The sequence below is a fragment of the Haliotis cracherodii genome, unplaced genomic scaffold, assembly GCF_022045235.1.
Source record: "Haliotis cracherodii isolate W230 unplaced genomic scaffold, xgHalCrac1.p SCAF_3, whole genome shotgun sequence".
In the NCBI taxonomy this organism is placed as follows: domain Eukaryota; kingdom Metazoa; phylum Mollusca; class Gastropoda; order Lepetellida; family Haliotidae; genus Haliotis; species Haliotis cracherodii.
The window spans coordinates 64,914,377-65,058,555 of record NW_027266286.1 but is presented as its reverse complement, the minus strand read 5'-3'; the positions used below and the strand labels follow the sequence as shown (position 1 = coordinate 65,058,555).

The following is a 144,179-nucleotide window of genomic DNA, read 5'->3' as shown; positions in this document are numbered from 1 at the left end:
GTACGATTTGAGAAAATGTTTCTGTAATCGAGGTTGTTCACCGAGCGTATTTAAAGTAGGGTCTATCACGAAGTCATCCGCCGATTCACTCACAGATGACCTTTACAAATGACCTTCGTAGATGACCTCCTCCAGAACATTCTAGTCATGTGACCTATTGAAATAATAACCTCCCTTTGACTGTAAGCCCCAAAAAGTAGGCTGTTGCGGTAATGACACTTTTTGTAGGGGCAAGAAGAATATCTAATAAATATGTCGAAAAAAATTGTTACAATGTTACTATTGTTTGTGAAACTTTCTAACAAAGGTCTCCTTGTTCTCATAAAGGAAGGGGCACGGGTGGCCCAGTTGCCTAAGGCGCCGCGATTCGTTGCGCCGAGTTGCGTCCCTTGGGCACACCAGAAACCTATGATTGTGGGTTCGAATCCCGGTTCGCCCCGATTATGTTTCTAGGTTTGTCAGCACCATACCCGTGCTCGTGGGTTTCACCGAAGTGGTAAACGTCTGAGACCTGCATCACTTCGGGCTTTCCTCCCATATCATTCTGACACGCCGCGATATAACTGGAATACTGTTAAAAGCGGCGTTAAACCCAACGCACTCACTCACTCTCATAAAGGTACATCTTTACTTGAAGTACTACATTTCAATAACTCGAGTTAAAATTTCAAACAGCACTCGGGGACATGCAAAAAAGGACACTCCTGTCATCTTTGAACTGTCATAACTCGTCAGCTATACACTTGAACACAATAAAGTTGTGTTTTGTGTTAGGATATAACCCATTGGTAATCCACATAGTCTGGTTATTTTGAGCACGTGTACTGGAGACACGTGTACTGGAAACACGTGTACTTGAAACACGTGTACTGGTGTCTGCGGGGACAGGAAACCCATTGATAGCGCTGAAATACAGAAATGAATATTGGTTTCATAAAAAGAAAACAAGAATAGTCAGGGACATCATTTTGCTATTTTCTGTATAAGCACCGAAATTAATACCATACATTAAGTCGTTTCATAACCAACGCAGGTCTACTATCATCTTTCACAGTCTGTAGGTTTACATAAGGGGTTTTTGTCACCTACCCACGCTATCACTTAAATATATTCGTGACGAATGTATTTCCTTTCAACATGGCTTCCGTCGATTTAAATAAAGCAAACTGTTGTTTCACGGCACACACTAGAAAAGAGTACATTTCACATATTCTGGTTATTTTGAACACGTGTACTGGAGACACGTGTACTTGTGTCTGCGGGGACAGGAAACCCATTGATAGTGCTGAAATACAGAAATGAACATTGGTTTCATAAAATGAAAACAAGAATAACATGTTTTAGTCAGGGACATCATTTTACTATTTTCCGTATAAGGACCCACCTGCAGTAACTACCTATCACCAGTGGGCCTAAGATGGCCTCAAAAAGGGCCTTGATATTTTCATCTCTATGCATTGGTTTATGTCTTTAACGTAGGTCAGCAGCCGCCATACCTGGTCGGCTTATTTCCCCCTCAGCTTCTAAAGTTTTTATTTTATTTTATTTATTAAAACATCTGGTTACTGTCATTTTGCTCGAAGATGAGATCAAGGCAATCTTGGTGATGTTCAACGTAGACCTGTCGCTGCAGTTTCTGACTGTACCACACATTCCTATGCAGAGGGCCCGTGAAGACCCGGGGTTGAATAGGTCTTCAATAAAAAGGCGACTACGCTTGTCGTAAGAGGCGACTAACGGGAACGGGTGGTCAGGCTCGCTGACTTGGTTGATGCTTGTAATCGTATCCCAATTACGTGGATCGATGCTCATGATGTCAATCACTGGATTGTGTGGTCCAGAGTCGATTATTTACAGATCGCCGTCATATAGCTGGAATATTGCTGAGTGAGGCGTTAAACAACAAACACAGCTGACAGCCGTGGTGTAACTGAAATACCGTTCCTGGCAGTGTTAAGCCCAACTCCAACCCACTGCACATTTGTGGAACAAGTATGTACATGCTCTTGTATGCTCTAGCATGCTCACCAACTCATGGAAGAAAATACAAGAATTAAAGATAGTCATCGAGTCATACTGAAAGGCTTGAAGATCTAAAGCAACACGTGGTGTAATTACGTCACAATGGAATTTCCCTTCTGCAGACGCAGCAGTACTACAATTTGATTAAACGCATTTCCCAAACACACATATAATTAAGTAAAATATTACAATTGCATTGTTCATTTTCACGCAACCGACCCCAAACCGTTTGTACCGCCTCCGTGGTATAGTGGATAGAGCGTCTGACCGGAGAGCTGAAAATCGGTGGTTCGATCCCCGGCCGCGTTATATCAAAAGACGTTAAAAGATTACACTTGCTCTCTGTCTGGCGCTCGGGATTAAGGGGCAAAACAAGGACTGGTCTGCTCGGAGTCAGTATACTGTGTCTGAGTGGGGTGTCCATGTCAAACTGCGGCATGGTATCTCACTAGGCTAGCGCTATAAAACTTGCATTAGTCCGGACTTGTTCTCTCTCTCTCTCTCTCTCTCTCTCTCTCTCTCTCTCTCTCTCTCTCTCACACACACACACACACACACACACACACACACTCTCTCTTTCTCTCTTTCTCTCTCTCTCTCTCTCTCTCTCTCTCTCTCTCTCTCTCTGAGACAACACATCAGCAAAAAATGATCTTTTCAAAGGGAGGATTTTTTTATTACATGTCATGCTAGAAGGTAACCAAAGGTGTTGACTCAAATCTGAAGACTTTTCATGAAACTACATGATCACAAATGCAAGTTTTTGTCTGAAAGAAAAGTCTGACTTTGTAAAGTCGCTATGTAAGTGTAGTAATCTATAACGGGCTTTAACTGTTTGTAAAACGACAGCTTGATGGCTATCTATAAACCCAGTGTATTTTAGATCAGTTTCTTCAACAGGTCCCCGGTGTGTGTGTGGTCATTTTTTTACCCCTCTGTCAACATTTCATTAAGAGTGTAGTATATAGTTTCATGTGTGATAGACACGTTTTCCCGGACATGCACTGTGTCAACGACACTGCACCAATAACACATGCAAAATCAACTTATCTGCACCGAAATTAATACCATACATTAAGTCGTTTCATAACCAAAGCAGGTCTACTATCATCTTTCACAGTCTGTAGGTTTACATGAGGTTTTTTGTCATCTACCCACGCAATCACTTAAATATATTCTTTACGAATGTATTTCCTTTCAGCATGGCTTCCGTCGATTTTAAATAAAGCAAACAGTTGTCTCACGGCACACACTAGAAAAGAGTACATTTCACATATTCTGGTTATTTTGAGCACGTGTACTGGAGCATCGCGCGATTCGGCGATATGGTGTCTGGGGGTACAGGAAACCGTATCAATAGAAACAATTAGAGACACATCAGCTCTTTTTTCGCTTCCTCTTATACAGACTCATCCAAGCAGCCCGGAGTGAGAGACATGCAGCCGATACATCAATCCCCTGTCTTCTTCATCACAATACACATATTGTAGTGCACGTGAGATAGCTATTGGTGGGGGAGGGAAACGGAATCGCCAGGTGTACTCAAGGCTGAGAGGCAGCGACTATTGCGCATCCCAAGGCTGGGATAATGCAGAGGGGATGTTTAATAGATTCTTGTATGCGTGAATACGCCTAATGGTGTGATATTGGTTTCAATTAGGGTAAACAGTCCGCCTTAATTCAGCTGTCACTTTTCATCATAACATCAGTGTGGTGGGGGTTATTTATTCTGCATATAAAACATGCCTTGAAATGATCGATGATTTGTCGGTTCTCAAGGAGATGGGGAATACAATGTAAGTCTATTCTACACACAAGCTCCACCTTACGGGGCGAAGTAAAGGTGTAGAGGGTAGATTTGCATTTCTTTAGACCAAGAATTTTTGTCTACCAATAAGGAAATGATTATCATAAGGCACAGCTGTATATGATACGGGACGTCTCGTAAACTATCAAAGATGGTATGTTGAAAAAGTGTAGACATGTCGAGGAAAACAATGCTTTTTTAACTTGCGAGTAAAAAAGTTTCTTTTTGCCGGCGAGAGACAAAATCATAATCATCATCCCCTTGAATAATATAGAAAATAATATATATATATCATATTAGCCATTTTATCATGTAACAATAATCATCATCATCATCACCACCACCATCATCATCATCATCATCAAGTACTACTACTACTACTACTACTACTACTACTACTACTACTAATAATAATAATAATAATAATGATGATAATGATAATAATAACAATTATATGCAACACTGCGACTAAATACATTTTCAATGATCATTGTACATGCTCCATAGTTTAATAAAAATCAAATACGTGTAATGAAAAATATACTTAAACATCACGTCTTTGAGAGAAAAACGTTAGGTATACACACAAAATTAATTCAGTTCTATTTGCGACCAACCACACTTTATCATCGGCTTTTAAAAATAATCATCTACAATCACAGGTGAGATACATGATCTGGTGGGTGTTTACAGTCCTAGTCCTGAAAACTAAACATTGGGAAACGTCCTGGCCTTCTGACGGCGTAGCGTTCAAACCTGCCTCTGGCTGTGGCATGATCATTATACGGCGCTTCCTTCACTTGCGCTAATGACAACAGCGAACCAGGATTTCCTTTGCATAGTCACGTTTGCTCTCTTAGATAAATGATATATTAACTGAACTGGTCGCCGAGAAAGGGGACGTAATACCGGCGCACCAATGTCTAGTTCACATGTTGCAAGGAATTTGAAGATGGTTTTCAGTAGAAATAGAAGCCGCTTGTGTAAACTAAAGCCTTTCGGTGCTCTCACAAAGAAACAACGCGTGTTTTATTTAGATTTTGGTCTCAAACATAAATACAATCATTAACAGTTTTATTTTAAACTTGAGGTGCACATTTCCTTACGATCAAACTTGCTACTTCTTTGACACAAGACTGAGCTCTGGAAATTCAGTCTCTCTGTTGGTGTTGGCATTGTATTGTTCCATGCTGTGTACATGACAGACGCATTCCGGTAAACGGAGGGTATTTTCAGGTTCTTAAAGATGCTACCATGGTGCCCAGACGCTACAGATTTATTACAATGATGCCTAGACGCTTCAGGCATATTACAGTGGTGTCCAGACTCTACAGGTACATTACAATGATGCCTAGACGCTTCAGGCATATTACAGTGGTGTCCAGACTCTACAGGTATATTACAATGATGCCTAGACGCTTCAGGCATATTACAATGATGCACAGACGCTACCGGTATATTACAATGGTGCCCAGACTCTATAGGCATATTACAATGGTGCCCAGACTCTACAGGCATATTACAATGGTGCCCAGACCCTACAGGTATATTATAATGGTGCCCAGACTCTATAGATATATTACAATGATGCCCAGATACTACAGGTATATTGCAATGGTGCCCCAGATACTACAGGTATATTGTAGCAGTTCCCCAAATACCACGGGTATATTATAGCAGTGGTGCCCTGGACGCTACAGGTATATTGTAGCGGTGCCCCAGATGCTACACTTACACCGTAGCGGTGCCCTAGATGCCCCCACCCCCACCCCCCACCCCCACCCCCCACCCCCACAACACGAATACTGCCCCAAACACTACAGCACATTACGGCGGTGACCCACACGCCAGAATTATAAAGGCCGACCAGGGTGGTTTCGCGGCTACTATTAAAGGTGTACTGCGGAACTGCTATCAACAAGATGTCGAGTACTTCTTAAACACACTCAGGTGTTCCACACAACAACCATTTCATATTTAATGGATCTTTGGGACTGGTCTGTGGTCGAAGGCAGTACAACAAGAATTAAAAGCTTGCTCACGATGGACATCTATGAGCGGACAGTTTGTCTCACTGAAGGGGGGTAGCTGCTTGAGAGTATTGCTTGGCCTGGGGGTGGTGCGTCACACACTGGGTGGAGGCAGGTTCGATAGACCTCCCCTGTGGCCAAACCCGGTGATTGTGTAGGCTCGGTCAATCCACCGCTCCACACGATGTCAACATATTGTCAATATTGGCGCGCACAGACCACGCGAAGGGTAGATTCTATTCACATTTGGAACAAATTCATTGCTGGGCATTTGCATTGAATGTAAAAGGCGACTTGTTGACAGACCAATGCAATATTTGCGGTTTTTATGACTGACATGGGCTGAATACCTTTTGTCCGCTCGCACCCCCCATCCCCAACCCCAACTCCCCCTCCCCTCTCTCCACCCCACCCCTCCTTTCCCAAGGCACGCGCCATGCCCCCAAATCTTTTATCTCCTCATTCATCCCGTTCACAGACCGAGTCCACACCGTCTTCTCTCTTTCAGAGTCCTGACCCCCTCCCGGCCCCCTCTCCCCCCAATACCCGACCCCCACCTTGTGTTTGAAGGGAGTTGTAAAGCCAGCCACGCGACTGTCGGGATTTAAAGCCACTAGCACTGTGTAATGGGGAAGCGCTAACTCCGTTGATTCAACCACTCGTCGTCTGCACGCTACATTGCAGCTATTTTCGTCACACCGAAACACGCACCTGTATGCAAATGAGCTGCTCGCTTCGTGGCCTACTTGTGCGCATGCCAACACGGAAAACTACACTGTCATATTTTCAAACGGTTTCGTGGAATTTGAAATAATTTTCAAAATTATTCCACTTTGACAATACAAATGATGAGTAATGAGTGGTAATACTAAAACACTAATCTGTATATTTCATATATAATATTCTGAGATCGTTCAGCATGGATGACAATTTCGTTGCAGTAAGTGAAAATACGTGTAAAATATTTGAATATGTTTTTGCCTGAATGATATATATATTTATGTCTTATAATCCTGCACAATTCTGAATTTTACTCGAAATTTAGCCCTACGGCGACTGCTTTTTGATTTACGTTTAAATTTATACACCTGGCTCATGCACCTTGGACTACCGTTACCAAACCTCAAAATATTGCCTTATAAGGATAGGAGCTATGCAACATATATACTTACTGGTCTACAAATATTGCATTTATGTGTGCACGCTTTGGAAATTAACACGCAGTCTTTTTTCAGAAAAACGTGTTAGTGGGAAATGGAAATAATTTTCTTGACTTGAAATACAATCGTGACGATTTCAGGAATCAGGGAAAAAGAAATATTTAGTCAACTGTTAACGAAACTTTGATTAACGTACATTTAGAATTATGCAAAGTTTTATAGGTGTATATTTGCTGAAAAATATTGTTTACTGGTGCACTATTTTGTTTCAAAATTGTCAAGCTCAGTAAAAAATGTAGAAGACGTCACGAGATTGAACATTAACAACGACAATGCCTTTTTGTGCCAAGTGAGCAGAAAATGTGTATATTTTATTGATATCATGCATGACTGCACGGAAACAACGCCACGTTGACGTTTGGACCTATTGTTCATGATACTGTATGATTTCAAGGTATGGAGTTTGTATTGCAATCGGTGATATTGTTTTTGAAGCGGTGAAAGATTACGTGCAGAAATGCATTAAATGCTGACATATTTTGATTTATACAACTCAGTTTCTTAGTCGGCCATTGAGGTGTTCAGGTTGTTGAGCCACGTGATCTAACGGCACGCGAGAGGCAGGTGTGGCGGGCACACGCGAGTCAGGGTTGAGTGGCGAAAGGCGCGCGACTGTCGCTACCGAACAAGAGGATGAGTCCCGGAATCTGATTGGCCAAATGTAATGATTACATAGCCAATGGGAAGTTTTGACGTTGTGCAGCTATGTAAGTGTGTAGGGAGGTAGAGACGAGGGTGGGGTTTGCTAACTACAGAATTAAATGTAGAGGTATGTTCGAGCTGGGGACGCGACTTGGGTGAGCCTGGCTCCGCCCCATAGTGAAAGAGAACAGATAATTGATGGCACGAACATGGCGTGTGCCTTAGTGCAATCACTCACGAGCTCTTTGTCCAAACCCACTCCGTACATAAACCTTTGTGGCTTTTTATCTGCTAAGATTTCAGGTCATCGTTGTCCTGAAATCCCTCTCTATACTGGTTATATCACCTGTGACTGCAAGCGGTTCTACCTTCTCTTTCATCACTGCTACCGAATAGTGCCGGACAAGAGAGTCTGGAGCCAAGTCTGTGGTCACAGGGCAGGTGGTCGGCCGGGAGAGGGGGGCAGGTGTGGGATCGGGCCCCGCTTTGTCAGGGGCTATACCGTTAGGGATTCCTTCACTCGGAGGATCAAACGGAATTAATATTTCATTACCGTATGGCGATAGTAATTTATATCGAAAACAGCCCAATTGATCATAAAGAAATTAAAATTTACAGTCAAGCGGAACGTGACAATGGGGTCGTCGTGGCGTTAGGGGCTTGTTGTCGCTGGGTGTATATAGTGGGAGGATTCTTAGACGAGCTAGGATGCAATATCAAAGACTCACGTGAGCATCACACGCGGGTTTTACACTTGTCCAGGTGTAACAGCAGTAGTTGAGGAGCGTCACCAGCATCGACGCTTGCTTACAGTGACGCTAAGGGGCGTGAGAAAAATGTTTACGTTTGCGGTTCTTCAAAGTGCCGGAACAAAATTACCAGTAAACAAATTCCGTTCTAGTGCTCGAACCTTGAAGGAGGAAAAAAGATTTTCTTTGTCCCTGAAATGAGAGTGGCATGCATGGTGAACTTTCATGTATACTTTATATTTTGTACACGTCACTCTTGTCACACTTACAAACCGAACTAAGCGCAAAGATTGTAAGATTTTAAGCACGTGAATCCATTAATATATTTCTATTAGGGCTCGAGATAAATATACAAATAATATGTTACCTTCGGTGACTCGGGACCCATATCTTGGTTCCAGATATCGTGTAAATGTGGATCGCGAAGTTCGAGACAAACGTACAAATTTTAATGATACTTATATAAGGAGACGTTTGGTTCGAGATAGACATGTAATTTTCGAGACAGGAGTTTGAGACAGGGCCCGGGGGAAGTTGGCTCTATATGCAAGTGTGAGACTCCCACCATATTGCCGACTGCAATTTAGAATTTAATATTCTACATATCTGCGTAATTTTCATGCCGGAGGTAGATCCAGTGTCGCGTGAGCGCATTTCTCGCACAACCTTCACTTTTCAGATCTTAGAAAAATGTGCGTCTGCAAAATAACTCGGCATCCAGAGGGTTAAACAACGAACAAAAATATTCAATGTGACAAGCCGGTTTGTGCAAGCATAGTTTATTCAAACTTAGTACACGCACACGTGGTCTTTAGGATAATCTTAGTTGCAATGCTGTACCAGGGGTGTTGTGGCGTGTTGTTACTGTTGTGCTACCCTTGCTATTTCATCACTATCATGACATCACTGCAGTACTACCGTTATCACTGTAATGACGTCACTGTTGTGCTACCATTGTTGTGTCGCCACTGTTATGGCATCAAAGCTGTGCTACCACTGTTGCGTTATCCCTGCTATGACATCACTGTTGTGCTACCATTGGTGTAAGATCCGGGGTAGAATAGGTCTTCAGCAACCCATGCTTGCCGTAAAAAGCGACTACGCTTGTCGTAAGAGGCGACTAACGGGATCGAGTGGACAGGCTCGCTGACTTGGTTGATGCATGTCATCATATCCCGATTACGTGGATCGATCCTCATGATATTAATCACTGGATTGTCTGGTCCAAACTCGATTATTTACAGACCGCCGTCATGTAGCTGGAATATTCCTAAGTGTGGCGTTAAAAACAAACAAATAAATAATATTGGTGTGTTGCCAATGTTATGACATCAAATGACGGGAAATGACTTGATCAAGAAACAAATCAATTTTTGAAATATGAATAGATTTACCCCTTCCTTGCGTAATACACAACGTGTTAAATAAAGGGGCATCTCAGACGCTAGATATAGATTCATCCGACAGATCGCTAAAATTACGTCGCTTCACATAAGGGTGTACATGGTGACTGGAACCAGTCTCTGTAACTCAGTGGCCCAGTCGTCTAAGGCGCCGCGATTCGCTGTGCAGAGTTGCGTCCCTTGGGCACGCCAGAAACCTATGATTGTGGGTTCGAATCCCGGTTCGCCCCGATTATGTTTCTAGGTTTGTCAGCACCATACCCGTGCTCGCGTGTTTCACCGAAGTGGTAAACGTCTGAGACTCGCATCACTTCGGGCTTTCCTCCCACATTAGCTGACACGCCGTGATATAACTGCAAGACTGTAAAAAGCGGCGTTAAACCCAACTCACTCACTGACTCACTGTTACTCAGTGCGTGATAATACGCTAGGCGTTCGGCAGGGAACGAGATATCACTCTGCCGAGTTTTGTACATCTGTGGTAGTAACATGACAATCATGTCTATCGTTATTTGAAATGTTTTGTTGAAAAGTTCAGAGCTGTTAAAAGCCCACACAAGCACGCACTCACTCATTCACACCCACCCACAAACTCAGAGGATATTAAACATGCTCCTATTCTAGTTCGCCTAATCCTACGAACTGCGAAGTCCACCAACTCTGCTCCTGGGAATTGCATCTAAAAATTGTCTCGATACGTAGCAAGGTAAAATAATGATAAAATGATACCAGTCCCAGTCCAGTCCAGAAGAAGACCATCAAGGATCAAGCAAGCAAGGATGTTACATTTAGCGGTGTTTAAGCAAGGGTGTTACATTTAGCGGTGTTTAAGCAAGGATGTTACATTTAGCGGTGTTTAAGCAAGGATGTTACATTTAGCGGTGTTTAAGCAAGGGTGTTACATTCAGCGGTGTTTAAGCAAGGATGTTACATTTAGCGGTGTTTAAGCAAGGGTGTTACATTCAGCGGTGTTTAAGCAAGGATGTTACATTTAGCGGTGTTTAAGCAAGGGTGTTACATTTAGCGGTGTTTAAGCAAGGGTGTTACATTTAGCTGTGTTTAAGCAAGGATGTTACATTTAGCGGTGTTTAAGCAAAGGTGTTACATTCAGCGGTGTTTAAGCAAGGATGTTACATTTAGCGGTGTTTAATCAACGACGACCCACCCCCAATATATAGAGTCAGCTTTTGGGGGTTACAGTTCAAGTTCAAGGCGGTAATTTCTCTAGGCTGAAAAAGAAAGGCGTCATTACCGACGGCAAAACGAGATGAAATACAAAAGGGGTTGTGCAGTTTATTTTATTTCAAAAAATCTCTTTGAGGATGTCAGTAGTTACAAAATGAAAGTTTGAATTGCCCCCGATGTTATTTATAAACTTTTGTACAAATCGTGTATATATGAACATGGCCTTGTTCAATGTCGGACGTGAGTGCTTGGTTTTACAGTAACACATTCCACTATACAACCCTAGTCTGTCTCACAGTCCCCGAGACCCGTGAAGATCCGGGGTAGAATAGGTCTTCAAAAACACATGCTTGCCGTAAAAGGAGACTATGCTTGTCGTAAGAGGCGACTAACGGGATCGGGTGGTCAGGCTCCCTGATTTGGTTGATGCATGTCACCGTGTCCCAATTGCGTGGATCGATGCTCATGATGTCAATCACTGGCTTGTTTGGTCCAGACTCAATTATTTACAGACCGCCGTCATATAGCTGGAATACTGCTGAGTTCGGCGTTAAACAACGAACAAACAAAGAAACAAACAGTCCCTAAACCATATTATTTTCCCTTCCGCCCAGCCCTAACTGTCCCTTCCGCCCAGCCCTAACTGTAATGCAAAGCTCTAATTGAAGTAAGTCTAGATTTTCGACAGGTTCAGGTTGTTACTGTGGCTCCTTTTCAATTTCAATTTATTGCTTGTTTCTATCAAAAGAATATATTTTCAGAGACTAAGCGTTGGTGTGTGTATCGCCCTCCACGATGACCCCGTGATACACGCGCCATAGTTAATATATATGACACGTTGTGTCACACTACACTACACTACAAAATGTAAACTTATAAAAACAGTTATACCAAGAGTAGCTTGACTGCCAAATGTACTTGTACATAAACTTTTAATCACGGAATACACCCATCAAAAGTTGTATCTGTTCTTAAAGCTTGCAGAAATAAGGAGAGGAGGGGGGGGGGGGGGGGGGGTGGTGGCTCACTCACACTGGAACCAGTTCCTTGCACAGGCCAGCAAGATGTGACGATTCGTCACATCTAACGCAGTCAATTCAACAAATCACAAGTTTTTCATCTATTTCATTTTTTTAAGGTCAGTACATTTAGATTAACAATTGTCATGAAATGCTTGACTTTCATTGAGTTAATGTCCTGAAATGTAAAAAACTATCTCCATTTGCGTATTTATCCTTTGTTAACATCTGTTGAATGATACCTCGTGCTGACATCGAATCCCTATCGAGCGTGATCCTGACATACGCACAGACAACAGACGCTCCTGCGTTCGTCAGTGGCCAGTATGCTTATTCCAGATGGTATGAAAGTATACCCTGAAAGAATCAGTTCTTCACTATAACAGATATAAAATAATACATAACAAACACAGATATGCACTTCACTTCATAAACATACACAGCATTTGTTGTAAATGCACTTGCTATAGTGGTCAGTGTTTATATACTTTCATGTAAACACATGTTTACTATGAGCAAGTAAATACACATTCATATAAATGTACATTTCAAAGTATTTCAGACCCGTGAAGATTCCGGGGTAGAATATGTCTTCAGCAACCCATGCTTGCCGTAAAAGGCGACTATGCTTGTCGTAAGAGGCGACTAACGGGATCGGGTGGTTAGGCTCGCTGACTTGGTTGATGCATGTCATCGATCCCAATTGCGTGGATGGATGCTCATTAAATTAATCACTGGATCGTCTGGTCCAGACTCGATTATTTACAGATCGCCGTCAAATAGCTAGAATATTGCTGAGTGCTGCGTTAAACAACAAACCAACCAATCAAAGTAAACTGGGCGGCAAAAGAAAGTATAGGTCGAGTTCCATGATCGATAACAAATAACAAGAAAAGGTTTTGTTGTGAATTATAATATAATCTAGGGAGGGGTAACAAATGATTGATCAACCACAGTTTGGATGAAATTGTGCCATCACAGGTAATGTAAGCTCAAGGTAAACAATGGTGGGGTAAGAAATTTCATTTTCAAAAGTTGTCTGAAATGTCACCAAAACATTGTCAGACACACAATTCATTGTCGACACAGTTGCCTTCAATAGCGTGTATGACCTCCAGCTGCATGCATGCTGTGATACGCCGCCTCATCGATTAGATGTCAGTCTTCTGATGACGTGGACTGGAATCCGTTGCCACTCGTCTCTCAGGGCCTGCTGCAATTCTTGTCTTTTGACGGGAGGCTGATGGCGTCAAGATGGTCCCACAGATGTTCAATAGGATTCATATCGGGTGAGTGGGCAGGCCATGGCAAAACGTCAACGTTCTGCTGGTTTAGAAAGTTCCGAGTCAGTCTTGCAGTATGGGGCCTGGCATTTTCGTGTTGAAATAATGCCCCCTGCTGTTGGTTTTGTAAGAACGGAAGCACAACTGGCTGCAACACTTGGTCCCTGTACTGCACAGCGTTCAAATTTCCCTGTATAATCACCAAATCAGTCTTCTGATCTCCACAAATACCGCCCCACACCATGACACCTCCCCCGCCGAATGGATATACCTCTCGAATACACGCCGGAGCCAAACGTTCCCCTCTGCGTCGATAAACTCGTTCTCTGCTGTCATTTCGAAACAAGTTAAACCGACTTTCATCAGTAAACAGCACTCGCGCCAATTTCTCACTTGCCAGCGTCGAACCTGCCTCGCCCATCTCGTCTCAGGCGTCGATATTGAGCAGTCAGTACCATTCCTCGGAAAGGACGATACGCTCGGATTCCAGCAGCACGAAGTCGTCGTAGTACTGTACGTTGGCTAATGGGATGCCCCAGCGCTGTTGCTGCCGTCGCCGTCGCCGTCGCCGTCGCCGTTACGAATCTGTTTCGCAGGGGAATGAGCCGTATCTGGCCGTTTTCCCTGTGTCCTCCCTGTCTGCCTGTACCGTTGAATCAGCCTGGCTACTGTCAATGGTGTACAACCAATTTGGACCTGTGTTGCCCCCATTTCGGCCATAACGATGGCTCTCTCTCTCTCTGCTCCTGTGACAGTCGTGGCATTTCTTTTGTGTGCTTTCATCACGTGTGGTTATACCCTGCAGATGAACGCATTTATACAGCTAACATGCACGTGCAGTTTATGCCCTAGGCGGAAAACCTGTTTCACCCTTTTTTTGTCACCGCACGAGCGCCGTCAAAGGTGGCGCGTTCGGGTGAGGTGTTTTCTGGTACCTGTTCCTGGGCAGTCATATTCTCAATACCCACTTTCAAATAGTTATCGCTGTTTTTAGGAAAACTACAAATTGTCAACCTATACTTTCTTTTGCCGCTTAGGGGCAGTCGGGTAGCCTAGTGGTTAAAGCGTTCGCTCGTCACGCCCAAGACCCGGGTTCGATTCTCGACATGGGTACAATGTGTGAAGCCCATTTCTGGTGTCCTGTTTTAATTAAGTATATGCCTAAGGCTTTGAATTTTTCTAATTTATTTTGTGGATTTAGGATTGATTCTAGAGTAAGTGCAGTATTAAGATTTAGAGTGGTTTGTAATGTGGTTCGGTGTGTTTGGTAGTGTGTACAGTGAATGAGTACGTGTTCTGGTGTTTCTTGTTGTTTGTAGTGTGGGCAGGTTCCTGTTGCGTGTAGTTTAGCTATTTTAAGGTGGTTGTTTAGTTTGGTGTGGCCTGTTTGTAGTTTAGTGATTATTCTATCGATTTTTTTGGATGGGTGTAGTAGTTTTGGTTTTGTTAGGGTTTTTTTTAAGAACTTTTCTGATTTGGCTATTTGAGTTTAGGTATATATTTTGCCATTTTGTGGTGACTTTTTGTTTAGTGACACTTTTATTTTCTGATTTTGAGATAGGTAGGTTTAAGCTTATTTCTGGGAGTTTAAGGGATAATTTGGCTGCTTTATCGGCGTTTTCGTCGCCAAACATTCCTACGTGGAGCTTTTGAGTATTTGGTTTATTAGTTTGGGGCGTTTTTTGTGTTTTTTATTTTTGAGGGCTTGTAGTCCACTGAGGGAGTGGGTTAGAATAAGGATTTTGGAGTAAGTAGTGGATGTTTCCGGGCTAGGGCTTGGTTTGTGGCGCTAATATTGTTGTTAATTATGTTTTGGAATAGAGGGTTTGATTGGGACGCGGCCCAGACGTTTATGGTTAGTTGTTCCCTACGTAGTTGTGGTGTCATTTCTCCTGTTAAGGCCTGGAATGATGTGCTGGAGGTGCCATGTTGAGTTCGTGTGATTAGTTTTAGAGCCTGATACTGGATTGAGTCTAGTTTTATGTCGTGGCGCTGTCCGTCCGTCCGTCCGTCCGTCTGTCTGTCCGTCCGTGTGTCCGTCCCACAGAGGGTATTTAGCTTGTGAAATCAACTCCTCCTACAGTTTCCAGAGAATATTCCTGAAACTCTACACACAAGATGCCGACGTGTTGATGATACGCATATCGCAGTCCCGTTTCATTTCGACTCATTTTGACAGAGTTACTGCCCCTGTTTTACGGAGCTTCATTTGCCTAATTGTGAGAGAGGTACTAATCTTGTGAAATCAACTCCTCCACCAGCCTTTAGAGAATATCCCTGACACTTGTGAAATCAACTCCTCCTACAGTTTCCAGAGAATATCCCTGAAACTCTACACACAAGATGCCGACGTGTTGATGATACGCATATCGCAGTCCCGTTTCATTTCGACTCATTTTGACAGAGTTACTGCCCCTGTTTTACGGAGCTTCATTTGCCTAATTGTGAGAGAGGTACTAAGCTTGTGAAATCAACTCCTCCTACAGTTTCCAGAGAATATCCCTGACACTGTACACACAAGATGTCGACACGTTGATGATACGCATATCGCAGTCCCGTTTCATTTCGACTCATTTTGACAGAGTTACTGCCCCTGTTTTACGGAGCTTCATTTGCCTAATTGTGAGAGAGGGTACTAAGCTTGTGAAATCAACTCCTCCAGCTTTTAGAGAATATCCCTGACACTCTACACACAAGATGTCGACATGTTGATGATACGCATATCGCAGTCCCGTTTCATTTCGACTCATTTTGACAGAGTTACTGCCCCTGTTTTACGGAGCTTCATTTGCCTAATTGTGAGAGAGGGTACTAAGCTTGTGAAATCAACTCCTCCTACAGTTTCCAGAGAATATTCCTGACACTCTACACACAAGATGTCGACATGTTGATAATACGCATATCGCAGTCCCGTTTCATTTCGACAAATGTTGACAGAGTTACTGCCCCTGTTTTACGGAGCTTCATGAAATCTACTCCTCCAGTTTCCAGAGAATATCACAATATCTAACTATAACTATAACTATAGTTAGTTTCCTTGTATAAGGCTTTTGTGGGTGAGCTACATCCTCATGGCATTAGCATTCAGACTGGATTACTCCCAACAAAATGTTCTGCACAATTTGTTTCAAATGCAGTGCCATCTACTGTTGTTATTTCATAAAATACAAAGAAAATATAAACTCGTTAAAAAAGTTCATGCAGGGGATGTGGTGCTTTCAGAGCACTCTTGTTAATGAGAGAGTTGTTAAGGGTGTTATAAATGGCACAGCCGTAGTCTAGTTTATATCTAATTAGTGATATATAGAGAGGAGGGTGTCCTTGGAGGCCCCCCAGTTGGAGCCGGTTAGGCATCTTAGCGTATCTAGATCTTTGCTGCATTTGGTTATTAGGTTTTTAATGTGTGCATCCCAGGTGAGATGTTCATCGAAGATTAATCCTAAAAAAATGGTTTGTTTTATACATTTGATTTGTTTGTTGTTTAGTTGGAGATTTGGGGAGGCGGGTTGCATATTTTTGTGTTTAAAGACTATTCCTGTTGTTTTTTCCGAGTTTAGGGAGAAGCCCCATTTGTCTGCCCATTGCTGTATTTTATTTAGAGATTTTTTAAGTAAGTGTTGGTCCATTTTAATGCGGATCCAGAGGGCTCCATCATCCACGAATTCTGTTGTGTTTACGTTGTGCCAAACCATGTCGAATGCTTTGGAGAAGTCTAGAAAGATGCCTGTAGTATTTTGTTTGCTGAGTTGGCCTGTTTTAATGTCCTGCTCTAATTGGGCGAGGTTATCTAGGGTTGAGCGGCCAGGAGTGAAACCGCTTTGGTCTGGATTGATTATGTTGTTTTGTTCCAAATAGTATTGTAGCCTGTTTTTTGCCATTGATTCCATTACTTTGCATAAGTTAGAAGTTAGGGAAATTGGTCTGTATGAGTAAGCCTGGTCAGCTGGTTTGTTTGGTTTGGGGATCGGTATGACCAGAGCTTGTTTCCAAGGTGATGGGACCTGTCCGTTTAGGTATATGAGGTTATAGAGTTTTTGAAGAATTTGTAGTAGTTTGGGGGTTAGTTGTTTAATTATCTGGTAGGAAGTGAGGTGTAAACCTGGGACTGCGCCATTTTTACTAGTTTTGAGGACGTGGAGTAGTCCTTCCATTGTGTATGGGAGATTTGTTTCTAGGTTATTATCTTTTGGTTCTTAGGTAAATTTGGTTTCTGATTTTAGTTGTTCCTGGAATTTTAGGTTGAAGTTGCTGTTACTACTAACGACCGAAAAGTAGTTTCGGTTATTTGCTTTTTGAGAGGGGTTGGTTGAATTGTTTATGTTGGGAGGTTTTTTATGACGTTTAACGCCCCTAATGGCGTGGATTTTGCGCCAGACCGTTCTGACGTCCGTGTGGTGATTTTTTCCAATTTCTTGTTTTAGCTGTTTTGACTAGGCTTTGTACTTGGTGGTTTAGCTCGTGCGCTATTTTTAGATGTTTGAAGTCACGTTTGGCTTTATTAAATGCGGTTTTGCGTTTACGTCTAGTTTGTTTTATTTCTTCGTTCCACCACGGAACCGTAGGTTTGCCTATTTTAGTTGTGGAAAAGGGGATGGAGCTTTTGGCTGCGTTAATTATATAGTCTGTTAGGTTTTTGCAATATGTTTCGGGGTCGTTACTTTCCATAACCTCTAGATTAGCCTGGTTGCAGATTTCCTGAAATTTGTTCGAGTTAGCTTTGTAATCGTGAAATTTTGGTTCCTGGTTTTGAGTTGGTGTTGGGATGTTTAAGTCTCCTATAGTTATATTTATGGGGAAGTGGTCACTGCCTAGTGGTACTCCGTGTACATCCCATTGAATGCTTTTGGCTAGATCTGGGGTGCATATAAACTACCGTCCAAAAGAAACTTGGCAGCCTATTTGAAGTTCGATAGCGAAACAACACCAAAATATAAACGAACAGAATAAACTGTATTGTAAACATGAATATTTACCACAACCTTAGGCAGAAAGTCATAACAATAACATGACAAGCGAATTAAATATGGCTGGTAATGTTCAGGTGGGGTATGCAAAACAGTTTTTCATTACACGTGCAAATGACTAGCTCGGCACAAAATGACTATAGATGGTGTTTGTGACACCCTAGTAGCGTGTGTGACCTCCATTGGTTTGAATGCAGGCAAACACTCTCCTACGAACTGAATTTGTCAGTCGCCTGATGACGTCAATGGGGGATGCGTCGCCATTCTTCGTGGAGGGCCTGGATGAGTTCATTCCTGGTGGTTGGAGGTGGTTGTCGTCGTCGAATTTGCTCTATGGGATTAAGGTCTGGTGAACGAGCTGGCCAGGGCAACACATGGAAATTGTTGACATTAAGAACGTTTTGCACAATGTTAGCAGTATGTGGCCTAGCATTGTCATGCTGGAACACAATACCCTGTGGTTGTTGACGAAGAAATGGAAGCACAACAACGCGTAAAACCTCATCCCTGTAGCGTACGGCATTCAAGTTACCGCTAATGATGACCAATGGCGTCCTCTCATCAGCACAAATGCCACCCTCACCATGACACTCATACCACCGAAGGGTACGACCTTCGACACAACAACGATTGATTTTGGAAGTAAAATCATTATTCGCGGTTTTTTTAAATTGCACGTGAACAATCGCTTGAAAAACTGCGAAGTTTATCTCTTAGAGATGCAGTATGAAGAAAAAGCACAAAAGTAATGCCCAGGATAACACAAGAACACGGTATTACGGGAGCAGTTGAATGTTCTTGCAACATGCGACTGTGTTGCCCCCATTTGCAGCATTCCTATAGCCCTCTCACGCTGTTCTTGTGTATCCTTGGCATTCCTTTGGTGTTTTTTCTTCATACTGCATCTCTAAGACATAAACTTCGCAGTTTTTCAAGCGATTGTTCACGTGCAATTTAAAAAAAACGCGAATAATGATTTTACTTCCAAAATCACTTTCCCACAACACGTGCACTACACTTCAGTAATTGCACGAGTTTTTATTCCATGGGTTTAGGCGACTGGTTTTGGTTTGGTTGCGTTTGGGTGAAAGTATCTGTGTTTCAATAATTTTATTTTTCAAGTTGCCAAGTTTCTTTTGGACGTCAGTTTAGTGAGGTCGATAGCCGACATTTTGTGGTGTATTTTGTTGTATCTAGTGGGTTGGTTGTTATTTAGAAGTATTAAATCGTTTTCTTCTATCCATTCTGAGATTAGTTTGCCATGTTTATCTAATTTGTCTGCAATGCCCCAGGTGGGGTGGAGGGCATTGAAGTCTCCCAGGAAGATTGTTGATTTATTTCCTATTTGGATGAGCGTGTCTAGATCCTCTGATTTAACTTGTTTTTCTGCCCACTGTTATATATTTATCATATATTTTTTTGTTTTTGATTGTAATTGGGATGCCATTTGCTTCTAAGTTTGGTGTGTTTATTTTGATTTCTTCGTAATTTATGTCTTCCCTGACGTAAATGATAAGGCCGCCTCCGGCTCTACCTGGGCTCGGTCGGTTCTAACTGAGTTATAATTTGGTAGGGTAAATTTAGTTCTGGCAGAGAATTTAGTTTCTTGTATGCAGGCAATATGTGGACCTTTGTCTAATTTAAATTTTGCTTTGAGTTCTTGGCCGTGGGAGGCAAGTCCGTTGGCATTCCATTCCATTGAGATAATATAACAGTTAATAAATTACTTATAACCGACACATAAAGGACATGTAAACGCCGTGTAAACCTACCAGGTTGCTATCACACCTGTGTGGGTTGCTATCACACCTGGGGACGATGTCGCGCCAAGTTCCTGTCGAGTAGTACCAACTCGTCTGCAGAGAAAACAACAATATATTCAGTACATGCCAATAAGAACAAATATAGAACTCAGCACTTATACGTATCGTATAAACAAGTATACCTGTAGAGCAATAGAGCAATTCTATAAAGTACCTCATTCATTCATGATTGCTTTCATTCATTCAATGTGCCGGTGGGGTAACCTTGTGGTTAATGCCTTCGCTCTTCACGCCGAAGACCCAGGTTCGATTCCCCCACATGATTTTAATATGTGAAGCCCATTTCTGGTATCCGCCGCTGTGATATTGATGGAGTATAGCTAAAACCGGCGAACAGTACTCACTCACTCATTCATTCATATATGCTTACCTTCATTCATTCATGCTTACCTTCATTCATCTATCAACCGCGTCCGTGGTCTAGTGGTAGAGCGTCCGCCCGGAGAGCGGAAGATCCGGGGTTCGATCATACCAAAAGACGCTAAAAGATGGTACTTGTTGTTACCATGTCTGGTGCTCGGCATTTAGGGGTTAAAACAGGGACTCGGCTCGGAGTCAGTATACTGTGTCTGAGTGGGGTATTCATGTTAAACTGCGGCATGGTATCCCAGTGGGCTAGCACTATAAATCGGCATCAGTCCGGACTAGTACAAGCATCCAAATAGCACACGTGCGCTATATAAATGCAATAATCTTGGACGCGACGTTAAACCCCATTTCACCTCACCTCACCTCACCTCATTCATCTATCACATGCATGGTCGCTTGCCCTTACCTCTTATATCACAAATGAGCTCTACTAAAATGACTACAATTACTAATATTACTTTTTTATTCATTGCTTGTACACGCTTTAATGATTTTAGAATGTTTGTTTGGTTGTTTAATGCAATAATAACCACGAATCCACAGTACCGTGTATTTGTGTCTAAACATACATATCTCCAAATACAAACTATATCTACAATATCGCAAAAAAAATTGATGAATAAAATCCTCAATCCAATAATAAAATACAAACTTTGGAATATGGTCCAAAGCTCCAAGAGAGATCCAAAGAGAATATCCTTGAGAATCACAAGTCGGGATACAGATATATGTTCATCCTTTGAAGAATATATATGGAGCTCACAGTGTTTAGGCTGTTGTGTTAGTGCACAGGATGTGAATTTTGCAAACTAAAGATGCAGTGAGCATTCTAAGTGAAAGGGATCTGGCTCTTACTGTAATGTTTACGGTAGGCTGAACAATAAAACATGTTGACTAAAACTGTGAATGAAAAAGCATTTAATTATGCACATGAATTATGCGTAACAGGGGGCACGGGTGGCCAAGTCGTCTAAGGCGCTGCGATTCACTGTGCAGAGTTGCGTCCCTTGGGCACGCCAGAAACCTATGATTGTGGGTTCGAATCCCGGTTCGCCCCGATTATGTTTCTAGGTTTGTCAGCACCATACCCGTGCTCGTGGGTTTCACCGAAGTGTCAAACGTCTTAGACCTGCATCACTTCGGGCTTTCCTCCCACATGAAGCTGACACGCCGCGATATAACTGGAATACTGTTAAAAGCGGCGTTAAACCCAACTCACTCACTCACTCACTATGCGTAACATGTTTTGGTTGTTTGTGTGTGTGTTGTTCAACGCCGGACTTAGCAATATTCCAGCTATATGACGGCGGTCTGTAAATATTCGAGTCTGGACCAGACCATCCAGTGATTGACACTGTGAGAATCGGCCAACGCAGTTGGGATCGATGACATGACGTAACATGTAAAATACAAGAAAAATACAAAATATGTTACTGCCACAGACATATTGATGTGTGTGGATATATTGTTATACTTATCAATGTTGCAGTTGTAGTAGCATTTCATAATAATTGAGCTAAACAATCTGTAAATCGCACTGAAAGGGGGCCAGTAGGATCGACTGCTATGATTTCAGAATAAGCGCTTTGGTTTTCAAACCAGAGCAAAGTCCGATCACGTGACATGTACATAAGCTTGTGGCCCTTGGGTAATGCCAAGTCACTGAACATTTACGCATGTATACTGTAAATCGTGAAATTAAAGCGTCTCCAAAAGAATGCGACCGCTGGCCCCAAGTCAATAATGCGACTCAATATGAATGCGGGACACCCCTCCTCTCAAGCATCAGTGGGTTTGTATCTAAAGAAAATGTCCTCTGGCAGGTATACAGGAGAATCCTCACCCTCATTCAACCTTACATTAATTTTAAAGGGGCACTGATCTAAAGCAATTCCCCTGGACTGGTTGTTGCCTTTGTTATTGTTTTTTCCCGTGAGTACCCGGATGATATAGCAGAAACCTAGACTAGTTCGCGAACTGTGCTGCGCAATTCGTAAGCGCATTTGTGGGTATATGGGTAGCATTGGTAATGGTGACGACCTTTTGATAAGTCACTTGCTTGGAAATTGTGCGATTTTCGTTTACACTATTTTGACTTGCAACACAAAATAAATATTTCTCCTGAGCACTGCATATTTTATCGTGTTTATATTTTTTACAGTCAAAATGTGCATAATTTTCACTTAGGAAATTTATTAAAAGCCTTAATATTGAGTTATTTTACAAACTGACTGAAAAATATGTCCATCTGTATTATTATGATAACGAATTCCAAACATTTTTATGTTTAATATCATCACCAAGAGACTTAAAATGTTACGATGAAAAGTACATTTCTATATTGTTTGGCTTCTAATCCTACATAATAATCTATTGTGATGTTTATAGGCCCTTTTGATCGTCCTTATCAGTTTTAGTCAATTGGTCAGATGTTTCAGTCAAAATGACTGAAATATTTACAAATTTTTATAAATTGCCTGAGGGAATCACATTTTACAAATTGACTGTAATATATACACGCTTACAAAGGAAAAGACTTGTGAAAACAACGTCTATCGCGCATCGAAGAATTTCCCAACCAAGACGTAGAGGAACAGGAATGAATCTGTCCAATGCTACAGCAAATGAAGGAAAACAAAATGCAAATATCATAATTACAACCTACCAAATTTATGTGTATAATTTTAGGCAGCTTCCTGGTTCGAGGAATGTATCCGTGAATATCCACACAAAGGAATAATATCCCACACGTCTGCAGCTGTACAAAGAAACTTATTCGATGTCACGTGTCTCTGTAACAATCAAATATTTTTAAAAATATATATCGTTTCGGGATATTATAACCCGTGTTCGTGGGTCCTACCATTTAACGTCCGAGGACGCCCGGGAACGTCCGGGGGCGTCCGGAAACGTCCGGGAGGTTTCATCAGACGTCCGGAAACGTCCGGGGGGGTTCATCAGTCGTCCGGAAACGTCTTGGAGGTTTCATCAGACGTCCGGGAGTTTAAAAATACAGTGCAGTCAATAAAACATGTCTTTCTCAGTTTGGTAAGGTCGTGAAATTATCAACTGGCGTACGTGTAACCGGAAGTTTCATGGCAAACACGTACGCCAGTTGATAATTTTGACGCAGTCGCAAAGAACAAAGACACCGTGTTACGTGGGTGGCGTCTGTCTGGACTTGCAGGTGTGATTAGTGATGACCTTAGTGTGTTGAACATTGTGACTAAGGCTAATCCCTTTCTCCAGACATTAATTGATCACTCACCCAACTGACAAGGGATTAATCCTCGTTAAGGCAGTACTAAGTGATACAGTATACTGTACGTTAACTAGATTAATTAACTAATTAAGGGTTAAATGAGACTGTTTACTTAGAGTGTGATGTAATCCGTTTGATGTCGAATTACAAAGAGTGAATCTCCAAAAAGGGTAAGCATACCCAACACTACCGGTAGCACCTGCCATTCACAAATAGTGTTGTTCTAATACATCAAGCTATAATACTGACACGTTGCTTAAAGGGGCACTGATCTAACGCAATTCCCCGGGACTGGTTGTTGCCTTTGTTATTGTTTTTTCCCAGTGAGTACCCGGATGTAGAGCAGAAATCTAGACTAGCTCGCGACCTCTGTTGCGCCATTCGTAAGCGCATTAGTCACTTTTATGGATACCGGTAGTAATAAGAGCGTATGGTTACATTGATCAACAAAATGAAATACAGTTTTCGAGATAATAAGGAAATGTAGGTATCTTTGTGGGTAGCATCGGTAATGGTGACGAAGTTTTGATAAGTCACTTGCTTGGTAATTTTGCGATTTTCGTTTACACTATTTTGACTTGCAACACAAAGTAAATATTTCATCTGAGCATTGCTTTTTTTATAGTGTGTATATTTTTTTACTGTCAAAATGTGTAACATATTTATTAAACGTCTAAATATTCAGTTATTTTACAAAGTGACTGAACAACATTTCCATCTGTATTATTATGATAACGAATTCCAAACATTTTGATGTTTAATGTCATCACCGAGAGACTGAAAATGTAACGTTGAAAAGTACATTTCTATGTTGTTTGGCTTCTAATCCTACAGAATAATCTGTTGTGATGTTTGTAGGCCCTTTTGATCGTCTTAATCAATCTGGACAGATTTTTTAGTCAAAATGACATTTTACATTTTACACATTTTATAAATTGCCTGAGAGAATCACATTTTACAAATTGACGGTAATCTATACACGCTTACAAAGGAAATGACCTGTGAAAACAACGTCTATCGCGCATTGAAGAATTTCCCAACCAAGACGTAGAGAACCAAGAACGAATCGGTTCAAATGAAGGAAAACAAAATGCAAATACCATAATTACAACTTACCAAATTTATGTGTATAAATAGGCAGCTTCCTTGTTCGAGGAATGTATCCGTGAATATCCACACAAAGGAATAATATCCCACTCATCTGCAGCTATACAAAATAACTTATTCGATGTCACGTGTTTCTGTAACTATCAAATATTCTAAAAGATATATATCGTTTCGGGATATTATAACCAGTGTTCGTTTCTCAACTGATCACTTGGATTGTTTCAGGTGTTTCACATAGGTGTCAAGTCTCAAGGGTTGGCTGAGAAAGGCCACGTGACAACTATTTTCATTACGTCCACGGTTCCTAAAAAATCCACTGAGTTTGATAACAATGAGCGACCAATCAACGTATTATCAGTTAACAAAGTATGTTGTTTTTACATCGGCACTTCACGCCATGATATGAGTGTATTCCCTTTGTTTTAGCAAACCTAGACATGTAAACACTCACTTTTGACATATCCACTGTGCAAGATAACAGTGATTAATCAATCAACGTATTTTCTGTTAATCCTTTGATGACTAGGAACGATCCGTTGATTTACCAAAGTAAATCAACTGATCATTCATCTCTTGCTGGGCTGCCACGTGCATATTACATAACGCACATTTCACCTCACTTCAAACCTGGATTTAGATTGAATAATTACCCCAGACACAATAAATGCCAAATGAGAACCTTTGTCAGGTAATCTAAGTGGTGCTACCACTAATTGTACCTGTAATAAATTCATTAACTGAGCATCAAGTGAATGACGACAAATACACAAGTGTAGGGTTATACGAGAAAACGTGGATGACAACAAGGGAGTAGTAGTCGTATTATCGACGCAATCCGAAAACCGAAAATGCTTTCACTGCATGGTTACTTTTTTTTAGTATTAAACTATAACCATCTGGGGTATTTCCAAATGACGACTTCCGATGAGCTCCGCCGTTCTTTTTGTCTGTTTGTTTAGGCTGAAGAAATTAATTAACATGCGCCCTTTGTCGAATCTTTATAGATCACATTTAACCAATCAGTGTTTATTCAAAAATGCGTAAAACAAATATTGCCTCCAGCCTCCAAGTGTATTTAGCTGTCCTTGCAGACGGTAGCCCAGTCTCTGGTCACGCTCATTTGCGTTGCGTATCATCCGGGTACTCACGGGGGAAAAAACAATAACAAAGGCAACAACCAGTCCGGGGAATGGCGTTAGATCAGTGCCCCTTTAAGGGTTATCGGAATAAATTTGAATTTGATTTTCACATATTCTCCTCCATTGCTCATGAGCATATACATGGATATACGTGCATATGCATTATAAATTTGAAATACAATTGTTAATAAAGTTGTTGTTTTTCTTCAGAAGAGTCGTAACCGAGTCCTCGGGATACGCCATGGCGACCTTCCCGTCCAGAAGAAACAGAGGTTCGAGGACGCATTAAAGATAGCTCAGTTGATGTCCTCCGAGGAAAGTAACTATGACGAAGACGGCATAAAGATTTTTTACAGTACGACCAAATAACTGCGAGTCGACGGAACTGCAGATGGCGAAGAGGCTCGCAGATGAGACATACATGAAGAAGCTGGACAGTACAGCAGCTTTCCGTAAGGCAAGACGTGTCCGTTGACCACCATCCAAAAACCCATTCCCTGACATGAAGAAGGATCTGTCATGGGTCAATACCGAGTATGGAATCCCTTAGGTGTGGTGTGGTCAGGTATGGAGTTGTTGTTGTTGTTGTTGCATTAGGTTTTTAAGAGGTCGCCTTCTGCCTAGGCAATTTCGGCTGACCTGTCCCTCTTTGGGACTCCTGTGTGTGAGAAGGGTTCACATATCTATTGTGAGTTCGGTCTTCACATAATTTCTGTTTTTGCATTGATGTGATTTCTATTTTCTTATATTGATATGATTTCATTTTTATCCTTGGCTGCTCTGTTTAAATACGTTCGAGCAGCTGTCCATCTCTCAGAAATAGACTTAGTTTGGTCTTCGCTATTGCATCCCTTGGCTTTAGGAGATCTATGACAGACAGCGGATCTAACTGCAATTTTTGTTTTAACCTAGCCCGGGCTGGGCCATGGTCTTGACATTCTAGTAACACGTGGTCAATGGTTTCAATACAGCTCCATCTGTTGCCCTTGGTCCGATAGTTTTGTATATTCGTATAGAATATTGTTGACTGTGTTTGGCCTGGAGTTTGAGTTTCTGCCACTGATGGCCTGAAGTGCACTTAGCGAGTCTGAAAGGACGACTGCCTTTGCTTCCGGGTTTGAGGGCATGATGAATTGCCTCCAAGGTGTGGTGTGTGTGTGTGTGTGTGTGTGTGTGTGTGTGTGTGTAATGTAATATATGTGGGTGGGTTAGTGACTGAATTTGCGTGTGTGTGTTCGTAGTACTTCTATGGGGGTGTGATGTGTATTTTGTCTCGTAAGCCAAAATGGTTGGATGTTTAAATAGTGACACTTTCATAACTATTCTTCCTCTTTTCTTTTTGTTCATTGTCAAGATGCCGTGTATAACTTCCAAGACTGCTGACATGTGTTATCATTTTTTATCTTCAAATACCACGATGTGCCCACTGATACCGTCATTATGTTCCTGGCCTGATTGTTACGAACTATCAGTTGCGATATATTATATGATTGCTTTGTATAACATCGGCATTCTGTTCACTTTCATTGGGACTGGATTCTTTGCGCAATAGCCAGAGTATCTCACTCTTGAATATTTTTTTATCATTTGCATTTACATAAGTAAAGAAAATATCAATTTAATCTGAATACGTCAATGTGTCAATTTCTTGTTCTAAAAAGTACAGGTATAAGTATTCATATTCGACTTATCATTTGTATTTGTAAGATTTTTTGAAATTTTCTTGCGCCTGTTGTACATTACATTTACGGTCGTAGTTTGTTGACTTCGCTAACGATATTAGGCCCAGAAATGTTTTAAACATTTGATTGCATTTTAAGCAATTTCGTACCGTTTGGACAATATTCTTACCAACAAATCTAACAGTGACAAAAGTCAAATAAACAAAGATGGCGGATGCATTAAAATTTCGGAGTTAAATCAGTACTTTTAAAACATCGGGAATAGCTTCCGCAAACCCGGCCACCTGGGTTCCAGCCACAAATGCCCACGTCCACTTTTGCCTACAGTTACTATTGCCTTCAAAAAAATAATGCAGTGTGGAATAATGCCTACACAATGAAAACAACCAACCCATGCTAGGAATGAACTCTTCCAATATTAGATTTTTTTAAATATCTGCTGGTGTATACCATAAGAACTAATGCAATGATGCAGAAATCATAAATTATTACTGTTAGTGTTATGGCAATGTGAAATAAAAAGTGACTTCATACAATTTTCTGTCTTTTGTCGCCTATCGGCATTATTCCACTAAAGTCCAGTTAGAGGTTGGGTACCACTGATAGCAGGTGTCGCTGAAAATCACTGGTGCAAGACTTTGTTTATTGTAGGCATTAGTGGATGTAGGCATTAGTGGACGCCGCCGCCACCTGGGAGCAATAATGCCAAAAAACGTGCAATGTCCCTTTTCCCATGTTGAAGCATATTGAGAAAAGCTTACCTTTGTACCTACTTACCTTTTGTAAAACATAAGACATTAATACAACATATATCCCCGTGTTATGGGTTTTCGGACGCTGAATAAACATTCATATTTTTTTCACATGAACAACTGTAAAAAATCTCATTCACTTATAAAAGACAACTTTATCATAAAAAAGTCATCTTTGGAGTATTGATAATTTCTGTATGACGCCATCCCCCGCCCATAAAGGCATGGTTGATGCTGAAGGCTCTGATCGAAAACAGGACAATCCGCCACGGTTGTCCGGCAACACGATATTTTCGGAGTATTTTTTTAAAAAAAATCTTTGATCATATTTTGAAGAGGACTACCGTTTTAACGCGATTTTCCGCGCTCCGCCGAGATTTGACATTATAACAATGTATACCCTACAATTAAACCGACAGCTCAGAACAAACAAAATTCAACACTTTTAAGTAATGATAAAATAGTTTTCATCCTCTGTGTAATCCACTCTGTGGACTAATCTGCTATGTGCACGAGAGCATGTTACAAATCACATCGCGGCCTCCCCGTACAAACGAATCCAAACTCAGCACAAATCGATTTCAACACTTTCAATACAGAAGTCACCGCCAAGGCAATCACCCCCGACAGCTAATCCTCTCTGTGCATTTGACCATGACGTCTACTCACATACCAAGCACCGCGCCAGGAAAAGTACCAGACGCCTCAATCGCTTACCCGTCAATATCATTGCAAGGAGAGTATGTACTCCTGCTAACTGTGTGGAGTACTAATTAAACATTCCAGTAATGTTACACGCCACTATATCAGTTTTTGGGAACTTGCTAACACTATTTTACACATACAAAACAATTATAGAACAATACTAGCATTTATCCCCCCTTTACCAACATACACAGAAGAAACACAGTGCTCAACTTAAAACACTTCAATTTGCACATATATAATAATTATACACAAATACATAACAATTATCTCCCTTTACCAATATATACAAAGAAAACAAATATGGATACATCATATTTACAAACTTGTATATTTTTGTATATGTCATATATACAAACTTGTATATTTTTGTATATATCATCATTCCAAAGCATATACAAGCTTGTATAGATGGATTTCTTTTTGCAGTGACACTTGTCTTGAGGGGGCACGGGTGGCCCAGTCGTCTGTGCAGAGTTGCGTCCCTTGGGCACACCAGAAACCTATGGTTGTGGGTTCGAATCGCCCCGATTATGTTTCTAGGTATGTCAGCACCATACCCGTGCTCGTGGGTTTCACCGAAGTGGTAAAGGTCTGAGACCTGCATCACTTCGGGCTTTCCTTCCACATTAAGCTGACACGCCGTGATATGACTGGATTAATGTTAAAAGCGGCGTTAAAACCCAACTCACTCACTCTCGTCTTGACCCCAGCAGTGACAATTCACAGGATGTAATTAGTGTTAGATTGGCATTGCTTATATACTTGTTACAAGTGCTGCTCAATAACAGTGATGTATGATACATAGTTGTTTGTTTTCAGCGTATGTCTGAGTTGGTATTTCTGCTATCCAAAATGTCTTATTGTTGATATATATGCGTTGTTTAATAATGCGAGCAAAGTCCACTCGCATTTTCGCATTTAATTCACGCTCGCGTTAATTTCAAGATTTACAGTATTTGGCAGCTTATCTCGAATTCGATATAAAACTACATAACGCTATCTCGAACCTATCGGTCCAAACTTCGACTTTACTATCAACTTTTGTACCTTTATCTCGAAGTTGGTATTTGCCACTTTAACAGTTTTGTACGTAGATCTAGTACTTTTTCTCATAATCTGACATCGCAGTAAAAGAACAGTTCTTTATCGACAAATAAAACAGCGTGCGAAGACACGTAGCACTCCCTTGTTGCCTAAAAAAACAGCTACTGTCTAGCGATCAATTTTCGACAATCCCACGTTACAGCGCGCACGCGAATGCATCTATTTTTACTTTTGTTTGATTTCATTACATATTCATCCGAAAATGATGTTTGTTTGTTGTTTAACGCCGCACTCAGCAATATTCCATCTTCATGACCGCGGTCTGAAAATAATCGAGTCTGGACCAGACAATCGAGTGATTGCTATCATGAGCATCGATCCACGCAATTGGGATGCGATGACTTGCATCAACCAAGTCAGCGAGCCTGACCACCCGATCCCTTTAGTCGCAAACGGACTCTTGTGAGGAAATATTATTAAAAAAACACCATATTCAACTTGCTCAAGTACACTCTAGAAAAGATACGCGGGCGGTGTCACGTGACTTAAACACGCGAAACTATAAATCGAAGAACACGGTGATGCACTTTCAGTTCTTTGATTGCTGTCTATCTGTCTGTCGTTTCTTCCCCAAAATACAATTCTGAAACCTATTAGAGCTCAATTCTGAGTTATATTTCCATAAATGCATAGCGTGTATATATCGCGAAATCCATAGTACAAAGTGTTAAGGATAAGCATGTGTAGATCGAATTTGGGGAATGTTGGTATTTTGTCAGTTTGCAGACGACAAATTGATACATGTAACAACATTTCTTATTTATTATGATGAATAAACAAATTGAGTGCTACATCCTAGATAAAAACTAATTTGTATAAGTGAAGTTGTGCACGTGATCACGTGGCACGCGCGGTTTCAATTTGTTATCGCAAACACGCGATGTGCTCTTTAGTTCTTGTGTCTGCAAAGCATTGTTATGTATCTATAATACTGTTACGTGACCTGTCTGGATATTCATGCCTCGTTATCTCGAATGTCCGGATATCTCGAAGTTATAAGACGGTCCCGCTAGGTTCGAGATAACAACACAAAAACCAGCAGAGAGTTTCCAGACTTTTCAAAGAGCTGTACCCGAGACTGATAAAGCATCTATGGCGTTAACCTTTGGACCCCCTATCGACCCATAAACTGTGTGTGATGATCAACTCGTGTTTAACTAAAACCGATATTTACTCTTGATTCGGGAGGGACTTGGTCAAAGGGAGAGTACTCTTGAAAATGCCGGCTGAGGGAAATTCAAAGACTTGTGATATTAAACGTCTCACAACATAATCATAATGTTATCGTTTTGAAATTAAAGGCCGGATTAAACAAATATATATTTCTACGTAAAAACATACCTTTTTTCAATCCATTAACTGGTCGCAGTTTTCACTGGGTTTCATTACCTAGGAAAAGACACAAGCATTGTTAGACCATGTGACACGTTATATTTGGTCTCGCCGCGCACTGATGTGGGTATATTGTGTATATTTTAACAACAATATTCTCATATTTGAAAAATTACTGTTGTAAATATGACATGTCAAAACTACTGCAATCCTACATATTCATATTTTTAGATCAGTTTTCACTCTTATACTTTAACAAACCACACGAGTCGTTTTTTTGTTTTTTTGTTTTTAACAGATAGTATATATAGTAGGCTATGTTCATATACATACTTATACATACATGTACTTATATCCCGTTGATGACCATGGTGCGTGTGAAAGTGCGCCTTACTCACAGTGAAAGATGCGGGCGTATAAAATATACAGTACAGAGCCTCATCTCTCGTCTCTCTTATACAGAGTTACCCCCCTTACAAGTTACCTTCCGAGTTGCGCCCAGCTCCCATTTGCTGCGAAAACTGAGCACAGGAGACCTAAGTATGTTATAAAATGGGTAGGTTGTGGATTATTGGTGTAAAATAGCTACAGTTTGATTCGTCAGACTAAATAAACCAAATGACATTTTTAGATTTTCAGTGGCGTAGATACTAATTGGTACAATATGCAAGTTCTTAAACTTTGAAATTGTTACAAAGAATATAGTATTTTTTTAAAAAGAATGTACGAAAGTGTGTTCGTCTTTCAGTCGTTTGTTATATTAATTTGGTTACATGCTGTTTGGTTAACTAACAGATTGATCACGACCCGGATACTAGAGTGGAAGATGTCGTTGATGATGTTGTTATGTTTGCTATGTTTTTAGGCTATCGGTTAAACACTAACAATGTGTTATTTACAGAACGTGGTAGAGGTATATCTTTGTGACATCTCTGCTCTAGAGGGATGTACAGGGCTGTTCGTGTTAGATCTGGGTTTACAGGCGGTGTAAGTGTTAGATCTGGGTTTACAGGCGGTGTAAGTGTTAGATCTGGGTTTACAGGCGGTGTAAGTGTTTGATCTGGGTTTACAGGCGGTGTAAGTGTTTGATCTGGGTTTACAGGCGGTGTAAGTGTTTATAACAAATGTACTTCTACATGATTGCTTACATTCTAATTTCCCCTAGCTACGACCTTGATTTATAAGCAAATATCACATTCTATATTACATCCTTCAACATGCAATTATCATGATTATTCCATATATACACACACTATTACAAATCTTTCCAAATTAACACATCAATTCCACCGTTCACCAGGCATTCTCACATATAACCCTGCACAACGTCTTTACTTGCACATGTATTTACTGATCATTATTGATCTATATTACTACCAGTGATGGCTTGTCTGTTTTCGTATTGATAATGAAGCAGGCTAGGAGTTATGTTGTCGGGAAATAATATTACAGAACAAGTTGTCAGACAAGGATTGTTCATTTATTGTGTGGCCCCTTAAACATCCGGGGTAGAATAGGTTAAGCAATTCATGTTTGCCCTAAAAGGGGGCTTTGCCTGTCGTAAGAGGTGACTAACGGGCATCGGGTGGTCAAGCTAGCTGACTTGGTTGATACATGTTATCCCATTGCGTGGATCGGTGCTCATGATGTCAATCACTGGACTGTCTGGTCCAGACTAGATTACTACTGTTTACAGACCGCCGTCATATGGCTGGAATATTGCGGCGTTAAACAACAAATAAACATTTTTTGTGTGGCGTTGAGATTAACCTACACCCACCACCACCCCACCACCCTCAACCCCCCTACCCCTATTTGATGTAACATTGTTTCATAACCCCTTTACATGTGTCACTTTTCACGACCCCTTTATTTATGGCCAGACCAAAATACTGTTAAAGGCCTATTTCATGCGACACACCGTTATGTAGTGTTTTATTTTCATACGTACATAGTTTGAAAATGCGGTGCAGTTTTCGCCGGTGTGGCGGGTACCATTTTCGCATATTTGGTGCAGCTTTCGCTTGATGTCATTAGGACGCCGTTACAACAGCCTGTCAATCAGAAAAACACACAGGGCGGGTATGTGCGCAAAGTAAAAGCAGAAGATGCGGCCGTAAAATATACACAAAAGGGGTTAAACGTCGCGTCCATGATTATTGCACTTACATCGTGTGTGTGTGTGTGTGTGTGTGTGTGTGTGTGTGTGTGTGTGTGTGTGAACTCGACTCAGACAGGGTATATTGACTCGGAGCCGACTAGCCCTTGTTTTAGCCCCTCAATGCTGAGCGCCAGACAGGGTAACAACTAATACCATCTTTTAATGTCTTTTGTATGACTCGGCCGGGGATCGAACCCCGGACCTTCCGATCTTCGGGCGGACACTCTACCTCGAGATGTCTTCGTCATCCTGGAAGCGTCTTCCACGTAGGGCAGGTTTCATTTGCCGGAACAGGAAATAGTCACCGGGGACTAAGTCTGGGCTGTAGGGTGGGTGATTTAACTGTACAGCCCAGACTTAGCCCCAGGATGACGAGGACATAAAGGCTGCCACAGAGGCGTGGTTAGACGGCCAATCTGCGGATTTCTATAAAAGTGGTATTAAAGGCTTGAAGGACAAATGGAAAGTGTATTGAGGTGAATGGAGATTATATTGAAAAATAAAAGTGCAAAAGATATTCCGTGACTTGGTCTTATATTGAAGTTGCAATACTTATTGAATGCCCCTCGTAAGTCAAGAATGCGACGTTGAACTCCATTTCACCTCAATCATTCTGCCTACAGTCACTATGTGCCTACATCCTTATTTGCCAACAGATATTGATGGAGGCACAATCATTGCTGTAACCCGTATCAAAACAATGACTCTTACCGTTATGTCTTACATGTCCAATTGTGCTTACTCTGTTCTGTTCAGGATGGGCATTCTCATCCAACCGTACTATGTTATTTTCATGATAAGGCGACTATGCTTGTCGTAAGTGGCGACTAACGGGATCGGGTGGTCAGGCTCGCTGACGTGGTTGATACATGTCATCGTATCCCAATTGCGTGGATCGATGCTCATGATGTCAGACCCGTGAAGATCCAGGGTAGAATAGGTCTTCAGCAACCCATGCTTGTCGTAAGAGGCGACTAACGGGATCGGGTGGTCAGGCTCGCTGACTTGGTTGATGCATGTCACGGATCCCGATTGCGTGGATCGATGCTCATGATGTCAATCACTGGATTGTCTGGTCCAGACTCGATTATTTACAGACCGCCGTCATATAGCAGGAATATTGCTGCGTGCGGCGTTAAACAACAAACAAACAAACTGTCGGCATAATCGAACACCTAAAACACACAAGATTAAATATTCCGATCCATGAAATTTTGACAGGTCTATATTTTATGGCGCTTCTTTGAACTCGCACACGCGCACACACATTTTCAAACTTGTCCTGTAATATTAAAGGTTAATACCAGTGTTTCATTTTATCGACGTGAGTGACTATATATATCAAAATGTTATGGACTCGATAGCTGCTTTTTATCTTTATGTTGCCATGAAATTGATGGAAAGATAAATTACATTTCTTGAAAGAACAATATAACTGAGCAAAGTTTCGTCATTATCTGTTTATTCAAATAGTCTGTTTTGTTCTGCGTGTCTATCCCTAGGCTATAGAACAAATCGATATGATTACCTAACACAGTCAATTACCTTACTATTTATTATATTACGTCTTGCCATGTGAGCTTTGTCTGAACCTTATCGCTCAGTTTATGTAGGTTTATTATTGTGATTGCTGTTACTGGCTTTCCTGGATCTTTTTTAATGTTTTGCGTCAAGCCGTAATCAGTGAAACCCCGTTAATCCGAAAACCCTTCAGGAGAACTATTGGGGCAATTCCATGTCAACTTCATCCTGAGAACTCGTTCATCCGGACACTTGTTAAACCGGACCCTGGATTAACTGGATGTGGTAGTTAATGAAGATTTTTAGGGGCTTTTCACCTACAATGTCACTTGTGTTGACGAGAGACTCCATATCTCAATTAATAGAGTGAGAGTACGGTTTTACGCCGCTTTTAGCAATATTCCAGCAATGTCACAGCGGTGGATGCTGAAAATGTGCTTCACCAATTGTACCCATGTGGGGAATCGATCCCGGGACTTCGGCGTGATGAGAGAACGCTTTAACGCTTGGGCTACCCGACCCTCCTTCATTTAATATAACTGTCGGTCCTCATTATATGGCATATAACAAGTCGAATATAAAACGATCGATATATACTGGGATTGAATAGCAAAGGGTCTGAATTATGTTTAAACTAACTGAGTTTTCGGAAATGGGATCAATGTTCAAGACAACCAATAAAACTAAAAAAAACGGATGACTGATTTCGTTCAAGTTTAAACAATGCATACAAAGTTCGTTTGACATAATTATTTTGAGCATAATGCTTCCTACGTCCAATGCTTAATTTTCATTCTACGATACAAGTTAATATTATTTATACTTGCTGCAAGGCTTGCGATATATTGAAAAAGGAGTCCAACTCAAGACTAGAATGATTTGGCAAGTCTAGATTGCCTCAGCTCGAGCTCTGAAATTAAGCATTGTTCTGAGCTCCATTTGAGTTCTACTTTTATTTGGTGGAGATATATTTTAAATAAGACAACTTTATTTCTTAACTTAATGTGAGTCTAATAATTCTGAATCAGTGGGCAAATAAAAAACATTTTAAAAAAGTCTATAAAGATTTTTCTCCATCCTTGTCGTTCAGTCAGACATGGCAGATGGAGGCTGCACAACCATCCCGTTTGAAGATGCTTGTCGTAAGAGGCGACTAACAGGATCGGGTGGTCAGCCTCAATGACTTGGTTGATGCATGTCATCGATCCCAATTGCGTGGATCTATGCTCGTGACATCAATCACTGGATTGTCTGGTCCAGACTCGATTATTTTGCAGACCGCCGTCATATAGCTGGAATATTGCTGAGTGCGGCGTTAAACAACAAAGAAACAAACAAAACAATTCACCGTGCGGAATTGTCTCCATTTGCCATGAAAGGAATCGCTGGTTATGGGTTCGAAGTTTCTGTCATAATGGACCATACCTTTGTTCACCAAAGTGGAAAACGTCTTAAACCTATTCACTCATCTAAATGACGGCCGTATCCGTGGTGTAGTGGATACTGCATAGTGCAGAGTTGCGTCCCTTGGGTACAACAGAAACCTATGGTCGTTGATTCAAATCCCAGTCCGCCCCGTTTATGTTTCTAGGTTTGTCATACCCGTGCTCATGGGTTTCACCAAAGTGATAAATATCTGAGACCTGAATCAGTTCGGGCTTTCATCCCACATTAAGCTGACACGCCGTGATATGACTGGAATACTGTTTAAAGCGGCGTTAAACCGCACTCACTCATCTGCGACAGCTGTCACGTAAGACGTCTTGTACAGTACACCTAGTTAATGAATGTACTGGTATATTGTTAAACAGCAATATTACAGTTACAAGACGGCGCCCTGTAAATACTAGAGTCAGGGTCAGAGAAACCAGTGACCGATATTGTGAGGAACGTTCCTCGCCAGTGGGGTACGGTGACTCGCAATCTACCACGTTACCGTGTCTGACCACCCGCTCCATTCCGTGGCGTCCTACGACCCACACAAACCCGAATGCTCACGAGGTGCAAGCCTACGACAGGTTATGGGAGGGGTGTTTGTACAGTCTGAGTTCTGACATTTATTTTGTGCTTGTGTTATTTTGTGAAGTAAATATATTAATTGATTAATGTAACTGAAATACGCAAATAGTTTTTGTAATAAAAGAATGTGTGGGATATTGTGTCACTACTGCAACAAAACTATTCCTGTTACCAAGAACAGGGTAAAAGATTCTTTGTGCATGGAAACATTCTTTTGTGTTTAATTCTTAAAATATATTATTAAGTAGATTATAATTTCCTTCCACATTAAGCTGTCGTGCCATGATATAACTGGAATACTGTTCAAAGCGGCGTTAAATTACACACACAAGCATAGCTCCCGAATCTGTGATGTGATGTTGGTTTTCTCTACATCCCCTGGTTTAAACCCACTGAATTGATAAACTTGTTACACGATGAAACCAATATTGTCCATTTCGTAAACCTCTCTGTATAGAAACGTAAAAGTCCCTTTCCAGGGAAATATCAAACCCAGTGGTATTTCATGATGCTTGTGAAATGTTTGTATTTCGTGTTATTAAGTCAGTTTACTTCTTTTGTATGTTAGGTAGTTATAGTAGAAAGCTGTCTGAAGAAACGTTCATATGCTAAGACCTATCCCAGTGTCATGAAACAAACTCACACTTTTTGTTCCATCTTTACAGGGTCCGTCAAACAACCGAAATATATGCCTGCAGTTATCTTTCCTGATGCATGTTTCTTGTGAATGACTGTTAAAAGCAAACCATGACAGCTTGCTGCCTCTTCCTTGTGTTGGTGAGGTTTGAGCTAGTCACGTGTCACCCGCCTACCCAGGGTTCCTTGCGGTCAACCTCGATCCAATGCCATTACAAGGAGATGTGGCGATTCGATTCCATTTGTTTTTCATCTTTGAAAAGTCTACACACTTCGATAAAAAATGATGAAATGGTTAACTTTCATTGAAAAAATATCCTAAAAGGTTAAAAACTATTTCCATTTGCGTATTTATCCTTCGTCTTACAATAGCTGTGGGGCTCCACATGCAGATATGAAAGCCCTAAGGATAGCTAGCGGTACGATCACTTTAAAATGTAACGATGTATTTCATACGCCTCATTGTCGCCGTTGCAGTAGCATATCTTTATTATTGTGCAAACAATCTGCAAACCACGATGTAAGGCTTCCGCAGAATAAGCGCGTGTGTTTACTAACAAGTGAAAAGTCCGACCACGTATTATGCAAATTTGCTTGTGGGTGTGGTGTCATGCCAAATCATCACTGCGCCGAGTATGTTGCGCATGCACCTGTGAAGTCCCCCGTCATGTAAACTGACTACGTGATGGTCTGAACCAAAACTAGCGGCGAATAAACTCTCCACAACTACGCTAGAAATATACACCTGATGTAAACTACACATTTAATGTGTATTAACGTGAACAAAGAGTAATCATCCATTTCTGCTTGTGCCTATCAGTTAAGGACAGATATGTTGAGGTGTGTAATTCAGGGCAGTGTGGAAACATAGGGGTCAGCTATACACGTCTATGTATGTCTATATGTGTATGCTATACACAGGTTGCAAGTTTGGACACGTAGGTTAGAATAGAACATTAATATTCTCGATTAAAACGACCCAAATATACTATAGAATGCACACACTGTCATTTAAATATAACTAGAAAACAAAAGGAGTAAAAAAAGATATTTTGAAAAGGAACAAAAAACATTTCCATGATCATAAGAAACCTCAACTAAAAGCACAGCCCATTGCATGGTTCCGGCTATTTCATAAGCATTGTGTTATATATTATTTGCAAGAATAATCTTTCTGTAGGCGTTGGAATATCCTCTTAAATATGATTGGTTGTAATAACTGCCGTATTAAACAATACGTTTTAAAGTAATATAAGTTAAATACTCCTCTTAACACCCAGTTGTCAAAATGATGTCTGAGCTTCATTTTAGTCTGAAGGAAATAAAACTGAAGAGTAACATCGAAATTCCCGATTAAACCACAGTGCGTGGTGTAGTATGTTTTCCTCTGATAAAGATTCCTCTACATTGATTGGTTTATTATTTCCACATCTTACCTAATACAAACAGCCTTGCAATACCACTCAGGAATAAGCCTCCCGTTCCCAAGACCAGCGGGGTTAAGCTGTCGAGATATTAGATTCTGAAATATGCAGAAGCAAGGATAAAACTTTCTCTCACAAAAACAAATATTCAGGTACGTAAAATGAACCGTATTTGGGAAACCCAGCATACATACATTCAGCACGATATGGCCATTGCACGGGCTGTATAATAAGTATCAAATAGTCATTCCATCATTCCTGGTGTTACTGGGGAAAAAAGTCATTTTATTATTTTTTTGTTAAGCCATTAACGCATCTCATGCGTCAGTCGCATTCTATTCTCTTTCAAATTAGTGTTTGGTGCTTCCTTCAAAGAAATGAAAAATACAACTAAAACGACAAAACATTTTACCAAAGATATTCAACACTGCCATCTCCGGGTCAAACGTAGACCAAATTGCCATTAGACATATTATTTTATTGAAACATATTGTCTGTAAATGCGAAACCCTCTTATCACGATGGTTTGAAAGAAAATCGTGGGGGTTTCCCACCCTCAGTCTGTTTTTTCAACTATAAACTATTAATCGATAAGTAACGCTGCCGAGTCGCATTCCAGCTTGTGATGGAAACGGACGTTTGGTATAACGAGGTTCCACGGTATTCGCGAAGTATGTTCCATTTAATAATGCTCACGTAAAATCTCGTTATGTGTGAGTTAGTTTTTCATCCAACTTGTTAAAAACTAATAGAACTAAATAATCTTCACGGAAAGACCATTTCCTTTTAGCACTGATAACAGTGACTTTTATATTTATAACTTGTTTATATCTAACATGACGGCCTGTACTAACACACACAGATGTCTCCACAGCCAGACGGGCACTTGTCAACATACGCGTGCACGTAGATGTTAATTACGGTACAACATTTGCATTTAGAAGTCGGAAGAACATGAAGACGTAAAGGCCCTTTATGAAAAACAATTTCTTTGGTGTTTGCCGTTTATCATTAATCACATAAGGAAAGGTAAAAAAGTAGCCATGAAACGTAGTTAAAAACAATTAAGTAATTTATTTTAATAATACACAAAAAGTTTCATGTCATCTTTTCACACATTATCATTAAAAGTTAGATCTAGACTCTATATAAGATTATTTCTTAACATATGGTTGTAAAAAAAAATTATCGAATAACGTCAAAGTCCTACTTATTCAAAGTAGCTCACGAATCAATGAAAAAGATAGTTCACTTTATATTTACAAAACGATATTCATTTTCAGAATGAATATGACTACTGAAGCAAATGAAAGCTGCATCCGGGTTAGCCTGTCTTCCACTGAATACAGATCTTCCATTGTATATGAACCGTTATGATCTACAGAAATAGATCAACATAATCTACAAATATCTTTTGTGACATTCTGCAAACCCCTTTCGGTTATAAGCACAATGGATCGCCACCTGTTGTAAACAACGCGATAGTGAGCCCGACTGTGCGGGAGACGGTATCTGCCCGGACGGGAATGAGTGTCCGCCATTTTGTTTACACAACACAATACATCAACCTCGCTGAGCCGCTACCGAGACTTCACAGCTAGTCCCGCCATGTCATGCTGACGAGCCTCAGGCTATAAATAGCTGACGGGGCTAAACTGACCACGTATCATTTGCAAATGTTCACCAAATTGCACTGTCACCCGTTAAACTATATATGTCCAGTTGAAGTAAATTTGTTTCGCTCTCTCTAACACCCTACCGCATATCTTCTCTCAACTACTTCCTCTATTCACACTGCGCATGTGGCGGTAATCTTCATAGGCTCGATTATCCATACAATGAGTTTTCCTTTTTGTGAGTAAGCTCAGCTGTTCTAACGAGTCCTGCCATGCGTAAACCTTATTTCCGCCTAGTAATGCATGATGGTTACAGGAATGGGCGCCATTTTACCGAATGTTCCCGAAGTTTTTGTGTTCTGAAATCATAGTAATACGTACTTTTACAGCTTTTCAAGTAAGTCCACAGTTTTGCAGAACGGAAATGAAGGTTTTATATGCTAAAATGTACAGCCAAATAACGTGTTTTTGAGATCGTTTCAGAACCGTGCTTGTGTTTTTGAAAGAACATACGACTCTAGCATCTGTGTGGCCAATATCACCTTTTGATATCGAAATAAAAATCTACCAAGAATTAATTAAAGTCTAATTATTGTCGTACCATGACTGTGTATTGATATTTCTCATCCAAAGTGAATTTGTTTACTCGAAATGCCGATATTAATATACCGGAAGCTCAACAAGTTCAACAAAATGGTGACCCACAAAATGGCGGATACTTTTTAGGGAACTCTTTCTATTAGACGTGGAAACTTAGAAGATTTTTACATCGTTAAGAATACTCATTGGACAATATGATGCCACAGAAATAATTATTTTAAAGAAAATGGACAACCATTATAAGTAGATATCTAGATCAAGTTTATGTTATTCCGAAAATGCAAGGTCATTTTTCTTTTGGCTTATTTTTATAGATTTTACTCACACTGAATTCAACAATTCACCGACCGTTGTTTATGGTTTATTTTTTTGGTTATTTTAGTTTATAATTTCATGACTTTTCTGAAAATGACGATTTGACTCGCTTACTGAAAATGAGGGTAGAGCAGAACTCCTAAAACCGATGAATGTTTCAAGATGAAAATTGCTATACAGATCAGTCTAGTGGTGAACTTGTGCCTTTTGATGATTTTGGATTTTTAAAAATAATGTTTTCATGACGACAGGTGTGAATGTACTGAAAATTAGGGTAGTGCTCGTTTCCGGAGCAGAAACAAATGACTATTTCTGGATGAAACTTGCTACGCAGATGGTGGTGAACCTTTGTTGATTTGGGACTTTGAAAAAACTGAACAGGATTATTTTTCTTTCACTTAACTAAAGTTAGCCAATGGCAATGAACCAAAAGTGGGGTAGCCAATGGCAATGAACCAAAAGTGGGGTAGCCAACCCCTATCCCGAATTGCACCAGACCTGGCGGGGGGGGGGGGGGGGGGGGGGGGACTTGATTGTTTTTGTATACTTTAGAACCGGGACGATGCAATTAAAACAGGTTTCAATTCTGAGAAGAGTATATCATTATGTGCTCGACGGTGTGTTCGAGCATGCATATTAATGATTTGTTAAGTAAGTAAACATTCGGACAATACATCTCAATACAGGCGCAACCATTAACTCAGATTTTTTAATTGAAACAAAATGGGGGGCACGGGTGGCCCAGTCGTGTTAGGCGCCGCTATTCGCCGTGCAGAGTTGGGTCCCTTGGGCACGCCAGAAACATATGAATATGGGTTCGAATCCCGGTTCGCCCCGATTATGTTTCTAGGTTTGTCAGCACAATACCCGTGCTCGTGGGGTTCGCCGAAGTGGTAAACATCTGAGACCTGCATCATTTGGGGCTTTCCTCCCACATTAAGCTAACTCGCCGTGATATCACTGGAATAATGTTAAAAGCGGCCTTAAACCCAACTCACTCACTCACTTGAAAGAAAATGAGTTAGTGTATTTATAGTACTCACACTCGACCGCGTAGGTTGTCGAATGTGATCAAATTCATTTATGGTACATTTAACTCTGACCACGATTCGCTCGGGCGGAATTATGTTTCTGGTGTGCCAGAATCCAAAGATCGGCACTACGGAATATATATATTACATAGTATATTATTAGATTAACATTTCCAACTTTCATTACGAAGGCTGAAAACGAAACGGTTCCGTAATCAGCTCACGGAAAGTCGACAGCTTGCATTAAACAAATGAAAAAGACCCTTCATATGATCTATTCGTCTGTAATAGTTTCTGTGCATGTTTCAGGGTATCAATTATTGACCACGTTGACACACTCACCATGGTGATTTCACAAGAAGCATAAATGAATGTTTGAAACACGGAAGTGGGACAAGACTTCTTGTTATTTTTAAGGTTACATCTGTTTTAGTTGATATAGTTTATACAGATCATTAATTCTCATTCTCTTCACAGGCGATTACAGAATAAAATATTTGGAGTATTTTTGTGATCAGCTTTGTCAAGACTCTTGTCTATTTCATATGTCTGCCATATATGGCCATATTCCAAGTTGTGCTTAGTCCCAATTTGTATATATGGACCAAGAGTGAAAACATACAAGGTTCCATCACCATTGATGTACTGTTAAACTGGTGGGTGTTTCCACTAGTATTAGAAGAAGCCTGATTGAGTCTGTCAGTGGTTGATATTATCAGCCACGCCCTAACCTATATGGCTACGGTGACACAAGTCGACCAATTCACCGGGCGTGACTATCTGATGCTCTTTAAGTCTTATGACATGAAGAACGTATTGTGGCCTATACTCTGACATGGACTCTGATCTCCAAGAAGAGAAACCTGAGTGTTAGTGATGGTTTTTCTTCAGATCTGCAATTGGAGAGTGGAACTCTTATTTGTTTTATTATTAACGCCACACTCAACAGTTTATCAGAACAACAATCGAATCTTGATATGACAATCCACTGATTAATATTATGAGCAACGACGCCATCGGGGTACGTTGACAGGCAATGAACCAAGTCACCGAGCTTGACCACGCTCGCCCATCCATAAAGTCGTCTTTTGGAGGGGGGGGGGGGGGGGGGGGGGGGGAGGGGGGGAGGAGCAATTTTAATTCAGGCTCCGACTTTGTTGACAGCGTGTCCTAAACTTCGACGGTGTGGATTGTTTCTCACAATATAGATGACTGGATTGTCTGGTCCGGACTCGATTATTTACAGGCCAAGTGCGACAGTAAACCATGACCCCACAAACATTGATATGCACGCAATGTTTAAGAAAGTTGCATGTTCGATGGTTTTATGGACCTGGGTTTCCGTTTTTAGATAGTGTTATGTAGATATAGTAATCAATGGAACCTGAATGAGTGAAACTAGAAGTCGATGAAGTGAGCAACCATTTGGATAAACACTCTGACTGATGCCCAAACCGTTCATGGTCCGTGGAAGCGACAGGTAGAATTCATACTCATCATTCATTGTGCCCATACAATGCCCTTAACAACAGATCATCTCATGCCATCCGAGGGACTTCAGTTTATACTAAACGCTGTCATTTCTGTTTTCTCTCTGCAGCTGCTTTCAATTCCTCATGTATGACGTCACATATCGCTACTGCATCAGCGAGCACAATGACCTTGCTGACCCATGGCAAGGTAACGGCAACAACACAAGCACCCACGTCATCTTCCACTACGATGTCATCGCCAGCAAATCCCCCGTAAGTGCATTGTGAATGTGGTTTGGTTTAACGCCGCTTTGAACAGTATATCAGACATTTTCAGTTACATCATGGCGTCTCGGTCTGAAATGGGAGGAAAGTCCGAGGTGATGCTCTTATTAGGAATTAGCTACTTTGGTGAAACCCTCGGGCACGAGTATGGTGTTGACAAAACGATAAACATCAGGTAGAAATGGGATTCGAACCCACGATCATAGTTTTTTGACCCTCCAAAGGGACGCAACTCTGAACAGCGACACCAACACGACTGGGCAGGGCTTGCATCCGGAGGTGTGAGGAGAGTCTGAGTATATTATTGCAGTGATGATAACACCATCATTACATGAGTGCCACTTTTATTGAAAATTAAGTAACATCATTCTGAAACTGAAAAGAATTGTTTCCAGGACGAGAGAGCCACAGATTCGCCCAACCTTCACACTTCCTTTCCGGAGCAAAAAATCGAAATGTCATAATCCTTGCAATAAATCAAAATACGAGACAGTTTCAGTTGCATCTGTAAACATCTGTAATTAAAATATAATTATTTTCGGCTTTTGAAAACAAATTTAAATACTACTTTAAGCAAGGTTTGTTTCAAGACAATGAAAACGTTTTGTGCCTGTGACGTTTTCAGTAAATCGTCTAAAATAGGTACCCAGGCAATATTTGCTTCAGTTTCGTTGTTTTTAGTGTTTTGAAGCAATATATAGACCTATGCCTGTCTGAAGAGAATGAAATATATATCTAGCTAACTATGAACTCGGGTAAAGAATACTTTTGACATTAAATATTAGCCCACTGAAATCATGGAAGAAACGAGGAACCGTCTGTTGAAACCTTTCATGAGTCAGTATTGTGTTGTTTCCAAAAAGACATAAAAGACATGACAGCCATACTGAAAATTATATAATTTTGGTCCATTAATGGACTCCGTCAATTTATGTATCATCATAATATGTCAAGTAGATGGTATGCATTTGCTATGATGTGTCTTTTATGCGTTTTGTTAATTTGTGGCCCCGCCATGACCTTTGAATGTCATTGTCATACATATCCCCCTATCTGTAGATTTGCTTATTTTTGCCATCTCGCCTTCTCCCATACCCCCCCCCTCCCCCCCCCCCCGAGAATGACACTTGTCACTCAGTCATTTGTGCACTATCTTTGTAAAAGTCTGAAAACATAAAGACAGAACGGGCAGGGCTCACCCCCACCCCCACCCCCACCCCCTGAGTATTCATTGAAATGTTTTCAGTCAAGTCTGTTAGCAATTTTAAACCAGTGAATTGACCTTGATTTGCTTCTGTTCACGTGCTGCCCCAAATGTGTTACTTGATTCATAAGCTCACGGCAGCGATACAAGTTACAATAAGAGAGACGTAGTTGTTTATTGGCACTGCTGTGGAGGTTATGTGTATATGATGCCTACGTTCCACCAGTAAGCACAGATCTATGAAGACGTATAGGTTAGCAAACAGAAATATGTTACATTGGGAAATTACACAAAATGGGTTTTCCATATACATATGCAAGCAAACCCGGTTTATTCGGTTTATTTGAACTGTTTTGCGTATTTCAGGTAGTGTATCTGGAGTTCTAGCCTTACATAAATGGTGTGTCATAATATGTACGTGCATGTGCTGAACGTGTTGAAATGAACAAAGTCTAGCACATTCATTCATAATATAATATTTATTGCAATACAGTCCAATAAAGAACCGATGCAATGTAACATATCTGATAACTTTCATAATGGTTTCAACCCGCGGAGATCCAGGTTAGAATAGGTCTTCAGCAACCCATGCTTGTTGAAAGAGGCGACAAACGGGATCGGGTGGACAGGCTCGCTGACTTGGTTGATGCATGTCGTATCAATCACTGGATTGTCTGGTTCAGACTCGATGTTTTTCACAGACGTGATAAAGCTGGAACATTGCTGATGGCGGCGTTTAACAACGAACAAACAAAACAAAAATTCCTAATGATTTCTAAAAGCTTTTGTTCATATTTTCAATCATGTTGAAAAGGTTCTACCAAAGGTTCAATCATGCCATGCATGCGTTAGAGGAGATACAAAGCATTTTCAGTTTAATTAAGGTTTCAATGGAAACAAAATCAATTACATTGAAAGCACTGTTTGTTTTAAAACGTTTTCAACAAATCAGCCCGCCAATAGAAACATACTGAACTATAGAGCAATAAACATGATTAAAAATATAGAATAGGTCTTCAGCAACCCATGCTTGCTGTAAAAGGCGACTATGCTAGTCGTAAAAGGCGACTAACGGGATCGGGTGGCTCTCTGACTTGGTTGATGCATGTCATCGATCCCAATTGTTTTGATCGATGTTCATGATGTCAGTCACTGGATTGCCTGCCCCAGAATCGATTTTTACCGACCGCCGTCATACAGCTGAAATATTGCCGAGTGCGGCATTAAACAGCAAACCAATCAACCAATCCAATAAGGGTCAATTGGAATGGAACCTACTCTCTGCAATAGATTTAAGTTTTATTATGGTATGTTCGGTGTCTGATGGGGGGCTAGCTTAGGTCGACTATAGCAGTAGGTTGGGGAATGAGACATGTGCGGGATTCCCGGGCGATATAATATAAAACGCCAGAGAACTACTAGTCTCGAAACTGATTCCATTCCGCGTGAAAGGCTAAATAGCGGTGACACCAGGTGTTCGAGAACAGGGTTAGCATGTGCTGCCCTACCTGTAGCTCCCGCCACTTATAGATTGGTCGCACCCGCCACTCACAATTTTCATTAAAAATCGTTTCTTGCCTGACACTGCACGGCAGTACTCCTGCCATGCGACGCCGGCTTGTTTGTTTGTTTGTTTGTTATTCACTCAACACTCAATATGACGGCGGTCTGTAAATAATCGAGTCTGGACCAGACAATCTAGTGATTGACACCATGAGCATCGATCCACGCAATTGGGATACGATGACATGCATCGACCAAGTCACCGGGCCTGACCACCCGATCCCTCCCGTTAGTCGCCTCTTACGACAATCATAGTCGCCTTTTACGGCAAGCATGGCTTGCAGACAAGAACAATCAGAATTACTCACGTATAGGAAACCGGAAATGAATATGGACAACCATTTCATATTGTTGATATGCACAATGACGTTAATCCTTCAGTTCCGGAATCGTATCACTGGGCAAAGTTTTGTATTGGTTCGTGTTCTAGGACATTGACTGACTGTCATCCAAAATGACCTAAAGATGTATTTTAAGATGTTTGGTTAAGATATAGAATAATGTCCTTTCAAAAATTGATGAAATATTGAAAATGTACTTATGTTATTTGTCTCATGTAAAACGCCTGCTGCGTTAAGCTGACGTTGCCCCCGTCCATGAGAATAATGTGGCTATAGGCTTTGGTTTCAGTACTTTCCTCAGTCGACAGACATGTAGATTTCTTAAATAGATTTGTCAAATTGAGTGCTGCATCTTTTGTTGTAGAAACTACATTATATAAATCGAGATGAACAGGGAACCTTAGACTTCAACTTTAGTCTTATATTTCGAATATACAATTGTTTATGATTATCTATATGTATGAGGGAAGTTATTTCTAAAGTGTATTTATTATTGTGTCGGTAGCCCAATAGGCTACAGTGGTGGCTCGATTCCCATCTGAGTTTTTGAAGTTGGACATGGTTGCTAGGAGCAGTATAAAACCCAGGTCACTTGCTGTGATGGGTCGTATTGTATATGTAGATGGCGAGATACTACTAAAAGCTCAATATTTTCTGCACCATGTTTCAGCAATAATATCATCTTTTTCAGACCTTCAAGGGCAAGGCTGCTGTTTAACTCCGATGGAAGTGTAAAACTGATGGGAGACCTCACCCAATTCCCAGGAATAGGGGCAGACAAGAACAGCCACACCCTGGTTCCTACGGTGGGTCCTGATGGCAAGATGACCATGCTTCTAACTCCATCAGACGGACGTGGAAAAACCTTCATCCTCAACCCAACCAACGGCGGAAGCCTTCCCAGCCCTAACGTCATAGTAACACCAAACACGCTTGTTATGGGGAACAAGTCGGCAAACACTCTACCTTCAACCTCCATGTACATGCCAAAAATACTTCCAACACCAACACAGGTGGCCAGTAAGTTTCCACAAGCCCAACTTATACTTTCAGGGGAACAGCTAAAAGTAGCTTCCAAATCTCCACAAATATCTCTTCTGTCCACTTTTAAAAGCGCGCCAGTGCCTACTACCCGTGCAGACGAGTTTGTGACACATATGCGGATTGATCCTTCGGGCTCTGTTACTTCTACAGTCAGGATTCCATGTTCCAGTTCTCACAACTCAACCTCCACGGCTGCATCCGTGACTCAGTCAGCTCCTGGCACTCTTCCAGGTGCAACCGCGGTGTTGAAACACCTAGCTGAAAAGGTTAGCACCATTAAGAAAGAACCGGAAGAGAATACCTCTCATAGTGATGCAGCTGGTCCAAGGTCTAGTCATCCAGGTGGACCCGAGTCCAAATTGACCAATGGCAAAGATTTGCCTTGCAAGTTTACCAACAACCAGTGGACTAGACTTAACAGCGTTCTGCCAACCAGCGCTCCTTCCACTGTAGTTGTGCCAAATCAAGGGCAGACTGGCGTTGGACATAAGCTAGTAAGCACGAGCACTTTCCCTCAAAGTATTCCTCGAAGGTACATGATTGTACCAAAGACTACATCAGGCGCTATGGCACCGCCTCCCGACCGCCCCCAACCTGCAGGCAATACGACAGACGTGTTTCCTATAACCTCCACTGTCACATCATCATCAACAATGACCTCTAGTGCTGTACCAACGATGATGTTTCCACACAATTATGCTGCAAGTTTGAGTGACAAACGTCCCTCTATGGCGCCCACCATCAGCACCAATATAACTCTGCCTCCCCCACAGCCTTACCCGTTCCTGGGAACCGCCCCTCGGAAGGTTGTGTATCCAATGAACTATGATCCTGTTAAGATTGCTCCTTCTGTGAAGCCAACACCGACGCCAACTGTTGTAAAACTGTTATCTCCTTCCCCAAAAGATGTGTGTGACAAAGAAAGTTTGACTGATGGGCCTGAGAAATATTTGGATGCTAAGACGGGATGCCTGACATCTGACCCCCTGCAGCAGGGCCCTGCAGACCCCGACGATGGTGTTTTGTCAATTAAGATAGACTCAGTATTTTCTTTGGCCGTGAAAGAGGAAAAGCCGGTTAAAACTAAAAAGAAACGTTTGAGAAGTAGAACTAGAAAATGTACTTCAGGGGATAAAGATGAAGCTGAGTCTCCAAAGAAACCCGAAGTTGTCATCAAGCAAGAAGCTGGTGTTGAGTCGGAAGTAAAACCATCAGCTAGTGAACCTGAAATTGTCACTTGTCCACCTTCTTATGTTGTTCTTGAACAGTTGTCACAGAGGCAGATTGAAAACCCCAAGCGACACATCATTAAATGTTCCAACTACTGTAGAGTCAGGACATTGAACTTTCTGTGTACACTTGGTTTAGTAAACTGTGAGCCAACAGTGCACATTAGAAAATGTGCATCGAACTGTGAGTCAAGTGAAAACGTGAACCCAAAACGCATGGAAGTGCAGAAAAGTAAACAGAAACAACTGTCACAGTGTGATTCGTCTCTCGATACTAAACCAACCACACGTGAAGAGGCATCCGGCCCTGAGAAGCTGTCCTCGGATGGAAGGGATGTTTCTAAGGTCTCGGCTGGAAGAGATGTTTCCAAGGTCTCGGCTGGAAGGGATGTTTCCAAGGCCTCGGCTGGAAGGGATGTTTCTAAGGCCTCGGCTGGAAGGGATGTTTCTAAGGCCTCGGCTGGAAGGGATGTTTCTAAGGCCTCGGCTGGAAGGGATGTTTCTAAGGTCTCGGCTGGAAGGGATGTTTCTAAGGCCTCCGCTGGAAGGGATGTTTCTAAGGTTAGGAAAGTGGAGAAACCCACAAATCCGAAGATGATCCAAACGGTGATCAAATTTACAAAGATTGACAAAGAGGGTAACAAGGAAAGTTCACCAAAATCAGAGACAGTTCCCGCATCAGCCACAGCTTCATCAGCCCCACCCCCCACTTTGGCTAGCATCACTGCTGCAGTTCCACCACCTGCTAAAATCCCCGTGTCCTGTGGTCCAGCCATCTCTCAGTCTGTAAATACTTCAGCACTCCCCAGCCTAAATAGTTTACCTTTCCGACCGTTGTTAAATGTAGCTAAGGGCAATGTGGTTCCAGGTAAATCTACATTGAGGCTTCCATGTACTATCGCATCCAAGGTGCCGGGTTTTTTAGACACGTCAAATGCCAACAAGAAACAATATTATCTGTTCACAGTAAATGGACAGAATGTTTTGGTTCCCATTTCCAATGACGTTATGAAACCAACTGCGTATATGTTGAAGGGAAATACATTGAGCGCATTATCCAACACGACCTCAGTCACAACGAACACGCCAACAGTATCGACTGCCGCTGGTGGCCCGGGAAACAATCTTTTAGTACAGAGACTTACAACCGCTTTGCAAAGCCAAGCTCTGAAACGTAAGACCGATACTGTTCCTCAGCATACACCGCCTAGTAAAGCATCCAAGCTGACAGAAGAGAAGGTTGATACAGTCAAACCCACCCCGGATCAACCAGCAGGGATTCGGATCAAGCCCGAGCCTGTAACACACGGGTATGGGGATGAAAAACCCTTGGAATCAACACCCAGGAAAAAGGCAAGGAAACAAGAAGTGAAAATTAAACAGGAACCCGTTGATACTGAATGGCGGGAGGTGTGGAGCACTAGTGCCGTGCCAGTGGAGCATCCCGATAATGCGCCAACTCTAAAGAAACAGTCACCAACGTCTACAACAGTGTCAACAGATGGCTCTGCTTCCACGCCAGGAGGGTCGCGGTCTGAGGATACTATGCCTACTCTACCCATGATGCAACTTCCCAGTACGAAAGACAGAGCTCACAAGATGGCTGCCCACAATGACCGCGTGGAGCGTCTCAAGGCTGTTCTGAGGCAGAAGGAGAAAGAAATTGAGGATTTGAAGAAGAAAAGGGTGGAGGATGATTTCTATGGTGTTGACGACAAAGAATGTGACACACACCGAACGCTGGAAGACGTGGAACATGTACATACTGTGAAGACTGAATCTGTGTCAAGATAGTGGTGAACTTCAATGGAATGTCCAGAAGACCTTACAATAATGTCATATAAATAGTCGAATAGTTATGTGTCAGCAATTTCATAGATTACTGTAATTTACTGTTACGTTGTTTGTAATATCTGTGATAATTATATGATTTTTATATCATTATTATTTAATATGACATAATAGTTCCATATGAAAATGTATTGGGTGGAGAATATACCCTGATTTGTGAGGGATGACCGTTCCTTTATCTAAAATCAGGGTTATGAGAGTGTTACTCTTAACGGGATTGCAGAATATTTAGGAAGCATGAACGTATCACAGTGAAATCTTATGCATCAAAATTTTCATCGTTCAAAGTTACACAACAAGCACCTCCCAGTCTAAATACCAAAGATTATATCAGTCAAGATGTGAAGTACGACACGTGCTGTACAAAACGCTTACTGTTATCGCCTCATATGCTCATATTTCTGAAACCTAATCAGCAACCCCTGCTTGTCGTAAGAGGCAACCAACGGGACTGTCTGGTCAGACTCGCTGACTTGGTTGATACGTGTCACCGTATCCCATGCGTTGATCGATGCTCATGATGTCAATCACTGGATTGCCTGGTCCTTAATAGATTATTTACCGACAGCCGTCATATAGCTGAAATATTGCTGAGTGCGACGTTAAACAACTAACATAATTCTAAGAGGATCACATAATGCTGACGTGAAGAAACTGTTGTATATGTATATCCAATGCTTCAATGGCCGTACGTTCTTATCATAATCAACTGCTGTGTTTTGTCAACATGAAACATATTAATTTTTTTCATAAAGTAGTATATATTTCCACATGTCCTAAGTTGTACCCCTTATCTGTGCCGGGATCCACTGATCGCTATTTCTAATCTCAGATTTATCCCGATTATGATCCTTGGTTAGTCGGCATTATGTACTTGCCCGTCACAGCTGACACTTGTCCTAAGAGGCGACTGACGGGATCGGGTGGTCGGGCTCGCTGACTTGGTTGATATATCCCAATTGCGTGATTCGAAGCTCATGGTGTCAATCACAGGATTTCTGATCCTGACTCGATGATTTACAGACCGCCGTCATATAGCTGTAATATTGCTGAGTGCGGCGATAAACAACAAATATACAAACAAACACAACTGACAGCCGTGGTATAACTGAAAAACCGTTCCTGGCACTGTAAAGCCCAACTCCAACCCACTGCACATTTGTGGAACAAGAAGTTTTGTGTATGTCATTTCTATCATCTACATCATGGAACATGTTGACATTTTAAATAACACTGTGTAGGTGACACTACTCCCAGACAAATGATCACATAATTTCTTCTGATCACTGTCTGATATTTTAGTTACGTCTCAGCACCCCTCAGATGTTGATTCTTTGTTTCGGATAATTGAACGTGAGTACTGCCATGTTTACACTGCCAGTGTTAGGACAAGATATTGTCTGGTTTTATTATGTTCTGTATGATTGGATATGATTGGATGGTTCACTTTGTGTCCACTCATCCGATTTGTTGAACAAAGGAATGTATGTAAATTATGAGTAATTATAGCAATTACAAATATGGTATGGTGATTACAAGTGTTGTTTTTTCCACTGCAAAACAGTACATATGAAGGATGAAATACGACAGCATGAGGATACCACGTGACCTGAATGACCCCCAGCAGAGACCAAGTTGTGACCTTCCCCCAACGAGCATGATCACGTCCTTCACACTTGTCACATTCCAAACAACCTGCAACACTATCCGCTAACCTGCATCCTTAAAGCGCTCAAATAAATTAAAGCCAATTCTCTTCTAAAACTAGTCCACTGCACGATTCCGAGTATATCATGAGCACGTGTTTCTGCATCACTATCAAATAGTGATGGTACGAGGTGTTCACGAAAACGTGAGATATCCTGCCCCTACTCTGGGCACCCGTCACATACGCATGCAAAGGCAAGTCAAGTGTTCACGTGACAGAACACGGGAACATAAGTCACAATATGGAATTGCATCGGACACTCGCTGTTATTTCAAATGTCTTCTTCCATGAAATCTTTTTGAAAGCTTTGCTGAGGCCCTGAATGTTGTAACCCTTATCAAACAACTTTTGAGCGAGTCGTATAACCCTCTATGAAAGCGATTGGCTCTCAAAACTTTAGAAATATGGACACCAAAGGCTGGAACTGTTGGAATGCTGCCCCGCATAAAGGGAAAGTTGAGTTTCCAAGCACAGCTAAGAAGTGACATCTCTCAAAGCTGAAATCTACAATCATACTGGGGAAGGACCGCCACAGACTGCAAAATGGTTATTGCTCACCCCTGACGGACATTGCTTCTCTGTAATTTCTAAAAATATCGAAATGATAACGATATGGAGAGTCATAAGGTGATGCATATTCCGTTGGAGTCAATACAGATTAAAATTATTTCGGGTATAATACCATTCAACGTTTCTGTAATGCAGAAATCACTCGAATCTGTTGTTTCCGTAAGTAAAATCAAGAACCCCTCCCTATGGGGATCGTTTATACATCTTCCGGGATCAACAGATTCGAGTGATGTCTGCGACTAAAACTATTTTATGGTTGCTATATAATCTCTCTATCATTTTGCATAAAGACCTACAGTTGCATGAGTTTTAATTGCACTAAATGCACGTTCAGTGTGACCTGTAGAATCCATAATCATTTAAAACAACAATAGCATGACGCCATCATGATGGTTTGAAAAAACAAGATTCAACAAAGCTTGGCAGACATGGATGTTGAAATCATGAAGAAGATAAGACCATCCTCAAATAAAGCTTCAATGTTCGTGCATACCATGACTAACATACACTACATCAATATGAGAATTTTAAGCGTCCTTCATATATGCATGACATGGAATCATGCAACACCGTCTAGAAGAAGATGCTGACGTCATCCAATCTCGTTCAAATCTCTTGCGAACCCTGGGAGAACTTTGACCGCCCAATCAAAATGAAGGATGGGTGTATTTTGATCCAATCAGATGGCAGCTTTCTAATTTGGCTTAATTATATCAACACGATCCGTTGTCAATCGCTTATTTTTTGTGCTGGGTATATGTCTTTTCCAGATCACCGAATCAGAAATGTCGAAAAAGGAAAACCCACCCAAATACAAATGTTCCCTCGCTTGTACACCATTTTGGATGAAGATGCTCAGAAAAAAAGCATAAATTGCCCACAGCATATCGTGACTATCTCCATTCGTGACTGACCGTTTAAGTTCGTTTTCGAGATACATAGACCATATGCTTCGCTCGCAGTAAAATGTAATTAGAAGCGTCCACGCTGAATCGACGTGACACCGTGGGGTTGTCTCAGATCATAACGCAGGTATCTCAGGATAAAAGATTTTAATGAGTTTCGAAGTGTCGTCATTGGGGTAAGGAACTCAGATTTGATTGGTTGTTGTTTAGAATTGAGTTACACAACCGTTTGGAATGTAGCTGAGACACATGTGATGCAACATATACATCTCCACAGTTTAGAAAAGTACCCAGCGATTTAAAAAGAGTGTTTGCTTTTCCCCTTATTCTATTTGTATATATTCTACGGTGCCCTCTGCGAAGATTTCGATCGTGCAATAATTGGAAAACCCTGGAAAAATGTGTCCCCCTGGCGTCGCGTGCTTCAATAAAGGAGTATGTTTAGCTTCGGGGTCATAATTTAACAAACCTGAGGTTGTAATCGAAATACCCTTACAGTCTAAAGGAACGACACCAACCTTTAAATTATAATTTGTCGAAATTCAAGTCAAAATGTTGTTTAAAAAATTGCTGTGCATTAATCACGCAACATGTCTTTCTGAAAACCCAAATTCTGGTCACGGATCTCGTGCAAAATGACTTTAACCATTTAAGGTTGCATCTTCCCGGAGCAAGCGTGTCCACTAGCCTATATCAAAGCCTAGTTTCTACCCTTGCCACATCCAGACCACTTTTTTTGGATCGATCCTGGCGCCACCTGGCGTAGATCACGAGTTGTGCCCCATGTGATGAAAAAGCGATATCCAGTCAGATCGCAAATCTTATTTCGTAAGGCTTCACAAAGATGGCGCCTATCAAAGGGGACGACCAAGTCGATCAGTCGTGGATGTGGATTTTGTGAAACGTTCTCTTATTGGGCCAACGATATGTGCGATAGTCCAATCATATTTGGCACATGAACGTGGGTTTGATATGGCATGGGAGGAAACAAGACTTTGATATAAAGTTTGATGCACCTGAAAACACAATGTTATTTGGACACAAAGGGTATGGGCGCAGCGAAACTGTCTTCTGTGACACAACGATCACGTCAGTGTATCGAAAGAAGTGAGAGAAAGTGGACAAGGCGTGATAGAGATGGGAGCTACATGTGACCACGTGTCAGATTTTTCGGTTGTATCCGCACTACAATCTGGAGGTTGATGACATGTTGCATGCACGCTGGCAATACCATGGACATGCCCACGAGTGCTTGACCATCCGTCACGAAATCCGGTATCAACAATCGTACACCAGAGGAATAAATTCGTCACAGTGACGCCATCGTCAGCAACTGCCCTTTCATACCCTGTCAGTCGAAGAACTGTATCGAGACTACACAAAATAGTATTCGTGCATGACCGCGGAAAAGCCTTCACGCTTCAACATCAATGTCAAAGATTGAGGTGGGCACGGACCGCCAGCCAGTAGCAGAACAAAAACTAGGAACGGCCACTCTCTCCTGACGAAAGTCGAGTACATCTCTTCAGTCCTGATGGAGACCCTGAAGATCCGGGGTAGAATAGGTCTTCTGTAACCCATTCTTGCATTCTTGCCCTAAAATGTGACTATGCTTGTCGTAAGAGGCGACTAATGGGATCGGGTGGTCAGACTGGTTGACTTGTTGATGCATGTCATCGTATTCCAATTGCGTGTATCGATGCTCATGATGTCAACCACTGGATTGTCTTGTCTATACTCGATTATTTACAAACCGCCGTCATATAGCTGGAATATTGCTGAGTGCGGCGTTAAACAACAAACAAACAAACATTCGAGGTCTGACGTACTCCGCTCAAGGTGGAGTGTACTAATGGACGTGATGGGCACACGCGATATTGACACAACGTGTGACCCTCGTGTCACCATGGCTGACCTTAAACGGTTTACTGAATGCATATTTGAATGATCGAATACCGGACAACTTACCCGCCCTCATGACTGTGCCCTACATGCGCTGTATTTCCTTAACTTACAATTCAAAGATTTCTTATGTTCAAGCAAAATGATGTTCGGCATTTACAACTATCATGTCTCAACTATCTTGTCTCTTCTTTCATATTATGCTTCGTATAGTTTCTAGTGCCCGTGGGTGTACTTCCCATGCTTGCCGTAAAATAGGTCTTCTGAAACCCATTCTTCCCGTAAAAGGAGGCTATGCTTGTCGCAAGAGGCGACTAACGGGATCGGGTTGAAGCATGTCATCGATCCCAATTGCGTGTATCGATGCTATGATATTAATCACTGGATTGTCTGCTCCAGAATCGATTATTTACAGACCGCCGTCATACAGCTGGAATATTGCTGAGTGTGGCGTTAAACAACAAACAAACAGCTAACACGGGCACGGAGCATACAGGGAAAATCAGATTAAAAGCCACAACCAATGGGTGACGCAACCCTGATTGCGGCGTCTTTGGGACTCACAACTGTGCCCCCTGAAAGATAACCGTTCTTAAGAATTACTGAAAAGGCCACAGGGATCACATAGCTTCCCCTCCGCCCCTCCCTCCTTCTCTCTCCCTTGTTAAACCTAGGAGTTACAGTGATTTAATGTCAGTATTTGTCGAAATTACATAAACTCTACCGCAGTGACTAATACAAAAAGTGCTACCTCACGTTTAATGTATCCTAAACATACAACTCTGTTGTGAGCTTTTGCCATGTGTGACCCACTTGGGAACTCGATGGACAGATGCAAGTAGAAGTCATTTGAAACAGCCTTTGTGGCATAATTACGTTTGAAAAAGGAATACACATAAGTTAAAAAATACACAAATTATTGGACCCAAGGGCGTAAAATATATTGAATATTCAAAGAAAATCACCAAATCCCGTGTGAATGATAAGTACAGTGGTAATCGATTTGGTTAAAAATTCATTTTACCATTCTGCCTAATCAAAAGTTTGTTTGTTTGTTTTGTGTTGTGGACAGATTACCCTAAACTTCATACTGATCATACGTGATCAGGGCTGGATAAAACAAGTTTCTCTGTTTTGTGTCAGTGCGCATGCCCTAAGAAAGAAACGATGTTTTTTTTGTACTCGTAAAGTTCAATTTTTCTCTGTTCATTAATGGGCCAAAAGAACATGGAGAAATCACACTTTCACTTTTATTGATAACAACTCCTGCAGTATCAATTTGCTTGATAGGCATTACTTAGAAGTTGACGGATGACAAAGTTGAGATAATTTATGGATAACAATCTTCTTTATTTACTGTAAAGGCGACATTTCGGTATAGATCCTTATACCGTTGTCAAGCAAAGCTATACCGTTGTGAAGCAAGGACAACGGCATAAGGATCTATACCGAAATGTCGCCTTTACAGTAAATAAAGAAGTTTGTTATCCATAAATTATCTCTACTTTGTTTTGCAGTATTGTTCGTAACTTCTACCTCATTCAGCACGTGGATACTGACTAGGTGTATGGTGTGTTAAAGTGTGTTTTAACAGGCTGGGATTAATATTGGAAAGATTTGATAATAAAACATGGGTAACGATATTACTGTGTAACAATGTAACAAGAAGAAAACTTTTGATGCGATGCATCAACACGGCGGCAAACCCTTTGTTCGTCACATTATGTTTACAATAAAATATTTAATCAAGACATTCAAACGAATTATTTCGAAATTTATAAACGAAATCCCCCTCTGTAACATACAGTCCACGAAACGGACGCTGTCATACAGATATCAACATTAAATATTTACAGAAGTCGTAATTGGAAAATTAAGGTAATAAATATTTGGGTTTTAAACCAACCTTAATAGGTGACGTACATCTATGATGGCTTACTGTAAGAGGCGACTAACGGGATCGAGGGGTCAGGTTCGCTGACTTGGGTGATTGCACGCAGAGAACTATTCACCGAACGTGACCCCCTAGAACACCCCCTCTCGATCCGTCTGTGCCTTCATGAAGTTACTGTAATAAATGTTTATACTATTTCTTAACGTTGTCAATTATAAGGACAAATTCAGTCATTGCAGCTAAGAACGAATAAGTGTTATCATTTGCCAAATATTATTTTTAAAGTTGATAGAATCTTTATATATATCAGATATGTACATATCTATGCTCTCTGTCTCATAGCATTCATTCACCCGATGAATGAGTAAGCATATACTCCGAAACGTCGTGCTCCTCATAATAAAGAAGTTAACATCCATTATTTCTCTTCCTTATGTGTATGACTTCTAAAATGCCTTTCAAAGACTTATATCAGAGAGGTTCAATACTTTGACAACAGGTCATAAACAGTTAAATTACTGGAACCTTTTTAAAATATATAAAGGAATGTGTTACGTACACCATCATCTTTTCAGAGTGTTGGATCTGCGTACCAAATACGATTTTTCATATTTTCCATAAGTCCTATGGCCGTTTCAGAGCGCCAGGCACCGTTATTAATTTGTTTTTGTTTGTGTGTTTGTTGTTTAAGGCCGAACTCAGCAGTATCCCAACTATATGACGGCAGTCTGTAATAATCGAATGTGGACCATACAATCCAGTGATTGACATCATTAGCATCGATCTACGCAGTTGGGATACGATGACATGCATCGACTAAGTCAGCGAGTCTGACCACCCCATCCCGTCAGTCGCCTCTAACAACAATCATAGTCGCCTTTTACGGCAAGCATTTGTTGATGAAGACCTGTTCTACCCCGGATCTTCACAGGTCTGTTTTTGGTTTACATGAGTAATGTTGGAAAGATGCAAACAAACTTTTAAAAGAAAATCTACCTTTGTATCACCACGGACCTATATAACAAGTACAAGTACAAGTCCGTGGTATCACATATGTATATATGCGTACATACGAAATACATAAATATTTTGAAAATAGTTTGTAAAACATTCCTAACTGTAAATTATTACACTAAACATGTTGTGTTATTCGGCACAATCATAAGAGGGAGACACGCTCGTTCCCTGCAGCCGCTATCCGACCCTAATAATATATGACCGGTCCCTCAGCGCTATTTGTTGATGAAGGCCTGTTCTACCCCGGAATCTTCACGGGTCTCTGAAATTATGAGCAGATGATGTATGAGCGTACTCGGGTATTTCGGAATTGATACTGAACACGTTTCGTTGACTGGCCTTTGGTGACATTGCAGGCCAAACAACTCACATACTGTGTCAGAAGGCATATCAAACAAATGAAGTCATCATTATGTTTTCCTTAAGTAATATTCCAAACTGTATGTGTAGAATCTCGAACGCCAAGCAATTATCAACTTTGTCAGGTCACATGCAAAATGAAATAAATATGTCATTGGCGGGGATCGACTCCTCTCAACAACCCCCCACCCCAACCCCACCTCCCCACTATGAAATTCCTTACAATATGGGTGTTACGATCGTCTTACAGCTAAGATCGCGGAACGTGTTTATGGGACCTGGGACCCGTTCCACAAAGCGATCTTAGTGCTACGACTGTCGTAAGCCAGTGTTAAAGAATGGGAGTTACGACCGACTTAGCGCTAAGATATAGCTTTGTGGAACGGGGCCCTGGTCATTCTGTTTCTCCATGACGGTCTCATGGCATCACAGGAAATAGAGCTATTCAAAATCAATAGGCGTGACTTGACTGATTTTGTTGTTGTGACTCGGAAATTGTGTTACTAATCAACGATGTTTCACGGGGACATTGGACCAGCCTCTCGTTACAAGCTGATCAAGGGGCGTGTTCTCCATACTCGATATTCCCCATCGATATGACCAATGAGATTAAGTCTGATGTTTGGAATAACACTTGGTCTTTTTGGGCCATTGTACGTACGCTTCAGTCACTCAAGACGCTGGGGTAGGGGTGAGAATCTGGAGGGGCGACAGTGTGAGGGCTGTACTGAACTCACGATATATATGTTTTTGTTTGTTGTTAGGCACGGCAGACAGCAATATTCCAGTAAAATACGGAGGTCTGTAAATATTCGAGCCGGGACCAGACAAGCTATTAATTGATTTTTACGAGCAAGGTCTCTCACCATCGGGGCCAGATGACACGCATGCAATCAAGCCACAGAGCCTAACGACTCCATACCTTTAACCGCCTCTTGCGCGAGCAAAGATCACTGGGGACATATTCTAACCCGGAATACCCACGTGTGTAATAATAGACACAGGTAAAGGTATGATTAAGGCCCCTTATGGCGCATAAGTGTAGAAATACAATCTCTCGTGAAGTTATCGTCAGTCTATCTAAATTAGTGGCGGCAATATTACATATAAATGCTTTCCCTACACTGCAAACGTTATTACAGACATATGTTGAAACTGTCGAGTTTTATTCAAATTGTGAGAAAAATAAAATATACATGACAAAGTCAGTAACAAAGATGCAATGTATACTATATATATACATATATATATACTACTAAAGAAGAAACACATAGCTGAAAGATGTTATCATTATCAACAAAAGGTTTCACAATATGCACATTGTTGGTTTTCATAACCGCCCGAATACACCGTGTTTACGGAACAATGAGAAATGTTATAGAAACTATAAAAATGAAAGTCTCGTGAATCTTAAAAAAATATTTGAAGTACGTGCTGCGCGCACACTAGTGGCTATGAAAGTGCAGGGCTTTAGTTTCTTCATCAGCTTAATTGATATCAAAGCTCAGAACATTCCTATTGTTCAGTGGCAATTTTAATCCAGCAGATCCTAAACCTGATAGGCCGGTATACGTAACATTACCAAATAGCCCTGATCCTCAGATCCACGTATTGCTGGCCATGCACCGGGAGTGTAATAACATCTCCGACAGATCGAGCGGTGTCTTCTTGATTTCCTGGTTCGGCGGTTGCAGGTCGTCATTGATGATTGTATCCATGGTCACGATATGGAGGTGCTGTATCCTTGACCTTTTCAACCCTGTTACATTGCTATTTTTCTAATATTAAATGAATTCAGCCGTGCATTTCTCTCTCTTTTTTAGCAGTATATGTCTGTTCTTATCAACTCTATAGGGCTCTCATACAGCTTTGTTGAAAGACAAGCTCATGATAAACATTTTCCGGGAGGGATCTTTAACTGCCCTGTGAACACAAGGCCAAAGAGTCAGAATTGATCATCTGTAAAAGTAAATCTGCTGTTAAATAGTTATGGTTATAGATATAACATTTGATATATTATTAAATCAAACATAATTATCCTGTAAATGTGGTTAGGCGACATTTATTATTCAACTAGATTTCATTTACGAATATTTAGAATTGGATTCAAGTCACATTTCAAAACTGTTCAATACTCTCCTTACATATTATAACAATCAGATTATTATTTATAGTGCACAGTGAAACATACACGGAAGCATTCAAATCGAATAAACGCTTAAAAAAATTTAAAATTTACAATTTTAAAATTTAAAATTTCGTGGATTTCTAAGTGCATGATTATTCGTGCGATATTTAGTTTTCACATTTCCATAAACTATTTTTGTTTGAAGTTTGGATAGTTTTCAAATTGCGTCATAATTCCCCTCTTTGTATTTTACCAGAAGTATTCATCGAAATGGTAGAAAGAATTTGAAGCAGTTTCAGCCATCTTGTTATTTAAATGCCGCTTCGTGATGTCTGGATTTGATAACAAAGCCTCATTTGTTTTCGCTTTCTCATTAACTAGTAACTCCTACTTGTATCCCCATGTTGCAGACATTTGTAAACAACGGCATTAATTATGGAAGAAATTCACAGCCGAAGGTCACCAGAGAGCTCCTTGCACTTTCTCCGCGCACCTGACAGCCTCCTAGTTTGTCGTCATACCAACACCACGCTACGCATGCGCGATCATGCTCGAGTAATGGCGGGTGTTTGAGTGAGTTGTTTCAGCGAGTCGACAGAAAACGAGCCGGGAGTTGACAGTGGGGTTTACTAACATCATACAGAGGAATTGCAGTCAGGTAGAATTAACAGAAAGCGTATCACCATTCGAGTTATTGTTCCATCATATTTGTCAGTGAGTTATAAGTTTACAACTGAGTTCCAAAGCAAGTCAATTCATGAGAGGCATATGTCACCGTCACCAAGAATCGATTGCTCCTAAATTAGGCCCAGTCGAACCGTAACAGATCAACAATCAATATACATATAGGTGTCACAGGGTACACTACCACCCCTTAGTGGCCACTAACCCTGGTCATTAAAATAGCAGTTTATCATCATTCGCTAATTTAATACTACAGTGATGTTTTTACTACATGAGTAGATTAAATATTTTACACAATACGTCAACTCACTGGACTGTTTAAAAATATGTGTTCTCCTTGGGTGCTTGAGTCTTTCTGCTAAAGATATTTAATCTCAGAACTGTCTAAATCCTTAAAATTATAAAATTATCTCAAACAAGGACCTTGTGACTTAAAAGTCTTGCTTTTAATAATTTCAAATATGTAAAAGTCAATGGAGTAGTCCTATAGGACTTTGTACCATATGTGATACAACAGGTTGTAGCTATAAGTGTCTGTTCATACCAGACCTTGTGGATCCTAGTGTACTGTGTTTTCGAGCCCCTAAGAAGTATTTCTCGTTGCATGTCTATTAACAATCACAATACACGCAAATTAAATATCTTACCTTTGAGAACATTTATTTCAGGATAGTCAAATCACCACATCAGGGATAGAAACTAACAGTTTTAGTCCACTAGTCCTTATAATGATAAGATTTAGCAAAACTCTTAAAAAGGGCAAATTTCTACTAGTCCTTATGATATCTTAACCATTGGACAGTATGGCAAGGACTATAGGACAAGTGCCAATTTGTAACGCTGCCACATCTTGCCAGTGTAATCATGATAATGCCTCACCAGCCGAGACGAGTCAGTCAGGTGCAATCTTGTTACCGTCACCTGATTTCGAGCCCCTCCAGGACAGTCAAGTTAAAAATAAATGCACAACATGATCAGTCACATGACATTACACACAGGAAGTTTACAAACATCAGCCGATACATTATCGGTGATGCAATTGTTCTCATCAAAATTATCAACAGATCAATTTGATTAAAATGTGCATTAATTAGTGAAAAAGCAAGTTTTGAAGTATGTTTTTATAACTTATTGAATATCTTACCTCGTGTAGCTTAATTCGTAAAATAACTTCAGCGGCAAGTGGCAAACTCTTTGATGTCTTCAGTGAGGCAGAGCTTTGAAGCGTCTACCTTGATTACGTCATTAAGTGCATGGTTACGTATTGTATGGGCCTCGAATTGAGGTAAGGCTCGAAAATGTGATGTTGGGGATATTTATTGGTCTTCTTTATACCAGAAATTGTCATCCATAAAATTGTATGTTTTCTAAATACAGACCTACAGCTAAGTCGTATACTGGTATGCAAGCTGAAAGGGCTACACTGGGTTTATTACACACAATGTTACGGTATTGGGGTTTTGAAAACTTTCATTTGAGCATTTCTGCGCATGCAACTAAAATACATTTGGGTTGTGGTGATTTATTTTGCACAAATACACAGCTCACCTACACAAGGCTGGAGCTTTTCTATAGGACCTCTTTTATTGTGTGACATACAGTAAGTATATATATCACTGACACAGGTGGGAATGGCTTTATCCAGGAGTGCTAGCCCAGGTCAGGGCTTCAGTCACAGCTTTACAAAGTCAGACAAACTCACATGGCAACAACACCTGGATAGAATGAGGGACAGTGTAAATTTAGGTATGCATGTGCAAAGGAAAACCTTCATGGCAGCCATTAGCTACTTGTCTTAGCTTCTGCTCCCAACACTGGGTCCTCAGCATGTGACTATGGAAGTTGGGCGCTTATTATGTCAAATACGGTAATTAATTAGTTATTAGTTACATAATTATGACGACATGAATTGGGAAATTTTATTCCAGTTTGGGAAGTTTAACTGATGTTTGCTACAGGCATGCGAATGGATATCAGCCTCTGATAGGTGTAGATAAATCCCAGAATTCAGTATAAGGACCCCAGAGGAAGACACCGTTCCTACTGCATGTACACAAATGTACTAAGATTTACCTGTGAGTCAAGTCCATCTGTGGAACTGTAAATTCAATAAAATCCTATAGTGTCTGAGGAAATGAAATAGCATGAAGTACAAAGTACTACATCACAATGTCTACGTTCTCATTAAATTAATTTAAGGTTAAATCTCCCATTTGCATATGACTGGAGATAAATGTTACTCATGTTAATGTAAAGGAATTTAGCAATCATTTTTCATTATTGTGTCAGTGTTTATTTATTCTTCTGTCAATAAAGCATCCTCATGGTTGTGGGGCTAGGGACTGATAGTGGTTTCAAAATATAATATAAACAGTTTGAGATGAGCATGATAAGCTGCGTATTTGCTTAAAATATGCATTAAAAAAACTCAAATACACTGACAAATCAAATCCTAGCGTTTCAAATATGCACAAAAACTATAAATACCCTTTACAGCGATAGAAACTAACAGTTTTAGTCCACTAATCCTTATTATGATAACATATAGCAAACCCCTTAGAAATGGCCATTTTCTACTAGTCCTTATGATACCTATACTATTGGGCAGTTTGGCAAGGACTATAGGACTTGTGCCAATTTCTAATGCTGCTGAAGACCAAAAAAGCTTGTCTATAGCTCTAAGAAATATGGGAGAAATATAAGTGAATTTTGATCATTGGCAATTTTAACGACATTTTACACTTGATCTGTGTCCATTTTGAGAAATTAGTTCAGCCCCCCCCCCACCCACATACACGCACGCATGCGCGCATGCACACACACATGCGCGCGCACGCACACACACATGCACATACACACACATGCGCGCACACACACACACGCACACATGCACATACACGCATACACATGCACATACACACACACCTAACCATCTCACAAGTACCCTGTGGCATGCTTGAAACAAATACACACATGACATATATTTTGTCATACATTTTATATCGTGAGGTGATTGTATCGTTCCAGAGTTCTTTTTAGGATGACATGACTCTCTTAAAACATCTCTCATTCTGGACACCCCATTTCATATTAAAGCCAGAACAAATAACAGAGAGGATCTTTGCTGGAGTATCGCTGTGTGTGTCAACAACAAACTGACAAACAAACTGACTGTGAAACGTATTGGCCACCGCACGCTCACTCCTGCCAGTTTCCAGCATGCCAGTAGCCCATAGATGCTCTGCGTGACTTCATAACTAGTTCGTACACAAACAATGAATGACATCAAGTAAATCACAACTGAATGATAAACAGAGTCAATAAGATGGACAAAAATAATGGTCCACAGAGATTAATAGATATTTAAATCAGGAATGACAGCCTATGAATGTGTGTGGCACTACTGCAAGCGACACGTGCAAACTATGTGTTTTGGCATTATATTTTACAGACATAAACGTGCTTGTGGGTTTCACGAAGTGGTAAACGTTTAAGATCTGCATCACTTTGGGCTTTCCTCCCACATCAGTCTGACGCTCCTTGATATAACTCGGAATCAAACTCACTCACTCACTCACTCACTCACTCACTTACTTCAACACAGGATGACCACCCCGAGGAACAAGACAAAGAAAGTTCCGACTAAGCTTGCGATCACAAGCGATGACAGCAAAATCCTGGGTCGGACCACCTCGCTGAGGAGAGAGAAGACGACCAATGACAAAGTGGGTACGCTGAAGATGAGGACGTACAGCAGTGCCTGGACCCCCGTCGTACACAAGCCCTCCAATGAACAGGTGGGATACGGAGCTATAGATAAGTTTTTGGCTATTTGGGCATTTTACCAAAGGGTTTGATTTTGATTTGGTGTCCAAAAGTCTTAGAGGGTGTTCAAATTTTTTTACCCACCTGTTTCGTCACATTTGGGTATTTAACATAAAACCTGTTTCATAACAATCCCTGTAAATCGTTTAAAACTATGTGAATACCATAATAGCTTCCACCATATATACTTAAAATTATCAGAACCACAAGCGTAGCACTTTGGTACCGATTGTATGCAGGATATGTTATTTACCTGTGGAACTATTTTGACCAGTCACCGTAGCGACTTCACGCACAACATGTATTTCGATTGCAAAAACGTTATGTTGACATTTAATTGTCAAACTGCCTCAAATATGACTTTTAGCGGGTCATGGTGCGGCATTAATGATATGTGTATCCATTCTCTTGCAACTAAAGTTCGTTTCAAGACGTCAGTAGGGGTAATATGACCGTGGTTGCTGTTTATAACGGTGAGTTATGCGAGCTATCGATCACTTCGCATACGATTTCGCCGAAATTATTGTTCACATTATTGAATGAAATTTTGAATATAATTAAAACATTTTTATTGCAAACATTAGTCCAGATAAACAATGCACATTTCTTTATATTACCAGATATTATAATAATAGGATTAAATTGTGTACTTCAGTTCAGATTTGTTGACTGGTATTTCCGGTGTTATGTGATCGCGGTTATCAGCTGATAATGTTTTCTGAGATGGGGGAAAACATCGTGTCATTGGAAAACTTGAGTTTATTGAAAATGTTTGTAAATTTTGGGAGCCATGCTTTACCGCGCGCTATAACCGAGTTAGCGCTATATTGAAGGGCGCAATAACGAGGGAACACTGTAGTAGTATACCCGTTTGCATCTGTTTTTCCCTCTCCAGGAAGCCATTTTTTTGTTGATTTGTCTGTTTCTTTAATCACCAATCAGCATCTAATTAAGATACAACATGTACATTGACTAGACAAGATGTGCCTCTTCAATTGGCATCTGTCAGTATGTTTGTTGCAGAAGCTTTTCCGAATGTAACTGTCGGCAAGTGAATTTGGCGATCGGCTGAAACACAATCATTTTATCTAACAGTTGAAATATACGCAATCGTTTTATCTAATAGTTATAATATATACTTTAATTTTATTTCAATAGCAAATTTATAGTTCTCGTGCGTATTTGATGCGCAAGGATTTGATTTGTCGGTGTATTTCAGTTTATTTTATGCATACTTTACACAGATACGCAGCTTATGTCGAGCTCTGTGGGATAGGCGACCATGTCATACGTTCTGCATTTTCATCTACCATCACCAGCTGATGAAGCAGAAATGCCAGAAACCTATGGTTGTTGGTTCGAATCACTGTTCGCCCCGATTATGTTTCTAGGTTTGTCAGCACCATACCCGTGCTCATGGGTTTCACCGAAGTGGTAAACGTCTGAGACCTGCATCACTTTGGGCTTTCCTCCCACATTAAGCTGACACGCTGCGATATAACTGGAATACTGTTAAAAGCGGCGTTAAACCCAACTCAATCACTCACTCACTCACTCTCTGTCACGTTCAGCCATGATTCACCACCTTTATTGCTTCTTGCTCCTGTCATCTATTTCAGATTTTCAAAGAGAGAAGAGATCTTGTTTCACACTGGGTAAGGAAGTATTAATATGGTTTACTCTTTACATCCAAGACGGCCTCCGTGGTCTAGTGATAGAGCGTCCGCCCGGAGAGCGGAAGGTCCGAGGTTCGATCCCCGGCCGTTGCATACCAAAAGACGTTAAAAGATGGTACTTGTTATTACCCTGTCTGGCGCTCAGCATTAAGGGGCTAAAACAAGGACTGGTCGGCTCGGAGTCAGTATACTGTATCTGAGTGGGGTATTCATGTTAAACTGCGGCATGGTATCTCAGTGAGCTAGCACTATAAATCAGCAACAGTCTGGACTAGTTCAAGCAGACACACATGCATGCACGTCGCTATGTTCAGTGCAATAATCTTGGATGCGACGTTAAACCCCATTTCACCTCACCTCACCTCACCTCACCTCACCTCACCTCACCTCACCTCACCTCACCTCACCTTACCTTACCTCACCTCACCTCACCTCATCTCATCTCACCTTTACATCAGGGTCAAAACTTGTGTCAAGTAGTAAACTTCTCCAGTACCTTGTGGTATCTTTCCAAAGACAGCCCTTTTTATTATGAGAATCTTTAATACCCATTTCTGTAGATGACAATAACTTCATACATGCAGACAATGTTGAGAACAAGGTATTCAGATTGCCAGGTCCCTGTGTATTAGAGCTGATCTTCGGCAACCCATGATTGTCGTAAAAGGCGACTAGCGGGATTGAGTGGTCAGTCTTGCTGACTTGGTTGATGCATGTCATCATATCCCAATTGCGTAGATTGATGTGCATGATGTCAATTACTGGATTGTGCTGTCAAGATTTGATTATTTACTGGGGGCACTGGTGGCTTAGTTGTCTAAGGTGCTGCTATTTCGTTATGCAGAGTTGCATCTCTTAGCCATGCAAGAAACCTATGATTGTGGGTTCGAATCCCGGTTAGCCCTGTGCTCATGGGTTTCACCAAAGTGTTTAACGTCTGAGGTTCCAAATGAAGCTGACATGCCGTGACATAACTGGAATACTATTAAAAGCCGCTTAAATCACAACTCATGCAATCATGATTTTTTACCAACTGCCGTCATATTGCTGGAATATTGCTGAGTGCGGCATTAAACAATTATTGTTAAAAATGTAATCAGATATCCAGGATCAATATATTCATGAGATATACAGATGGCTGGTTTACTGTGCTATTCTGCAGCCTTGATAATGTCTTGAATGACTTCCTCTTTGTAATCACCCAGAATGCATTATGAGTTTGTCTTGACCCACTGTGTGTGTTGCCATAGCTGAGCCTATGCTGCTTAAAGAAGAGGTGATTGTGACTTTACTCCTGTTGAAAATCGTCAAGAATCGATGCTTTTTGACATTTCAGTATGATCTGTGGACTGACTCGCAGAGGAAGCGTTTTCTCGACATCATCTTCCATCAGTGTAAACGGCCACAGAAGAAGTTTGTCCAGGACTGGTTCCGCGAGTATGTTCCGTTGCAGCACCTTGACTTCACCTCCGTCCTTCCCAGAATCCTGTCTGTGTACATCTTCTCCTTCCTGGAACCCAAGAGTCTTTCCCGGGCGGCCCAGGTGTCCTGGCATTGGAAGTTTCTCAGTGAACAGGTCTGTTGGTGTCCAGTGCCTCATGCAACAAATTGATCGTAGCTATGACTGTCGTAAGGCTAGTAGTTCCACACTGAGCAGGTCTGTTGGTGTCCAGTGCCTCATGTAACAAAGTGATCGTAGCTACGACTGTCTTAAGGCTACTAGTTCTTCATTGAGCAGGTCTGTTGGTGTCCCATGCCTTATGTAACAAAGTGATCGTAGCTACGACTTTCGTAAGAAAAGTAGTTCTTCAATGTGCAGGTCTGTTGGTGTCCAGTTGCTCATTTAACAAAGTGATCGTAGCTATGACTGTTCTTCAATGAGCAGGTCTGTTGGTGTCCCATACCTCATCTAACAAAGTGATCGTAGCTACGACTGTCGTAAGTCTATAAGTTCTGCAAAAGCAGGTTTGTTGGTGTCCCATACCTCATTTAACAAAGTGATCGTAGCTACGACTGTCGTAAGTCTATAAGTTCATCAATAAGCAGGTCTGTTGGTGTCCCATACCTCATTTAACAAAGTGATCATAGCTACGACAGTCGTAAGGCTAGTAGTTCCACTCTGAGCAGGTCTTTTGGTGTCCCATGCCTCATGTAACAAGTGATCGTAGCTACGACTGTTCTTCACTGAGCAGGTCTGTTGATGTCTAGCTGCTCATTTAACAAAGTGATCGTAGGTATGGCTGTCGTAAATCTATCAGTTCCTCAGTGAGCACTGAGGAGGTCTGTTGGTGTCCAGTGCGGATATAACAAAGAGATCGTAGCTACGACTAGAAGTAGTTCAATGAACAGATCTGTTGGTGTCCAGTGCCTCATGTTAACAAAGTGATTATAACTCTTTCTGTTAAAAGTTGACCCCAGGAGGCTCCTTGATTTCTAACTCTGACCAGTGAGTGTTGTTTTGTCAGGACGAGGTCTGGGCAGGCAAGTGTCTGAAGTACGGCTGGTTCCTGCCCTACACAGCAGCTGACAACGAGTATGGGGCGTGGAAGAGACACTACATCGCCTGTGTCCAGACGCTTGACTACGTCTCGGGGAGTGGCATGGTGAGGGAATAATAATTGGCAATTTGTTTAATATTGTGTGCAATGCCATGGCAACCTAATCTTTAACTTGAAATAAAAACTTAAGAATGATCCAAATTTTAAACGAAATAATGATAACCCCGAAGAGTGTAGACTAATACCACGATTCTCTCTGGCAGGATGACCTCTACGGCACAAGGTCAGATGGTTCCCGCTGGCAGAACAAGAAGAAGAATATCCGAACGAAGCCTAACCGACTCGACTCTTCAGACAGTCGTAAGTCACTATGTGCAACTGTCACCTCAGTTGTTGGATGCAAGGCTCTATTAATGTGTGACATGGGACAGTCGCCCGTTTCCCGAGGCAAGCGTGTCCACTGGCCTATGTCAAAGTCTAGTTTTCACCCTTGCCGTTTCAAGCCAACTTTTCTTGGGTCAATAGTGGTGCCACCCTGTGTAGAGCATGAGTTGCGTCCCTTGTGATGGAACACAATATCCAATGGGATCGCTGTTCTTATTTCGAATGGCTTCACAAAGAGGACAACTACCTTAGTTAAGACCTGGGCCCTCTTGCACAAAGCGATCTTACTACTACAACTGTTGTAAGCCAATGTTAAAGTATGTGAGTTACGATCATCTTAGCGCTAAGATCATTTTGTGCAAGTGGGCCCTGGTCGGTCAGATAATGAAAAGAATTGAGATTTTGTTCCTGACTGCAAACAAAGTAACGGATTACTGCTGTTAAGATATTATTACTGCCTTATTTTGTTCTTACAATGATACAAGCACACTGACTAGTGACTGAGTATGGTTTTACGCTGGTTTTAGCAATATTCCAGCAATATCACGGAGGCGGACATCAGAAATGGGCTCGAACCTAGGTCTGCGGCGTGACAAGTGAACTCTTTAACCACTAGGCTACCTGACTGCCCCACTGACTAGTGAGATTACACAGTATCAGGGGCGGTCGGGTAGCCTAGTGGTTAAAGCGTTCGCTCGTCACGCCGAAGACCCGGGTTTGATTCCCGACATGAGTACAATGTGTGAAGCCCATTTCTGGTGTCCTCCAGCGTGATATTGCTGGAATATTGCTAAAAGCGGCGTAAAACCATACTCACTCACTCACTCACTCACACAATATCAAGCAACACTGCACATTGAGGCAACATGAAGCACTCAATAAGAGGTCATCTGAAAAAGATCGCGGCATCTCTGTCACTGTGATAAGTCATTCAGTCGTTAAAAATACAATGAAGTTTTCACTCAAATATATAAAAGTACTTAGACTAGTTGATTGCAAACTAAGAGCGCCTTCGAAAATATTTGTCTTTGCATAACTTTTGGAAAAATGTCATTGCTAAATCGCAGGCTATGGCCATTTTTTTTCGCAACCCAGATGTTGATTCTGTTAAATGTTCTCTGTTTGGGCAAGCGATATGTGCTATGTTTTAGTACAGAAAAGTCTGCTTGAAAGGGCAAGGGTGATGTACTAGGTATTCTAGGTGATCTATACTATACATCACATAGTCTGGATTAATGAATGAACGGTCAGATATATAAAATTTGGGCCCCAGTGCTTATTGCACAATGTATCGCAAGACAGCTCTCCGTATGGTGATTTACTGTGATTTATGTGCCAATACACCAACCCTAATGACTAGGCTTTGATATGGGTTAGTGGACACTCCTGCCTCAGGGAGATGATTGTACTAGTGAACCGGACAGCATCCTGAAACAAGACATTAATTGGTTTGGCCTATATAGTAAGTCTTGAACCTCTGAGGGGCGGTCAGGTAGCCTAGTGGTTAAAGCGTTCGCTTGTCACGTCGATTCCCGACATGGATACAATGTGTGAAGCCCATTTCTGGTGTCCCCCGCCTTAATATTGCTGGAATATTGCTAAAAGCGGCGTTAAACAATACTCACTCACTCACTCACTTGAACCTCTGAACTTTGGGTAATTTTTGAAACTTGCTTGTTGAGATCCAACTGTTAGGAACAATTGAATGGTTTTGTAGGTCGGTTGATGGATGTGCGACCGCCATGGCAGGGACCAGATTACAAGCCCCAGGATCTACACAAGTCACACATTGCCATGGTAACTGAGAAGAATCCCAATGACCCTGACCTTCCCAAGTCATCATTAGTCCTCCATAACCGGTGGGGCATCATTCGCAAACAACATGAAAATTCCGTGTCAAAGTCGCTGGACTTTGAGATTGGTCTCGACACGAGTCGGAGGAGAGAACGACATCGCCTTATTGTGAGTTGTGTTTGGAAATGTTGGATTATCTCCTTTTACTGACTGCTTTGAGAGAGAATTCTTTGCATGTACTGGTTGCATGAACAAGGTTACAGGTATCACATTCTGAATAGGCCATGAAGGACATGGGTAAATATGTCTAGCATTGATTTCACAGGGTGCAAAATGAGGTGGTGTTGACTTATATATATTCAGATTATGATTTGTTTAAATCGAGCACAGCCACTTACCTTTTTGTCTACTTTACCTTGGTGCACAAAGAACAGTTGATAATGGAAAAATGTATATTCATTATTTTCCAAATTTATTATCTCATTTGAAAATGAAGGTTGTTAAGATAAATTTTATCTTTGATGACAGTCTGGAGAGGAATATGATCCTCGGAGCGTCAACAACCGCACCCTGACCGAATGTATCCACTTGGAGAATATTGCAGAGACAAGGTTTCGGGAACTTGTGGAGACAAATGGCCTTCCGCCGAACAGGACGGCCATCAGGAGGTGTGTGGAGGGAGAGGGAGAGGCCACCAAGAGGTGGGGGGAGAGGGAGGGGCCATAAGGAAGTGGTTGGTGAGAGGGAGGGGCCATCAGGAAGTGGTGGGGGAAGGCCATCAGGAAGGGGTGGAGGGAGAGGGAGGAGCCATCAGGATGTGGTGGGGGAGAGGGAGGAGCCATCAGGAGGTGGGGGGAGAGGGAGGGGCCATAAGGAAGTGGTTGGTGAGAGGGAGGGGCCATCAGGAAGTGGTGGGGGAGAGGCCATCAGGAAGTGGTGGGGGAGAGGGAGGAGCCATCAGGATGTGGTGGGGGAGAAGGAGGAGCCATCAGGAGGTGGTGGAGGGTGAGGGAGGGGGAGGAAGGGGCCATCAGGAGGTGGTGGAGGGTGAGGGAGGGGCCATCAGGAGGTGTTGGAGGGAGAGGGCCATCAGGAGGTGATGGAGGGAGAGGGCCATCAGGAGGTGGTGGAGGGAGAGGGAGGGGCCATCAGGAGGTGGTGGAGGGAGGGGCCATCAGGAGGTGGTGGAGGGAGATGGAGGGGGATGAAGGGGCCATCAGGAGGTGATGGAGGGGGAGGAAGGGGCCATCAGGAGGTGGTGGAGGGTGAGGGAGGGGGAGGAAGGGGCAATCAGGAGGTGGTGGAGGGTGAGGGAGGGGCCATCAGGAGGTGATGGAGGAGAGGGCCATCAGGAGGTGATGGAGGGAGGGGCCATCAGGAGGTGGTGGAGGGAGAGGGAGAGGGCCATCAGGAGGTGGTGGAGGGAGAGGGACATCAGGAGGTGATGGAGGGAGAGGGAGAGGGCCATCAGGAGGTGGTGGAGGGAGAGGGAGAGGGCCATCAGGAGGTGGTGGAGGGAGAGGGAGAGGGCCATCAGGAGGTGGTGGAGGGAGAGGGAGAAGGCCATCAGGAGGTGGTGGAGGGAGAGGGAGAGGGCCATCAGGAGGTGGTGGAGGGAGATGGAGGGGGATGAAGGGGCCATCAGGAGGTGATGGAGGGGGAGGAAGGGGCCATCAGGAGGTGGTGGAGGGTGAGGGAGGGGGAGGAAGGGGCAATCAGGAGGTGGTGGAGGGTGAGGGAGGGGCCATCAGGAGGTGATGGAGGAGAGGGCCATCAGGAGGTGATGGAGGGAGGGGCCATCAGGAGGTGGTGGAGGGAGAGGTAGGGGCCATCAGGAGGTGGTGGAGGGAGAGGGCCATCTGAAGGTGATGGAGGGAGAGGGAGAGGGACATCAGGAGGTGATGGAGGGAGAGGGAGGGGCCATCAGGAGGTGGTAGAGGGAGAGGGAGGGGCCATCAGAAGGTGATGGAGGGGGAGGAAGGGGCTATCAGGAGGTGGTGGGGGAGAGGGAGAGGGCCATCAGGAGGTGGTGGAGGGAGAGGGAGAGGGCCATCAGGAGGTGGTGGAGGGAGAGGGACATCAGGAGGTGATGGAGGGAGAGGGAGAGGGCCATCAGGAGGTGGTGGAGGGAGAGGGAGAGGGCCATCAGGAGGTGGTGGAGGGAGAGGGAGAAGGCCATCAGGAGGTGGTGGAGGGAGAGGGCCATCAGGAGGTGGTTGGAAGGAGAAGTTCTTCCTTGTTAAATTAATTATGTGGATCATGCCTAAAGTATCAGTGTCTTTACACCAGGTCTGACCTGTCAGGAGGCGGAAGGTATCCCACCCCGTACAACCAGGTGACCACACTGCCCCCTGGTGGCAGCCAGGTGACGGCAACACCGCGCATCATCTTCATCTCCTCCCGAGTCCCAGCAGCAGAGGTGAGGTGGCAGTGAACTGATGACAGAACATGTCTGAATAATCATCCTCATCATCATCATCCTCCTCCTCATCATCATCATGATAATCATGTGCAATCAGTTTATCAGATGTATGATGCTGGAGCAGTTGTATTGCCAAGGTGTTTGAACCTGTCTGTGACAAAAACATTTGTGCCCAAACATCTAAGCATCATTTTCAGTAGAGTTAAGTGGTATCACGTTGACTATCATTTGTTGAGCTTACAAGACCAAACAAAATTTTGCTAGACTAGGGCTTCAGGCTGGTGGCTATTGTTGCGGACTGTTAAACACTTAGTCTTGTGTTTGAGACTCCGATTATTTGAGGAATTTTTTTTTTTAAATGGAAACAAAAATGAAATGTGCGGTAGACTTTATGATAATGAGGGAGGTGCCCGAGAACAAGGACTATTATTTATTTTTTAGCCTTAGTTATACTTAACATTGTGTCTGTATCTGCAGCTGCTGCTTGATGCCGTCATGTTTGGTGTGATCCCGATCGTGTACGAGTATGGAGGGACGAGCACAGAGACGCTGATGCATCAGATCGAGAAGGTTCTACAGGGCAGGAATGCTCAGTATGTACATTTAAAAATTCACTTGCTTGATTCTTGTTTGAAGAAACTTCTTGATCGTGAACTCATGTCAATATATTTTTCATGTTTGTTACATGACATTTGATGTTGTCAGGAGCGTGGGCCTGTTTACTCATTCGGATGAGCCAGGCGACATCCGTCTCGTCCATGGCTGCACCGTCAACATCAACAACTACGATGCCTCCGAGTCGTGCGAGTTCTTTGAAAGCGTGACCAACCACATCCTCCCAGCCAACATGGGGGGACAGCTGGATGTGTTTGTCCCTCTGGCTGCATCGGGTGAGTCTTTCACGACAATGTGGGCGTACCTTTAAGTTATAACAAGGACCCTTTCACTTTCATCACTCTTGTCTGCTGGTTAATTTTATGAATCAAACTCAAATTATAATCTAGTTATGACTATTGGTCTTTCAGCACATATTAACTGCATGTGTAGATTTCATAAGTTTGTGTTTTCCTGTAATCTGAAGTTGATGCTGTGATATAAGAACCCCAACTCACTGACCGAGGTCCATGTTGCAGAGGCTGGGATGGAGCTGATGGTGCAGCTGAGTGTCCTCACAGGGATGCAGTTCTCCTCACCAACCGGGATCATCGGCTCCTACAACCATGGTAAGTCGCAGGTAGCATCGGCTCCTACAACCACGGTAAGTCGCAGGTAGCATCAGCTCCTACAACCACAGTAAGTCGCAGGTAGCATCGGCTCCTACAACCACGGTAAGTCGCAGGTAGCATCAGCTCTTACAACCACGGTAAGTCGCAGGTAGCATCAGCTCCTACAACCACGGTAAGTCGCAGGTAACATCAGCTCCTACAACCTCAGTAAGTCGCAGGTAACATCGGCTCCTACAACCACGGTAAGTCACAGGTAACATCAGCTCCTACAACCTCAGTAAGTCGCAGGTAGCATCAGCTCTTACAACCACGGTAAGTCGCAGGTAACATCAGCTCCTACAACCTCAGTAAGTCGCAGGTAGCATCGGCTCCTACAACCACGGTAAGTCACAGGTAACATCAGCTCCTACAACCTCAGTAAGTCGCAGGTAGCATCAGCTCCTACAACCACGGTAAGTCGCAGGTAGCATCAGCTCCTACAACCACAGTAAGTCGCAGGTAGCATCGGCTCCTACAACCACGGTAAGTCGCAGGTAGCATCGGCTCCTACAACCACGGTAAGTCACAGGTAGCATCGGCTCCTACAACCACGGTAAGTCGCAGGTAGCATTGGCTCCTACAACCACAGTAAGTCGCAGGTAGCATCGGCTCCTACAACCACGGTAAGTCGCAGGTAGCATCAGCTCTTACAACCACGGTAAGTCGCAGGTAGCATCAGCTCTTACAACCACGGTAAGTCGCAGGTAGCATCAGCTCCTACAACCACACTAAGTCGCAGGTAGCATCGGCTCCTACAACCACGGTAAGTCGCAGGTAGCATCAGCTCCTACAACCACAGTAAGTCGCAGGTAGCATCGGCTCCTACAACCACGGTAAGTCGCAGGTAGCATCAGCTCCTACAACCACAGTAAGTCACAGGTAGCATCGGCTCCTACAACCACGGTAAGTCGCAGGTAGCATCAGCTCTTACAACCACGGTAAGTCGCAGGTAACATCAGCTCCTACAACCACAGTAAGTCGCAGGTAGCATCGGCTCCTACAACCACGGTAAGTCGCAGGTAGCATCAGCTCTTACAACCACAGTAAGTCGCAGGTAGCATCAGCTCCTACAACCACAGTAAGTCGCAGGTAACATCAGCTCCTACAACCACAGTAAGTCGCAGGTGGCATCGGCTCCTACAACCACGGTAAGTCGCAGGTAGCATCAGCTCTTACAACCACAGTAAGTCGCAGGTAGCATCAGCTCCTACAACCACAGTAAGTCGCAGGTAGCATCAGCTCCTACAACCACGGTAAGTCGCAGGTAGCATCAGCTCCTACAACCACGGTAAGTCACAGGTAGCATCGGCTCCTACAACCACGGTAAGTCGCAGGTAGCATCAGCTCCTACAACCACGGTAAGTCACAGGTAGCATCGGCTCCTACAACCACGGTAAGTCACAGGTAGCATCGGCTCCTACAACCACGGTAAGTCACAGGTAGCATCGGCTCCTACAACCACGGTAAGTCGCAGGTAGCATCAGCTCTTACAACCACGGTAAGTCGCAGGTAGCATCGGCTCCTACAACCACGGTAAGTCGCAGGTAGCATCAGCTCCTACAACCACAGTAAGTCGCAGGTAGCATGGGCTCCTACAACAACGGTAAGTCGCAGGTAGCATCAGCTCTTACAACCACGGTAAGTCGCAGGTAACATCAGCTCCTACAACCACAGTAAGTCGCAGGTAGCATCGGCTCCTACAACCACGGTAAGTCGCAGGTAGCATCAGCTCTTACAACCACGGTAAGTCGGAGGTAGCATCAGCTCCTACAACCACAGTAAGTCGCAGGTAGCATCAGCTCTTACAACCACGGTAAGTCGCAGGTAACATCAGCTCCTACAACCACAGTAAGTCGCAGGTAGCATCGGCTCCTACAACCACGGTAAGTCGCAGGTAGCATCAGCTCTTACAACCACGGTAAGTCGCAGGTAGCATCAGCTCCTACAACCACAGTAAGTCGCAGGTAGCATGGGCTCCTACAACCACGGTAAGTCGCAGGTAGCATCGGCTCCTACAACCACGGTAAGTCGCAGGTAGCATCGGCTCCTACAACCACGGTAAGTCACAGGTAGCATCAGCTCCTACAACCACGGTAAGTCGCAGGTAGCATCGGCTCCTACAACCACGGTAAGTCGCAGGTAGCATGGGCTTCTACAACCACGGTAAGTCACAGGTAGCATCAGCTCCTACAACCACGGTAAGTCGCAGGTAGCATCGGCTCCTACAACCACGGTAAGTCGCAGGTAGCATGGGCTCCTACAACCACGGTAAGTCACAGGTAGCATCGGCTCCTACAACCACGGTAAGTCACAGGTAGCATCAGCTCCTACAACCACGGTAAGTCGCAGGTAGCATCGGCTCCTACAACCACGGTAAGTCGCAGGTAGCATGGGCTCCTACAACCACGGTAAGTCGCAGGTAGCATCGGCTCCTACAACCACGGTAAGTCACAGGTAGCATCGGCTCCTACAACCACAGTAAGTCGCAGGTAGCATCGGCTCCTACAACCACGGTAAGTCGCAGGTAGCATCGGCTCCTACAACCACGGTAAGTCACAGGTAGCATGGGCTCCTACAACCACGGTAAGTCACAGGTAGCATCGGCTCCTACAACCACGGTAAGTCGCAGGTAGCATTGGCTCCTACAACCACGGTAAGTCGCAGGTAGCATGGGCTCCTACAACCACGGTAAGTCACAGGTAGCATCAGCTCCTACAACCACAGTAAGTCGCAGGTAGCATTAGCTCTTACAACCACGGTAAGTCGCAGGTAGCATCAGCTCCTACAACCACAGTAAGTCGCAGGTAGCATGGGCTCCTACAACCACAGTAAGTCGCAGGTAGCATCAGCTCTTACAACCACGGTAAGTCGCAGGTAGCATCGGCTCCTACAACCACGGTAAGTCGCAGGTAGCATCGGCTCCTACAACCACGGTAAGTCGCAGGTAGCATCAGCTCCTACAACCATGGTAAGTCGCAGGTAGCATCGGCTCCTACAACCACGGTAAGTCACAGGTAGCATCGGCTCCTACAACCACGGTAAGTCGCAGGTAGCATCGGCTCCTACAACCACGGTAAGTCGCAGGTAGCATCGGCTCCTACAACCACGGTAAGTCGCAGGTAGCATCAGCTCCTACAACCACAGTAAGTCGCAGGTAGCATCGGCTCCTACAACCACGGTAAGTCGCAGGTAGCATCGGCTCCTACAACCACGGTAAGTCGCAGGTAGCATCGGCTCCTACAACCACGGTAAGTCACAGGTAGCATCGGCTCCTACAACCACGGTAAGTCACAGGTAGCATCGGCTCCTACAACCACGGTAAGTCGCAGGTAACATCGGCTCTTACAACCTCCGTCAGTCACAGGTAACATCGGCTCCTACAACCACAGTAAGTCGCAGGTAGCATGGGCTCCTACAACCATGGTAAGTCGCAGGTAACATCGGCTCTTACAACCTCCGTCAGTCACAGGTAACATCGGCTCCTACAACCACGGTAAGTTGCAGGTAGCATCGGCTCCTACAACCACGGTAAGTCGCAGGTAGCATCAGCTCCTAAAACCACGGTAAGTCACAGGTAGCATCGGCTCCTACAACCACGGTAAGTCGCAGGTAGCATCGGCTCTTACAACCACGGTAAGTCGCAGGTAGCATCGGCTCCTACAACCACGGTAAGTCACAGGTAGCATCGGCTCCTACAACCACGGTAAGTCACAGGTAGCATCGGCTCCTACAACCACGGTAAGTCGCAGGTAACATCGGCTCTTACAACCTCCGTCAGTCACAGGTAACATCGGCTCCTACAACCACAGTAAGTCGCAGGTAGCATGGGCTCCTACAACCATGGTAAGTCGCAGGTAACATCGGCTCTTACAACCTCCGTCAGTCACAGGTAACATCGGCTCCTACAACCACGGTAAGTGGCAGGTAACATTGGCCCTTACAACCTCCGTCAGTCTCAGGTAACATTGGCTCCTACAACCTCCGTCAGTCACAGGTAACATCGGCTCTTACAACCTCCGTCAGTCACAGGTAACATCAGCTCCTACAACCACGGTAAGTCGCAGGTAACATTGGCTCTTACAACCTCCGTCAGTCTCAGGTAACATTGGCTCCTACAACCACGGTAAGTCGCAGGTAACATTGGCTCTTACAACCTCCGTCAGTCTCAGGTAACATTGGCTCTTACAACCTCAGTCAGTCTCAGGTAACATTGGCTCCTACAACCTCAGTCAGTCTCAGGTAACATCGGCTCCTACAACCTCCGTCAGTCTCAGGTAACATCAGCTCCTACAACCACGGTAAGTCGCAGGTAACATTGGCTCTTACAACCTCAGTCAGTCTCAGGTAACATTGGCTCCTACAACCTCAGTCAGTCTCAGGTAACATCAGCTCCTACAACCACGGTAAGTCTTGAGTACATCAGCTCTTACCTCTTTAAAGCTGGCCTTCTTTGTTTTGAGGAACCAGGTTTGACCCAGTTGTCTTAGCGCTTCACTAATGCGGAAAACGTCTAAGACCTGCAACAAATTGGGTCTTCCCCCCCACCAGTAGCTGAAATGTTGTGATGTGACTGAATAACTGTTCAATATGGTGTTAAATCCATCACCTTTCAGTCCCTCTTTTGTATAAACACAACATTGACCTTACCTCTCTAATTGTTTCAGTGAACACAGAGTGGCTGATACCATATAAGGACGGCCAGCCCACAGAGAAGTATTTCTGTCCAAGCAAGCTCCGTGTGTGGGCAAATGTGGCCGATCAGGCCCTGGAAGCAATCACAGACTGTCAGCAGATCATGGCGCCTTACTTTGAGAAAGCCCATCGGGACATTGCAGCTCAGCTCACTGGTGAGTACACACAATGTGGACACGGCCCTACGCTCATGGAAATACAGATGCCTTGTCTGTTATAATTTGTGTGTTGTTTAACACCACACTCAGCCATATTCAATGTATGAAAGTAATTGAGTCATGACGAGACAATCTGGTGATTGATATGAGTTAAGATCCATGCCATCAGCCAGGTCACGGAGCCGAGCCTGACCACCCAATCAACTAAATCGCCTTGTTCGACAAGCATGGACTGCTGTGGACACGTTTTAACCCAGACTCTACTGTTTATTATCCCCTGCCATGATGTGGAAGGCGGAATGGATGCTGTCCGTCCGTCCGTCCATCGGCACATTATGTTTCCTTTCTGGAGCAGAACTAAAAAAAAACATATCTTAACCGAACTCAGACAGGTCTAGTTGTGAACTGGTGCCTTTTGATAGTTTGGTGATATTTAAAAAATTTATTTTTCTAGTTTCCATGGCAGCGATTTTGACTTAGACTGAAAATAGTGGTAGTGCTCTTTTCTGGAGCAGATCTTGAAAACCATGCAATATTTCTCCACCAAACTTGGCACATAGATAGCTCTTATATCTGGTGGTGAACCGTTGCCTTTTGATAGTTTGGGATTTTTAAGATTTATTTTTCATGTTTCTATAGCAACAACTTTGACTTTGACTGAAAATGGCCGTAGTTCTCGTTTCTGGAGCAGATCTTGAAAACTGTACAATTTTTCTTGCCTTGCACACAACCGGACATGTCATATTGGTGGGGGATACGAGTATTTCATGCTTGTTAGAAGGAAGGATTAGCAGTAACACCTATACTCACTTCACACTCACATTCAGCTGCTGACAATGATGTGACGGACAAACTTCTCAAAGTGGCATTAAACACAATCTCACTCACTCACTCACGTAGAGGGGAATGTTCGAGTAACTGGAGGAGCAGGGGAGATTCCCCTACTTAAAACACATCTCTACTCTTTAGGGCTGGGACGAAACACCAACTGTGCAATCCGATACGTATCATGATACCTTAATCATGATCGGATACGTATCATGATACCTTAATCATGATCGGATATGTATCATGATACCTTAATCATGATCCGATATGTATCATGATATCTTAATCATGATCGGATATGTATCATGATACCTTAATCATAATCCGATATGTATCATGATACCTTAATCATGATCGGATATGTATCATGATACCTTATTCATGATCGGATATGTATCATGATACCTTAATCATGATCGGATATGTATCATGATACCTTAATCATGATCCGATACGTATCATGATACCTTAATCATGATCGGATACGTATCATGATACCTTAATCATGATCCGATATGTATCATGATACCTTAATCATGATCGGATACGTATCATGATACCTTAATCATGATCCGATATGTATCATGATACCTTAATCATGATCGGATACGTATCATGATACCTTAATCATGATCGGATACATATCATGATACCTTAATCATGATCCGATATGTATCATGATACCTTAATCATGATCCGATATGTATCATGATACCTTAATCATGATCGGATATGTATCATGATACCTTAATCATGATCGGATATGTATCATGATACCTTAATCATGATCCGATACGTATCATGATACCTTAATCATGATCCGATACGTATCATGATACCTTAATCATGATCCGATACGTATCATGATACTTGCATGTGCTCTTATCTGGGATGCGTAAGTCATCTTTTTCATGGACAGGATGACCAAATACCTGGCACACTGATGATTTACAGTTGGCAGTGTCAAGTATGGCTCAAAGGAAAATATGTATGTTTTCACTATTAACTTTCACTACTGATAAGTGTCTAGTGGAACAGTTAATAAAGCAAACATTTAAGGTCACAATTGATATTTTTTACTTAGAGTGAGACTGTGATGGATACTTTTATCGAGAAGGAAAAGATCGCGATCCACTGGTGCATCATTGTATCGTCCCACCACTACTAGTCTAACACTTTGACAAAACATTCTAAAGAGCCATGAAACATGCATTGTGACGATCACCTCGTGACGGAGCACGTGCAACAGCAGCAGAAAACACAATCAACTCTCCATTCCTGACAAATAACAGCACGCAAACAATAGAATGTCACGGATGTGTTTTAATAACAACATAATTGTCAGTTAATACTAATATTAGAATACTCATGCTGACACAAATTACAAGTAGTGACTAGTTTTGCCCATGTTTGGACTTTGTATTTATAGCTGTAATATACAGGCAGAAATAAAATTCAACTCGACTAGTTTTCAGCCAATTCAAGTTTCTATTAGCCTCTGTGCTTTTTGATTCTGTGTCATTCACTGAGATTTATATCTTCATAGATATCATTTTTATTCCTGTTTAACTGAGAATGTGTTGTCTGTGTTCAGGCCAGGTTGTGTTTGACGCACTGGGTCAGGCTGACATCCAGGGGACCCACTCCATCACCCAGGCCCTCACTGACGGACTTGTCGCCCTCGGCAGTCAGAGCAATGTATGTTACATCATCTCACCATCAGTATCTCACCATCAGTATCTCACCATCAATACCTCATGAATACCTCACCATCAATACCTCACCATCAGTATCTCACCATCAATATCTCACCATCAATACCTCATGAATACCTCACCATCAATACCTCACCATCAATACCTCACCATCAATACCTCACCATCAATAGCTTACCATCAATAGCTCACCATCAGTATCTCACCATCAGTATCTCACCATCAATACCTCATCATCAATACCTCACCATCAATACCTCACCATCAACACCTCACCATCAGTATCTCACCATCAGTATCTCACCACCTCACCATCAATACCTCACCATCAATACCTCACCATCAATAGCTTACCATCAATACCTCACCATCAATACCTCACCCTGTATCAATGTCTTAGCTTAATTCAAATCTGGTTCCAGCTCCCCAGCTGGCATTTGCTTGTGTTGACCGAACAAACTTTCTGTTGATATTTATCAAGCTTTACTATGGATTTTCATATATTTTTTTACATCATACATCTAAAAGTATTGTTTAAAAAAACAACTTATTTGCATATCAGTGTTATTGAATCTATATTTATTTTACAAAAATCTTGTCACATTTGATACACAACGTTATTATGTCACTCTAATGTTTGTTTGAAAAATGTTTAAATGCTTTTAAAGTTTTGAGAACCAAGCAGTGTTTGAAACTAAGTGGGGTTGTTGAGGTCTTCGGTGGTATTTGAATCTTGCTACCCCTGACTCATTAATACAGCAGTACACACTGCTTATATTGCTTATCAATTTTGAGAGTAGACTGAGTTATTTTCAATATCTTGTATTGTATAAGATGTTTAAGAGTTTCTTCCAGCCATACTAACAAATAAATCTTCGCATATTTCTGACACACTGCAGACATTTTCAGATGACCAAGGTTCCAGCTTGATGGATTGCACTGTGTCAGTTGATGGGTTGTAAAGTGACACTTGTCATCCATGCTTGTAGGTTCATCCTCTGGAGTTTCTGGGTCAGTTTCTTCTCGAGCAGGCAGGGGTCACTGAGATCTCCATGACAACAAGGGCTGATAACCTAAGACAGGTAAGTATTATTTTTTTAAGTATAATTACTGTTCTAGTGGTATAGAGTCTGCCAGCAGAGCAGAAGGCAGGCAGTTAGATCCCTGGCTGGATCATACCAGATGATGTTAAAAGATTGTACTTGTTGTTACCCTGCCTGGACTGGTCTGCTTCGAGTCAGTATAATGTGTCAGAGTGGGGTTATTCATGTTAAAGACCGCCTCCGTGGTCTAGTGGTAGAGCGGAAGGTCTGGGGCTCAATCCCCGGCCGCGTCATACCAAAAGACGTTCAAAGATGGTACTTGTTGTTACCCTGTCTGGCGCTCGGCATTAAGGGGCTAAATCAAGGACTGGTCGGCTCGGAGTCAGTATACTGTGTCGGAGTGGGGTATTCATGTTAAACTGTGGCATGGTATCTCAGTGAGCTAGCACTATAAATCAGCATCAGTCAGGACTAGTACAGGCAGCCACACAAACACACACATGTACATGCACGTCGCTATATAAGTGCAATAATCTTGGACGCGACGTTAAACCCCATTTCACTTCACCTCACCTGTTCATGTTAAACTCCTCAAGGTATATCAGAAGGCTAGCTCTATACAACCGGGGTTAGTCCTGACTAGTACACCGCTGGAACAGCATTCAATTCTCACTTTTCAGTTTCTGATTTCGTGCATAATTCCAACAACTGCTTGTTGTGCAGACACGGCAGACAGAGCGTCAGGGTCGGGACAACATCCCAGGGCGCGAGGGAGGCGGGGCCGACTCCTCCCTGGACCGTGAGGTGGAACACATCACCAGCGACCACTCCCAGCAGGAGGAGGAGGAGGAGGAGGAGGACCGCAGGGAGAGAGGTGTGTGGAGAGTTGGTTGTGGTAGAGTAGGTGAGGGAATGTTGTTTGACCTTACAGTCCGCAATATTCCAGATACAGCATGGGTGCCTAAAGGCATGGGTCCTGTGATTAGTGGATCATGACATGGGTCCTGTGGTGGGTGGATCACAACATGGGTCCTGTGGTGGGTGGATCATGACCTGGTCCCTGTGGTGGGCGGATCATGACATGGGTCCTGTGGTGGGTGGATCACGACATGGGTCCTGTGGTGGGCGGATCATGACCTGGTCCCTGTGATGAGTGGATCATGACCTGGTCCTTGTGAGAGTGGATCATGACATGGCTCCTTTGATGAGTAGATCATGACCTGGTCCCTGTGATGGGTTGATCATGACCTGGTCCATGTGGTGAGTGGATCATGACATGGGTCCTGTGATGATTGGATCATGACCTGGTCCCTGTGGTGGGTGGATCATGACCTTGTCCATGTGGTGAATGGATCATGACATGGGTCCTGTGATGAATGGACCATGACCTGGTCCCTGTGGTGGGTGGATCATGACCTGGTCCCTGTGGTGGGTGGATCATGACGTGGGTCCTGTGATGAATGGATCATGACCTGGTCCCTTTGATGAGTGGATCATGACCTGGTCCCAGCGGTGAGTGGATCATTACATGGGTCCTGTGGTGGGTGGATCACGCCATGGGTCCTGTGGTGGGTGGATCATGACATGGGTCCTGTGATGAGTGGATCATGACATGGGTCCTGTGATGATTGGATCATGACCTGGTCCCTGTGGTTAGTGGATCATGACCTGGTCCCTGTGGTGGGTGGATCATGACTTGGTCCCTGTGGTGGGTGGATCATGACGTGGGTCCTGTGATGAATGGATCATGACCTGGTCCCAGCGGTGAGTGGATCATTACATGGGTCCTGTGGTGGGTGGATCACGCCATGGGTCCTGTGGTGGGTGGATCATGACATGGGTCCTGTGATGAGTGGATCATGACATGGGTCCTGTGATGAGTGGATCATGACCTGGTCCCTGTGGTTAGTGGATCATGACCTGGTCCCTGTGGTGGGTGGATCATGACTTGGTCCCTGTGGTGGGTGGATCATGACCTGGTCCCTGTGATGAGTGGATCATGACCTGGTCCCTGTGATGAGTGGATCATGACCTGATCCATGTAGTGGGTGGATTATGACCTGGTCCCTTTGATGAGTGGATCATGACCTGGTCCCTGTGATGGGTGGATCATGACCTGGTCCCTGTGATAGGTGGATCATGACCTGGTCCCTGTGATGGGTGGATCATGACCTGGTCCCTGTGAAGTGTGGATCATGACCTGCTCCCTGTGATTGCTGGATCATGACCTGGTCCCTTTGATGAGTGGATTATGACCTGGTCCCTGTGATGAGTGGATCATGACCTGGTCCCTGTGGTGAGTGGATCATGACCTGGTCCCTGTGATGAGTGGATCATGACCTGGTCCCTTTGATAAGTGGATCATGACCTGGTCCCTGTGGTTAGTGGAACATGACCTGATCCCTGTGGTGGGTGGATCATGACCTGGTCCCTGTGATGAGTGGATCATGACGTGGGTCCTGTGATGAGTGGATCATGACGTGGGTCCTGTGATGATTGGATCATGACCTGGTCCCTGTGGTTAGTGGATCATGACCTGGTCCCTGTGGTTAGTGGATCATGACCTGGTCCCTGTGATGAGTGGATCATGACGTGGGTCCTGTGATGAAGGGATCATGACCTGGTCCCTGTGGTGGATCATGACCTGGTCCCTGTGATAAGTGGATCATGACATTGTTCATGAGAAAATGGCCTAGCACTTGACGAGTACAAAAGTATTTATTTGTATGCATTTCAACTTTAGCTCCTGCAAGTGTAATTGAAGACTCCTGGATGTAATGTGTTGTGTGTCTGTATGCAGAATTATGTATGTTGGGGATCAGTTAAAGTGTGATACAATATTGAGATCTATACATTTCTAGATGTAACAGATCATGAGATTGGGAGATCTATATCACCTGATGTGGATGTAAAGTGTAGCTGACATCGTGGCTTTTGTTACAGATGACCTGCAGATGGACTCAGCGGAGAAGTATGACAGTCAGGAGAAGATTTCCAAGGACGAGAAGAACATGCTGAGGCAACAGGCAGTGAGCAACACAACGATGGAGAGGAAGACCGTCACCCTCAAGACACAGGACCTCAGGAACAAGTTTGGCACCATGACGACCGGCACCCTCCGAGCAACCAAGTCCCAGCGGCTGGTAAGGCCTCTCTCTGTAATGTGTCCATGTCCCAGTGCCTAGTAGGTCCTCTCTCAGTAATGTGTGGTCCCAGTGGCTGGTAGGTCCTCTCTCTGTAATGTGTGGTCCCAGTGGCTGGTAGGTCCTCTCTCTGTAATGTGTGGTCCCACTTTTAGGGCCTCTCTCTGTAATGTGTGGTCCCAGTGGCTGGTAGGTCCTCTCTCTGTAATGTGTGGTCCCACTTTTAGGGCCTCTCTCTGTAATGTGTGGTCCCACTTTTAGGGCCTCTCTCTGTAATGTGCCCATGTCTCAGTGGCTGGTAGGGCCTCTCTCTGTAATGTGTGGTCCAAGTGGCTGGTGGGGCCTCTCTCTGGCAGTGGCTGAGACAATCGCATTTTTTGTGATTTTCATGATTTACAGTGAATATGTGATATCCTACAGTATGTATCCCACTTTCTCTGTCCAGACATCCCAGCAGTTTACTGAGCACCCCGAGAAGCGGACTCCGATAGCTTTTGAGATCCTCACCAGTGAGATGGAGTACAACCGCATGTTGAGGGCTGTCCGAGATGTGTACTACAAGCCTCTCAAGTCCGCTCTCACTGCCAACAGGTGACACCATGTTTCAATGATTGCATGAAGAATGAATGAACAGTAAAAACAAAGATCCGTGGATTTTTTCCAAATCATCTTTAACCGCGGACTTGGGTGGCCCTGTGGTATGAGTCAGCTACGTTCGGGTTTTAATCCCACATTGTCCCAGATTATGATCCTTGGTTTGTCATTTCATGTCCATTGTGTCAGTTTCACCATTGTGTCATCCTGCATGACATGTCATAAGATAATGGACTGAAATACTTTTTAATTCTAGGAGACCCTTGAAGATCCTTGGTAGAATAGGTCTTCAACAACCCATGCTTGTCGTAAAAGGTGACTTTGCTTGTCGTAAGAGGCAACTAACAGGATCGGGTGGTCAGGCTCGCTGACTTGGTTGAATCGATTGCATGGATTGATGCTCATGATGTCAGTCACTGGACTGTCTGATCCAGACTTGATTATTTACAGACAGCCGTCATATTTCTGGAATATTGCTGAGTGCAGCGTTAAACAAGAAACTAACAAACAAATTTAATCTAGGACAAAGGTTACTTGGTCACCTTCTCTAAGATTTCCTGTTTGTTTCGTTTTCCAGGGCGATCATCAGCAGCCAGAATCTGCATGTCATCTTCACGGACATCATGGCCATTCTCACCATCAGCAGGTAAACTCACCATCAGCAGGTAAACTCACCATCACTAGTTAAACTCACCATCACCAGGTAAACTCACCATCCCCGGGTAAACTCACCATCACCAGGTAAACTCACCATCACTAGGTAAACTCACCATCACCAGGTAAACTCACCATCACAAAGTAAACTCACCATCACTAGGTAAACTCACCATCACTCGGTAAACTCACCATCACAAAGTAAACTCACCATCACTAGGTAAACTCACCATCAACAGGTAAACTCACCATCACTAGGTAAATTCACATCACTGGGTAAACTCACCATCAACAGGTAAACTCACCATCATTGAGTAAATTCACTTAGTTTTCTCTCAACATTTAGTTTAAAGCATGCGTCACTATTTGGACAATTTTCTTGGAACAGTTGATACATTTTCACATCCTTGAATATGATATAGTAGTTGTCCATGAAAACATCTGACAACACCACTTTCAAGATGTGATATGGCTGGCGCATTCAGCAACATAGTCATGATGTTACAAACATATGATACGGTCTGCGGACCAATCAGAATACTGGGTTATATAATGCTGACAGAATGATGCTTGGACAAAGGGCTGGGACGAGTCCAAATTTACTGCCCGCATACCCGACCGCCTATTACCCGACCGCCTATTACCCGACCGCCTATTACCCGTCCGCCTATTACCCGACCGCCTATTACCCGACCGCCTATTACCCGACCGCCTATTACCCGACCGCCTATTACCCGTCCGCCTATTACCCGTCCGCCTATTACCCGACCGCCTATTACCCGACCGCCTATTACCCGACCCTACCCGGATACCCATTGCAAGTCGGGAACAAAATGTCTGATTGGGAATTGTTTTACCACAGCCCTGGCTAAAACTATTTAGCTACATGTATCAAACAATCAGATCGTGCGTTCACTGAAGTTGACTGAAGCTTTATCTTTACTCAAACATGTAGAAGAAAGAAATGCGAACATTAGCGACTTGTAGTGTAACCACTGAGCTATAGTAAGTTTTTGTCATTAAACAATATCTCATGTGACTAACCACGGGTCAGGGTAGTCCTGTGGGTACCCAGGTCCTACTCAGGACCCACACGACCAGAGTACCTGAGTTACCTGTCCCAGCCTTATTGGATGACTACGTAGTTTTCGTTGATGGTTTGTCCCTCTGAGTATCACAAGTTGCCATGGTGATGATGCAGTTGCTGACTTGAGCTTGAAACATCTTTCTGTTCCAGACAGCTGACTGAGGATCTGAAGAACCGGCTGGCAGACTGGACGTACCAGCATACATGCATCGGCGACATCTTCGTCAAGTTCTGCTTACAGCTCAAGGCATACACCAACTTCATCAACAATAACGAAGTCATCCTCCGTGCAATTGAGCGCTGCAAGGAGAATACGCCAGCATTCCGCGCGTACCTCCTTCGCCACCAGCACCTCCCCGAGACCAAGATGCTGACGTGAGTGACACAAGACATTTTGATTCATGTCCGGGACAATGGAGGAAAGACTACAATCATGATTTATTAAATCTAGCTGTCTGATTGGCCTATCACTGGAAGTGTTTGTGTAGGAAGTAAGAATGTCAGAAAATATGTATTGTATATACTTTTGATACACAATGTGGGTGTTTGACACACGATAGGGAATGACAGAGATGCTTGCTCGTTAAATGAACAGTCAATGACAAATGTGTGAAAATGTAATTATTCAAGCATTAGAAATTGTCCTGTAGCAGCGTTAGAAATTGGCACTAGTCATACTTCTTGTCAAACTGCGCAATGGTTAAGGTATCATAAGGTCTAGTAGAAATTTGTCATTTTTAAGGGTTTTGCTATAAGTTATCGTTATTAGGACTTGTGGACTATATTGTTAAGTTTCTACCGCAGGATTCACTTGTAGAAGTGAGAGTGTGTAAAGTTCAATGGTGGAAATAATACAACAGGTGATTACAGAACTGTACAATTGAAGAATAAGGGAGTTGGGTGTATTGTCGCCATGAACAATATTCCAGTTACATCATGGTGTGTCAACTTAAAGTGTCAACAGCCGGGTGTACAGAACTGTCAAGCCGTTACACCCTTTGGTTTCGTTACACCCTGTACACCCCACAATTGATACATGTATTTCTGGTGTCCAGTGCATTGTCTTCCTCCCCCTCTTCCTCTTCCTCCTTCAGGACCGCCTCCGTGGTCTAGTGGTAGAGCATCAGCCCGGAGAGCGAAAGGTCACGGTTCAATCCGCGGCCACACCATACCAAAAGATGTTAAAAGATAGTACTTGTTCTTACCCTGCCTGGCGCTCGGCATTAAGGGACTGAAACAAGGACTGGTCGGCTCGGAGTATACTGTGTCTGAGTGATATTCATGTTAAACTGCGGCATGGTGTGTCAGTGTGCTAGCACTATAAAATCGGTCTAAAGAATTAGTCCAGACTAGTACAAGCGGCCACACTCACACACGTTCATGCATGTTATAGAAATGCAATAATCTTGGAACAGGATCTTAAACCTCATTTCACCTCACTCCTTCCGACTTCAGCCTCCAGGAGCTCCTGCTGCAGCCAAGTCGTCGCATCTCGGAGTATGTCACTCTGCTCAGCTGGTTCGAACTCCACACGCCACGCAACCATGCTGACCGCGAGGACCTGGCCAATGCCATTGCCACCATGCGGGAGCTGGATCGCGGCATCAAGGAGGTGAGTTACTGAAGCCATACAGAACAACTTGCCCCGCCGACTGTGGTCCTTCTAACGTACATGGAGTGTGTGAGTGAGTGAGTGAAGTTTGTTTCATTCTCCTGTCGCCAATATTCACGCTGTAACATGCATTCCAACCTTCGACGACTGTGTATCCCTGATGATCTATATTGTTAGCTGTGATACACACCGTCGATGACACGCTATCAACCAAGTCACCTAGTCTGACCACCTGATCCATTAAGTCACGTCTTAGGCATTAAAAAATACAAGAATTGGTTCTCATGCAATGACTTGAAATTATAGAGTGGGCGGCGGTGGTTTCTTCTTTTTTCTTTCGCTTGTTCAAAATAGTATGTAACCAAATAAATAGTATCAACCTGGGAAAGGTCCTCCCTAAATAAACAAGCATTCAAACTTCTATTGCCGCATGACAATATCAAAGCAGTGCACATGTAAAGGGAAGTAACTGTGTGCTATATTGGATCGCATTGTTTTTAAGTATAAGGATTTTTGTTTTTAAATTAAATGGACACAAAAATTATGTTGGGTGGTTCCTGAGAACTAAGACTATTATTTTTTTTAGCCAAGGTTGCTGAAGATCATTTGTTTCCCAGAGTCCCAACAGAGGGGATATCAGTGCTTGTATGGTGTGTTCTGCGACTGAGTGTTCTTTGTTTCAGTGCAAGCGCCGTGTACAGAGGGAGCGACAACTTGTCACGCTGCAGAAGAGAATCATCAACTGTCCGGTAGGTCTTGGTGGCACACGTCACAAATCAAGTGAAGTTAAGTAACGTCAGTTGGGCAGAGTCCTTGGCTACTTGACTCCTGAGAGTTTCTAAGGCTTCGGTCCTGCCCCACACTGAAGCACATGTAACACATGTCACGTCTCCTTGTGCAAGCGACTTTGTTCTTAATATGCCTCTGTTCCCCCAGCAGTGAATGGGTACCCGGTAGGATGAGAAGGCAATGTTGTTAATTTTCGAGCGCCTAATAGGCAGCTTGGGTTGCTTACTCCCCAGGGAGCTGAGAATGATTCTTGAGTGCACAATGATCCAGTAACCAGGGTAATAACAGCGCTTTGAGCAGGCCCTTGAGTGGCGTGGAAATATGGGCAATAAAAATAGCCTATTTTTGTTATCGTTATTGTTATTATCATTTTATCTCATCACACATGGCAGCCACACATATACATGTAGCCTGAGAGAAAGTCACTTGGTTATGTTTCATTGCATCTTCCAGAGGCAAGTGAGTTAACTGACTATAAAAGTCCAGTTTCCACCCTTGTCGAAGTAGGCTGGTATGATGGAGTTACATTTTGTCTGGAGTAACATGTCTATGCATAGTCCAATCAAAATCGTGCACTGAAATTGAAATCCAGTTTGTAAACTGTCGTGCAGATTTCATTCAATTGTAGGATTTGCAAAGCATGTGCACCGCCAACTCGTTGTCAGCAGATATTTTCCAAATCTTTTCATATCTTTAATCAAGGTGCTCAAGTGATTTGATGCATTTCACGATGTAAGACCCGTTTTATCACAATATAGATCTTGATTATCGATCAGATTGTCCTGACTGGGCGCCACCATTTTGTGTGAAACAAACGCAAGTGATATGAAAAGTGGAATCTGATTGGTCCATAGGAGAGGCTTAGAAGGGACATAACTGGTAATAGCCACTGGTTAGCACTAAGATTGAGCCCAGGAATTCCAGCCTAGTTTGGCAAGGGTGGAAACTGGACTTTTAAAGTCAGTTAACTCTCTTCACTCCTACCTCAGCTTTGTGAAAGCAACAAACTATGCATGCATGCATCAGTAGACCAAGAAAATAAAGATACCTGTAGTCTGACTTGATGTATGCATGATGTAATTCTGTGTTGCTGACATATTAATCAGTTCAATGTAAAATAACCAGATGAGTTAGACTTCAAAAAATAAAAGAATTGGTTGTCAGGCAATGGCTTTTTTTAAATATTGTGAGGGTTTTTTATTATACATATTGGTTGTTCAAGCTAGTTTGTAACCAAATTTTGTTTACAATAATTTCGGTGAAATCATGTTGCTCTTAACTATCGTTTGGCATTTCACTGCCAGGGTCGTGTGTTCGAGACGCGAAAAATTTAAAGAATTTTTAAAAAATTGTGAAAATGGAAATAAAAACAAAAAAAGCAGCAGACTTTATGATAATGCAGGTAGTGCCTAAGAACCAAGACTATTATTATTTTTAGCCTTACAGTGTTCATCGTGCACTGGACAAGTTTTGAACTAACTACACTGACTGTGATTATGAAGATATTGTCTGTTTCAGGCACTTCTGGAAGCCAACCGCTACCTCATCAAACACCAGGATGTGGCGCACCTCAAACCCCCAGCAGAGGACTCTGTCGTGCCAGAACTTAGGTGAGCGCCATTTTAGGAACTTTAGACAGGAACTGTGTCAGTGTGTGGATATTTTTTATAACCAGTCTGCCCAGAGGGTGGAGGGTTGTGGTTTGATCCCTGGCTGATCCAACTGGTCACCTTGGAGACAGGATGATGTGTCTGAGTAGGGTTTCCCTGTTAAACTGCGACATGGTATCTCTGTGAGCGAGGGCTGTAAAGTGCTGGCATATATCTAGATCAGTACAGGAAGACAAGCATGTCTCTGTATGAGTGAAATAATCTTGAATGACACATTAGAGCCTATTTCATCCCACCTACCAGTCAACAACATTAGTCATAGCAGCCGGTGGATGAGTTCAGGACTGACGAGCTATTGGTTGATGGCATGAGCGACCAGTGCCGTAAAGCACGAGAAAGCTGTCTTGGAATTGGCTAATGTCGACTTTCTGTCGGTCATTCCATTGTTCGGTCATAGTTTGCGAAAAGTCGGTCTAACGTGACCTGTAATGTGACGTCCTCAGATCTTTATTAATCTGGAGTGAGGACTAAGATCTGACTTGGAGATTGAGTGAGTCACATCTCTGTACATGTCACCTGGGACATGGCCCTCAGGTGGTAAATCTGAGAGAAACTCTTGTTGAAAATAGGAAATAAAGGGAGATAATTACTAGGGTACTCCCAAGGTATTTTATGGCACTTCATTCTGTGAAGGACAGCAGCACTGCAGTGACAAGGCGTGCGTTCTGATGAAACTTTATTACATTTCTACTGACAAACCAGATAGAAGTAACTTCATTGCAGGGTAGCAGCCTTTTCTTTAGTGCGAAAAAGTGTGCTTTGACAGTGTCAGAATCATTTTGTTCAAAAGTCGAAGTAAAACAGAGAAAGTTGTGTAACACTGTAGTAAGCACTATTTACAGGAGACATCCCTGACCTCGTCCCCTGTCAGTTCTCTCCTGATCAGTACAGGTAGCGGTTATGTTCTCTGTAGGGGGAGAGAACATTTATCATATAACCAAGGAACTAAGAACTAAATATGGAGAGTTGCATTTTTTTCCTCTGTACTGTCCAGGGTACAGGCTGAAGAACTGCCATTTCTGTGGCCTTCTTTATAAAGAACAAGTTTGTCATTTAACGCCACACTCAAGAAAATTCCAGCTCTCTGACGGCACATCTGGACCAGACAATCAGGTGATGCAAATTACGTTCTGCACTGTTAGGGTTCCAGTGACACCATCAATCAAGTCCCTTCTTACAATCAGCATAGGTTCCTTGGATGGATTCTTAGCCCAGAATCCCTATGGAGTATAATGATCAAATAAGCAGCAAATAATATAATAGAAGGACTAGAATGCCTATCTCAACCCCCATCACCCCTCATCAACAACTTCATAACCCCACACAACCCCTCATCAACAACTCCATAACCCCAATCAACCCCTCGTCAACAACCCCATAACCCCACCCAACCCCTCGTCAACAACTCCATAACCCCACCCAACCCCTCGGCAACTACTCCATAACCCCACACAACCCCTCGTCAACAACTCCATAACCCCACCCAACCCCTCGTCAACAACTCCATAACCCCACCCAACCCCTCGTCAACTACTCCATAACCCCACACAACCCCTCGTCAACTACTCCATAACCCCACACAACCCCTCGTCAACAACTCCATAACCCCACACAACCCCTCGTCAACAACTCCATAACACCACCTAACCCCTCGTCAGCTACTCCATAACCCCACCCAACCCCTCGTCAACAACTCCATAACCCCACCCAACCTCTCGTCAACTATTCCATAACCCCACCCAACCCCTCGTCAACAACTCCATAACCCCACCCAACCCCTCGTCAACTACTCCATAACCCCACCCAAACCCTCGTCAACTACTCCATAACCCCACACAACCCCTTGTCAACAACTCCATAACCCAACTCCTCGTCAATAACTCCATAACCCCACCCAACCCCTCGTCAACTACTCCATAACCCCACGTCAACTACTCCATAACCCCACCCAACCCCTCGTCAACTACTCCATAACCCCACGTCAACTACTCCATAACCCCACCCAACCCCTCGTCAACTACTCCATAACCCCACGTCAACTACTCCATAACCCCACCCAACCCCTCAACAACTCCATAACCCCACCCAACCCCTCATCAACAACTCAATAACCCCACCCAACCTCTCATCAACAACCTCATAGCCCAACCCAAACACTCATCAATAACCCCACCCAACCCCTCATCAACAACTCCATAACCCCACCCAACCCCTCGTCAACTACTCCATAACCCCACCCAACCCCTTGTCAACTACTCCATAACCCCACACAACCCCTCGTCAACTACTCAATAACCCCACGTCAACTACTCCATAACCCCACCCAACCCCTCGTCAACTACTCCATAACCCCACCCAACCCCTCATCAACTACACCATAACCCCACGTCAACTACTCCATAACCCCACCCAACCCCTCGTCAGCTACTCCATAACCCCACGTCAACTACTCCATAACCCCACCCAACCCCTCGTCAACTACTCCATAACCCCACCCAACCCCTCGTCAGCTACTCCATAACCCCACGTCAACTACTCCATAACCCCACCCAACCCCTCGTCAGCTACTCCATAACCCCACGTCAACTACTCCATAACCCCACCCAACCCCTCGTCAACAACTCCATAACCCCACCCAACCCCTCATCAACAACTCAATAACCCCACCCACCATCTCATCAACAACCTCATAGCCCAACCCAAACACTCATCAATAACCCCACCCAACCCCTCATCAACAACTCCATAACCCCACCCAACCCCTCGTCAACAACTCCATAACCCCACCCAACCCCTCATCAACAACCCATAACCCAACCCCAAATCAATTCATACCATCAAGTCTATGCTATGATAAGAAAACAAAAGAGGTATAAGGGTAGTCTCAAAAAACAAAACTGGGAAGTAAAAGGATATTAGACAGCTTTGATACTGGGTGATTAGGCGTATAATGTACAAGCTTTATGAGCAGAAGGTAACCCTGACTTGTAGTAGAATTTGGGAGGAATCAAAGATACAATTAATGTTTCCCAGACTGCACTCACTAGTGCTTTCCAAGAGATGGGATACACTGCACATGGCGATGACCGAGCACTTTTCAGGGGAAAATATTCCATCCTGTCTATGAGGTCAAATTATCTCCGAACCATTCATAACTATCACAGTCAGGGTGTCCAGATAATTTGCCTTGATGAATCATTCCACTGACTACGTGTGGCTGTCGGCAGATGGACAAAAAGCACTCATGGTACCATCAGGTAAATTGTTTTGCCCACTGCAACCTATGATATGGGGCTTGTTGATAGATGCGTGCTAGTTTTCGTGGCGAAAAAGAAAACTGGTGATTTTCATAAGGAAATTATAGGAGGTGATGTGTTTATAGACTGGTTGGAACATCAGCTATTACCCATTTTAAACAACCCCAGTGTCATTGTCATGGATATGCCAGTTAATATAACGTCTGGGAATCAGATACTGTCGTCCCAACCATGAGTTGAAGGCGACCATACAGGAATATATGACATTGTCGACTTCAGACGATATGAAACAAAAGTTCAACTCATGGAGAAAATTTGGCTCAACAAGAACCCAGTAAAGTACAAGACATACGTGCTGGCGGCACAACGCGGTCACGTTGTCTTACGTACGGCAGTCAGACATTGTGAGCTCAACCCTGTTGTGCCCATCTTGGTTAAGTGTAACGAGTTCGTAGCAAGACATAACATTACATTCAAAAGCACATCAGCGGAGATAATTGCTACCTCAAGAAACCATCTGTAGAACAACAAATACTTCTGGTTTCCAAAACCGCAACTGTCCAATACTCATACCGTTTCATAGCTCTTAACTAGTCCATCATGTTTCCAAGCAAATATAATGCAGTACATATCCTAAATTGCTACCCAATCAACAACGCATGTCAATTAAGCACAATAACAGCAATATTTTGAGACCACCTCCAACTCGGTGACATTTTCACCTGGGAGAATGCACAGGACGGTGTGAGGTCATCACCTCGGGACAGGTGTTAGGTAATTACCTCAGGTTATATATATCTATAGGCCGTTTCATACATGCATGACAACACACAAATATTTTTTTAAGTTTATCATCATTTCACCTGTAAAAGTACATTTAAGAGTAATCACAATGTCAGTTAGCACAGGCTAGATAAGGTCAATTCACGTTATTTTGATATACCGTATTCGACGTAATAAGCGCCCCACTCTAATAAGCGCCCACAGCAATATTGGCTAGTGAACAATCCCAATTAGCACCCCTTCCAATTGATCAATGTACACAAGACTTATTTATTCGTGTATAATACGCACTTGTGTGTAATATGCATCCTTAATAATGGGCAATTAAATTCTGGAAATATATAATATGTATAATACGCACAGAAGTTTCGTTTGTATCATTTCAGGCTGTCAGCATAAACCACGAAATTAACAATCTTTCCAATAACATTTTATTCTAATAAGAACCCCCTATTTCTAATTTTGAGAGCGCCCTGGGCGCATATTGCGTCGATTACGGTCTGCTCTTTTTATAGTCCTATGACTCGTATTTATTATGTGAAGCCAGAAAAGCAGTTTTCTAGGATTTCCGCCAGTACTTTATTTAACACTGTCTTATTACCTCACTTGTCTGAGCATGGGCATTTCTGCTTGGATCACCGACCCACAAGTTCAATAAAACAGGCACTTCCAACGCCCACGTGTGAATAGGCTAATGAACATCTCTTGGCTATTTCAAGGCGATCAATACCCGGGATATGTCTGGACGAAGCAGTCCTTGGGGTAGGGAGACTTTCTACATCCTGTGTTGCCAGTCTTCACAGTAGCCACTAATCTGGTGTCTATCAGAGGGTCTCATCTCGTCTAGCTAGCAGCCAGTATAGACCCGACTGTCACAATCTATAAACGCCTGTGCTTGTTTGATGGGAAATTGACCACCAAATGTGTCTCTGTTTAGTTAAACTGCTGTCGAACTCTTTGAAATGATATTGCACTGATAAAGAAGTCTTCGGTATTCAAACAACTATATTAATGTTATTTGTTAGGACTATCATTGAAGTTAACCGTGCATTTGTGCAGCGTGTCCCTCATGTGTACATTTGATAGATAGCCATCTTTGTTTGATGAAGACATCGATGCACTCAGAACTTTCTTCTTCCCAAATTCTAATTAAATAAAAGTACATCCAAGAAAACCTATTCCATAAGAAAACTGTTTGCCGGCAGGGATTTACCTCAACCTGATAAGAAGATATAATCGGCCCTAAGTCTGCAGTAATTGTCAGTAAATATTCCCAAATGGGACTTAAGCATTTCCCAATTCATCCTGTTATATTTGTAACTAATGTTACATTTCACTGATAACAGGACCAATATTGAGGGAGAGGATTTATTGTTGAGTTTTACATTATGGTATTTAAATGTTCAAGTTCAATGTTAGAATACTTCTGAATTAATATAGGAAAATAAGAACTTTAAAAAAAAAAATGTTGTTTGACTATTTCAACAAAATTTGAACACAATAAATAATTCCCAATTTGCCAGCCAAGGGCATTTAATTTTGAATCTCTAGATTTAATGTTTAACTCCAATTTGGAAATTTGTGCTGACATCTGCTGCAGAACTGGGGTATCGGTCTCTGAAAAGGCGTAGATAAATCCCTGTTCACAGTGATTGGATTAGCCTCAATCATCTACATGCTGCCTAGATATGGCTGGACAACATTCAGCTTTGGTGTTGAGCAACATCCACTCACACACTTGTGTCCTGTTGTAATATAACCCCATAACCCCACCTCTCAACAAATCCATAACCTCACCTCATCAACTACCCCATAACCTAATAACCCCTCCCCACCTCTCAACAACTACCTTATAACCCCACCCCAACTCTCATCAACAACCCCATAACACCACCCCACCTCTCAACAACTACCTTATAACCCCACCCCAACTCTCATAACAACCCCATAACACCACCCCACCTCTCATCAATAACCCCACCCCACCTCTCATCAACTACCTTATAACCCCACCCCAACTCTCATTAACAACCCCATAACACCACCCCACCTCTCATCAATAACCCCACCCCACCTCTCATCAACCCTGCATGCTGAGGTATGTGGTGTGAAGAATGTACGATTGTGATGTGCGTATTGACCAGGTAATCATCACATCTGTATTCACCATTCCTGGTCAATACCAGTTACCATCATTCTGCTCAATCTGCCAGCCACTTGCTCCATCTGGAATATCTTGGGAGTAAATGGTTTGACACTTTGTCAGTTGAATGATTCATTGCAGTCCAGCCATTTTCTTTGCACAGCAGGCTGCACAGTATGCCATATTGGCGCTGTAATGTTCTCAAAACGGGTGTTATGCGATTCAAAAGAACTCTTAAATGTTTTTTTTTCATCTGATTTTTGTGTTTCAGTGTTGAGGGAATATTACTGAAACCTCTTTGGGCCATTTGTTTTTTTCTTGAAATTTCAAGATAATAAGTTGAAATTTTAGGATTATAACTTGAAATTTCAAGATACTATGTTAAAATGTCAAGTTATAATCCTAAAATTTCACGATATTGATCTTGTAATTTCAAGATATTAACCTGAATTTTCAAGTTACTAACTCATTCCGAGGTTGCTCATTATCTTGAAATTTCAAGAATTTTTTTTAAAAAGCAAATGGCCCTAAAAGGCTTCCGTAGAATATAGCATTGTGTACATAGTCATCGTAAAATGCTTGTCGTCAAAGTATGTGATAAATGTCATGAGTGAAATGTGCAAAACGTTAGGCAAGACAATAAGTTGATATGTTGATGTCCGTTGTAATAATGATGTGCAATAACAATTTTTTTAAATTGATCATCTTGCATTTTTATTTTCTCCATTAATCCACTTTTTTTTAAAGAAATAACAACTCATCATTATAAATGTGTTTTACTAAATTTATGTATGATTTAAGACATGGTTTTATTCCTTGACATTTGAGAACTATCAATTGTTGTACATCATCTCAAGTTTCATCGTTTTTTTATCGGTGTATCATAGGCTATTGTATCTCCGTGGTACAGATTTTCGGACGCTTAAGAAATGCACAGTTTTCTCTCTAATCACATGAACAAACGTAAAACATCCCATTCACTTTTAAGAGACAATTTTCTCTTAAACACAAGCCATCATCTGAGTATTTACAAAGTCTGTGATTTTAAACACCCCGTTATAGCACAAGAAAGCGCGATAAACATGGCCGTCCGAAAACGTATGACGTCCTAAACCTGTGATCAGATGGTATATATGTCAACACATTGTTCGAGTAAATGCTTTCACCACAGTCTGCTGGCCGAAAAGTTCTAATCTTAGCTGTGAAAGACCCGTACCAAGTCGATGGTTTTCATTTATTTCTCCACATAGTCCCCTTCCAGGTTTACACACTTTTGCCAGCAATGCTGCAAGGTCTGGATGCCGGTCAAGAAGAAATTTTCTTCAGCCACCATAAAAAAAGTCATTCACAGCGGAAATGACGTCATCGTTACTAGGAAAATGGCAACCGGCTAGTTCCTTTTTAACTTTGGGAAATAGATGGAAGTCTGACGGAGCCAAATCGGGTGAAAAAAAGTGGGATGGTCAATGAGTTCGAAGCCACAATCATGGATCGCTGACATGGCAACCACCGATTTGTGAACAGGAGCATTGTCTTGGTGGATCAGGACTCCTTTAGTGAGCTGAAATTTTAACAGGCCATGATATGACAGATCCACTCACTCACTCATTCACTCATTCACTCGACCTGTGAAGTTCCTGGTAGAGAATAGGACTTGGTCTTCAGTAACCCATGCCTGTCTAAGAGATGACCAACAGGAACATGTGGTCAGACTCACTGACTTGCATGTCATCATATCCCAATTGCATAATCGATACGCATGATGTCAATCACTGAATTGCCTGGTCCAGACTCAATTATTTACAGACCACAGTCATGTAGCTGGAATATTGCTGAGTAAAGCGTTTACAAACACTCACTCACTCGTGCAACCAGCATGAAAGAATCAAATCCACTTACAGACTCAACCACTGTTTTTTCTGCTCCGGAAAAATCCTGTTCACATTGGAGATGTGTTAGCGTTATTCCTGGTGTTTGTGATAGTGTCTGTGTTGTTACTGCTTTTTGTGATGGTGTGTTTCTGTGTTACTGTTGTTGCTTGTGATGGTGTGTCTGTGTTAATGTTGTTGTTTGTGATGGTGTGTCTGTGTTACTGTTGTTGCTTGTGATGGTGTGTCTGTGTTAATGTTGTTTGTGATGGTCTGCCTGTTACTGCTGTTGTTAGTGATGGTGTGTGTCTGTGTTACTGTTGTTGCTTGTGATGGTGTGTCTGTGTAAATGTTGTTTGTGATGGTCAGTCTGTTACTGTTGTTGCTTGTGTTAATGTTGCTTGTGATGGTGTGTCTGTGTTAATGTTGTTTGTGATGGTCTGTCTGTTACTGTTGTTGCTTGTGTTAATGTTGCTTGTGATGGTGTGTCTGTGTTAATGTTGTTTGTGATGGTCTGTCTGTTACTGCTGTTTGTTATGGTGTGTGTCTGTGTTACTGTTGTTGCTTGTGTTAATGTTGTTTGTGATGGTCTGTCTGTTACTGCTGTTGTTAGTGATGGTGTGTGTCTGTGTTACTGTTGTTGCTTGTGATGGTGTGTCTGTGTAAATGTTGTTTGTGATGGTCAGTCTGTTACTGTTGTTGCTTGTGTTAATGTTGTTTGTGATGGTCTGTCTGTTACTGCTGTTGTTAGTGATGGTGTGTGTCTGTGTTACTGTTGTTGCTTGTGATGGTGTGTCTGTGTTAATGTTGTTTGTGATGGTCTGTCTGTGTTAATGTTGCTTGTGATGGTGTGTCTGTGTTAATGTTGCTTGTGATGGTGTGTCTGTGTTACTGTTGTTTGTGATGGTGTGTCTGTGTTAATGTTGTTTGTGATGGTCTGTCTGTTACTGCTGTTGTTAGTGATGGTGTGTGTCTGTGTTACTGTTGTTGCTTGTGATGGTGTGTCTGTGTTAATGTTGTTTGTGATGGTCTGTCTGTGTTAATGTTGCTTGTGATGGTGTGTCTGTGTTAATGTTGCTTGTGATGGTGTGTCTGTGTTACTGTTGTTTGTGATGGTGTGTCTGTGTTAATGTTGCTTGTGATGGTGTGTCTGTGTTAATGTTGCTTGTGATGGTGTGTCTGTGTTAATGTTGCTTGTGATGGTGTGTCTGTGTTACTGTTGTTGCTTGTGATGGTGTGTCTGTGTTAATGTTGCTTGTGATGGTGTGTCTGTGTTAATGTTGTTTGTGATGGTCTGTCTGTGTTAATGTTGCTTGTGATGGTGTGTCTGTGTTAATGTTGCTTGTGATGGTGTGTCTGTGTTAATGTTGCTTGTGATGGTGTGTCTGTGTTAATGTTGCTTGTGATGGTGTGTCTGTGTTACTGTTGTTGTTTGTAATGGTGTGTCTGTGTTACTACTGTTGTTTGTGATGGTGTGTCTGTGTAAATGTTGTTTGTGATGGTCTGTCTGTTACTGTTGTTGCTTGTGTTAATGTTGCTTGTGATGGTGTGTCTGTGTTAATGTTGCTTGTGATGGTGTGTCTGTGTTAATGTTGTTGTTTGTAATGGTGTGTCTGTGTTACTACTGTTGTTTGTGATGGTCTGTCTGTTAGTACTGTTGTTTGTGATGGATGTGTCGCCGTTGTTGCTATTGTTTGTGATGGTGTGTCTGTTAGTACTGTTGTTTGTGATGGGTGTGTCACCGTTGTTGCTGTTGTATGTGATGAAGTGTTGTCTGTGTTGCAGAGCGTACCAGCACACGCAGATGCTCGGCCTGTACCTGTACAACGACGCCCTGGTGGTGACACGACGCACATCCAAGCACTTCCCGTTCTCCCGCGCAGTGGAGTACACATACAAGTTTGAAGCCAGCGTGGGACTGACTCGCCTTTCCGTCACGGAAATCCCCGACTCCAAATGTGAGTACACATTACGGTTCCTGCATGTTCTCAGCATCAGTTTTATCACACACCGCTGTCAATTCTGTTGACGAAATCTGGATTTATTGATTTTTTTCACAGATTCCTGGACTTCCCCGCTTTTTCTGATTTCCCCACAGATTCATCGGCATGTGTGAAGATGCTACGTTTAGTGTCATTAGTTACACAGTTTGGGATGAGAGTCGCCAGTACAAATTGTCGTGAGATATGCAGTGATCAGTGTCTCACCAAGCTCTCGAAAACTGCGAGTCAACATGACTCACTGCAGATTTTCCATGCGTCATGAGCACGGCTCAGAAAGTAAAGCATCAGTTAGCAAGGTATGCTGACAACAAAAAATAACTTCATGTCGAAAGTTCTTATTTCAGTCTGTGTGTTTTACAGAATGAAAGGCAAAATCAACATCAGTGACCTTCTGTTCAATGAAACATTGTGATGAAATTTCTCTTACAGTTACAGTTCCTTGGATCTTTATTTAGGAACTAGTACAGACTGATAAAAATATGCTTCATCAAATATTACTTATTAAAATATGATTTGATGAAAAACACATCAAATATGGGTCGTGTGGAGAAAAAACATTTGACTCCAATTGATATCTTTTGCTCTGTGTATGTTTTTTTCTAAAACTTAAAAAAAAAGTTATTTCAAAGGATCATCATGAATCCGCATAGCAGATTCTTACAAAAGTTAGCACGTTGTTTTTTCGATTCATACTTCAATGAACCGGAAAAAATCCACAGTCAATCCTGATAATTAAAATCGACAACGAAAATGTATGTTATCTACAACGGGTAACCAAAAACAGTTGTATATATCAAAGCAGACAAAAATGACGAGATTGATAAACATTCCAGGTGTAGGAATACATACTGTGGTGTGACATAAATCAGGTGATTGTTTAATTTATGCACATAACTTGACACGCCACAGTGTCAGTAGCCAATCAACAGAGAGTAGGATCAAAACAAAGTTCATAGGACCTATCAATCAAGACAAAAGGCGAGAAGAACTGCAACAGTCAGACTGTAATGAACCAGAACAAATATGTCCGGGAGTAGGCGGCTGTTACCGCCTGATTCAAACATAAGTTCCCTGGGAAGTCGAAGAAATTTGTGGAACCCAGGCTCGTGGAATAAAAAACACTCGAGCGAGCCTGTGTGTTTGCTGTTTCATTCCTTCTCGGCCTTCAGTCTCAAAGGGTAGTTTGGACAATGAATATGCATGAATGTAGCAAAATGTCCTGTGCATGACGATACACGTGAGCAGAAAGGAAATTGCCTCGACTGTAATATAGGGATTCCCTTATATTCTGCTTCGGTGGGCGTGGCTTACTTTTTTACATTCATTGAGAAATGAATGCAATAACACGTACCAATTCAGCTAATCAATATGCAGGAGTTACAATGAACAATGAAAATTTAATTATACACAAATAAATACAGTATATAAAGTGACACAATCAGCCATTGTCTTGTGTTTAGTGTGGCCCAACGTGTATGGTCAGGATTTTGTGTGTACTCTTGCACTGATATGTTGTGTTTTTGTGTCACTGTGCAGTAACTACTCTCAACTACTTGCTTGTTGTGTGTTCCTTTATCCCTTGTATCCTGTGTTAAATTGCCAACACATTGTGATGTGTCGTTGGGTTTTTGGACCCAAGCCGTTCTGACCTAATCAAGATGAATCATAGATTTGCAAAAGTGTCAAGGTCTGAATTACTATTTCCCATTACATATGCTAGGAATTATTTGCAACGCTCTGGATAAAAATAGCCAGAAATTGAGATTATGTAATGCCAGCAGATTGCAAAGTTAGTTTTTCAAGTGTGGTTTGAAGTCCGAAGGTTGTCATGACATTTGCAGGATCCTTCTTTGCACTTTTGAGTGTATTCCAAATATTTCCGTATCATGAGGGGATCTGTCACGTGATTGGCTGACGCTGACTTAAGCTCTAAATCTGTGGAAAAAAATCTATAATTTGTTAGAAATCCTTATGTTGTTATTCATAGGTACTTTAACATGTTTAACAAAGACTCCTAGCAGTAATGCTAATCTATGCATTAAAGCCTAAGTGAAGCACTGGTCACTTCTTGTTTGTTTGTTTGTTTAACGGCACACTCAGCAATATTCCAGCTATATGACAGCGGTCTGTAAATAATCATGTCTGGACCAGAGAATCCAATAATTGACATCATGAGCATCGAGCCAAGTAATTGGGGTACGACAAACATAGTCGCCTTAAACGGCAAGCAGTGGTTGCTGAAGACCTATTCTACCCCAAATCTTCATGGGTCACTAGTCACTTCTACAAAGACGTAACATTAGCTATAACTGTTTACTGATAAACCATTAACATTATTGTACTGACATTCCTAGCAGAAATATTGGCCTCGGAGCAAGTCTAGATTAAACCCTGTATACTGGAAATATACATACAGCAATCAGGAGAAAAAAAAATTTATAGCACAAAGAATTTTGTCTTTCTCTGCATGATATGGAAGCAGAAGAAGTATATTTTAGTATAAAGGCCACAGGCAATATACAATATAGATACATGTATTATGTACAAAGTGATGGTACAATATCAAGAGGTACAGAGTGCAATTAAAGTACATTAGAATGTAAATGACATTGTGTGTTCATAGCTTTCGGCCATGGGAGCTGTGCCAATTTACACTTGTCAGAGGGGTACACAAAGTACGTGATCTAGACTACCAGTTGTCGGACTTTCATTTTTGTGGAAGCCTCGGTGGCTGAGTGGGTTGGATTGCTGACTTGGTGTGCTGGCGATTAGGTGCCTCACTCTGGCAGTGTGAGTTTGAATCCCAGACGGGACTCAACCCCCAAAAGTACGAGAATCTGTACTTTCCAAATAAAGTGTTATCCCAAATATAACATTTGTTACATTTGACCACTTTCTCAATGGCAGTGTGTGTTCACAAATTAGAATTATAATACTAAAGAATGTAAAGATAGGGCATCTTTAATGTATTTAGCACATAATGACAAGGTTTCAATGTTAGAAGTTTGTAGCAAAGTTCTGAGGGAGTAATGATTTTTTAATTTATTGTTGGGAAAATATGTGTGTCTTAAAATATCATAAGTCGGTCATACTAACAAAACATGTAACTCATCTTCTATGATATTTTTACAAAAAGGATAAAACCTAAGGTTTTTAGGTACCCCCTCCCACTTACCTATATGTTTCATAATTTGTAATTCTCCAAATCTTGATAATGTTAAAAATCTCCTTTGGTCTCTTTGGTGTATATGAAGCAAATCTGGCTCCATATGCATCATATGCGTCGCTGGTGATGGTTACCAGAGTCCTGGAAGGAGAGGTAATTTAGCCGATCCTCAACTTCACCTGGAATTCTGATCATGTCGACTATGTTGGCACTAGTTGACACCAGAGAGGACAAACATGGACACAGTTACCTCCCTTAGACGTGACAGGTTTTATGGTGTTAGTGGTTGACAGTCAATGCCTATCAAGCTGTCATTGAAGAATGAATTACGACTATCTGGGTGTTCAGTCAGATAGAGTAGCCTCCCCTAGACCACCCAATTCAGTCAGGTTGCATTTTTGTGAGATCAGCTGATTTTAGAGTTTTCTTGCCGAGTCATTCCTTGGATAAAGCGAGATTGCTGCCATGAGTCAGACCAACATGGGCATTGATTTATCAACCTCTGTGACTCACTGCAGCTCGTATCTCGGATAGTTTTATCACAAACACCTACCTGACTGTAATTCTGATGATAAACAGCACCAACAGCCCATGCTGGAATAGCACAGCTCGACCCACCTTACTGGGCTTGTTAGGCATTTTCATAAAACTACATGCAGACTTTGTGTCTTGTTACTGGGGTTGTTTGATGTAACTTGTGTCTTGTTACAGGGTGTATTGGATTAACTTGTGTCTTGTTACAGGGTGTATGGGATGTAACATATGTCTTGTTACAGGGGATATGGGATGTAACTTGTGTCTTGTTACAGGGGACATTGGATGTAACTTGTGTCTTGTTACAGGGGATATGGGATGTAACGTGTCTTGTTACAGGGGATATGGGATGTAACGTGTCTTGTTACAGGGGATATTGGATGTAACTTGTGTCTTGTTACAGGGGATATTGGATGTAACTTGTGTCTTGTTACAGGGGATATGGGATGTAACTTGTGTCTTGTTACCGGTGATATTGGATGTAACTTGTGTCTTGTTACAGGGGATATGGGATGTAACTTGTGTCTTGTTACAGGGGATATTGGATGTAACTTGTGTCTTGTTACAGGGGATATTGGATGTAACTTGTGTCTTGTTACAGGGTGTATGGGATGTAACTTGTGTCTTGTTACCGGTGATATTGGATGTAACTTGTGTCTTGTTACAGGGGATATTGGATGTAACTTGTGACTTGTTACAGGGGATATTGGATGTAACTTGTGTCTTGTTACAGAGGATATTGGATGTAACTTGTGTCTTGTTACAGGTGATATTGGATGTAACTTATGGTCTTTTTAAGGGGGATATTGGATGTAACTTGTGTCTTGTTACAGGGTGTATGGGATGTAACTTGTGTCTTGTTACCGGTGATATTGGATGTAACTTGTGTCTTGTTACAGGGGAATTTGGATGTAACTTGTGTCTTGTTACAGGGGATATTGGATGTAACTTGTGTCTTGTTACCGGTGATATGGGATGTAACTTGTGTCTTGTTACAGGGGATATTGGATGTAACTTGTGTCTTGTTGCGAGGGATATTGGATGTAACTTGTGTCTTGTTACCGGTGATATGGGATGTAACTTGTGTCTTGTTACAGGGGATATTGGATGTAACTTGTGTCTTGTTGCGAGGGATATTGGATGTAACTTGTGTCTTGTTACAGGGGATATTGGATATAACTTGTGTCTTGTTACAGGGGATATTGGATGTAACTTGTGTCTTGTTACAGGGGATATTGGATGTAAGTTGTGTCTTGTTACAGGGGATATTGGATGTAACTTGTGTCTTGTTACAGGGGCTATGAGATGTAACTTGTGTCTTGTTACAGGGGATATTGGATGTAACTTGTGTCTTGTTACAGGGGCTATGAGATGTAACTTGTGTCTTGTTACAGGGGATATTGGATGTAACTTGTGTCTTGTTACAGGGTATATTGGATGTAACTTGTGTCTTGTTACAGGGGATATTGGATGTAACTTGTGTCTTGTTACAGGGGATATTGGATGTAACTTGTGTCTTGTTACAGGGGCTATGAGATGTAACTTGTGTCTTCTTACAGGGGATATTGGATGTAACTTGTGTCTTGTTACAGGGGCTATGAGATGTAACTTGTGTCTTGTTACAGGGTATATTGGATGTAACTTGTGTCTTGTTACAGGGTATATTGGATGTAACTTGTGTCTTGTTACAGGGGATATGGGATGTAACTTGTGTCTTGTTACAGGGGATATGGGATGTAACTTGTGTCTTGTTACAGGGTATAATAGATGTAACTTGTGTCTTGTTACAGGGTATATTGGATGTAACTTGTGTCTTGTTACAGGGGCTATGAGATGTAACTTGTGTCTTGTTACAGGGTATAATAGATGTAACTTGTGTCTTGTTACAGGGTATATTGGATGTAACTTGTGTCTTGTTACAGGGGATATTGGATGTAACTTGTGTCTTGTTACAGGGGATATTGGATGTAACTTGTGTCTTGTTACAGGGGCTATGAGATGTAACTTGTGTCTTGTTACAGGGGATATTGGATGTAACTTGTGTCTTGTTACAGGGGCTATGAGATGTAACTTGTGTCTTGTTACAGGGGATATTGGATGTAACTTGTGTCTTGTTACCGGTGATATTGGATGTAACTTGTGTCTTGTTACAGGGGATATGGGATGTAACTTGTGTCTTGTTACAGGGGATATGGGATGTAACTTGTGTCTTGTTACAGGGGATATTGGATGTAACTTGTGTCTTGTTACAGGGGCTATTGGATGTAACTTGTGTCTTGTTACAGGGGATATTGGATGTAACTTGTGTCTTGTTACAGGGGCTATGAGATGTAACTTGTGTCTTGTTACAGGGGATATTGGATGTAACTTGTGTCTTGTTACAGGGGCTATGAGATGTAACTTGTGTCTTGTTACAGGGGATATGGGATGCAACTTGTGTCTTGTTACAGGGGATATTGGATGTAACTTGTGTCTTGTTACAGGGGCTATGGGATGTAACTTGTGTCTTGTTACAGGGTATAATAGATGTAACTTGTGTCTTGTTACAGGGGCTATGGGATGTAACTTGTGTCTTGTTACAGGGTATAATAGATGTAACTTGTGTCGTGTTACAGGGGCTATGGGATGTAACTTGTGTCTTGTTACAGGGTATAATAGATGTAACTTGTGTCTTGTTACAGGGTATAATAGATGTAACTTGTGTCTTGTTACAGGGTATAATAGATGTAACTTGTGTCTTGTTACAGGGGATATGGGATGCAACTTGTGTCTTGTTACAGGGGATATTGGATGTAACTTGTGTCTTGTTACAGGGGATATGGGATGTAACTTGTGTCTTGTTACAGGGTATAATAGATGTAACTGTGTGTGTTGTTAGCCAGACAAGAAGGTAATAATGTCTGAAAACATTCTGTTATCCAGTTTGAAAATGAAGAGGCTGACGTGTGGGTTTTTTCTTTTCTTTTTCATTCCTTCCTTTAACTTCTGACTTTGAAGCCAAACAATCTTTGAACCAACAAATAATATACTTATGGCCCCAGCTCCTGTGTATTCCTTGGTTTGCCATCTGTTGACCCACACTTCCCAAAGCAAGAACAAAGTTAAATCCTTTTTTAACCCGATGTTTCTTTGGATGATTTCTACCCTCAAACCTTATTAGGGTTTAAGGAGACAAAAAGTACTTTAATTGCTGAATAGAGTTTCAGTGCACTACATCATACACCACGTCACCCAGCATCTGGAGCCAGCTTCCATACAGTACTAGGGCGGTCGGGTAGCCTAGTGGTTAAAGCGTCCGCTCGTTGCGCCGAAGACCTCGGTTCGATTCCCGACATGGGTACAATGTGTGAAGCCCATTTCTGGTGTCCCCCGCCGTGATATAGCTGAAATATTGCTAAAAGCGGCGTAAAACCATACTCACTCCATACTGTACTGGTGAAAATCCTGCTCATCCAGGACAACAAGATACAGTGTCCTGACTCAACCTGATCTAACACACCTGGGAGATATATTTGTTTGTTTGTTTGTTGTTTAACTCCACACTCAGCTATATTCTAGCTATATGACGTCATTCTGTATATAATCGTGTGGGGACAAGACCATCCAGTGATTGAGATCATGAGCATCAATCAACTCAATTGGATTACAATGACATGCATCAACCAAGTCAGCGAACCTGATCACACGATCCCATTAGTCGCCTGTTACGGCAAGCATGGGTTGCCGAAGACCCATTCAGATCGGGATCTGCACAGATCACACCTGGGAGAACTCAGCTGTTGGGTGGTAGTGTTGCTGTCAAGTAGAAGAGTCATCTACGGCTTCACCATTCAGGACAACTGAAACATTCCTGCATGACTACTTTTGTTGGCTCTTATCGTACACAACACATTCACAGTGATAGAAACTAACAGTTTTAGTCCATTAGTCCTTTTGATGATAAAATCTAGCTAAATGGTAATTTTTTACTTATCCTTATGATACCTTAACATTTTGGCACTTTGGCCAGGATTGCAGGACAAGTGCCAATATCTATTGCTGATTCATGCATGTCAACTGATATCACTGGTGGTGTCAATCAGTAACTGCTCACAAAGTGGTGCTTGTCCTCATATTTAGCATATCTCTGTCTACATAAACTGTTATCTTTAGTTTGAGGGGCGGTCGGGTAGCCTAGTGGTTAAAGTGTTTACTCGTGACACCGAACACCTGGGTTTGATTCCCGACATGGGTACAATGTGTGAAGCCCATTTCTGGTTTCCCCTGCTGTGATATTGCTAAAAGCGGCGTAAAACCATACACACACACTACTTTAGTTCGAACAAATAGACACTATTATTTTTCTAGACTCAGGATTCTTTTTGTAAATGTTTCGAAAGTCAGTGGAAAGTTGTAGACTTGGTTGGATAAAGGGAGATCACACAATTACAGAGATACTAGGCCTGAGCAAGATGGCAGCCACAGCAAATTTGATTCAAATCCGTAGGAACATTCTGTTTTACTCTGCCAGATCATAATGATCTATACACATACAGGCATCAATAGTTCTAATCTGATTGTGATCTATGAATAACTCGGTTGGATATGCCGTTCAGTTTCTCACTTTCACCAAAATTAAGGTAACCACTACTGTAAATCTTGAAATTAACACGAGCTTGAATTAAAAGCGAAAAATGTGAGTGGTCTTTGCTTGCATTTTTAAACATCTCATTTATAGCAAAAATACCAACTTAGACATATGCTGATGTATTCCACACCATGACTGTTTATTAAGCAGTACTTGTATATAAAGTATATAAACAATGTCATTCAAACACTAATTACATCCTGTGAATTTTCACTGTTGGGGTCAAGACAAGCGTTCTCCTCACTTATTGTCATCACTGATCACACATGCAAGTCCAGACAGACGCCACCCTTTGTTCTTTGCGACTGCGTCAAAGGCCGACATGAGCCAGCGCGCATGTATTGTTTTTGCGGAAGTACTTTACTCAGCGCTAATAAGCAGTGCTATTTGGAGTGTGATTGGATAAATGTAAGGTTGGATTAAGGTGAGGATTCTAAACCTGACTGAGGACATCTTTAGATAGAAATCCACTGATGCTTGAGAGGAGGGGGTGTCGCATTCATATTGAGTCGCATCCAGTTGGGTCCAGTGGTCGCATTCTTTTGGAGACGCATTAATTTCACGATTTACAGTATTCAAATTTTGAAAAAAGTCAGTGAAATGGATTACTAACCTCAGGCCATAAATACACTGAACACCTTTTAATACAAAGACACTTAATAACAGGTCTGGCATACTTTCCAATGGCCTAACCTTGAGTTGCTATCTTTACATTTGTAAATATTGTTGTTTCATGCGCTGTTTGTGTCTCTGATTGTCACACCCGATGTTACATGCCTGTTGAAATGTTTCCGCTTTGGAAGAAAACAAAACTCTCTGCACAATTCACACAGTAAGCTCTACGAGTATTATGTTTATACTTCCATATAGATGTTAAATTGTTATTTTTTTCAATGTTTTTGCACACTGTGTAAATTCCGCTGATTTTGTTTTCTTCCAAAGCGGAAACATTTTACCTTTATATTTCCTTATAGGACCTGTGAAGATCAGGGGTAGAATAGGTCTTCAGCAACCAATGCTTAGCGTAAAAGGCGACTATGCTTGTCTTAAGAGGCGACTTACGGGATTGGGTTGTCTGACCTGAGGCTCGCTGACTTGGTTGATGCATGTCATCAATTCCAATTTATGGTTCGATGCCATCATGATGTCAGTCACTCAATTATTTACAGACCGCCGTCATACAGCTGGAACATTACTGTGTGCGGCATTAAACAACAAACAAACAACCAAACAAAACTTCCATATGGAGGGGAAGCGATACATAAGTGCACCAGTGCACGTATACGTATGGATAAACCACTGTGACAATTATCCACATGTACCGGTAACCTTTCTACTTCACATTCTTCACATCCTTTGCTTGATAAAGGTGTTAGTATCTACACCAAAACGTTGCATTCATTGTAAAAAAGAACTAGAACTATCTCCTTTGTTGAACACAGTATATTTGTTTGGGTATTCGATATATATTTACACTTCCTTGAGACTAGGCTGTTAGTTGTTTTTAAACCAATGAGGTGAAATCACCTGGATTTGCAATCTACATATTTAAATACTGTTGTTTCATATGCTGCTTGTGTTGCTAGGGGATGTGTGGTAGTTATTGAAACAGGAAGTCACATAACATACCAGTACTCTTCAAGGTCGCAACAGCAATGCATGTCTTGGTCGCAGGAGCCGAGAGGTAGTGCTTTGTACGTTATCCCTGCGGAAGAGATTGTGTATGTTAAGAATGCATTCAAACAGTAAATAACAGTCAAAAAAGTCGTGAGGCTCCTAGCATTAACATGGCTCTCTGTCGGGCTGGCACGTCTCACAATTTACTACCCGGGTACCCACCCTCCTATTACCTGACCCTACCTGGGTACCCGCTGTAGGTCTCAAGAGATAGATACAAAATGTCCAATTGGGAATAGTTTGACCGAAGCCCTGAGCAAAATGTATTTCGATACACATATAAAACGATCTGATACGCATACACTGAAGTTAACTAAAGTCTTTTCTTTATTTAAACATATAAAAGTCAGAATGAATGGGTGCGTCGTCAGAAAGAAGTACAAACATTAGTGACTTGTAGTGTAATCATATAGTTCCAGATCATTTTTGTCAGTAAACAATTTATCACATGACTAACCACAGGTCTGGGTAGTCCTGTAGGTACCTGGGTCATTCTCAATACCCATCCGACCCGACATGGGTACAATGTGTGAAGCCCCTTTCTGGCATCCCTGTCATGATATTGCTGGTATATTGCTAAAAGCGGCGTAGAACAATACTCACTCACTCACTCCACTCTTGTTGACCCTTGAAGATCCAGATAGAACAGGTCTTCAGCAACCCATGCTTGCCGTAAAAGGCAACTATGCTTGTCGTAAAAGGCGACAAACGGGATCGGGTGGTCAGGCTCTCTGACTTGGTTGATGCATGTCATCGATGCCAAGTGCATGGATCGATGCTCATGATATTAATCACTGGATTGTCTGGTCCAGACTTGATTGTTTACAGACTGCCGTCATATAGCTGGAATATTGCGGCGTTAAATAACAAACACTCACTCACTCACTTTCACTCACTCATTCACTCGTGTAACCATCATGTATGAGAGCTCAATCAAATCCACTTACAGACTCAACCACTGGTTTTTCTGCTCTGTTAAACAACCAACCACTCTTGCTCAACACAGTTGGTGACATGTAATAACAAGAAGTAGGAATTGTTTTTTTTCTCACAGGATATATCTAATACCCATTCTTTCAGAACCCATAAACCCACAGAGCTTGTAAAGTCATAATGTGTTGTAAGCTGTTTGCTGGTTCAGGCTGGCTGGTTGAGTAGTTGGTTGCTCATAAACTAAAGTTGCTGAAGGGAAAGTTTATTTGTAATGAGAGGGAACTTTGATCTTTCATTTAATATTGACATGTTGTATTAGAATATTGGTTATTCACTGGAGTGGCTGGAACATATGCCTGTATTGTTAACCCAGGGGGGACTAGTACCTGAAATCTTATGCGCACCACCCTCTACACTGCCTCATATTCTGAAAAAAAGTGTGAACTATACTCCATATTTCAACGATGGTCGTTACATCCTTGGAAGACTTATGTAACGGTGGTCATACCTCCATGTAAGACGGGGGTCTGTAACTATGGTCATTACCTCCATGTAAGAGAGGGGCCTGTAACAGTGGTCATTACCTCCATGTAAGACAGGGGTGTGTAACAGTGGTCATTACCTCCATGTAAGACAGGGGTCTGTAACTGTGGTCATTACATCCATGTAAGACAGGGGCCTGTAACAGTGGTCATTACCTCCATGTAAGACGGGTGTGTAACTGTGGTCATTACCTCCATGTAAGACAGGGGTGTGTAACTGTGGTCATTACCTCCATGTAAGACAGGGGTCTGTAACAGTGGTCATTACATCCATGTAAGACAGGGGTCTGTAACAGTGATCATTACCTCCATGTAAGATGGGGGTCTCTAACTATGGTCATTACCTCCATGTAAGACAGGGGCCTGTAACAGTGGTCATTACATCCATGTAAGACAGGGGTCGGTAACAGTGGTCATTACCTCCATGTAAGACAGGGGCCTGTAACAGTGGTCATTACATCCATGTAAGACAGGGGCCTGTAACAGTGGTCATTACCTCCATGTATGACGGGTCTGTAACGGTGGTCATTACCTACTTTCGCTACAGTCAGTCACCTTGTAAAATGTTTAGTGTTTGGTGTATTCACTGCCTTACCATGTCTGTTGCCATTGTGACAGACAAAATACACAGCTCACTTTCATATCATCCCCATGTTTCAACTATTCCTTTGTTTAGTTTTCATCAGTATATTCCCACTGGACTAAATATTACCCTTTGAGTACTGGCCTGACCTATCTGAGTCAAGGTTGGGTGTGTTTGGGGGGGGGTAGTCCTTCTAAAGGTGGGGGTTGTATATCCAAGCCAAGGTCGTATGTAGGTCACAGTTGTCACGCTCTGATGCATGTCAAAGTAGATCAGCTGATTCATCGTTTAGTATATTCTCGTAGAGTAACATTGTGTAAGCTGCTATGTGCTTTGTTCACAGAGGGTAATCTTGTCAGGCCTGTGGTGTTCGGGGCATTGAGGCTGGTCTGTTTCCCACCTGTCTGAATGGTATTGTATGTCATATTTTCAACAGTTTCCGATCAACAAGTTCAGTGCATTGTCCAACTCACAGTTTATGACGGCTCTGGTCGATTATGTGTTAGACTGGAATGTTTCAACGTACTTTAACTCTGGTTTCGGTTGTCTGTAAATTTATTTCAAATGTACATGAAAACATGAGAATGGATATTTAGCCTTTGAAGACCTTGATGGACCTTGATGTTCATCAAAACAAATAAAATAATATTCATGGTAAATTCTTGCGTCACAATATTGCAGTTATATACATGGACCTTCTCAGCTAAGCATACTTGAGAAAATAAAACATTTCTGTCACCGACTGTTTTGTGAGACTATAATAGTGTATATATTATGGCCTTGCCCCAGCCCAAGATTGGTAGCTTTACAAATAGAATGGCTACACTACGCTTCAAAACTAATGTCACCTTGATTGTGTGTGGCTAGCAATAGGTGATCAAGCTAAGAAAACCCTTCCAGTGTGATCTGTTCCCAATCAGATTTTCTGACAGGAAGGGTTGTGTACAGTTTTAGACATACATATTCTTAATATCAACATATGCCGTCGTTAATTTTATGATGCAAGGTTCTGTAGCTCACCTGGGGTGGTCGGGTAGCCTAGTGGTTTAAGCGTTTGCTCGTCACGCCGAAGACCCGGGTTGGATTCCCGACATGGGTACAATGTGTGAAGCCCATTTCTGGTGTCCCCCGCCGTGATATTGCTGGAATATTGCTAAAAGCGGCGTAAAACCGTACTCACTCACTCACTCACTCTGTAGCTCACCTTCCTCTTTCTAGAATACAACAAAACAAGATGGGAATTTTAGAAGGATACATGCATACATTGCTGAGTCTTAGCATGCTGACATTTTCAGGATGATGTAAGTATTGTTCTCAGACCTGCACCACTTCAGGATTTCCTACAGTATCAAACTGACATGCTGTGACTTAACTGAAATATTATTCAAAGCAGCATTGAACCCAACTCATGTCACTTCTGGGATCAGTGGGGCGGTGTGGTAGCCTAGTGGTCAAAGCGTTCACTCACCATGTCAAAGAACCGAGTTTCATTTTTGGATAGAATGTGTGAAGACTATTTCTGGTGTCCCCTGCCATGATATTACTGGAATAATGCTAAAAGCAGTGTAAACCTATACTCACTCACTCACTCACACTATTGGATCTGTGTGCACCAAATGTAAGCTTCAAAATCCAAGATGTATAAGAGAAAAGGTTGAAAGGTAATGGAAAAAAATGACAATTTCAGAAAGGCTGCCGTGGCCAATTTGATCATCTGATCAAGAATATGTGAGGATTTGTCCAGACAACATTGTTTGGACTTTCTTTACAATATTTCGGCTTCGTAAAGCAAGAGAGTTTCGTCCTGTAAATTAGAAAAGTGATTCTTTAACAGTGGCAATTTCAAACAAGTCTAATAAACTTTGGATTTAGTTTAGCTTCAAAAACCAAGAGATTTTCGTTCTGTAAATTCGAAAAGTAGTTCTTTAACAGAGGAAATTTCAAACAAGTCTGATTAACTTTATATTTAGTTAACTAGAATATAAACCTGGGCTCTTTAATTGAAATAATACCTGTGAAGATCAGAGTAGAATAGGTCGTCAGGCTCGCTGATATGTCATGCTTGAAGCTACAGATGGAATTTATCTGTCAAAAAGAATAAGACAAAAGTTATTGTTTTTAGAAATGGTAGAACACGAGCTGGAAGAGAGAAATGGTTTTATCAAGGGCATTTAGATTTTGTATCATTCAATAAATACATAGGTGTATATTTTACAAACAGATTGCCATGGAGGATGCATGCTATTATTAAGCTGTTGTACAAGCTGAGAAGATCCAAATTGGAATTCTTCAACGTATGAAAGTTCCCTAAAATATATCCTATAAAAAAATTCTTTTAGTTTTTCTTTACAAAAATAAGTCCAATTTTGTTATATGGAGGAGAGGTTTGGGGATTAGAAATGATTGATGTTATAGAAAAAATACAATGATATGTTTGCAAAAGATTCCTTGGTGTGAAACCTAGTACTGTATTCGGCGTAATAAGCGCCCGGGGCGCTCTCAAAATTAGAAATAGGGGGCTCTGATTAAAAGATAAATAAAGTTGGAAGATAAATTTCATGGTTAAGCTGACAGACTGAAATGTTTATGTTCGACAGATATATTTTTCCAGAATTTTATTGCCCATATTTAAGGGTACATATAGCACCCGAGTGCGTATTATACGCAAATAAATTTGTCTTGTGTACATTGATTAATCGGAAGGGGTGCTAATTGGGATTGTTCACAGCCAATATATCAGCAAATGTCACCGTGGGCGCTTATTAGAGCGGGGCGCTTATTATGTTGAATACAGTATGTCTAATCCAATGGTTTACAGAGAATGTAGACGATACTCATTAACTATGTTTGCAAAGTTAAAGACAATAAAATGCCTGTAACAAGATATCCATGGAAATGTTATAACATGCTATTACTAGATGATTAACAAGGACAGACTGACTGGGTATGCTCTGTTAAGCATCAGCATTATTCATGTGGTTATGGTAATATATGGACAGAACAGGACACGGATGTACCATATCATTTAATTGATGCTTTTACTCAGACCCTGAAAGATATGTACTGGACTAACGAGTCTATGTATAGTCCAATCAAAATCAACATCCGTTTCTTAAACAACATGGATTTCAACGTGCAGATTTAGGTCGACTGCAGGATTTGCAAAGGATGTGAAGGTCACCTGGGGATTGACATATATTTTCCAAAGTGTTTTATGAAGGTGCTCACGTGATTTGATGCACTTTGCGAGGTAAGACCCATTGTATTACAATATAGATAATAATCATTGATCAGATCATCTTGACTAAGCGCAGCCATTTTGTTTGAAGAAAATGCAAGTAATATGATAGGTGGAATCTGATTGGTCAATAGGAGGGGCATAGCAGGGACATTACCTCCTAATCGCCACTGGTGGTGATAAAACCGAGCCCAGAAATTCCAGCCTAGTTCGGCAAGGGTGGAAACTGGACTTTTATAGTCAGTTAACTCCCTTGACTCAGGAAGATGACGACAATAGGCTTATGGCGTCTCTTTATTATTAATAAACACAAACTCAGATATATATTTAATTGCCTTCACCATCTGGTGATTGACGATATGTGACGTTTTCATTTACTGACTCTGAAAAACTACCCAAGCATGTCTTGCTCGTTGCATAAGGACACCAGTTTTATGAGTGGAAAATTCCAAGATGAAGAGGAAGGCTGATGCAGTGGCATCCACCCATCCCTGAAGGACACAGGCAATTGAAGGCCGATGAATTATTGATAAACATGAAGAAACACTATTTCGTGATGGTAGCATACACTAAACAATACTAGCAATATCTGACAATAAACAGATTAAATTTATGGAAAAAAATGTGAATTATTTGGCTCACTTTCAGAGTTATAACCACTCAGATGCGCTTTGGCCATAATATGTCAAAATAATAACCTCAGTCGATGGACCAGTATGCATGCAGTTTTCATTCTCAGCTCCCTGAGGAGTATACTACCGATGCAGCCTGAGGTGCTAGAAGGTTAACAGTCACATTCTACCGGGTACCCATTCACTGCTGGGGGAACAGAGGCACATTTCAAACAACGTCGCGTGCCTCAGGAGACACCACATGTGGTACATTGCTTCAGTGTGGGGGAGGACCTAAAGCCCTAGAAACTCTCAGGAGGGAAGCTGACGAACACGGTCACCCATCTAGCTACTCTCCACGAACATTGTTGCTTCTCTTCATCTGAGTTGATGTCCGTAGTTGATTGTTGTGCTGGACATTAGAAGGAGAAAAGAAGTAGCTACACATCTGTTATTGATTTTAAGGAGTATCTAATTACCAATGACTTTGCCTGAATACTCTGTGAACAAAAAGAGGTAGCAAATCTACTTTAACATTCTTCAAATTAAGGTAAATGTTTTAGTGATTGAATATATTTGTAAATATTTATTGTCAATGCAAGAGAATAACCAGCCTAGATTTTCTGCTGAAACAGATTCCACTTGGCGTGAAGGGCAAATATTCAGTTGTCATTCTTAGGGTTAAATTTTTGAATGGACAGTACGCTCTCCAATCATGAAAAGTAATCGAGTGTTTAGATTTTAATTAACAAAAGGCCAACAGCAGGTGGCAGGTTTTACCTGTATCATAAGGACAAAGTGATCATAGCACTGTGACAATTGTAAGCCTGTGTCGGCGTGCTGGAGACACAGCTGTTGTTAGACAGTTGCTTCTAGTTATCTGTTCTGTTTAGTGAGTGAGAATGGTGATATGCCGCTTTTAGCAATATTCCAGCAATATCCCGGTGGGAGACACCAGAAATGGGGTTCACAATATACCCATTTTGGAATCCAGTGTTCCCGCTGGCTTTTGGAACTGCCAGTCCTAGTGGACTGGTAACTCTAAAAATGACCAGTCCGCCCCCCAAAGTTTTGTCAGTCCCAACTGATGATGAAAATGTATGAAAATAACCTGCTTTTAATTCTTTCAACATCACGTTCATTTCATCTCGAAACATGCTGAAGTGACTTAGTTAGATCTGCACATCATTCACACAAAGTTCAGTCACAATTTTCTCATTTTGTTTCAATTTCAAGACGAAGTCACTGCAAATATACTTTTAACCTTGAAGCCAAGCAAAATGTTATTTCCTTGTACTAAAAATCGACAAGTGGAAACTATGATGGTAACAGACAAGGTGACTTCGTTCCAAAAATATACCTATATGAATATCACAGATTTATATGGTACTTTATTTGCCGGTCCACAGGAACTGGCAGTCACGTGAATTACCAGTCCAAGACTAATTTTTCCTGTAAAAAACTGGTAATTACTGGTAAACGGGAACAGTGGAATCGAACCCGGGCCTTTGACGTGACGAGCGAGCGCTTTTACCACTTGGCTCCCCCACCGCCCCTGTCCTGTTTATCCAGGGCTACACAACATGCAAACGGGCATCAAGACAAGGAATGTTTTTACAAAGCAACCTGTTTTTTGTTTGAAACGTTCAGGACTACTTATTGCCCCATCATCAGGTGAATACTGTGTAAGCATTTATTATGTGATATATATTAATACCTGTCACTTGCCATATGCCACACCCTGTTGAAGATCCAGGGTAGAATTGATCTTCGGCAACACTGCTTGTCGGATCGAGTGGTCAGGCTTTGTTGATGCATGTCACCCTATCCCATGCAATTGCATAGATCAATGCTCATGATGTCAATCACTGGATTGTCTTGTCCAGGCAAGACCGTCTCCGTGGTCTAGTGGTAGAGCGTCAACCCGGAGAGAGGCTGGTCATGGGTTCATTCCCCAGCTGCGTCTTACCAGAAAAGATTAAAAGATGGTACTTGTTGTTACCCTGCCTGGAGCTCAGCACTAAGGGGCTTAAACAAGGACAGGTTGGCTAGGAGTCAGTATACTGTGTCTGAGTGTGGTAGTCATGTTAAACGGTTAGCACTATAATATCGGCATTAGTCCAGTCTAGTTAAAGCGTTCGCTCGTCACGCCGAAGACCCGGGTTCAAATCCCGACATGGGTACAATGTGTGAAGCCCATTTCTGGTGTCCCCCGCCGTGATATTGCCGGAATATTGCTAAAAGCAGCGTAAAACCATACTCACTCACTCACTCACTCACTCACTCACTAGTTCGGTCCAATACAAGCAGCCACACACACACAAACACATATATATGCATGCCCGTCACTATACATGTTGCTATATCACTATATAAGTGCAATAATCTTGGACTCGACATTGAACTCGATTTCACATCGCCTGTTGTCCTGCTCTGATTATTTACAGACTGCTATCATATATTGGGGAATATTGCTGAGAGAGGTGTGAAATGGAGTTCGATCCCCAGCCGCGTCATACCGCGTCATACCAAAAGATGTTAAAAGATGGTACTTGTTGTTACCCTGTCTGGCGCTCGGCATTAAGGGGCTAAAACAAGGACTGGTCGACTCGGAGTCAGTATTCTGTGTCTGAGTGGGGTATTCATGTTAAACTGTGGCATGGTATCTCAGTGTGCTAGCACTATAAATCGGCATCAGTCCGGACTGGTACAAGCAGCCACACACACACACACACATACACGTGCATGCACGTCGCTATATAAGTGCAATAATCTTGGACGCGATGTTAAACCCCATTTCACCTCAGCTCATATTATAAACACAAAGCCAGTGTCAGACACAAACAAGCTATGAAGAATCCAACTACCGGTACTGCCCACCAGACATATGTCAGCAGTCACAGACATTGCAAGAACATTCAGGAATATTCCAGGGATTTATTTTGGATTCCAAACGAAGTGCCTTGGCAGGCAAATTGGAAAAAATCTTAATCTCTTCACAATTTGCATGTTCTTATTTTCGTAATTTCTAAGGAATTGGGGAATTTTACTGTAATTTGATGCAGACTTGCTTCCAAATAGCGGACTCTGAGGAGTAGATATAGCCCAGATATTGTGAAGGGGTGACTACCGTAGTTTCTTGTTCAAATTGCACACTTTTCGTACCATAAAATACAGCTGTGTAGAGGGGTTGTTGATACCATACACATTGAAAGAGTTTGGATTAAATATTTTTGAAACACAGAGGCAATACTGTGAGCACTTTACACTGTAAATAGTGTGTCAATAAACAATGAAAGAAGTACGCCGGTTAGTCCTGTTGTGATACTATCCGGTTATAAAAGTTGTCATTGTATATCTGGACTTATACTTGTAATCTACTATATTAATGATATTTGATATTTCATTCAATACTGTTTGAATTGATTTGTCGAAATTCTGTGTGAACTGATCTGCAGATTGCACCAACTCACCTTTTTAACAGCAGCCACAATCCGATTACCGCTATTGACGCCTTGGAACGAACCTTAGTTGTCAGGGAACATATACAGATATCACAGATGCCATACTTTGACTTGTGAAAAGTCATATTTGTTGTTGTTTAACTATTGTATGCCACATATTGTTTTCACAATTGAAATGACGAGCCGATAGAAGTCTTGGATGTTCCATATGTTGGTTTGGTTTGTCTGGTCCAGACTCAGTTATTTACAGACCGCTCTCATATCGCTAGAATATTGCTGAGTGCGGCGTTAAATAACAAACACACACACACAAACAAAACTTATAATCAGAATTCCTACATTTATTCGTGACAATGTGTCCTCCATTTTTACCAGGCTAAGTATATTGCTGTAGAACTTGCTGTAGATGCAAGGGAGGCATCACTTTTTATTGTCCGGCACAGATTTGAGATGTGTATGTGCTCTGACTAAAAGTGAATAGTGAAATATTAATGAAAGGTTGTAATTATATGCATAGTTGTCATTGTTTTAGTGTGGTATTGAATTCGGCTACCAGGTATTGATATTTCAACTTACAATGATTCCTCGCTACAATGCTGCCTTCGGGGTCCAAATAATTGATGAGCGTTATAGATGATCAGCGGTTTAACGAAGGTCGAGTCGTATAGGTTGTAGATGACCAACAAAACAGTATACATGATCCAGTATTAATATGTGCTTTCAAAAAAACACCACATCGTATCCCTTCAGGTGAATAAGCAGGTAGATCCATAACAAACTTGGTCAATTAAAGTATGAAGTTTGATATAAAACATCACTAGTCATGATGATTTACCATTTAAAATGTATTTCCTGCTCTCAAAGGTATTGTTTTATATGCAGAGATTAAGATTCTATCACCAAAGTATCTCTGCCCAAAGACAATGGCCGTGCTTCAATAGCCTGACAGGCTACAGTTATTCATGGTAAATAAACTACAGTTATTCATGGTAAATACTCTACAGTTTTATTCAGGGTAAATACGCTACAGTTATTCATGGTAAATACGCTACAGTTATTCATGGTAAATACGCTACAGTTATTCATGGTATTTTAAAACTGTACACAGCTATTGTGTGGCTCTGTATTTGTTAGGTCACACAACACAGGAAAGAAGAGCATGCTATTTGCATTTTTGTGGTTGTTTTCCTTGCTTAATTTTCCAACCACTGCATGTTTTTCAGGATATTACAAAGACTCCACCTTATACAAATGGGTGTTGAAAAAGCCCAATGCAAACATTCTGGATGAATTGCTTTATAGCGACACTCATTCAAGAATTCATTGTTAAGAGTGCTATGTAAAACAACATTATTTCAGTCATGCTAACATTGAATAAAACGTCATTTCAATCATGCTAACATTGTTAAAAGCAACATTATTTCAGTCATGCTAACATTGTTAAAAGCAACATTATTTCAGTCATGCTAACATTGTTAAAAGCAACATTATTTCAGTCATGCTAACATTGTTAAAAGCAACATTATTTCAGTCATGCTAACATTGTATAAAGCAACATTATTTCAGTCAGGCTAACATTGTATAAAGCAACATTATTTCAGTCATGCTAACATTGTTAAAAGCAACATTATTTCAGTCATGCTAACATTGTATAAAGCAACATTATTTCAGTCAGGCTAACATTGTATAAAGCAACATTATTTCAGTCAGGCTAACATTGTATAAAGCAACATTATTTCAGTCATGCTAACATTGTATAAAGCAACATTATTTCAGTCATGCTAACATTGTATAAAGCAACATTATTTCAGTCATGCTAACATTGTATAAAGCAACATTATTTCAATCATGCTAACATTGTATAAAGCAACATTATTTCAGTCATGCTAACATTGTTAAAAGCAACATTATTTTAGTCATGCTAACATTGTATAAAGCAACATTATTTCAGTCATGCTAACATTGTATAAAACAACATTATTTCAGTCATGCTAACATTGTACAAAACGTCATTTCAATCATGCTAACATTGTTTAAAGCAACATTATTTCAGTCATGCTAACATTGTATAAAGCAACATTATTTCAGTCATGCTAACATTGTATAAAGCAACATTATTTCAGTCATGCTAACATTGTTTAAAGCAACATTATTTCAGTCATGCTAACATTGTATAAAACAACACTATTTCAGTCATGCTAACATTGTATAAAACAACACTATTTCAGTCATGCTAACATTGTATAAAACAACACTATTTCAATCATGCTAACATTAGATGGTACGCAAGTCCACGTCATTCACAGTATATTTATTACTACCACGATTTTAATCGCAGAATATATGTTCTTTTAATTCGGCTAAATTGACAATAATCGCCAACCACTGATGGGATGGTGTAAATCCTGCTGGGGTCCATGCAGTTAGCAAAAGTACTGTAAGTCCCCATGGACCCTAGCATGGTGATCTACCTTCAGTTGTTGGCTATCTATAGCCTGTTTTTATATTGTGTTGCAAAATGATAATATATTTTCACATGATCTCTAACTAGTTTTATGTAAATCTGTGATGTTCTAGTTATTATACTGCCCTTCGTCGGCGGAATTTTATACAGTTTAAAATATATTGTTGATGTCAAATTTTGTTTCGTCACTATATGGCTGAAATATTGCCGATGTGACGTTAAACTTTAACTCACTCACTCATACTAACATTATATAAAACAACATTCACTCAACCATACTAACATTGTTTAAAACAATATTCACCCACTCACAGTGTTGTTATATTGTACCCTGTGATAAATACATTGGGAGCTTGATGCAACCTAATATAGCTTAAAACTGGTATTTTTGTGATGTTGAAAACATTTCATGACATATGTTGCATGCCCATACCTGCACATCATGTGAAAGTAATTTTCTTTTCCGGTCTAAAGGTTGAAAGTAATTAAACAATAATCACAGGATATTATTAGCTGTCAATCAATTATTTTGTCTGCTAATGAGTCATTCCAGCATACTAATGTCTATCTGAATATTAATAGGCATATTAACATTAGGTTTCAAATTCATAAATCCTGCACACAACACAAACATGACTTTTTTACACACTGATGTTATCTGTAGGGTTCTGGGCCTTGTTCCTCAAAGCAATCTTAGCACTAGGATGATCGTAAGCCTATGTTAAAGTATAGGACTTACGATCACCTTAGCGCTAAGATCCCTTTGTGCAAGTGGGCCCTGGTCATGTATTAGGCATCAATTAGGAATGACAACGTATATCCATCCTATGTCTCCTTGATAGGTATGTCGTGCTGTAAACATAAGAATATACCCAAACTATCTTGTTCCTATAGGCAATGATATTTGTGAAGGGTATTCATCCTATATTACCTCACATTGTCTACTGGCCTGATTGCCATTGTCCTCTGTTCCATTCCAGCGAGCAAGGGGGCACGGGTGGCCCTGTCGTCTAAGGCGCCGTGATTCGCTGTGCAGAGTTGCGTCCCTTGGGCACGCCAGAAACTTTTCGGGTTCGCCCCGATTATGTTTCTAGGTTTGTCAGCACCATACCTGTGCTCATGGGTTTCACGGAAGTGGTAAATGTCTGAGACCTGCATCACTTTGGGCTTTCTTCCCACATTAATCTGACACGCCGCGATATAACTGTAATACTGTTAAAAGCGGCGTTAAACCCAACTCACTCACTCACTCACTCCAGCAAGCAATGTGAATGAAAGCTGTAAATGAAAAAATAATTTGATGTTCATGTGAGTCAATGTATTAGTAGCATGGTACGCTACATTATCATGGATAATGACGAAAAAAATGAACTTACTAACCTATTAAATATGTCATACTCATATTGTTTGTTGTTCCTTGTTCAACTTTTATGTTTATGACGCATCAGTTAGGATTGAGCGATGCTGATTTTCTTTTGGAACGGGTGGTCCAGTCATATAAGATGTTGCAATTCCCTGTGCGGAGTTGTGTCCCTTGCGCTCGCCAGGAAGCTATGATCATGGGTTTTAATCCTGGTTCACCCTGATTATGTTTCTAAGTTTGTCAGCACCATACCCGTGCTTGAGTCTTTCACCAACGTGGTTAACGTCTAAGACCTGAATCACTTTGGGCTTTCCTCCCACAAAACCACAAGACAGCATAGCTGAGCAGGCAACAATAGGCAGCTGAGTTGTTGTCATATAGCCTCCTGATAACCCGTTTGATTCATCAAGCTTTAGACACGAGTCAGGAACAGATCTGTCCTATATCCACACTAAACAAGTGAAACAACCCCTGATTCTTTCATTTTTCTATAGTAAAATATGTAATATGAAAAAATTGGATGTTCTTTAACTTCATTTGAGTACTAAGTTTTTGGAAGCATTTAGAAGTGATACACATAAGGAAGAGAATTTATGGATATCAACTTCTTTATTATGAGGATCAACATTTCGGAGTATGCTTACTCCTTCATCAGGTGAAGGATTGTTTGTTTGTTTGTTGTTTAACACCGCACTCAGCAATATTCCAGCTATATGACGGCGGTCTGTAAATAATCGAGTCTGGACCAGACAATCCAGTGATTGACATCATGAGCATCGATCCACGCAATTGGGATCGATGACATGCATCAACCAAGTCAGCGAGCCTGACCACCCGATCCCGTTAGTCGCCTTTTACGACAAGCATAGTCGCATTTTACGGCAAGTATGGGTTGCAGAAGACCTATTCTACCCCGGAATCTTCATGGGTCTCAGGTGAAGGAAGCGAAAACATGGTGTTCTCTTCCTTTGTTTCAGTATTATTATTATTCATGAGATATATACAACATACTGACAGACAATTAAATATGAATATAGTTACTGAAAGCATATGGCATGTATATGAAAGAGACTGACAGATGATAAACTTATCTACTGAATTAAAAACTTGTGTGCGCTTTGTTTAAGTCCACTACTCATGAACCTTGATTATTCATAGTCTCAAATAACTAAAATATTGCTGTGTGTTAAACAAACAAATAAACAAACAGCAATAACACTTGTCTGACTGAGACGATGTACATGTTGGTTGTCAGTATCAGATGAAAAGATGGCCAAATGTTGCCAGGAAGTAATTATGTAATGTTCAATAAATTTGAACTTGGGACGTTATCATATATCATTTATCATTTAATATATCGTGTTTGAACATGTAACTGTCCCAGGTGTGCATAACCGCATGGATTAAAATGGAATTACAGGTTTCATTTGGTGTGTGTTGTTCAACATTCTCGAATTAGGAGATAAACCTTTTCTCTCACTTAGTTTTACATGTAGCAGTTTATTTATTTTTACATGTATTTAGCAGTGTTTTATCAATGATCAGGGGGCACGGGTGGCCCAGTCGTCTAAGGCGCCGCGATTTGCTGTGCAGAGTTGCGTCCCTTGGGCACGCCAGAAACCTATGGTTGTGGGTTCGAATCCCGGTTCGCCCCGATTATGTTTCTAGGTTTGTCAGCACCATACCTGTGCTTGTGGGTTTCACCGAAGTGGTAAACGTCTGAGACCTGCATCACTTTGGGCTTTCCTCCCACATTAAGCTGACATGCTACGATATAACTGGAATAATGTTAAAAGCGACGGTAAACCCAACTCATTCACTCTCTCAGACCCGTCTGACCGCCTCCCTGATCTAGTGGTAGGAGTGTCTGCCCAGGAGAGTGGAATGTCCGGGGTTCGATCCCTGGCCGTGTCATACCATGAGACGTTAAAAGATGGTACTTGTTGTTACCCTGCCTGCTTGGCACAAAGGGGTTAGAACATGTACTGGTCGTGAGTGAGTTAGGACACCCAGGGGAGTGCTAGTTTGAAGAAACTGAGGTGGTAATTTTGATTCAAAATTCTTTTTAATGATGATGAGATTTACGATGATAGGCAGAATGTACTTGAATAAAGGTCTAGTCCCTACTGAACCATTTATGTACATACACGTACTTTGTCTTGGATCCGAGTATCATATTACAGCATTGTTCAATGAGTTTATGTTGCCGGTTTGTGCACTAATTTTCAATTACTTCCCAATTATATTTTTAATGGAGAAACCAATTGCAAATCATACATAAAGCTCAAGTGTTTAATTGGCTGTATCACATGTATCGCATTGCTTTGTCAGCTGGTGCTACACAGTTAGACTGCAAACTCAGCAACATTCCCAGTTCTGGGTCACTGCAACCTTGTGGAGGTCAGAGGTGAAGGTCAAGGCTGGCCACTACCTGTCAGCTGTAAGGAGGTGATGGCTGTGTCAAGGCAGTGGTGATGGGACTCTATCACACGTCGCCTCCACCTGCCACAACAGACTGCTAGTCACTGATACCGTCATACCTTTAGTCAGGCTACTCTAGCAATACTGGTCTGTCAGTGGTCCGCACTCAGCAGGGTTTTAAGATAAGAACTGAAATCATGATTATTTTTTTATATTTAACTTGTCAGCATTGCAAATAGGTTTAGATTAACATGAAACTGTGCCTGGGAGTGCTTTTAGCTTTCGTCATTCTTTTCAGAACAGTTATATTTGGGCTATAGGAGGGTGAGGGGGCTCTTGTCTCCTCTTCCTTCCTTTTTTTGCTACCGATTTATATTTTGTCAACATATTTCACAATGAGAATTTTGTTCAGCCCTGCATCTATGGACAAACATCGACATACATACAATGTATTTGCTGCGAAACCTGAATTTTTGAATCAGTGGAATGTATGCGTATGTTTAGATTTAATCATTGCTTTTTAGTTTTGTCTCTTGACTTGTCTATTGTGAATTTTCTGAATCAGTACCATTGATGACAAGCTCTCATCTCTTCTTTCCCAAACCCGCAACCACACCCCCAACCTGCAACCCCCCATTCCTGAGATACACTCCTACAGGCTTGTTATTGATATTTTATTTATCCCTATTCTGAAGAAACTATCCCCTTGTCAGAACGTTAACCTATCCCCTTGTCAGAACGTATGTATATATGTATGAGATGAAAATGCCATATATTGAATATTACCCAACCAGATGCTGACTCATTAATATACGTAGATATGATGTAAAGATAAATGTGTTTGTTTGTTGTTTAACACCGCACTCATTTCTAGACCTGCTGTGTGACAGTGGCCTGGAAATAATCGAGAATGGAACAGACAATCCAAGAGAAGCGAACAAGAGAAATATAGCTCTGGTGTTGATTTTAATGTTTTGGAATTGTTTATTTTTCAGCCCTGAACACCAATTTACTTTTTATATTTATTTTTCTATAAATAAGTCATGTCTAAGAATATTTTTACTGTTTCAGATGTGAAGAATGGCTTTAAGATGTCTACCCCGAAGCGTGAATGGGCCTGTTCCACAGAGAGCTCAGAACAAAGGCTGAACTGGATCAGTCTATTGGAGCAGGCAATCAGAGGGGGTTTGGAACACTGATCATATGGTGTTGTGTTATCAAGTCAGAAGTCAAAGTACAGCTTTAATTTTCAAATATTTTCCATATAAATTGTTATATAACGGCATTAAAGATGGCCGTTGACAGCAAATATTGTATACAATATCCTCTATCCCATGTGTAATTTCACTAAGGCAGTTTTATTCTACAGGTAATTTTACTTGACATTTAACAGATTTACCATTGCTTGTAGTTTATGCAGGGAAAGTGTCTTAGTACCTCTGCACTACCCTCAATAATGTTAACACAAAGGCAGACATTCCCAAATTTACATTTCCCTCAATGAACCTGCTCTCAATGGGACAACCATTTTATATTCATGGGGGGAGGTGAGGGTGGGATTGTTTTGAAAATAAGAATCTGTTACCGAAAATTCTGAAAAAAATCATTTGTCTTTATGTTTTTACAAAAGAAGAATTTGTTCATTTGTACGTAACTGATGTACTGAAAAATATGATGTAGTTTTCTTACTCCTATCAGAGATAAGAAATAGTGTGTTGAATTGAAGAAATATTCTGTCTCAAACAAGCCGGGAGGATCTAGTTGGCTCCGCGGTGTATATGGAGTGGATTGGAGTCTTCGTTTCAGAATATACTTAGTTGGCCGGGAATGTTTATTTGACTTTCGATGTTGAACAGGCCTGGATCTACACTGACACACATGTGGTCGCCACATTCTGTCAAATTTTTCAATATGTCTCTAATAAACCGTGCATCGATACAGAACGTGACTGGTAACACATTGACCAGGTTTGCTATTGAAGGCAACTACTACACGACAGGCTGTTTCTGTGTCCTTTTTCTGTCACATTGAAGAATAGGTTAGCACTAGCAAGGATATACCAGCAATATATTTTCCATAATATTTTATGATTGGACAAAATTCTCAGATTTAAGATTCCACTATAAATGTACATGTTTACCCATCCAGTTGTGAGTTTATTATGATAATGAACAATATATATTTTTTTTGTCTGGGAAATGTCAGACTAGGTAGATTATTATAGATGTTTTATTTGTTATAAGACAAATTTGTTAATCAGTTTTATTGTTATTTTTATGATGTACTTTGGACAATAATTTTGTATTGGATTGCTTTAAATCAAACATTTATCTTATTTTCAAATGATTGAGCATTTACCAGAGACACTAAGGTAACTGAAGGACCTATTATATACCAAATGATTGATACAGTATTATAACAATGTTCAACCAAGTTGGCAGATTGCTGCTGTTTGAGTTCTGTTTTAGTTATAATGTTTGTCTGCACTCACGTAGTAGCCTCACTTATACATAATATGTTTGCCAGTATTATTTTCTCCGACAGCTTTTTTCTGTTTGGTATGGTCTATAGTATATATGGTGAATCAGTGTTAATTGTATGCGCATATTGCAGTACGCAAACACAGAAACTTAGATATCACAGCAAAAGTACATACCATATTTGACGCAATAAGCGCCCAGGGCGCTCTCAAAATTAGAAATAGGGGGCTCTTATTAGAATATAATTTTGGTGAAATGGTTGAAGGATCGTAAATTTCGTGGTTTATGCTGATAGCCAGAAATGATACAAAAGAAAAGTCTGTGCGTATTATACACGACATATTTTTTTTCAAGAATTAATTGCCCGTAATTAAGGGTGCACATAACACACGAGTGCGTATTATACACGAATAAATAAGTCTTATGTACATGGATCAATCGGAAGGATGCTAATTGGGATTGTTCAAAAGCCAATATATTAGCAAATATCGCTGTGGCCGCTTATTAGAGCGGGGCGCTTATTACGTTGAATACGGTAATCTATTCAAAGGAAGTTAAGAACACCCTGTTTCTTTTCATGTGACTATAGTTGATGTGTCTTTGCCAGATTAACTATAGCCACATGAACAAATTAGGTGTTCATTAACTTCTTTTGTGATATATATACAGGCAAATGTTTTTCAGGATACAAATTGATGTTTCATGTTAAGTCATTTTTGTTATTTCTGTGAATCAGTCTGTCAAACATGAAGATATGACATACATCACATACTTACTAAACAACTGGCGTAAGTGAAGTTGTTCCACCATTCTGGACTGTGCCTGGATTGTTTCCAAGTTGGCAGCTCCCTACTCATGGTTTCATCGAAGTGGTATATCTAAGACCTGCATCCCCTCGGGCTTTTCTCTCACTGGGCTGTGGTGGGGTAGCCTAGTGGTTAAAACGTTCGATCGTCACGCTGAAGACACGGGTTCGATTCCCCACATGGGCACAATGTGTGAAGCCCATTTCTAGTGTCCCCTGCCGTGATATTGCTGGAATATTGCTAAAAGCAGAGTAAAACCTCACTCGCTCGCTCGCTCACTCACTCACTCACTCACTCACTCAAACACTCACTCAAACACTCAAACACTCACTCACTCACTCAAACACTCACTCAAACACTTTTCTCCCACATTAAGCTGACACACCTCTCATAACTGGAACTACTGTTAAAAGCAGAGTTGAACCTAAACACTCACTCACTTAAATAGATGCAGGGAAATACAACCCCAGATAAGTGTGATTTGCTTGGATCCGTAGGCGTTCCACTTTACTTATCACCATGTGATAGCTGATAATGGGAGGCGATTTATCTTCTGGGGGATCATATTCTGATTTGATGGATGTAGAATTCCAGTAGGCTAGATACATTAACTTGGTTGCAGTCGGTCATTTAGCATTGGACTTTTTCATTGAACTCGGCAGGAAATTGTTGTTTAAATTATGCAGTGATGAATAGCTATTCACTCTTAAAGCCTGCATGGGCGGATCCGGGATTTTGAAAACTAGAGTGCACACAATCCAGGTCACGAAGTCGGCAAATCTCATAGATCGACTGACGGCATGTAGCATCTAAAGGGTGGTGATGTAGATGTGTGGTTCATTCGTTCACTAATGGTGCCGGGCGGGGTTAGATTTTCCACACTGTTACAATGTGTGAAGCTTATTTCTGTATCCCCCCTCCGGGATATTGCTGGGATATTGTTAATAATGTGGAAAGCACCATCGCTAGGGAGGATGTACAATGAAGCCTGCCACAGACTGCAGCATTAGATAGAAACTAACAGTTATAGTCCACTGGTCCTGATGATAACATGTAGCAAAACCCTAAAAATGGACAATTTCTATTGGTGCTTATGATACCCTTATTTTGGGCAGTTTGGCAAGGACTACAGGGCCCACTTGCACAAAGCGATCTTAGCCCTACGACTGTCGTAAGCCTATGTTAAAGAATGGGAGCGCTAAGATCGTTTTGTGGAAGTGGACCCAGGACAAGTGCCAATTTCTAGCTGTGGACTGGGTCCTATTCATGTTTTGTTTACCACTGATGTCACCATACAGGGCAAGACATAATGGTCAACATTTGGGATTTGTATTCCTCTTCTAAAATAAAGTTCAGTTTTTGAGAAAAAATAATAAATGAACAAAAAACATTTGAAGAATGTTTTGAAATGACCTATTGCACTTGTTAGATGGAGGTTACCAATTGAGCCTATGATGATGGCTTGTGTATAATGGCCATGCACATACATTTAAATGTTTGTGGAGAGTGAGAGAGAGATTTTATGTATCGATTTTTGTTATGTATTTTGAAATGTTAAAGGGGGCGGTCAGGTAGCCTAGTGGTTAGAGCGTTCAAACGCCACGCCCAAGACCCGGGTTCGATTCCCGACATGGGTACAATGTGTGAAGCCCATTTCTGGTGTCCCCCGCCGTGATATTGCGGGAATATTGCTAAAAGCAGCATAAAACCATACTCACTCACTCACTGAAATGTTAAAGTGATACATTTATGTATCAGGTAGTGAGTTTCAAGAAGTCAACACATATAACCACTGAGGTACATCTGTGTTGTAAGTCTCCATCTGTGTGCCAGGCCTGCATGTGTGCAGTGAGACCCGTCTCGTCTGGTGGAGCTGCTGGCAACAGGTGTTAACAGATGCAGGTTTGAATTCCGTTGCACTTGTGTTGCTGTGTGCATCTGCCTCCCACCAAGCTATTCACATCAATAGTGTGTCAGCAGAGTGTCAGTGATGGTTTTGGTGTGTTTAGTCATGTCTTTAGGAAAACGGCTTTGTGTCTTTGTGTGCTCATTGACAAAAGAAACGCGAATACCATTTATGTATTCAGGGATGAAATCCTTGGATTCGCAAATTTTAGTGACCACAAATTTGTTAAAAATCTGATGGTTTCCCCCATACACACCCAAATTATGGACCAGGCTCCATTGCTAAGATGTTTCAGCTGAAGGGGAAAATATCCTTTCCCTGCGTGTTGGTTAATTTATGAAGAATTATTCTTATTCAATTAGAATTGGTTCGATGCACAAATGAACATGCTGGTATGTTGTGTGAACCATGCTCATGAACGCATCATGAACGTCATAGATCCATGACTCGAGATGCACCATTTGTCTCGTGCAGGATTAGCATGTCAGTTTTGAAAATAATGTGCAACATATTGTGATAGGATTGGTTGGTTGGTTTCTTGTTTTACGCTGCACTCAGCAATATTCCAGCAATATTGGTACACACTGGAAACATCTCTTCTTAACGTACATACTTCTCTATATGTTTCAATGGTTCGCGTTTCTTTTGGCAGTGAGTATATATGTGATGCTGCTGTATTGATGACCATAGTTTTGCTGTGTTCTGTCACCAAGGAAACTCAAACAGCAAGTTATTCTAACGGGCAGGCCAAGATGTAGTCTGTCTCCCAGCCCCTAAACAAGATTATTTTACCCTTCAACCCAACCCTTAGTGTAATGCTTTTGTAATGAATGAAGCAAGTCTAGACTTTCACAGGTCCAATCCCCCACCTTACTGGGGCTTCTTTTCAATTTAAATGACACAATGATAAACAATACAACAGTACTGACACCATTTGATAATCATACGTCTGACCTAAAAGGGCGGGGGTATGTAGTTATACCAAGGAAGTCTGTCCGTCCATCCATCCATCCATCCATCCATCCGAGGTCAAGGACATTCTTTGTGCGACCTATTACTTGAAAACTACTACAAAGATTCTTTTCAAACTTGGTGAACACTTTTTATCCCTATGGGAGAGGTGCAGTGTGAAGTTTGTTCAATATTTTGATTTTTTAAAAACAATACAGCTTTTTTTTTCTTCTTTTTTTTAACTTTATATATTTTACTTGAACATTTGTGCGAACTTGGTGAAAACTTTTTATCTGTATGGAAGAGGTGCAGAGTGAAGTTTGTTCAATATTTGGATTTTTTAAAAACAATACAGGTTTTTTTTTAACTGAATATATTTTACTTGAACATTTGTGCGAACTTGGTGAAAACTTTTTATCCCTATGGAAGAGGTGCAGTGTGAAGTTTGTTCAATGTAACATTTGTGCGACCTAAAACTTGAAAACTACTTCATGGATTCTTTTCCAATTGGGGGTCCAGTTTCTATACCAAAAGGAGTGGTGCAGTGTGAAGTTTATATTCTATATTTAGATTTTCTGATAAAAATACATCTTTTTGTCGTTTTTTACTTAATTATCTCTTCTTAAACATTTGTGAGACCTATAACTTTAGAACTACTGCATGGATTCTTTTCAAACTTAGGGAACAGTTTCCATACTGATAGAAGAGATGCAGTGCAAAGATTGATTTTGATATGTGTTTTTTCTGGAAAAAAATGATGTTTTTCATGTTGTGAACTTAGAATATATTTTTTTACTTCAACATTTGTGCGACATATAACTTAAAAACTACTTCTTGGATTCTTTTCCAGTAGGGGGTACCGTTTCTATACCAATAGGAGAGGTGCAGTGCAAAGTGTGATTTTGATAAGTGGATTTTCGGAGAAAATATTGCTTTTTTCATGTTTTAACTTAGAAATATGTTTTGAAATCAGTGGTACAAGGTAACCCTGCTCACTTTCTGTCTAGTTCCTGCCCAATTCAAGCAATATAAGATTGCTTCCTCCACATCTTATACAACAATAGCGAAACCATTAACTGTATATTCTTATATACCTTATTTGTTTCATTGTAGAATTAACATAGATGTTGTAAAAATATTTTGTGATAATTGTTATTTTGGCGAAGAAATAATCTGGTTCATTTCCCAGTGAAAAATATTTTCTTGAAATTGCTTTTAAAAACTCAGAGGCATCCAAACGTAATGTGTAATCTTGGTTATAGAGGGGACATAGGGCTTTATGTTAGCCAGCATGTCTGATGGTATGGAAGAGCCTTGTTCATTCTCGTGTGACTAGTGATATATAATCAGATATATATACAGTCAAGTCCCGTTAATCCGACACTGTTGGTTGCATATGATTATGTCGGATTAACGAGTATGTCGGATAAACGAAATTAGGTATTATCAACGTTCGTGATCGAAAATTGGACAACTACACGATAGATAACGATTCAAACATGTTGTAATAAAAAAGGAAAAAGGAAATATTCATATTGTTGTGTTACATTGTTCGCGGAATATGTTTTCTAATCATGCAACCTCTAAAGTTTAACACAAAACACAAAGTTTATCTCTGCAGCCGTTTAAATATGCAGCTACTCGCCGACTGGTCTCGCATCAAAACACGGGGCTGTGTACTACCGGGCAGATGACCATGGAGTACGCTGATCACCGTGTCGGATTAACGAGACTGATTAATGAGTGATTTCAGCAAATCGTTGCAATTTAGGTGTGTCGGAGTCGGAGTGCGAGACTGTCGGATTAACGGGTCTAAAAAGCACTGATTTAATCGGTTCCCATCATTTGTGTCGGATAAAGCCGATTGTCGGATTAACGAGTGTCGGATAAACGAGACTTGACTGTATGTAGGTAATATGATGCTTATTCCAAGTCAGTTATACCCTGTGTCCCAGCTGGTATTGGCTTGTTTATCTTCCACGATCAGTCTGTATACAGAGCAGTTTTACCATCCAACATGGACTGTTTTTTACTGCTGTAATAAGTCTTTATGTGACATTCAAATATTCAACTGATCTGAAAACGTAGAACACCTGTCACTTGAAATAATTGACTTATGCTGTTGTGAATATTTCAGACGATTCAGGTGAGCTTCAAAACCTTGTGGATATATTTTGTTTATAAGAAATATTTACCTATTTTCTGACATGTCGATACAGGTCAGTATATATCAGTATTCATGTTGGTCGAGGCAATTATTCTAACAGCTCTTGTACCGTGAAGATCCGGGGTAGAATAGGTCTTCAGCAACACATGCTTGTCGACTGTGCTTGTTGTAAAACTGCTCAACTGGCCTCAAACGGTATTAAAACACTCAGTCAGTGTTAATCGAGTCTGGACCAGACAGACCAGTCTCTGATACCACGAACAGCGACTTATGGCGCCGGTTACGATGACTAGTCACCCGCTGTCGTTTTGTCAGCGACCCGTGAAGATCCGGAGTAGAATAGGTCTTCAGCAACCCATTCTTGCCGTAAAAGGCGACTATGCATGGCGTAAAAGGCGACTAACAGGATCGGGTGGTCAGGCTTGCTGACTTGGTTGATGCATGTCATCGTATCCCAATTGTGTGGATGGATGCTCATGATGTCAGTCACTGGATTGTCTGGTCCAGACTCAATTTTTTTACAGAACGCTGTCATAATGCTGGAATATTGCCGAGTGCGGCGTTACACCCCCCCAAAAAAACTACATTGGTTTCAACGGCTAACCTGATTTGTTCAATTGTATGTTGTGAAATTTGTGTGCGTGTCTGCTTGCCGGGTATATGAATGCTGATATACTGTACCATCAATCAGGATGTATATATATATATATTTAAAATTAAAATAATTCAGGTGAGAAACAGAGCCTTAATATTCATCTTATATACTCTGAATTATGTAACATGTAATAAAGTATAAACTGTTTATCACCACAAATGTCGCTTTAAGAATGCAAATGTGAAACCAACATGACTGGAATATTACACACTAATGTACACCCTATATTACTTAACATATCACACTATCTGAAGAGGGGTATGGGTCATACAGTCATCAGAGGTACTTCTATTCTCTGTGCAGAGTTGTGTCCCTTGGGTATGTCAGAAACGTCTGTGACCTGCATCACTTCAGGCTTTACTCCCACAAGAAGCTGACACGCTGTGATATAACTGGAATACTGTACGAAGCGGCGTTAGACCCATGAAAATCCGGGGTAGAATAGGTCTTCAGTAACCCATGCTCACCGTAAAAGGCGACTGTGCTTGTCGTAAGAGGCATCCAACAGGATCGGGTGGTCTGGCTCGCTGACTTGGTTGATGTATGTCAGTGTACCCAAAATGCCTGGATCGATGCTCATGATGTCAATCACTGATTTGACTGATCCAGACTCGCTTATTTACAGACCGCCGTCATATAGCTGGAATATTGCTGAGTGTGGCAGTACACAACAAACAAACAAACAAACAAACAAACAAAAACACAAAGTGGCGTTAAGCGCCACTCACTTACGACTTCAAAGCCCTGTTTCAGAAACATCAAAGCCAACTTGATTGCAGTTTCCTACACTTGTGAAAGGTTCAGTTTGGTAGCCTAGTGGTTAAAGCGTTGGTTCCTCATGCCGAAGACCCGGGTTTGATTCCCAACATGGGTACAATGTTTGAAGCCCATTTCTGGTGCCCCCTGCCATGATATTGCTGGAATATTGCTAAAAGGGGCATAAAGTCAAACTCACTCACACTCACACTCCTAAACTTGTGGAATTCTTGTTTCAAACAATACCTGTTTCCAATTTTTAATTATACCATACCAAGATGCCATTGCCAAGATCAGTATTGTTTTTTCCAACAGCTGTGATAAATGTTATTATTCTACATGAGTTTATTCATTGTTGTGTAAGTGTCTATGTCATACTGATCATATACACAATGTTATATTGTTACAGGTTTTCAATGTGTTATGTGATCATATATACATATTTATTCAGGCATTATAATAGATTCCAGGAATTATTTGTAAGTTTTTTTTATTCTTCCTAGCTATGTACCTTTTAATGTAGATAAGACTAATAAACTGTCTCACTTGTTAACTGATGTTTTTGTCGTGATGTCACAGACACGTTTTATTTTATCATCGGCTCTGGCTTCTACAGGAGATACTACTTTCCTGATCACCAACTGGTCGACTGACACAAGTAATTTCAGGAGGTTTAATGTTCAAATCTAACCCGAGTCAATCTATTTTAGACAACTGTTTACTTAAAAGCAACCCAGTCACGATTGGAATTGGGCCCCGGAATTGATTCCCAGCAAGTTATGATTCTGCTAAGAAGTGATTTAAGGCTTAAAAAAGGAAATGTTTTTCAGGCATCGGTGCATCCTTTAAATCCTGAGTGTCAGAAATTGTCATTGCCAATAAAAAAAGTATTTTTTGCATTTCCCAGGTCCTATAAAGCAGACTGTTACCGGTATCCATGCTTGACAACAGGCAGGATGCTTGGTGGAATAAGGACATTTTCCTAATTCTTCACTTTTGAGAAAAATATGCCCCTTTTTCATAGCAGCCTTTTCGCATCGGTAATCTGACTCGGTGACTTGGTTGAATGCATGTCAACAACCCCCGACGACGTGGATCGTTGCTCGTTTCATCAATCAGCTGATTGTCTGGTCCAGATTCCATAATATTGTGGAGTACGTCTTCAGACAGCAAAGAAACTTAACAAAAAGACAAACTTCTTTGGCAGTGCTGTAGTTTGTGCAAGGTCAAAACGATCTCTGTTAGAGGTTTGGCTGATGTCACTTTGCAGTTGTGATATATGTGGAATAACATAAAAACATTTTTTTTTAGTTTTGTTCGCAACTTCGACATATAACCTCCACATTCCAGTTGTCATTGTTTTTCCTGTTTTCACATATCGTATGAAACGGACGTATATGCTTAAACTTTCCATGAGTAAAACCAGTTATGGTGCCAGTCAATTTTAAACATGGCAGCCAAGTTGAAAATGTCATTTTTGCCCTTTAGTAATTAAGCTATTTCTACATGCAGTTAGGGTTGACATATTCTTACTGATAAATTTTGTTTGCACAATTTGATTTTACCTAAGTTTTTCTTGTGTTGCAGCTTCTTTACACCCCCCTGGTGTAGAGGAGCTGCTTCTTTGAGTGGAAGGTCGGTGTTCGATCCCGGTTACTTTATTCCAAAAGACGGTATTTTTAGTAACCCTTCCTGGGGCTCGGGATTAAGGGGCTAAAACCAGGACTGGTCGGCTCGGAGTCTATCCTGTGTCTGAGTGGGGTATTCATGTTAAACTGCGACATAGTATCTCAATGGGCTAGAACTAAAAAACTGGCCTAAGGCCTGACACGGGCACACGCACGCACACACACACACACACACACACACGAGTTTTTATTTAAGTATAATAATTATATTATACATTTATGTTATATTATTAAGTTTGTACCGCACTTATCCAGCTATCTCCTCAAATGTGGTTTATTTGTTTCTTGACTGGTGGATCCATATGTATTCCAGTTAACAAAGTCAACTCCCTGAGGAATATACAAACCAAGCTGCCTACGGGAGCTAGAGGATTTTTACATCCACCTCACATATCGGGTACCCCGCTGGGTGAACAGAGGCACATTTGAACTAAGTCACTTGCCCAGGGTGACACCACACGTTTTGACAGTTGTGTTTCGGGTGTATGTACATCTGGTCGTCTACCATTGGATGAGTAGGTTTCTTTTGAGTGCACAGGGTGAATGTACTGTACACTAGGGGTAGTGACAATACTAAAGACCTTAAAACATTGTTGGTCCAGAGGCTGAATAACAACCTGGTCAAAAGCGGAGTACGATCTTAGCACCTGGCTCTTACTGGCCTGATGCTTTAAACCACTTGCCCACTCTTGCCATCTTGACTGCGATGTTAAACCCCACTTCACCTCGCCTCTCCTCTGACATCTCTAGATTTATGAAGCTGACATTTTATGTCTGGGATCCCAGCATTGACATCTCTTTGAGATGCTCACAAGATTCTAAAGCGTATCAGTCACATAAAAAAATATATTATTATTCCTCTATTTAAGTTAAGAATCTTTGAATTTCTTTGGTTAATCCATATCACAGGACTTAACAATGAAAACTTCTAAACAAAGGTTTGTTAAAATCATGTGACTGACACTGACCTTGAAAACTGACTGTCACATGATCACTATTGACTCTGCAAGGAATCAATGTGATGTCAACCTGTGGGAGGACACGGTTTGCTAACCATTCTTTCAGAAAGGCAAAATTTAGCACTTTATAACTGAATTTTGGTGTAAGGAAACAATTGATTACCCTTATTATTATTTGGATAATATTCACCCATTGTTTAGTCATTAAGCAGCCCAGTGTAAATGGCCACAGCTCTGGAATGCTGGAATGTCATTGAAATACTTTCATCAAATAGTCAAATTCTCTCTCAGGGTCATACACTCAAAAATCTATTATATTCACAATAACTCAAGAAGTGGTCCTTGCAGTTGGGTGCAATTTGGTCCATATCCTCAGAGTTGGGCGTTTTGAGTGACCTTCATTGAAGGTCAAGGTCACTTGTCATTCTTAAGGTCGTTCTTCTTAATGTGCTGCACCAACCTGTGTCTGTGTGACACCATTGTAAGCGTTAGACCCATGTTCTCAAGCATGTGATTGGCTGACATGGAGGGTCAAGGTTATGCAACAGGAAACACAAATACCTCATGAGGTGGCAAGAAGCACAGGACTTCCCCATTTAGATTTGCCTGGCATTGGGCATGTATTTTCCAAAACCGGAAGTGATGTCATTACGCTAGAAGTCATTATTTTTGGAGAGCTAAAGGGACAGGGCTGAGTTGACCTGCATTTGACAACATTAGGGATCACGGGTGAATTTCGAAATATACTGCGTCTAGTTTCTGCATTTATTATTTTGTTTTTTGATATACAGTAATTATGTGGCAGGACAAACAATATGTGAGGTTCTGTTGTGCCCTGTTATATTTGTCACAACCTTTGAGCTTTATGTACTGGTGTGGCCGCCACTAGTGCGATAGAGTCACGAAGAACATGAAATGTTGCACAAGGGCCGATCCAGTATTTTTTTTTAAAGGGTCCGAAATATCGAAATTCTCTCCCAGATAATTTTGCTGCCTACAACATACTACATTTGGTTTTCAAAAGGGGGGTCTGGACCCCCTCTAGATCCGCCTTTTCACAACCTTCTAATCCTTCATTCTCCACTGGGGCCCAGGTAGCCCAGATGTCTAACGCACCACAATGCACTGTGCAGAATTGTTTCCCTTAGACCTGCCAGAAACATGATCTTGGGTTTAAATCCCAGATTTATAATCGTTTGGTGT

At 41.7% G+C, this 144,179-nt stretch overlaps 2 protein-coding genes across 2 annotated transcripts; both read left to right on the top strand.

The window, feature by feature from the left end:
• Positions 1-41,292: 41,292 nt before the first annotated feature.
• On the top strand, positions 41,293-52,835 carry LOC139474807 (mucin-3A-like). Its single transcript, XM_071257931.1, has 3 exons — positions 41,293-41,376; positions 44,526-44,670; positions 48,482-52,835. Exons 2-3 carry the CDS (start codon positions 44,546-44,548, stop codon positions 51,855-51,857), a joined length of 3,501 nt encoding a protein of 1,166 aa, XP_071114032.1. The 5' UTR covers positions 41,293-41,376; positions 44,526-44,545; the 3' UTR covers positions 51,858-52,835.
• A 10,136-nt stretch (positions 52,836-62,971) lies between these two features.
• On the top strand, positions 62,972-131,837 carry LOC139474744 (epithelial cell-transforming sequence 2 oncogene-like). Its single transcript, XM_071257862.1, has 25 exons — positions 62,972-63,056; positions 66,687-66,879; positions 68,527-68,562; positions 69,920-70,159; positions 71,049-71,186; positions 71,345-71,441; positions 73,183-73,427; positions 73,788-73,927; positions 75,549-75,678; positions 76,159-76,274; positions 76,387-76,571; positions 76,815-76,904; positions 81,611-81,793; positions 84,219-84,322; positions 85,329-85,421; positions 86,106-86,256; positions 88,326-88,525; positions 88,971-89,116; positions 89,697-89,765; positions 91,011-91,235; positions 92,316-92,472; positions 93,156-93,221; positions 94,780-94,871; positions 104,768-104,940; positions 131,680-131,837. Exons 2-25 carry the CDS (start codon positions 66,688-66,690, stop codon positions 131,805-131,807), a joined length of 3,396 nt encoding a protein of 1,131 aa, XP_071113963.1. The 5' UTR covers positions 62,972-63,056; position 66,687; the 3' UTR covers positions 131,808-131,837.
• The last annotated feature ends 12,342 nt before the right edge of the window (positions 131,838-144,179 follow it).

Coding starts and splice junctions, on each gene's coding strand:
- LOC139474744 (XM_071257862.1), top strand. CDS start 66,688: ATGACCACCCCGAGGAACAAGACAAAGAAAGTTCCGACTAAGCTTGCG. Junction 66,880..68,526: donor ACAAGCCCTCCAATGAACAG/GTGGGATACGGA, acceptor CATCTATTTCAG/ATTTTCAAAGAGAGAAGAGA. Junction 88,526..88,970: donor CAACCAAGTCCCAGCGGCTG/GTAAGGCCTCTC, acceptor TTCTCTGTCCAG/ACATCCCAGCAGTTTACTGA.
- LOC139474807 (XM_071257931.1), top strand. CDS start 44,546: ATGACGTCACATATCGCTACTGCATCAGCGAGCACAATGACCTTGCTG. Junction 44,671..48,481: donor TCATCGCCAGCAAATCCCCC/GTAAGTGCATTG, acceptor CATCTTTTTCAG/ACCTTCAAGGGCAAGGCTGC.